The sequence below is a fragment of the Magallana gigas genome, chromosome 9, assembly GCF_963853765.1.
Source record: "Magallana gigas chromosome 9, xbMagGiga1.1, whole genome shotgun sequence".
Lineage (NCBI taxonomy): Eukaryota > Metazoa > Mollusca > Bivalvia > Ostreida > Ostreidae > Magallana > Magallana gigas.
Window position 1 is genome coordinate 18,417,164 of NC_088861.1, and position 124,462 is coordinate 18,541,625.

Consider the following 124,462-nt stretch of genomic DNA (forward strand, 5'->3'; position numbering starts at 1 on the left):
TTATGCTTTGTAACCTGGAAACTATCGTCTGTATTTCGTGATTTTTACGTATCAAATCAATCAGAGACTTCGGTAAATCAAACAGTTACGTTAACTGTTTACGTGCGCAAATAAAGCAAAATCTGATGTAGGGGTACTGAAATACAATTCATTCTATCGGTAATTCGGCATTATCTTTTGCGTAATGGTAGATTAATGCAATAGGTTTTGTTGAGATGCTCGGCATTTTCTCTAGTTTATTCAGTTTAAATAGAGTTTGATATCGCTTACGGAAATATGTAGGTATATCCATGTATATATATATGATTCATTTCGAAAAAATAAATTGTGTTCTTTATTTGTTATACATGTAGTGCATGTTGTTTACAATTTCTATTTACTAACCATATTTGAGTGTTAAGCTTCGAATTATAAGCAAGATACAGAGATTTGCTCACAATTCTATGTTTGTACACAGATCTTAAAAGCTAAAGATTAAAAAAGTATAAAAAATTGTCAATATTTTTTACGAAAATTTTCAAAATCTGTTCTTCCAGAAACCCACATATTGAATTGTAAACTTAACCTTTTTAGCTCACCTGAGGATGGGGCCACAATGGGGGATCGAAGTTTAACATAGGAATATATGCAGTAAATCTTTAAAAATCTTCTTCTCAGAAATTAATCGGCCAGGAAAGCTGACACTTGTGTGGATGCATCCTTAGGTAGTGAAGACTCAAATTTGTGAAAATCATGACCCCCGAGGGTAGGGTGGGGCCACAATAGGGGATCGACGTTTTACATAGGAACATATACAGTAAATCTTTAAAAATCTTCTTCTCAGAAACTAATCAGACAGGAAAGCTGACACTTGTGTGGATGCATCCTCAGGTAGTGTAAATTTTAAAGTTGTGAAAATCATGACCCCCGGGGGTAGGGTGGGGCCACAATGGGGGATCGAAGTTTAACATAGGAATATATACAGTAAATCTTTAAAAATCTTCTTCTCAGAAACTAATTCGCCGGCAAAGCTGGAACGTGTGGAAGCATCCTCAGGTAGTGTAGATTCAAACTTGTGAAAATCATGACCCCTGGGGGTAGGGTTGGGCCACTATGGCAGGCCGATGTTTTACATAGGAATAAACAGAGTTATTCTTTAAAAATCTTCTTCTCAGAAACTAATCAGCCAGGAAAGCTGAAACTTGTGTGAAAGCATCCTCAGCTAGTGTAGATTCAAAGTTGTGAAAATAATGATCCCCAGGGGTAGGGTGGGGCCACAATGGGGGGGGGGTCAAAGTTTAACAAAGGAATATATAGGGTAAATCTTTAAAAATCTTCTCAGAAACTAATCAGCCATATGATTCTTTATAATTGTTAAGACTTTGGCCCCAGGACAATTCTTTGGCCTCACGAGAAGGTTCAGAGTTTGATGTACGTTTATATCCAATATATAAACTATTGTTAGGGATCTTTTTTAGATCTGCAATACTCAACATATGATATGACTATAAAATCATCCTGTTAGAAAAGGGACTAATGATTATAAACATAAGAATATCCAGTGGAAAATGGATTTTATTTATACAGGATTTACATGAATTATTGTACATTGTCCAGATAGTTTGTATTATGACTCCATTGAGCTGATTTTATCATACCGCTTGTTCCTCAGGTGAGCGATGTGGCCCATGGGCCTCTTGTTAATATAGTTTTCGTTCGTGTATTATTTCTAAGAGACGTAAATTTATGTCAAATATAATAATTATGCAATGTTACAAATAGAATAATGAACTTAGCAAACAAAATTGATATATTTAAATTATTTTACAATTATTAACAATATGTATGTAAATTGCCAGATGATATATATACGAGGGTTGTTTGAAAAGCTCGCGGACAAAGGGTTTTACGCAAAAATTACTGTGAAATATGTAGGATGACGTATGTCTTATTAAAAGACTGTCAATTGAAAAAAACGTCATATGAAAAAATGACAATAACAAACCGTGAACCATCTCAAAAATCCATAAAACGAAATACAAATTCAAAGCAGAGCGACACGGACCTCCAAATTGATAGAGGTAGGATCAGGTGCCTAGGAGGAGTGAGCATCCTCTGCTGACCGGTCACATCCGCCGTGTGCTCTTTTTCGTAATCGGGGGAAAAAATCTGAAAAAATCCGTTGACAATTAGGTGATTATTATGGTCTAACAATTAGTATGAAAAACGACAGTCAGAATGCGACCCAGTGGAAGACTGTATATGCTGACAAGGACATTGTATCGACCATCGAGTTTACGAAAAGATGACTAAATGCGAGACTATTGATAGTCCTGTTTTATCATATGATTTTAGTAATACGTTCAAAATATACAGCATTTTTACTATTTATGAATTTGATTTACGGAGCACCTATTCATATTTCCACGACGTCATGTGACGTCAAGCAACTGAAGGGCAAACCTGTCTCGCTTTTTCAAAGGAAACACTTTTCAGTTCCACACACTTTTTATGCCGTTAACCCATTCTTAAAATGTAACTTTATTCCATTATTTGTTAAGGTTTTGTATTATGTCTTTTAGTGGTATTTCTTAGATCATTTAGGTCCGAAAATCTCTGTCAAAGTCTTCATAAAGCCAAATTCATAGGTGCAAGATCCTGGTTGAATTTAGGGGCTTTTGTGGGTTGCAGTCGGATCTCAAAATATCAGTAAAAAATGTACATCTGATTCCATTTGTAAACCATTGTCCTAGACATATATGGGACATCTCTAACAACATCTAAGAGTTCAGCTGTATTGAAAACAGCAGGAATTTTCAAAAAATTCTACATTTATTATTTGTTTTATATGGTTTGCTTTGACATTTGGTTTCCATTTCCATTTTAAAATGTTTTAATGTGTTATTATGTATCAGACTATATTATCCAGCATGTTTTCCATGTATGTATGTTCATGATAGTTACAGACTTTTAAGAAAAGAAATCTGTTAAATATCAAAAAAAAAAATTAATAGAAAGGAACAAAAATTATAAGATATCTTTATTTATTGGAAACATTTTTCACAACACCCTTTTTAGCTTTTTTAAATTTTGAATTTTTTGAGGATATCTACCTGTCTAAAGTACGTGTATGTTTTGGTATAACTTGATTTGTATCAATTATTTTCAAGGAATAGGATTTTTAATTATTTTATGACTTCATATGTGTATGAGATTGTTACGTAATACTGTGGTATAATCAATATTTTTTAACGCAAATGTTTGTGGATTTTGATATTTGAGTTGGTTCATGACAAAATGAATCACAACATATCATTTATATCGACATGGCCAAAACATTTGGGGTTTTATATAATTTTTCAATTCACGAACATTGACGTAAATGAATAAAATGAAACACATTACTGTTGTTTGATCATGTGATGTACATTTAATACCTATACATCTAATTAAAATATATAAGAAATATGAGAAATTTCGTACTTTGTTCTCTTATTTGTAGAGTTAAAAGGGCTTACAAATATGATTTTTGTTTGTATCCAAAGTCATTGAATTTAATGGATGTACATGAATGGGAAAAAGTTATTCATATCAGCATACCCCAGACCGATAATATCGCCCTAAATCTCTTTCCAATGGCATTTCTCTTTAACACGTTGTACCTTCAAAATTTTAAGTTCTTTAATTAGTTTGCAAAAAGAAAACAGTTTTTGTTGCATTCTATATACTCATCATCGCTAGCCAAGGGTTTCTGATCCGCACCGCTTGATCAGAAACCCTTGGCTGGCGAAGATGCTATATACTTCGCCAAAAATAGTCATCACTTTGAAGAAATCATCCACATTAATAGATTATGAAAATCAAACAAATACATAAAATATTGATTACACAGCGATTTCTTTAAAAGTTTTATATCTTTATGAGAAGTAGCGGGTTTGAAGTAGTAAAATTACAGAAAACATATAAGAGTTATTCGTGTAGTGCAATTACAATATCTTCTTAGTCCTTTTAAAAAAACAAAAAAGCATTTTGCTCCATAAATCTGCATCATTGAATCAACTGTCAATGAATTTGAGAAATTTTGAATGATCAGTATCATTAAGAAGCACATAATTCAGAGGGATTACTAGTTACAGTTTTCGATGTACATTTAGGTATGAGGGGGTCTGCAAAATCTACTGATGTCTCTCTGTGACAAAATACATGTCTAGAGAAAGGTGATCTTCCATTAAAACTCACGTGACTGCAAATTTATTTGCAAACAACATTTTAGCAATATATATGAAATAAATGCATAATCGTTATGTCATACATATATTTTGATAAGTCGATTAAATAGATAGAAGATTAACTGATTAAATCTATTTAATATGTATAGAAGATACAATCAAATTAGAGATCATAATTATATAAATATGCCAACAATACAATTAAAAAAAAGAAAATACGTAAAAATAAGTAGAAATTGGTTTAATTTGGTAATTACTTTAGATATACACGATAAGAGAGATGGTATGTGGTTAACGTTGCAGTGTAACGCCACAATTAGATTATGGTGGTTTTAATTCTACATGTCCGAATTTAAAGCTGACTGTATGTTATTTATTGTCATTAAAGGGGCATGGTCACGATTTTGGTCAAACATTATTTATCCGATTTTGATGGAGCTTACAATTCTTTGCTATATAAACAAAGCTTTTGTTTACATTTTGAATGTTGAAGTGAAAATTCCAGTTTTAGACCTGAAATGATTGTGTTAAACGTTAGAAACTGTTTATTTATGCTTAAAATGAAAAAGAAGATAGACAAATCAGCTTGAAAAAGATTTTTTACTGGTATATTGAACCTACGTAAACGAAAACAGGACACGAGTCTTGTTTACATGACAAAGAATTGTGAGCCTTGGATCTGGCTCAAAACTCTACGCCTGACTCTCAAATTTAAAATGATCATTAGAAATACATTTCTAAAGCATTGTAAATAATAAAAACAGTAAAATTGAATTTGACAAAAATCGTGACCATGCCCCTTTAACTTGTGATTTGAAAGTACTCTGTAAATCAAAAGTATGTAATATACATATGTTTTAGACATGTTTTATTGTTATTACCGGGTATATACTAAAAGGAATAACCAGTTCATAAAACTTCTTTTTTTTCAACATTATAAGAGTTGATCATTGATAGATAAAACGAGAAAATATTTATTTACAAAAACTAAATCAATTGAAGCTTATATTTCAGAGAGAAACGGCTGACTTTTATTATTTTGATATTTTTTCCTGTTCACTGTCAAGGTCTTTTATGTTTAACAATCATCAATTTATTTCTCTATTTGTATAGTGTTTTGTGTTTAAAATATACTATTGAACAAATCCCTTGTCATTAAAAAAATAATGTAATTCATTATCATAAACTTTATAAGAACTTTAATTTGTGTTCTGTAATTTCAAAGTCTGTGATTAACATCTAATTATCCTAAAAACTATGTTCGTAGAAACTTGATATATAAACACACATCGTAAATAGGATTTCTTTTATCATTTCGTCAATATGCTCTTATTTCATAATTTTTATTTTAAAATGGTGAAATTCACTACATATATATTCTACAAAACCGTATATTAGGTGCTAACATTTGTTTTGTACATTGTGATACTTTTTATTGTCTAGCAAACAATTACAATTAAACTTTTATATCTTTTTTGTACAAATAGTTTGTAGTGTACTGATGTGCATTTATATGATTGAAATCAATATCTAGTAATTGATCAGTTTTGTTGCTACTTGCTATTTCTAATTAACAAAAAAGGAGTATAAAAGATAATCGAAGAATGAGTTTTATACAAATCAAGATAGAAATTTGGACATACTAGAACTATAGAAAATCATACATTATAGCTATAACGACATGATTTTTTTCTTATTTATAAGAAGTATTCAAATTAACTAAGCGGACTCTGGAATTATAATTGAAGTTCATCTCACTCTAACTTTAGCTCTCGCCAGTACATTTAGACTGAAACTAAGAAGTTATTTAGAAACAATAGAAATTGTTCGGCTCAATTTTCATTAATTTTGTGGAATTCTTCATACACGTATTTAAATATCCAACGAATTATAAAAATAGAATTAATTTAGTTATCATACAAGTTTTTTCACATAAATTTGTTCGAATAAATTACCTTATTTGTAATGGATTCCAAAGCTTCACAAAAGTCCTTACGAACAGAGATATATAGCAGGTTCCAATAAATGTTCTACCAAACCTCTCTCTTCACTCCTTACTAAACTTCTTGTAGTAGTGAAGGAGAAACTTCAAGAGTATTGTACCACAATTTACTCCAGAAGTGGTTTGAATCAAATACTAACGCTATGTATTTTTGAGATGGTGGACAGTTTGTTTTTGTCATTTTTTTTTTCATCTATTTAAAAAATGCAAACTTTGCGAAAATTGGCATCCCAAATTTCAATCCATAAAAAAGAAATTCAAACATTCGAATGGCCATAATGTAGTGTATGCATTTGAAATTAGTGGCGGTATAGTCTTGAGAGGTCCTACCTCATTTTACATTTTAAATGAGGGATGGGTTGTTATCCAAAAAGATTTTAACCTCTTTGTGTACGTCGAGTATACACCCGCATGAAATCATAATAATGCAAAAATGCAACGCTGATGAAGTATCTCCAACTAGTTCTTAAAATTCATGATAATCATGAAAAATTCTCTGTTATTCTTTTTTAAGTGTTACTAAAATGTATCATATGTACATGTACCTTACTATTATTTAAATACATGCATTGTTTTTTAATTACAAAAAAACAGCCTATGCCATAAGATGTATGTCTTGTGCCAAAAAGAATGATAGTCAAAAGAACAATTCTAAATTTGAAAAGATATTATTCAATATGGGCTTTTACTCATTTATGCCATCTGATTTTCCCATCCTCTTTGTATACAGACTTTCATCCTTTTTTTAAAATAATTTTAGAGAATCTCCACCTGTCATTGGATAATATATGCTGGTTTCTTAATCATTATTAAACATCACACAAGGGTTCTTTTTAGTTTAATAAAATTTCTCTTATATATTTGATTTAAAGATAAAAGTAAATGGTCGCAATATTACTTGCCAGATTACTTGCGTTCGCTCGTCAATTGGTCCTGGTATATATGCTGGTCGTGAAAGTTACGGTCGGTTGAGTTCCGATCGATGCATTTAAATTGCACAAACTTCTAAATATATAAACTACACTTTGAGGTAATATGAAAAAAGGAAATAAAGAAACTACGATCAATATAAATAAAAAAGTGCACATTTTCTTCAAAAGAACCGCCAAAGAATCCGCATTATTATGCAGATAATGATATTTTTTCTTCGCGTCCACATCGAACAAGTGTTTTCAACTGCTGGCTTCTTGTTCATTATTTAACATCACAAAAGGGTTCTTTTAAGATTAACAAAATCTCTCTCTTAAATGTCTGACTTACAGACGAACTTATTTGGTCGCCATATTATTTTCGATTCTTCATAAAAAATGTATAACGTCTGCATCATATTGTAAAGATAACCCTGGTTGTATTCCCTTTTTATTGATACGCACACAGGTGCCAAGCCTGTTTTGGTATTGATTTTAATGTAACCATATTCATTTATGGTTACATTAAAATTAATGTCAAAACAGGCTTAGCTCATGTGATTACACATGCATGTCTTGTGTAGTTTTTATAGTTTGCAGTGTGCAGTTGAAGCGTTGTCAGTGCATAAGAAGAAAAAGGGAGAGAACAGAGCCCCACATTTTCAGTTAAGTTACAAAAGGTAAAAAAAAATGTACCATTTTTGGTGTTTTTATCTATCGGAATAAATCTAAAGTTTTGAAAATCATCTTGCCTGCGCTCCCAATTAGAAAATGGTTAACCAAACATCTCCAAACATCTTTGCCTTTCACGTTATAGTTCGTTATATAGTTATATATCGGCCTTTCCTAACCTTCACTATTGGTAGATGCTTACCAACATGTGATTACTGACTGCAAGCACACGTTACGCATTTTGTTTTTCCTTTATTGAAATATACACTGAAGTTTTTCTGATTTGATTAAATTTCATAATTTCAGTAATAATATTCTTTTTCTTGTCACTAAATGTCATGATAATCGGATGGCAACATCGTTCCCAGATGTATATGGATTTTTTCTATAATACTTTTCGATACGTTCCAATCTTTTCTTTGATATAGCATATTTAGTATTTATACCTATTTTTGAAAATTTCAAAGATATATCTTTATCCTGAGTTTCTAAGTAATAATGAAACTTTTTTCCGTTAAGAAGGTCAAAATCAATGCGTGCACATAATTCCACAGCAGCCTCTATGAATCTGGTAAAGCCGTACTTTTCCCCTGCCAATATGTAGTCAAGCAGTGTACTGACGGTTAGCCTTTTGTCTGGTTTACACATTGCAATCATGAGGTCTTCACAGTTTGTCACCAGAGTTGACTCGTACTCGTGTGCTATTGGTAGTACCTGCAGTACATTTTCCGCTTAAAAAAAGAAATGTTTAAGCTGACATTTCTATCATGTGAACCTTTGCACGTGTATTTGTAATTTTTTTGTTTTTTTAAGTTCCTTAATATCATAATTATTCTTTTGATTAAGTTAGTTCTCTTGGCGTTTCACTTTAAATGCTGTAAATATGTTTTCTCAAAAAGCTCTTTGAATGATTTCTTATTCAAAACATTTGTTAAAATCAATTTTGTCGTAAACTTTCTCATAAAGAGATAGTACGACACATTGTTTTGTTTTGCAGACGTGTCATCTGATTTCTCTCTTAAAATAAGTATATTAAGGTACAAACGAAATCTTAGATACCTTTTACGGGGTGTTTCATTTTAGGATAGAAACAACTTAAAAATTCAACAACATCTTCTGCTTTCTTGTCCTCCATTGGAATCTCTTTTGCAGTACTTTCCCTGAACTGACTTTTAAACATGGTTTCAAATACAGGTGAATGCTCAGAAAGGACTGATTTATTGACATGGATCTTCTGACCCTCTACCACCAGAGTAACGTCAGTTTCTGGGAAAGCTAGATTTTCTGTCAGCTTGGTCTTTTCACTCTCCATCCTTTGACGTGCCTTTGAGTATAACAATATATTTACATTCAGTGTATATTACCAATTAATCTGCGACGTTCAATTTTCTATGAAAATACTTTTCTAATTCGAGCAGCATTTTTCTAATTCGAGCAGAAATATAAACGTCTTCGCGTGTTTTGAGTGTATTTATTTTTGTAAGATTAGATGAAACGCTCAATCTTACATTACCAATTTGATATGTACTTTGAAATATAATCATTAAATTACATGTATATCTACCCCTTAGTAAAAAAAAATTCTCTCTAAAGTTTCTGGCACTATATCTTTAGTCGCGGAAGCGAACTTGATAACATGTTAATATGGATGTTCAATGTATGTTTCATACCCCTGACTGGGAGCGTATATAATGGCTTTACAACGACAATACACATATATTTCATACAAATGGACATCAGTTTGAATATACATATAAAAATTTAATGCTTAAATGAAGGAAACAAAATATGTGAACCGAAACGTCATTTATACACACATTTTTATACAAGAATCAGAAAATATTCAACTTTAGATACGCTATGTAAATGTTCGAATAGAAATAACAAGTTTTTGTTTCATTCTATGAAAAATATTTTACAAAATATTCTATCCTTATTAGTATTGATATTAATTATATACCATACCAATCACGTTTTATTAAAGTTCATTTTTCTTACCTTTTTGGATTAACCTAAAGTAAACAGTATGTTTTTGAATGAAAGGAGCTTTAATACATTTACCACCGTGTTTCTTTTAAATGTGAAATCTCTTAAAAATGGATGATGAGTTCCTAACAAAACACAAATAGTATAATCGATAAAAATAAACAACATGTCAGTTCAGGCTAATTTTAAGAAAAAAAATTAAAAGGCGACAAAGGACAACCAAAAATCTTAAATTGAAATCAAAGTACATCAATCAATTCAATTTTTAAATATAGCCATTCTCTTCAAAATGAGGGTAAAATCTGAAAATGTTTTATTTTTCCTACGTGTGGTAGGTAAATTATCGAACCAGTACCAAATTCGAGCTTACCCACATTTTCTTTTAAAGTTTGTCCCAAGTTGTTGTTTCCATCACTGTTTTGTGATTTTTTATAGCGAGCGAAGCGAGCTCTAAGAACCAGCGTGCCCGGGGAAAATAACCAGCTAAACCTACAGTTCATCAAACAAATTTTTTTGTCTACGTCCCATAATGCTCTCTAATGTTTTCACCCGTGGTGCAATGCCAAAAATGGCCGACTTTTAACTCATAGTAGCGAGCGCAGCTCGCCGGCGCGCAGCGCCAGAGCGAAGCGAGCTCTACCGGCAAGGCGTGTGTGAATAGAAAATTCGGACTAGTCGCACATTCATTCAACGGATTTTTTTGGCGTCAGTAAATCGGACCAGTAATGCATTGTTTTAATCGTCCCAGTAGTTCTCTGTAATCATGGCAATTTTTATCACTTCACACTCTCACGATAATCAACAAGACAATAAAAACAATAACGATGTATACGACATACAGTCAGTGCTACCTCTAAGGTTCACCTCAGTACACTCTCAATCAAAAACAATCGAGTGACGTCACAAAGGTTTACACATTGATCCGATAGATTTTTTTCGGCGTCAGTAAATTTTGACCCACAATTCATAGTACCAATGGTTTCCAACCTCACGTTCTCACGAGAATCAAAGTAATGAAAACTTTTAAGAAGCATATAAGATGTGTAATTTTAAGAACATCGTGCTTTTTAAGTAAATAAAACAGTATACTTCGCATACTTTTATTTCTCAGGGGAGTTTTGAAGAGTCAGGCGACACTTAACCAACGTCAGCTTTGACGTCACAATAAGCACTGATAAGGGGAAATTACTCTAATTGAAGTTATTGTAATCCTCTCAAAATCTTGCAAAGGCTAAGCTAAAGAACATCTGAAGATTAGAGACATTTCTTCAGATACAGGAAACAGTTGTAAATTGCACTCATTTGGATGAATGCTCACATTTATTTTATTCACTAATATGTTTTACGGTGCGACCGTTGGGGCGAGCGCAGCAAGTGATCAAATAATGAATTATGATAAATCAATAAAAATAAAAGTATCAACATAACGTAAATGGATTTGAATGCAAAATAAAATATAAACATGCCTATTTTTTCTAGTAAATTTTCATTATTCATAATTTATAAGATTGTTTATTTATTTAAATAGAATTTATCTCAGATACAATGTTGTTGAATAATAAAGATTTTAACATAATGTTTATTGCAGTTTATTTCCTCTTTTCTTGGCAGCAGACATTTTTCTTAAACTTACATATTAAAAATTGACTTATCATATAGTCCCCCCCCCCCCCCCCCGTTTAAAAAAAATTAATTTACGTATTAAAAAAATTTGCTGATCATATAAGAAAAACGGTTTTGGACCCCCCCCCCCTCCCGGGAGGATGTAATAAATGTGAAAATAAAGATACCATTGAGCAGTTAAAGAGCTAAATGCATACTACGCACTCACCATTCCTCACCCAGATTAGAATTTCCCTGATTTTGAGAATTTCTTTTTCATTTTGCTTGTAAATATTTTTTGAATGATGCTGCCGCGCCCCTTTTAAAAAACGTTCCTGGAAATTAATTACTGTAAATATATAGTGAATAAAATAAATGTGAGCATTCATCCAAATGAGAGCAAGTTACAACTGTTTCCTATTTAAAATAAAAAAAAAAGATGTCCCCATTCGTTAGCTTTGCAAGATTTTGAGAAGATTTTGGTATTTATATTTCAGCAGATTTACAATAACTACTTAGAGTAATTTCCCCTTATTGTGACGTCAAAGTTCACGTCGGTCAAATGCCGTCTGTCTCTTTGAAAAAACCCTGGAAAAAAAACTAAATGAAATATACTGTTTTGTTTACTTAAAAAGCATGATATTCTTGAAATTACACAATTTATCTGTTTCTCAAAAGTTTTACTTTGATTCATTTCTCGCGAGAAGGAATCAAGTCTAGTGAGATCGTCCGACATTGATAAATTGCATTGTGGGTCGAAATTTACTGACTCCGAAAAATTCTGTGGGATCAATGTGCAAGAAATCCATTGTGACGTCACTCGAAGGAACGACAACTCTGTTAGTCTTATGTAATGGAATTATTTTATTTACAATGCATGATGTACATAGTCTTTTATCTTGTTCTCGTGAGAGTGTGAAATGGGAAACCATATTTACAGGGAATTACTGGGACGATTAAAACAAGGCATTACTGGTCCGATTTACTGACACCAAAAAAATCCGTTGAATGAATGTGCAACTAGTCCGAATTTTCTATTCACACACGCCTTGCCGGTAGAGCTCGCTTCGCGCCGGCGCTGCGCGCTGGCGAGCTGCGCTCGCTACTATGAGTTAAAAGTCGCTCGCTATAATTACGGTAATTTCCTGAAACGTACACGTACAATATAGCATCGCCCTTTTTTAAAAGGGAGTGGGTGGGTGGGTGGATGGCAGCCTCATCCAAAAAATCTTTGCAAGCAAAAAGAGAAAAAATCATGAAAATTCTAATCCTTCCGACAGCTCTTTAGCAGTTCAATGGTTTCTTTATTTTCACTTCGGGGAATCCATTTATTACATGCGGGGGGGGGGGGGGGGGCACCATGTTCTTTTAATATGATAAGCAAATATTTTTAAGCGTAAATTATAAAAAAAAAAATAAACATTAATTTTTTTTTTTAAAGTGGAGGGGGCAAATACATAATAAGTCGATTTTCTATGTGTAAATTGAAAAAAAAAATATTTTTTTCACGTGGGGGGGGGGGGGGGGGGGCTCTATGATGAGTCCAGTTTTATATGTAGGTTTAGGAAAAAAATGTCTACTGCAAAAAAAGGGGGGGATGAACTGACGTTACAATCACTTTATAAGAGGAGATACAGTGCAATGAATATTTATATATTAAAATCTATTATTTAACAACATTGTATCTGAGATTAAACTACTGTGCATGTTCTACTTCTAAATAAATAGATTATAACAAATCTTATAAACTATGAATAATGAAAATTTACTGAAAAATAGGTACCGGTATGTTTTGTTTTTTTTGCATTCAAATTTTACGAAGTTAATTTTATTTTTATTGATTTATTATAATTGATTGTTTGATCACATGCTGTGCTCGCCCCAACGGTCGCACCGTAAAACATATTCTTTTACGGTGTCTTAAAGTTTGAAGACACGTTTTGAGTACTTCATATGCTTTGGAGAGACTCAAAAGATTTGTTTCAAGCTTCCATACCTTCGTATTGAGTCGAGAATAATTTAATTCTGGTTGTAACGCGCTTTCTGATTGGCTAAAAAAAATATTTTATATCGTATAAAGAATGTTGCCTACGTCATAGTAAGACTAACGACAAAAACGTATTAAACCCTTGACGTTACGTTTGAATTTTGTACAAATGTACGTCATTTTAAAGGTCAAATGACCGTTTTATCTACAATGAAGAGTAAAAAAAAATTAAATTATAAGCAATGAATTGAAACAGTTTACGCTTTTTTATAAACCGCTTCGCGGTTTATAAAGCGTAAACTGCCCCAAACCATTTTATATCGTATAAAACAAATAAATATTGAATTCATTCCTTAATAATTTAATTCTGGTTGTAACGCGCTTTCTGATTGGCTAAAAAAATTATTTTATATCGTATAAAGAATGTTGCCTACGTCATAGTAAGACTAACGTCAAAAACGTATCCATACGCCTGACGTTACGTTTGAATTTTGTACAATTTTACGACGTTTTAAAGGTCAAATGACCGTTTTTATCTACAATGAAGAGTAAAAAAATTAAATTAAAAGTCATGGATGACGTCACAGTGCCTTCACGCTATATTTCCCGCGATAAATTTAGAGGTGGATCAAACATCTGTAATGAGTGTACGAGCTATTTCAGTTTAGACTGTGATACCTGCTTCATTGACATATGATTTGTTTTTTAAAAAATTTTATATAGAGATTATATAAATATATACTTGCAAGAGCCATACTTTAGTGTCATATCGATCCAGTTTTACGCTAATTGTGCATGCATGTACAGTAGGCAGGTAAGTATATGAGTAGGAAGGAAATAAACAATAGGACATTTTGAACTAAATAAAAAGGAATAAAATGAAAAAATAAACAGTTAAAAAATTTATGCAGATATTGCATATAGTCAAACCTTGAAATTTAAAAGTGGGAAATTACACACCTACAAACAGGGACCGGTCTCTCTCTCTCTCTCTCTCTCTCTCTCTCTCTCTCTCTCTCTCTCTCTCTCTCTCTCTTGGGGTAGGGGGTTGCTCTGTATGTATCATAACCAATAGATAAGAACCTTTGACATACTTATTGTAGAGCAATACTCTCTAAAAAATTCCTTGACGTTCGTTGATACCATAACAACACTAAAGGTTGACAATGATGTAAGGTATATGTAGGCTAATTCTTGCTGCGCTCGCCAGAACGGTAGCACCGTAAAACATATTTTAAAAAAAACACATACCCGTGAAAAAAGTACAGTTGAAATCGACGAAATGGAAAATATCCAAAATATCTTCATTGACAAATTATCCCTTTTCACCCATTAAAGTTTATTGAAACGAAAACAAATTTCTTACGGAGATTTATAATGGCTTTTCTCCATTCGGAAGTACTCGGGACACCTCGCGCAGGTCGAAGATATCTAGGTCTATTGAACGGACCGCTAGGTCTCAGATTTGAAGTTGGAAATATTAAACTAAAGACTTATTACATTGACATAATTTGTTAATTTCAAGCGGAAATATCAATGTTAAGATTCATTATAACTTAAAGGTTGAGTATAATATCACTATATAAATAGATTTCGTGTTTGTTACAAAGTGCATGGTAACTAAGGTGGCCATCTTGAATTCGATGCTTAGCATAAAATATTTAGGCTACGAATATCTACCTAGCGGCTAGGCTAGCTTACCGTTCAACAACGTAGCCCTACCTAGCCGCTACGATCTTAAGGTGTCATAACAGTATTTCACTGAAGGTTCACGTCAAAACATGGCTGAGCCAAAATAATTCCCGAATTTTCCTTTGAATTCGGGGCGGTTCCGCTCGAGACAGGAGCTGATTTTTGGTATGAGATGAAAAACAATGTGTAAGAGGTCTAACTATCCCAGTTTTGTAATAATGCGAGGTCATTTGAATTTTTGATGCGCGTTGTTTCTGGAGGGGGGTGAAAAGTCCCGGGCTTGATTTTCAAGCACATGTGTAACTTCGATGTAAACAAAGTCGCACGCCTTGCTGGATGCACGTGTGTATTTTGCTAGAAACTTGTAAATGAAGCGTTGTTTAAAAAGATGTCAAGAGGATTTTTTCCAGAAGTTCGTTTTGAATTTTTAATCTGTATGTAAAGTTGTGCAATTTTGGTAAGAATATATAGTAGAATTTAATACTGTAGTGCAACCTGCATTAAACGCAGCCCTGGGCTGCGTTCAAGATCGTAGCTGCTACGTTTATTTCCACTTGCAATTAACAAATTTTGTCGATGTAATAAGTCTTTAGTTGAATATTTCCAACTTCAAATCTGAGACCTAGCGGCTAACCTAGCGATCCGTTCAATAGACCTAAATATCTACGACCTAGCGGCTTGGCTAGCTGCTACGATCTTGAACGCAGCTCTGGGCTTAATTATGGCTGATGCAATGCAAAATCCCCATAGACTTTCTATTTCGGGATGTGTATTGAAAAATGAAGCGGTAGAGGGGGCGTTTCAAAACAGATAATCTGGACATTTTTCATATTAGTGGATGAACGTAGTTTAAGAACAAAGGTATTTATTATTATCGAAATATCAAGCGAAAATTGGCGGAAGCAAAAACTCGGGACAGAGTTTAATTTAAGGTAGTCCTATACTCGGCACTAAATGGGCTCAATCATTAAAAGCTTAGCTTTAAATGATAGATATACATTCTAGCAATACATATACAAAAGAAAATATGTATGTTTACATGCTAGTTTGTTTGTTATCACCTCTCAGACGGGTGTACTCCCTTGCGAAAATTATTGACAATTATGAAATTTGCCAGACGTCCGTTTTTCCTAAAAATAATTACCAATTTTGGGAAAATTAGAACTGAACATACAAAATAGAGTATAAATATTTATTTAAGCCATATCTCATCAATAATTTTGCGCAAATTTTTGTAAGTAAGTACGCTTTATGGACCTGATGTATCAAAATAGAATACAAAAAATGCAATGCTAGTATCGCGTTTGGTAATTTTTTTACTATTTTATGGACTCAAACTTAAATTCATGGTGTTTATTCTATAGATTGACATCTTAGAAAAAAGATTTGGTAAAATAAATTATATGTTGACGGATTACTTTTCACGCTATAAGCTCTAAACCAAGTAGACCCTGACGAAAAAATCCGTAAAAATCACATTTTGCTACAGTTTTCTGCCTAGATCTGTCAACAATGTTAGATATCATTTAAAAATTAATTAATTGACGATTGATTAAATTCAAAATAGCTTCTGTCTCTAAATTTAAACCGGTTTCAGTAAAAGAAAAAGAAAAATTCGGGGGGGGGGGTCAAAACAAAGAAGATATAAGCATACTTGAGATCCTGGTTAATCAGAAACTTCGTTTTTCATTTTACTTTAACCGAATCGAGTTTCTCAACATTAATCATTTCTATCTCTCATAGAATACATATATTACCGTTCTAATTGCTTATTATTGCCATTGTTTACAACAGCGATGTAGAGCAAAATCAATACCGGGTATCAATAACGCTCTGTAAAAGTCGAACCAATATTGTAAAATCCGTATTATGACGTAGTGCGATACTCGGACTACTTTAATTAAAAAAAACATTGAGAATATGTTTTATGCAATTTCAACTTTACTTTAAACTTATGAACGTTACAAATCTAGTAAGCATATGTTTTAAACATCAACGTTACTTACAAATTTGACACAAATCAATCATGCATTCGATGTTTTACACAGTTTTGATGATGATAGTCAAAAGTCAGAGTCTAAAGGCAGCTCCCTGCACACCATGTGACCATCACTGTGACGTCACTCACAAAGTGAAAGTAAAAGGATGTAAACATTGCATTGCTAAAGTAGCCTGGTTAAGATCTAAGCAGGGAGCTGCCGAAAGTTGAATCTTAAAGTCAACAGCTTCTATTTTCAGTTTTGCGCGAAAGGAAATTATAATTGCGAAACCGAAAGAACCGAGATATGAATTTCCGGCTTATACAATTAAAAATAAAGATGATTTAGCAATCAACAGAAAATAAGAAAATTAATCATTGTAATATGATTGTTATTAAAAATCAGTAAACTACGGATATCAGAAAAGTTTAAACGAGTTCACTCTAAGTCTTGGTAAATAGCATCAGTTTATTTTTACATTCAGTGTATATTTCCCCTTATGTTTACAACGAAAATCTGCGACGTTAATTTCCAATCAATACTTTTTGCAAATCCATTCGCCATGAGCACAAATATAAACGATGTCACGTGTTTTGAGTTTATTTATTTTAGCAAGGTTAAAATAAACGTTCAATTTTATATAATCAATTTGATATGTACTTTTGAAATATAATCATTAAATTATATCTATTCCTTAATAAACAAAAAATTCTCTACAAAGTTTCTTGCGCTATTTTTTATAGTCGTGGACGAGAACTAAATATTATGTTAATATATATGGCTGCATGTTCCATGTTTCCCATGAGATTTCCTCTGATTGTGAATATGATTAAGTTGGGGAATAGCTTGGTAGGATGCCACTCGGCTTTCTACTGGTTGCTAATGGAAAACAAACTTAATATAAAAATTACTATTGAGTATAGTATTTCAAGGCTTATTTCAGTGAAACTATAATTATATCATATGGTTTTATTTATCTCTGAAATGACGTTCTGAATTGTAATGCGCAAGGTCATAATAAACGCATGACACAACGTTGCATCACCGTTTTGTCTTTTAAAAAAACCCCAATAAATTCGGATCATTAAAGGGGCTGTCTCAAAAGCTCCAATATATAAATCAAATCGTATAAGATGAATAGAACAAACTACTGACAAACAAGTTGAAATAACAGGACTATCAACAGTCTCGTTTGAAGTCATCTTTTCGTAAGTTCTATTGTCATTAGTTTACAACGACCTTGTCAGCTAATACAATCTTCCACTGGGTCGCATGCTGACTGACGTTTTTCATACTAATTGTTCGACTATAATTAATCACCTAATGGTCTACGGACTTTTCGTTTTTCCCTATTACACCAAGGAGCACACGGCGGGTGTGACCGGTCAGTAGAGGATGCTTACTCCTCCTAGGCACCTGATCCTACATGTCCAGATGTCCGTGATTGCTCTGCTCTGGACTATTGATTGAATACCTAATGGTCTACGAATTTTTCTTCGTTTTTCTCGATCATGATATATTCCCCACATTACGACATTTCCCCCGATAATGACATTTTTACCGATAAGACAAAGAGCACACGGCGGGTGTGACCGTTCAGCAGAGGGTGCTTACTCCTCCTAGGCTCCTGATCCTACAACTTTAACAATCTTATTGGTATATAGTGTGTTTAGAACTTTAACAATTTTATTTTATTTTGACAACTCAAATAAACAACATCCTTATTTAAGGTTTTTATATACAGAACGTGTCAGATATAGCAAATATCATATGTTATATGTTAGTTGTTATCATTTCGTTAATTTTTTTAACAGTTTTAAACGAAGAAGTAGCTTACACAGCATCGATTGTTTAGATTACTGACATTGATGACATGGACCCAAAATTTGACTCTGATTAATTTATTTTTAATATTACCGAGGTAAGAACAAAGTGAAACTAGTTTTAATTAATAACATGAAAACAATGTATGCTTCTTTATCTGGATTATCCTTCGTATAACCAAACTTGGTTCCAAGAAGAACAATGGTATTGACAATATTCCCTTGTGACCCGTCCACCAATACACGCCACAGACAGAGATACAGGGGATGGTAGACAGGAAGTATACTATAGATTTTAAGGTCTGTAAAGAGATATACTTTGGATATCACATGTTGGCAATATTTGAGATTTTTTAAACCTCTTATTTGATTGCAGTTTTCTTGCATGTCAACATAGTTATGTTGCATGTTGACAAAACTATCTTGCATGTCAACATCTTTATCTTGTATGTCGACATAATTAATAGAAAAATAACTTGCACACAAGGGGCAAATATATGCCACCATGGTGGCGTATCTCGGCCCCTTGTGTGCAAGTTATTTTTCTATCAAATATGTCGAAATGCAAGATGAATATGTTGACATGCAAGATAATTATGTCAACATGCAACATAACTATGTTGACATGCAAGAAAATTGCAATCAACAATGACATCCAAGATGCGAGATGCTACCTTTTTATGTCGATATGCAACTTATTTATGTTAACATGCAAGATAAATATGCTGACAGGTAACCGATTTGTGTCAAAATGCAACTTATTCATGTCGACATGCAACTTATTGATGTCAAAATGCAACTTACTTATGTTGACATGCGAGATAAATATGTTGACATGCAACTTCGTTATGTTTACATGCGAGATAAATATGTTGACATGCAACTTATAAGTTGTATGTCAACATAACTAAGTTGCATGTCGACATAAATATGTTGCATGTCAACAAATTTATCCTGAATGTCGACAGAAATAAGTTGCATGTCGACATAAATAAGTTGCATGTCGACATAAAGAATTAAGTTGCAGTTTAACATCAATAAGTTGCATGTTGACATCAATAGGAAGCGTATCTAGCATCTTGGATGTCACATGTTGGCGATATTTGAGATTTTTTAAACCTCTTTTTTGATTGCAGTTTTTTTTTGCATGTCAACATAGTTACGTTGCATGTTGACAAAACTATCTTGCATGTCAACATCTTTATCTTGCATGTCGACATAATTAATAGAAAAAAAAACTTGCACACAAGGGGCAGATATATGCCACCATAGTAGAATTGTATGCAATAAACTCTAAAACATGGGACATTCAGGAGTAGATGTAAATATTACAAGAACGAAAAAGTGAAAGATATAAATTGTATGTACATGTATAAAGAAATTTATTCAATAGTATTGTTTTTTTCAGTGTTCAGCTATGCGCCTTCGCTGATGGTACCTACATCTCGGAATACTAGTGTTATTTGATTATATATACGGATTTAATATAGTTTTTTCTTAGTTTTTATCGATAGTTTTATCGGTTTTTCCCTTAATTTATGACAGATGTGATGTTATATTTATCAATTTAAAACCAGTAGTGTAATGGTTCAATAATTCCAATATGCCAGGTCTAATTTTAGAAAAAATGTAACTCTTGTTCAAACATAAAGGTAAGCAACATAATGGATAAATGTGTTGACAAAAACCATGGAACTTAATGTATATAAATGTGTGTAAAAAATTTTAAAGAGTTTCTAAGGGCATTTGTGTGTTTGTAATTAATTATTTTTAGTATTTTTATTTTCAGATGACAAAAATACTAGTGGTTGCTTTGCAATCAACGATATATTAGGAAACATTTCAGTGACTTGTTCACTTGATAGAGAGCACAATAACTATTATAAGCTTATTTTAAAGGTATATTAAAAAGAGGATGATAAAAAGGAAATTACTCAGTATAGCAGATTGAATTATAACATGTGTTGATGCAATTAAATAATTATAAAATTCATTCAAACTGTTCTCAGTATATAAGCACTTAACTAGTGTTCTTGAGAATAACCAACACATTACAATTATGCTGTAATAGTCAAGAAATATATCTGCATAGGAATAATCATAAAAAACCACAAACTTACCGTGATCAGAGTGAACAGAGTGAATTAACCACCTGATTACTTTTTTAACTCAAAAAATATATGTAGTGTTTTGTAAATTTTATTGCAATGTGTTTGTTATCAATCTTTAATCGCTTATATTACTACTACGAATAAATGGAAATGATAAGCGATATAACTTTGATTGCAAGAGATACATCTATATTTATAGAGTAAAGAATGTCAACGAAATCTTTGTTTGGATATTGACATCAATGAAGACTTTAGAATACTAGTATAGCAAACGCTTTTGTATTTATGTTCGTCCGAGATGTTTTAAAACAATCTGTGAATATTTTGTCGAATGTCACAGATTTATTTTTTAATCTTTTTTTTCTCAAAATAAGGCATCCCTATTTTTTAAATACGATAAAGTTAAATGTTTCTGCTCGAAAACTATTCTATGAAATGTGATTAAAAGCTTTCAGTTTTATCAGTTTCATTTATCATACTTGTTGTTTTAAAAAGAGATACTAGTAGTTATTTTGTAGACTGTTAGGTAAACTACTCTTCAAAACTGAAGTCGATTGATAACCTAGACACGCGATGCAACAGGGCGATGAGCATTATAGTGACAATCAAAACAATATTTGATATTAGCGAAATAATATTCTTTTAGGAGATCAGCGTCGAACAATTGTGTTTTATTGTCAGTGATGCACGTGAAAGTCGTAATAAAAAGTAAGTTATGCAATTCTACAAAAACAAAAACAGTAAAAGATGTAAATACTTTTAACACTTGGTGCGAGAAAAAACGAAATACCATGCAATAACATGTTTACATGAACATTAAAACGCAATTTTCATTATTGCTCACGATTTTTTAACATGTCTTTAAATATCATGAATATCCCTCAGTTGTACATGCCATTTACAAGATAATCAATGCGAGAATAATGTCTCCGTTGCCAAGATTCAAACAATTTCTTGCCAAAAATGGCTACAATCGCAAGTACAAAAAAGAATCCAAAACACACCAAGGCTATCAGTCCACCGACCACGGCGGAGGATGGAGCCGTCTGTTCCTCTACGTTGTCAAGGCGACTGTTCGTAACGTTTTTCGTAACACCTGAAAAATTACATTTCAAATAAAATCTTTTTTTGTGCGTCTTTCTCGTACATATCTTAATTTCTCTTTTAATATCTCTGAAGACTTCAAGAAATAAACGGTTTATTTTGTTTTGTTTTGGGTTTTTTAAAATTTATCTTATCATTTCGAAATGAATTTAATAAAAAAATTCACAGAATATAAACTTATAGATGAAAAGCTGAACACACCTTTGTGTTTCATCGTCTTTTACAACTATTATGAAAAAAAGAATTTGCTTTCCGTACAGCAATCGATATAAAATCAAAGCGATCAAAAGTTACCTTCCGTAATATTATGTTGCTTTGTATTGTTTGATTTCATGTTGGTCACATCTGTGGATGTATTCATTAAATGCAGTCCAGACGAATTCGTCGAAATGGTCGATATTGTTGTTGCTAGCTTTATTGTTGATGTCGTTGTCATGGATGATGATGATGTTAATGGTGGTGGTTGTGGTGGTGGTGATGATGACGATGTTGTTGTTAGTGATGGTGGTGGAGTTTTTGATGATGATGATGATGATGATGGTGGTGGTTGTGGTGATGATGATGATGATGATGATGTTGTTGTTGTTGTTGTTGTTAGTGATGGTGGTGGAGTTTTTGATGATGATGATGATGATGGTGGTGATGATGATGATGATGATGATGATGATGATGATGATGATGATGATGGAGTTGAGGAAGAAAGTAATCTAACAAACGGTTGTGTTGTTGTTGGAGGGGGTTTGATTTGGAGATTATTGACTTCAATGGAAGGCTCTGTGATATTTAAGAGTCGACTTATATCCTCCTCCGACAGCAATTTTGACATTGTTAAATTGGTTTCTTGAGCAGCCTCCTCGGTATTGGAATCATTGCTTGGATTGTTGGGATCATCAACATTGATTGAAGTAGTTTGGTTTTGTACGTTGATATTAGAAGCATTTTGTTCCTGTACATAACCAACATCTGTTGGAGGTGTCAACGACTTTTGAGCTGTTGAGTTTAATAAACTACTTTTGGTTGTTGTCAAAAATAAAGTTGACGAAAGAGAAGGTGTTGTTGTTGTTGATGTTTTGTGACCATTTGATGAAGGCGAAGCAACTGTTGATGACGCATTTGTCAACGATGACGCCAAAGTCCCTGCTTTTGTTAGCCTTGCATTCTGTGCTACAGTTGTCGTTGTTGTCGTTGTTGTTGCTGTTTGTGATGCAACAGCAGAAGGTGCTGGCAAAGCAGCGCTTCCTTGTTTGTCTGTAGCACTGGGTAACGGTGTAGCGGTAGTTTTAGCAGCTGTTGTCACATTCTGTGCAGTGTCATCGTGGTTTTTATCGATGATATAAGCCACCTTGTCGTCTTTATCCTCAAATACACATTTCTGATCCGGCGAACATGTCAAAAGGACGCAGTTCGTGCTCGATTCATTTATCTTTGCATCATATATCACCACGGTACATGCGTCTGAAGGTAAAATAATTTAAGAAGGCATGATCTTATCTCAAAATAATTTCATTTTATGAAGTAACATATGTGGGTTTTTTATGCTAATATTTTTCTTATCATTCACTTACGCATCAATATAGGATTTACACATGAACTGATTAAGAATAATACCTCAACATTATAATGATTTACTTTTACCATTTTCCCATTACTATGATATTACAATTAAAATATTCAAGAGTACGTGTAATTCTTTTTTACAATTGACATAAAATCAAATGCCTTTTAATTACATATATCATAATATGAAGTAATAGAATATAATGTGTAAAATCTATGATTGATTGCACAATAATGCAATTTCAAAAACCAGTAGGAACAATCACAATTTTCTAAATATTTTAGGAATTTGCTAACACAGTCCATCGATCCATGCATTGCTATTTTTTCTATGAACGTGCGCCCCCTTAGTGTCTTCGAATAACGAAAATCATACGCCAAAAGTTTTCCTTAAAACGAGAGTTCTTACCATTTAGACAACACGCTTTCTGGCAGTCTTCCTGGCTACTAACTTGAGTCTCTGACAGGTACCTTGGGTCGTGGTCATTTTTCATTTGGTCCACGTTGACCCATTGGTTATTCAGAGTGTCTGTGACGTCACAATGATTGGCCATTGCAAGGCTGATGAAGGCGGTAACGGCCAATATGACACCGTATAGTGACGTCATAATGTTAAATGCGGTGTTGGCATTTGATTAATTTCTAACTTGAAACTTTATCTTACTCCTGTTAAAATGTAAAAATAATGTAATGTAAAGATAAAATAATAAATTTCATTAACATATAACATTAACTATACTGTGTAGAAACAAAATCAATACTTGGGGCAAACACAAAACAATTCAAGTAAACAAACCTTATCTGAAAAATATGCCTTTCTATAATTTATAGCGAACATATGTGCAGGAAATCACAAAGCATAAAATTGATTGAATAGCCAGAGCTACTTAAAAAACCTTAAAACATAATCTCGCTGTCATTAAATGTAAAGAAAAGGGGAAATCAATGAAAGTCGATAGATGTCAGATTATGAAGATACACGATGGGGCTTTCATGTTGATAAGAGAGAAATGACTCAGATACATTTACATTTGTACGGGATAACATATAATGCACATTTCACATTTCTATTATTTACTGTCGCTATATTCGAAAATATGGGTAGCTAATAGTTGGCCGAAAATAGTTCTCGCTTCGCGCTTATGTTTGCCGGGGGGAGGGGGGGGGGGGGGTAATGGCCTTGATGGTGCCCGTTGTCCGCAACAATTTTTTTTTTTTGGCAATACCGTATTAAATTGTAGCAAAGTTTTATGACATTGTCATATTATATGTTGACATATATATCAATACATGATTGTTTTACTTTGCCGACATTAAAGGGACTAGGTCTTGAGGAAACGTGACTGCAGAACTTCGGGTAATGAAGGTAGCGATCATTGCAGAAAAAAATTACATAACCATCTAACGCGGGTTATGTATTTTTTCTGCAATGTCGCTTCCTTCATATCCCGAATGAATCACCAAAGAAAGCATTTTATTGTTTAAGTATGCCACACGTTAGCAGCAAAATTTGCCGCAAATTAGCAGCAGGGTTTCCATATTTGGAAAATGAAATGTTTGTTGCAAACTTGCAACAAACATCAGTTGCATAGTAAAACTTTAACTCTAAGCTTCCTGCATACTTGCAGCTAACGTGAAGACTTTGTCATGTTGTAAATTTTGAAAGTTGTAAATTTTGAAAGTTGTAAATTTTGTATTTACTGCCACCCGGTAAATTCAAAATTTACAATATGACAACTTTGTGAAGGATGTCTACATTCTCTATCTTCATTATCGAAAGTTTGCAGACAACTTACATCAAATATTTGCAGAAGAGCTAGTTTTAGTAACGGAAGCCTTGCACAAAAATATGTGAGAGATCTGTTTATTTTTAAAAAAGATATAAAAAAAATCAACGTTATTTCCTGACATCAAAAATCGTTTTATGATCTTAAGGGTTCTTAATTTTCTTATTAGAAAATCATTTTTTTAATCAAATGCATGTACACTTGTTCCCCATATCTAAATATCAGAAAATGAATTTGTGATGTCCAAAAAATGCCTTATTTGAGATCAGAAAATAATTTCCCGTCGAAAGTTTATGACATTCAATAAAAATATTTAAAAACATGTAAAGGTTTTGTGTGCTTTTTAATGCAAATGGCTATGCTCAGATAAAATTCCGTGATCACTGTGACGTTTAAGTTATGATATCTAAATATGGAGAAAATATACAACATCTTGCAATTTCTATTACGCATTTTTTTTAGTAATCATTTCATGTGTTGCACACACAACAGAGAGAGAGAGAGAGAGAGAGAGAGAGAGAGAGAGAGAGAGAGAGAGAGAGAGAGAGAGCTTCTATTATAAAATCATATTTAAATGAACAGAAATAAACACATTCATACTCACCATTTGCTGTCTGTCCTTTTAGTATGATAGGCAAGTTATCGACTGAAACATATACTACATATCTAAATATATAAAGCAATCGAGCATACATGTATTGAGCGGTGGGACACGAGAATAATACTGAGGCAATATAGCACAGCTGTTACCGAGCTCAGAGAAAGACCAACTCCAGGTGATGCACAATAGCCAGTTATTGGGGGTCTTCAGATAAAAATCTGATTTAGTTTTTTCTTTCTGTACAAAGCTCTTGGCCTTGTGCATGTAATTAAGACTTAATGTTTGAAATGAGTCATACGTGAGGTAAATATGCTTATATGGATGTCCAATAGTCAATTCTAGATGAAAAAAAATGAATAAATTCTGAAATTGTTGTCCTTTTTTTATTGCGTAGTCAATATGGACTTCGCAATGTAAATTGCGGGTTCTATTGATCATTTTAGGTACGTTGATTTTTATTTTAGATATCATCTTTAATAGTTGCACGATTGGTTGATAGCGATTAATGGTTTTGATGCAACGTCAAATGAAACCTTCAACGCTTGATTAATATTTTTACTGTGCAGATGCATTCTTCATCATATCTTTTTAATTCCTCCAGATTTTCTTAATTTATCGTCCGATAACCCCGGCAGGGCAAATGTCAGTTGATCAAAGCACAGAGATGCCTCTCACAACTCATATTTGTTGAACTATAATTTATACTGGGTAATGCAATATTCAGTGCAATTTTCATAGATAAAGTAATTTTTCATGGATTATGTGCTTAAATCTTGTTGGGGGAAATGTAAAGAATTTTCTTTCTCCTCCGTATGAAACAAAACAGGGCATGTATTGCCCTTAAAATAAGGAAAGTAAATGTATAGGGGTTTTGTGCAAAATAGTTACATAGTTTGTCAACATGTCAAATTGCACAAACACTGACAAATCTAAAACTTCAGTGTCAGATTATATCATTTATTGTTACAAATAATTTTTCAACTGATGCTTTAAATAAAGTTCATAAATGGTACAAAAAATTCCTTTTATATTTTGAAAAACAGCACATCCTCTTAATGATAAGCAGTCTTTCTAATTATCCCACATTTTAAAATCTGAATGCACATAGTAAAACAAAGGTTGAATTTATGCTATGAATTCATTTATTTACTTATATCACTTGTACATAAACCACTTCTATTCAGAATACATCATATAATAAATATTGATAATTGACAAAAAATCAAAATGCAATTTTCAAATGTCCAGTCCTTTATATCGAGTAGATTCACAGAATCCTTAATCTCCTACTGTCCTTTGCCAATACTCTTCTGGGAGAGGTTGATCTTGTCCCCCATGCTCAAAGCCATGCCCTGCAATAAAAACACAAAATATTACATTGCTCATAATACATTTGCTGCTTTGAGTTAGCCATTCTTAAATTATTTGTCTCTTTCAATTGGAACAGGACATACATTACATGCATAAATGTGTTTTAATGATATATAGTAAGATTTAAACCAAGACTTCATGAAGTACCAATAAATGAATAATTTTATAATACTGTAAATTCTTTTTTAAACGTGAGGAATTAATATCTGCGTAAAATCGCGAGAAGCATTCCTCGCTGATTTTGAAATCTCGTTAAATTTACAGTAATATAATAATTCTATCATTCTATATTTCATTTAAACAATTATCATCATTAATTTTGCAATTTCTTTTTTGCCATCAAATTTTTGTATGAAAAGTCAAAAAGTAAGACCACTAGTGACACCAAGAGCAATAGGTACTAACAATTCTTGCGCTAGTATTACAACCAAAATTTAATAACTACCAAGACCAATACACGAGAAACCTATAATCATCATCTGTACAGCCATTATCAATATGTGTTGTCAAAGGTTCTACTCTAGTAGTCCCAATATTACATGTAGAGTTGGGAGGTTGGGCTTACCTGGCTTTTGGCCCGGATACGGATGTGACCCTGCACAGGTGAGTCCTTGGACAGGTGGGCAGGCTTCTCTATACTTAGATTGGCCAGGACATTCTCCCCAAAGATGGACTTGGCGTACATGTTAGCAGCCATAAAACCACAGTCTCCCTTCAATGCCTGAAACAATCATATACATGTACACAATTTTTTAATATTATATTTAATACAAGATCCTAAATTGTTTTCAAATAATAAAAAAGTTAATCTGATAAATACAGTTTTTGAAGATCTTAAGATATTGAAGAGTAAAGATCTGCTAACAGATGTCAATGTTAACAAAACATGAATTTAATTCAAAGCCTTTGCAAATCAATCTTTGCCTTAAAAAAAAAAGATGCATTAAAAATAGTTATCATTAGATAATCTTTGAATTCTTATTTCCTTTAAAGGAAGTGTTCTTTGTTCATAATAAAACAGATAACAAATACAGAGTAAATAAACAACTGAACTCAAAACATACCTTCTCGGGAGTGAGACATCTCATGTTGGTGATCTTAATGACATGCTGCAGGAACTCGGCGAGATCCGAGACGTTGGTGTTGACAGCCACCTTGTTCTCCCACTCAAACTCCGCCCACATCTGTCGGAATTCGGTGTCGTCGCAGGAGGCCGGCACAATGTAGTCCATGATGTCGATATGGATGTCGTTGAGCACCACACAGTTACGGTCGCTGCCTGCTCCACTAATGTCGTACACTGAGGCAAAAGAATACAAAAATTATCGTGACTACATTCACTAAAATGTCTTCTCTATGATGAAAGTGTGCACTTTAACCTCTGTAGTTACAAATTTTTCTGTCAAATTAGCATAAATATACATGTATGCACATAATATGCTTTTAAAGATCACAAAGAAAAGTTTTTATTCAGGTAAAAATATCTATTTTGTTCATCTTTTTCTTTTTTTACAATGAAGCTGAATAAAAAAAGAGCTCAACATGCTGGTTTTACCTATGTTTCCAAATATGATTCCATTTTCTGTGGAGGCCACTTTGACATTGGCTTTGATATTGCAGAAATCATGTGGCGCCATGGTCATTGGTGTGGGTTTTTCCACCAGCTTCAAGTCACCTACAATAATCCACATTTCCCAATGTAAAGACTAGATTTTGATCAACTTAATTCTACAAGTTGTCAAAGCTAGGTAATGACAAGAAGCAGATAAAATATTTAAAATTCATTACATTGTAAAATCTCAATTTGTTCAAATGAATTGCTAGGAGAATAGGAGATAGCTTTAATAGTTTTACAATTGCAATATAAATACAAAAGAAATATTTTTGCAGCATATAATTTCAATTTGTAGAAAATTTCAAACATTGAACCAGACACTAACCTAGAGTAGCCAGCTCCACTGTCAGGTTCTGCAGAGTGTCAGATGTCTGGTTCACAACCAGGATATCCAGCACTATGTCAAACTGGTTCACATTAACGTAAGCCTCCGAATACACAGGATCCGAGAAACCAGTCAGCTGGGTTACCTAGGAAACAAACAATAGACAATCCATAAAATTTTGCTTTCTTTCAGTTGGACATGATAATAAACTGACATGTTTGTCACAGTATATCAATCATTTATTTCTCATAGTTTATATATTTTTTGGATACAGTTAATTATTTTGAAAAAAAAAGAAAAAGAATTTTCTTTCATTGAATATTTAATTGAAATATTTTCTTTAAAAGAAATTTCAACATGAAAATTGCAGCTCATATTGCTTTAATGAAAGTATGTCTACCTTGTTCAGTTTAGAAGCTCCAATAGGATCGCCATCTTTCTTGCCTGACATTCCTAAAGCTTGAGACAATGTCAGCTCAAACATGTTCTGAAAAATAAAACATTATTACAGACAAAGAAGCAAACAAAACAAACATGTTTTCAATAATTTTGCTTGTCAATTTCAGTCCCTGAAATCCCCCCCCCTTTTTTTTTTTTACTTATACTTTATAGTTTGAGTTCTGTACCTCAGTAGCTCCCATTTCTGCTTTGTTGACGAGCTGAGCAAATGATATAGGATCATCAGCTTGAACCTTGACAGTTCTCTTCTCTGAAGCCTGTCAAAGTAAAAAAAATGGCATGTAGACTTTAACAACATGTACATTTCATTCCCTGTTATAACTATCATCTCTAATAGCCATGAAAAGCTTTTGTTTTCAATATACATGTGTATCTAATATCATAAATCTTCAGTAATTATAAGAAATGCTTCATTTAAGAAAGAGCTTCTTTTGCCTCTCTAGTTCCCCCTGATGAAAATGGAAGAGGGAAGCAGAAAGAAGTTCTTAAAGCAACACACATTACTGTACAAAGCATGACAATGAAAATACTCATAAGAACAGATAAATGTATCACTAATAAAATTCTGGCAATTTTTACCCTCTGTAGTTCCTTTTCTTCCTCCATCTTGGCTGCCAGCATCAGGGAGAGGGACTGTCTACAGTCGGTGTTGAAGATCTCGCCCATCAGCGGGGTCTTCTCGGCCAGCACCTTCAGACAGGTCGCAATCCTGTCCACATCATCATCTGTGATTGGCTGATGAACACAAAGGTATAGGCATTAAAGATCACTGATGAACTTAATATATTTTTATCATAATATTAACATCCATTCTACACATTTTAAGTGACAATAAAAATTTACATCAGTGTAATTGAGATAAGCAGTATATGACTAAATAATTCACTAAAATATTCTTTTTCTCTGAATCACTTAATTTTGGTTGATTTATATTGGTAAATGGCTTGTGAGCTAAACATAGGAATTCATAACAAATGTAAGGTCTTACCTTTGTGGGCAATCCAGACTTTCCAAGATGAATAATAGCAGCCATGATCAACATAGATTCAGCCACCAGAGACTGTAAATGGAAAAAGTTAGTTATCGACTTTATTTTTTTAATTCTCTTCAAAAACTGTAAATATCTGTTTTCATAAAATACAATTAATTTCTCTTAAAATGCGGAATCAAGTTTTTAAAAGCAAGGCTTACATTTTGCCTCTTGACATCTGGAGTGTTAGCGATGTATTTGAGGGCCAGTTTTGTCAGGGTGGTGGCCAAAGCTGCTCCCACAAAGAAATCTCCATCCATCATGTACTGCCTCATGGGTGGTCTACAATGATTGACACAAATCTTGAATACTCATGGTCAGTCTACCTGTACATCTTATACACAAGCACAGAGCAAACTTGGATTGATTTCATGGTTAAATACATGTACCAAATTTTGCTTTTAAATCTTTCTCTTTAAATTGCAAAGAAGATACTTGAAACTGTGGTTTCATGCCTCCCTCGGATAAAAGAAGAAACCCTACCTCTCTTCTTTCTTTGCGGAAGATGGGGCAGAACTAAATGCACTCTGTGTGGCGTAGGTTCCGTCAGCTGTCACCAACTTCTGTACCTGTCCACCGGACTGCATCTCTGTAATTTATAATCAAATTTAATCATCAGGTATAAAATATCGTTTTCATCTCCTCTTCATTTTGTATTTTGTTTCAAAAAATTATCATATAAAAAATTCTTTTTAGCTCTGTAATCTTCAATAATGCATCTCAAAACTTTTGTCATCTTGAATTCATATACACTTGTATGCAATCATATAAAATGCATACATTGTTTGTAGTTTAATTCTCAGCCAATTTACAATGTTCATTGCCAGAATGTTTGCTGCACTGATGAAACAAAGTCCACTTACCATCATCAGCCACTTCTCCAGCAGCTTTCTTTATTTCATCATCCACAATTGGAATCTACGAAACAACAATAATTCCAGTGTCCAAAATCAAAGGCAAAGGAAATATTCCCTTATAAATGTACATTGACATTGTATTTCCCAAAAATTTCATTATCTCAACAAACTAATTATAAAACTAGTTACTTTCATATGCTTCTTTATGTAACAAATATCATGCAGCCTATTCATAAAAGTTTTGTAATTCAATTCAAATCATTTCACTCAAATCGTCAAAGTGACGGTACATGAGGTACACATACATAAATATTTACAAATGTAGATATAGAGTCAGAGGTACATGTACAATACAAATAAGAGAAAACATGTGAAAAAAGTACAAATGTTCAAGGAGGACAGACTGATTAAAAAATTTCATGTGTAAATAAACAAGTTATTTAAGTTTTAAAGTAAACAATAATTCAAAAAATTTAAAAGTGTTCGGTCTTTCACAAAATCGAGTTCCAAGTATTTTTGTGTAATACATGAAAGAGCATTACATTCTAATATAAAGTGCAATTCATTACATGAGAGCCTTTTTCTTACCTCTCCCAAAGCCTGTCGGATCATAGTCATGACATTCTGGATGTCATCATTGGTTTCACAGTATTCTCCTAGAATCCACAATGCAGCTCTGTGGATCCTGCAGAAATAAAAATTACACATTTAATTTGTATATAAACATCCCACAATAAATAAACAGCATGTTATTATATGTATCAAACTAAAATGTCTAAGAAAGAATTGCATCGTTTTTCAATAAATTATGAAACACTCAATTTTTAGATTAAGCATGCATTTTTGAAATACAGGGTACCAAAATGGTCAAAGTTATGGAACTTGTACCCAATCCTAATTGTATTTTTATACAATAAAAATAAAATATGTTCAAATCAAAAAGTACAAATTGTGAATAAGTCACTCCAGAATGATTTTTAGGCAATAAAAAATGGAGAGATTAAAATCATTTATATTTTGGCTCTATACCACTGGTGGCAGTATCAACCAGTGCGATACAATCTGGACTTACTTCATGGCTTTGATGGAAGGGAAGATTTCCTGCAGTTTGCTGATGATGAGTCCTCTCAGAGACTCGAACCTCTGGATGGCCTCCCTCACAAACACCAACACGTCCAGTGCTGCCAGCTCATTCTGATCTCCCAGGAACTCGATTAGCTGCAAAACAAACACAATATTATTTATTAAATGTGTTAGGATAGAACATTTCGGCAGTCCAATTGCAAACTTTAGTAGCTTTATGGGCTAGAGCCTCCTAATTCAGGCTAGAAACACTTTTTTATTAAAACTATCCATATTCAATTGCATCAAAAATGTGCACGTCAATCGAATTTGCACAGTAGAAAATATATCCTATGCAAATTTTTTTAACCATATTATAGGAAAGGCATTTCTTATCAGGACACTTAGGATTTTCTTTCAATGTCGTTACACATACCACAGGGATGATGGTGGCAGCAATGTCCTGGAACTTGATACAGCACTGATGCAGTGTGCGGACCAGCAGCTGGCGGTATTTCCCAGTGTCCTCATGCTCTACGTTGTTAGTCTTAACTACTTCTTTTTTCAACACCAATACCATCTGCATTCAAAAAAGCAAATTATTGAATACAAACTTACCAGTTTTTTTTCTTCTTTTTATTCCATTCAGAGGAGAATCATATATACAGGAAGTTTTCTTAATCTGATTTTTTGCCATCAAGATCTCATAATAATTCTACCGATGTTACCCGATTTTATTATATTCTCACTATATCAGATCTGTCAAATTAAATCTAGATTTGACGTCATCTTACCTCTTCAATGTTTCTGGAGGAGACAAGGTCAAGAGCCAAGGTCAAGGTCTTTTTCCTCACTTCTAAATCTGGAGCACTCAATACTCTCAAAATGTCCATCACCAAATCCTGGAAAAGAACAATATAATCACATTTCATTTTCAGGACATCTTTACATATCAAGTGTGTAAATTTGAAGTCATTTCACTCATATTGTAACCCAGAGTAAATGCAAACTAGGCAACTCTCTGTCAATATAATTTTAAGTTCCGAAGGAAATCTTACCTGTAAAACCTTCTCATGAGCTGGCACCTCCTTAAGAGCTATAAGTCGGTCCAGTACGATCAGTTTGACATTGTTGTCACTTTCTTTGATGATCAGCTCTATGTAACAGCTAGCGGCAGCCTAAAAAGTAGGAAAAATAGGAACTCAATCATTAAGACAACTTTGGTCTTAGAGCACAAGATCAAATTTTGCAGAGAAGCAGTAAATCTGTAAGAATTTTTTAATTTGGCAAGCCATTCTTTCAGTTTTAACTCTTTTATTATACACAATAGCTGACATCATTATGAATGATATATTTTCAGCAATCTAAAAATGATTGTAAAAATGGTGAGATATTGATAATTGCAGTAGGGAGACGGTTATGTGGTTTGTACCTTGACTGCGGTAGGGGCACTAGACAGAGTGACTAGGGTACCAGCTGCCTCGTAGCGGACCGCGGGACTCTGGGAGTTCAGGAGGTTGTAAATACAACGGATAAATCGAGCCCTCTCTGATGGGTTGTTGTGGCATACCTGAGGAATAAAATAAAAATAATAAAGATTAATATTCTAATGTATTCTACAGGTAAAAATTTCTATATGCTTGAGACTAATCAGAGCTAAAATTTTAGCACATTTATTTATACTCCAGTCATGTAGGTTGGACATGAATAATTTTTAGGAACACTACTCTAATTAAAATCTAATTAAAATTAGATGCTCTAAATCTGCGACTGCTTCTTCAAAGTACAGTGTGTAAATGTATATCCACAGAACATCTAATTTTAATTTGGTTGCTCTAATTATAGCTGAAGTTAAAAATTTCCTAACATATTAGAGAGACAGTTTTTTTGTATTTAATTTGAGTTTTATCAACTGTAAGTAGGTATGTCAGGCAGAAGTGTACTTGTATCATTATAAAGCTACATTTTGTTTTTACATCATCAATAACTCACCTTGTAGATCAGCTCTACAATAACCAGCTGTAGGATGTCTCCGAAGGAGTTGACCTGGTCTATGCAGCTACTCAGGTAGTTCAGGGCTCTCTCCTGGAAAAACAAGCATATCAACAATCAAGTTCCATTATTTCCTCTGCTAATCCATTAGGTAAATAAATAGTCAATCTTTTTGTTACTTAACTCTCTTAACCCAACAGAATTTCTACCACAAAACATGCATCATGCTGGCTGTGACTTGAATTTTTACCTGATCTGCATGAATGAGCATCATGAAGGCATTCCTCTTGCAGGACATGTCCTGTTCTCCCTCCAGGAACTTGGCAATCAGCTCAGGAGCATCAGGGATCAGGGAGTCGTGGTTTCTGTTTATTATAAACAAATGTCATAACTTACTAACATGAAATTATGCAATAATTCTCACACAGACCCAATACACATTAATTCTAATTAAAAAGCAAACTAGTCATGACTGAGATGGTGACCATCTTAAGGGAGATGGTGACTATCTCAAGGGGCCCTGATTAAATGAAGGACACTGAGACATAAAGCATTCAGAGGATCTTGCCCTGACCTTAACCTGTGACTTGGAATTACAGTTCAAGATCAATGCACATCCTTTTACCAAAGGGACTCTGTAGGGAAGTATGGGCCAGATTGGACCGAGAGGAGAAAATATGGTTTACACAAGTGACGTTGGACAGACATACAGTTCACTACTGAACACCTGCATAGTGGGCCATTATATAATTATTAAATATTTGTGATCTCTAAAAGGATATAAACCTTTGAACACAAGTTTGTCAACCCAACCTATAAAATCCTAGTTTCTGTACCTGTAAATAGTTTAGATTGTGAATGTTGATGTACACATTTATACACTGTACCTGTAAATGGTGTAGATGGCCAGGACAGCGTTGCGTCTGACATAGGAGTGTCTGTGTTCCAGACACTGTCTGATGGCGGGCATCAGTGGCTCCAACAGCTCAGCCTCCTTCAGCTTACACAGGAACCGCAGGGTGGAGCCCCGGATAAACTCATTTGGGTGCTGCAGATCCTGTTAAGTATAAATATTTTAATTAATACCCAGAATAAATATCATCTAAAAGTATTTTAGCCCCTTTAAATGTAATTTCAATTCAAGTTTTACTCCATTACAAAAATCTTAACTCGTAGAAAAATAACCATTTTTTCTTTTTGCTTTGTTAAGAGTTTAGTAAAGGCTATACCTTTCTGTAAGCGTCACACACAAGAATCATCTCGTGCAACATCTTGCCGTCGGGGGTGTACTTGGGCACCACCTCCCAGAAGATGAGCAGCAGCTTCTTGATCATGTGATCTTGGATGGGCATGACGAATCGGATGATGGTCATCAGGAGAGTGGGCAGCTTCTCTCCATTCAGAATCTGCTGGATGGTCTTCTTCAGGGCCTCAGTCTTTGTTTTAATGTCTCCCTTTTCTAAAAATATGATGCAAGATGAAGTTGAAAGAAGTTGTCCTACTGGCAGAGCGAAACCAGATAGTGCATAAAATCCATTAATGTATTTTGAATCATTATGCTCTGTATGACATTGAGCTTGATATACTTTTCTTAAACCTCACTTTTAGCCTTGCCAATAATGACCCTGAAAGTTGAATTTATCTTTATAATTTTTATACTTATTTTTTACTAATATTTTATTGGAAACTTGGAACAAACTTAGGGGAAAGGAAGCTGAATTTCTTTTATAGGAAATGTGGTCTGGAAGTCAGACCCAACATAAAATTTGAAAATCATCAACTTCAAAAATCACTGTCATATACAGATAAAATAACTCCCAAACACTGACCTAGATCCTGTCGGAGCTGGAGCTCTGTGGGAGGTTCTGCATCAGAGGGGATGTTGATCAGGGTGTAACACGGCTGTTCTGCCAAAGTAGCCATCTTGTCCTCTTTTGTCTATAATTACACATACATTAAAGATCATATCATGACATGATCATCTCAATCAAAATCGTTTGACATCTATGATTAAAAAAAATCTGTGAGGAGATTGAAATGTAATTTATGATTTCTGACTGTCATGTTATATTATCATATATATGAATATCGTATAATTATGATGAACATGATGAATGTACTAAAGTGTATCAATGAATAAAAGCATAATATCATCAGAGTAAATGTACCGGTACTTAAAAAGATTCATTTTCACTTCCACCAGGTAAATATGTTCTACTTATCATGCTAACAGTTAAACAATGTTCGCAGAAAATGATGAATGCAGAATTCTGCTTTTATTAAACAAAAGTACTCCACAATGAGGAAACAACTGCTAAACAAAATCAAAATATAAACTAGCATTGAACCAATAGTCACTAATGACAAGGTTATTTTCTAAGGGAAAGCCTTTGAAACAAAACTAAATAGTGGAAAAAATGGTGTATACATCAATGTCCTAAATTCAAATATTGGTAAACACATATTCATTTAAAATTCATAAATGTCAATAAATTGTCAAAACGATGTCATTGACAAATGATAGCAAAATTAAGTATTTTGAAAGTCTAGTTTAATTTATAACCAGTGATAGTGTTTCTTTTCTTCATAAATTCAGGTTTTCAACTTTTTATCATATTATACAACACCATTTTAAAATGAGCTGCTCTACGTGATGAATAAAAACTACAATGTACATGTAATAAGTTTTCAAACTGAAAGATGCTATTTTTCCCAATCACTCACCATCAATTCCATTCTTTGCTTGCCATGAACAATTTGTGAATGATGATGAAAATAACGATGGTTTAACTATTGCCAGATATTTAGCATTTCTGGGGGGAGAGAGAGAGAGAGAGAGAGAGAGAGAGAGAGAGACATCTGTCAGATGAATATCCAAAAACTAGAGAAAGAGGGGTTCATAAACCATCAACTCAAATCAATCAGAGTATTTTATTTCTAAGTATTACGTTATTACGTTATTCTTGACAAAAATTGACAAAATTAAACATATTTGATTATGCTATGACCAGTTACTAAGTGTTACTCTACAGCAGTACAGGGCAAAATTCCTAACGCCATCATTGCAGTTTACTTAGAATACTTATCCTATCCTACGCACCACAACCGTATGATATATTACAATATGATATTTTATACCAAATTACATCGATCTTAAATGTTAAAAAGGACATAGGCTTTATCAAAACGCTTACTTGTTCAGTTGTTGTCGGCAATTTTTTCTTCAATATTGACGTGGCCGACCCACTTGCTATGACGTCACAAAATTTTGTTAAGAATTTACGAAATGTCAAACCCGATAACAAATTGAACAAAATTAACAGATATATTGATATATTTTTTCAAGCTCATAATTCTGCGTTCAATTATTATTTGCTTTTTAGATTTTGTCTTTAAAAACTGTCTGTTTTTTTGTTTTTGTTGTAAGTAAACTGGAGCTTTTCCATGTTTTCTGAGTGATGCCCCCTTTTTTGGACAATCTTCAATGTTGAGAAGGCTAAAATCTCGAAAGTCATGGCTGCTTTCAGAAGGACAACTAGATTATTGAGACATGTGTTATGCAATTCACGGTCCACAACAATAATACAGACACGAAAAATAGGAGAAATATGGGTCGATGGGAGCTGCATCAACCGTACGTTTTGAACGTTTATAAATGTTAAACGTTTTAAACAGGTCCAGTACAATCTCTTGATTTTAGCTACATAGCTTTAAAAAGCTATATAGCTTTATAAAGATATTTAAAATAGCTTGATAAAACTATTTATATGCAGTTTTTGAAGAAAACATTTATTGTAAGATATAGACAAAATCACAATTGACTTGCTACTCATATTTGCACCATTGACCATTAAATAAAGATAGTTTTAACACTGCATCTTTTAAACACTTTTAAGCAAAAACTATATTTCCATTGTTAGAGTATCTGTTTACCACTTGCACTGTGAAATGAGGCGTGGATAAGTATGATTCTTTCTCATTAATTGTGATAAATTAATATTACCAATCAATTATCGTGTTTACCATAAATGACCTCCTTAATATTTTATCCAAGAAGTAATTGTGAGGCCATGAATCAATTGCCCCAAAACTTTTAGTGCAAAGTCTCGTAAGGAGATGCAAATTGACGAGTAATATTTACATGTATTGTTTACAGAACAGTTCAAAGTTGAAAACTATAACTGCACTAAAGTGCGATTTTTTATGCATACTAAAAAAATTACACATTTAAGAAAAATGTATGACAAAATAACCAAATGAAGCTATTCTGATCGATTAACATTAATAAAGCTATTTAGCTTATTCAAGCTATATAGCTAGCCTAAAGCGGTGTCTTCCCACTAAGCCAACATTTTGAAAAAATACAGGTAAAATACAGGTAGATTTGTGTTGGCTAAGTGGGAATGGGGTGCAGGGGGAGAACAAAAGAATTTAATTACAGGTAAACTATAGTCAAAATGTTGGTTGAGTGGGAAGACACCGTTCCCATGCAGGGATTGACAGGTTAACTTCTTCCAACAGGTTGGAACCACTTGCCCAAATGGGACATATTATTTTGTACACTGAACATCTACATCCCAGATTTCATGAATATGCGATGACTCATTTAATTACTGGTAATACTATATCAATTATTTTCTTTTAGCTGCACTGGGATTAACAGAAGAACAAAAACAGATCCAAAAAGTTGCTACTGATTATGCTAAAAATGAGCTTTTCCCAAACATGGCAAAGTGGGATGAAGAGGTAAATTAATATACTAATTAATTTATATCTGCAAAAGAATAAAAGCTTGCACTTTTAGCAGCTAGCAGAGCCCTAAGCTGCATGATTAGGAGTAAGTGATATATTTATTATGGAATTTTTTTTTCTGTTTTTTCATACATAAGTCATTTTCCAGACTTAAAATGTTCTTCTCTTTTTAGATTTATGAACTTAATTGTTATATGTATACTTTGTGCATGCATGGATTAAGAAATAATCATTTCTACGTTTTTTGGCCAAAACTATGGAGTGGCAAATATATGTAATAGAGTTATAGTTAAAGACTTTTGGGTGTCAATTATTCTTCTACTAGCTGTAATGTGGAAGTGAGAGCTTTGATCTGACTGACAATGTTAAATTTTAGTTGGCAGAAATCTTTCATATCATTTTTTCTTAAATTCTTTTTTTTAACACTTTTAAATACCATGTATGTTCATTAAAAATTTTCTCATTTCAGGAAATATTTCCGGTTGATACCTTGAAGAAAGCTGGAGAACTGGGATTTGGAGCAATATACTGCAGGGAAGAAAGTGGAGGGACGGGTTTGAACCGCCAGGATGCCTCAGTAATCTTTGAAGCATTATCTCAGGGATGTGTCAGCACCACAGCATACATAAGCATTCACAAGTAGGTATCATAGTACATTTTACGGAAGTTACTGTAAACATACTAATTTGGCTGTATATTCTTTAAGCATTTGTGGTGGAATGCGGCTTCGCTATACCAAGTTCATTGCTAAATGCCATGCATATACGTACAAGAATAGTCAGATTCAGGAATACGCTAATTCAAATCCATGCTAACTTGCTCAAAAACAAATTTCTTCCATACATCGTACACGCCAAATATAATACATTTACAGTACTACATATGCCACAAACTGAAGAAACACATGTACTATCTAAATCTTTTGATTCTTGTCTTAATCATTTTGAGTAACTAAAATTATAAATGTATCACGAAACAATTTTTCTTGTGATCTTACATCAGCTAGTATATACATGTAAATGTCCCACTCATTTTACTAATAGCTGTTATGGTTACATGCATGATTTGATTTACATTTCGTTTCGTTTGTTAAAAAAAAATTACTTTAGATATTTGTAATATTTTTAAATTCCCTTGTTATCTTCATTTGTTTAAACTTTTTAACATCTATAAACATTGAGGTACCTTTCATACAGTAAAAACGCTAGTTTAATTTAGCATACCAGTAAAGAGTAGATCAATGCCTCCTTCACTGTCCAATAAAAACTCAATGATGTTATTTATAAAGTATATAAATAGATTGATATTCTGTGATAGCATGTGTGCCTGGATGATCGATGAGTTTGGGAACAAGGAGCTGTCTCAGAAATGGATTCCTCAGCTCAGCACCATGGAGAAACTTGCCTCCTACTGCCTGACTGAGCCAAACCACGGGAGTGATGCCGCAAACCTCAGCACCACCGCCAAACAAGTGGGAGACAAGTTTATACTGAACGGATCAAAGGTTAGATAAAAATACTGGTATATGATTATATTTAAAGGCAAAAAAAAAAAAAAATGTTTTTTTCTCAGGTACTGCTAAATAAGGTCCAATTCTGTCTTACTAATTATGTTTTTATTTGCTTTATTGAAAAGGAATAACTGAATTTTTTATTTTAGATTTGAAATTGAAAAAAAAAAAATGAAAAAATTAGTTTAAAATGAATTATTCCCCTTTTCAAATCTTGCAAGGAAATCGACAAAACAAATAAATAACGATTGCCCAGAGTATTATATTTTAAAATGTTTGCTCTAAGAAAGGAAAGATTTATTTTGTAATTATTTATGAGTATCCATGTTTGCGCATATGAGCATGTCATGTATTACTTGGGTACATCCATATTCGCTAGCCTAGGGTCTAAGATCTGCTTCTGTCATACAATCATGGACTCTTTGCTATAGTGAGGATGGTGTACATCTTATCAATGCATAATTTGAATGGTCATTTTTCAAACAAAAAAATGTTCTGAACTGTAATATGTTAAACGTTGTTGGCAGGCCTTTATCAGTGGAGGGGGAGACACAGATGTATACATTGTGATGTGTAGGACGGGGGAACAGGGCCCTAAAGGAATCTCCTGTATGCTGGTGGAAAAGGGGTCTCCTGGATTAGCTTTTGGCAAGAAGGAGAAAAAGGTTTGGTGTCTGGATGTTAGAAATAATTCCTCTTTGTGAAATCTGAACAGATTGCTTAAGGGAGACAACTCTTTATGATGATGTGTTTTGAGTGGGTGTTTCTCGAAATTCATTTTATACTTGGTGAAGTAAAAAATTCTTAAGCCTAAATGATTTAAAATGACAAAATTCATTAAAAAAAAATTTTCTTGTAGAATTTTTTCAAAGTATTCAATTTTTTTTTTAATTGTCTGAAGGTTGGATGGAACTCCCAGCCCACTCGAGCTGTTATATTTGAAGACTGTGAAGTTCCAGCCTCTAATCTGATAGGGGAGCTGGGGGATGGTTTCAAAATTGCCATGAGAGGACTGAATGGAGGAAGAATTAATATAGGTGGGTTCAGGAAAAGAATGCATTTGTGTATCTACATGTGTGTATCTACAGTAACAATTTTTTCGTGGAAAGCTGTTTTATTTTTTCATTAATTTGAAATATATGTACATTTAATTGAACTTCGATATATTGAACCCTGATATCTCGCATACAATGGATATGTCAAATTTATTTGTAAGTCCCAACCACTTATTCCTTAAATATTTTACCCTCGATATCTCGAATACTGGAATACCTCGAAGTTTTTGAACAGTCCCATCTAGTTTAAGATAACGAAGTTTGACTGTATTCATTTATATATTCAGTACTTCAGCGTGAAAGAAAAAATAAATTATATACATGTAGGATTCCAAAAGATTGACTTAAAGTCAGTCTTTTAGAATATAAAAGTCCATATAATGCTCAGCTCTTTCATTCAAAATAATCCATAGTGAATTTTAAATATGTTACATGTACCTCTTTGTTTAGAAAAAAAAGGAAGTTGAACAAGTTTATTTTCTGTTGACAGCTTCCTGTTCATTAGGAGCAGCACAATCCAGTATTGAACTCGCAAGGGATCATCTCAAAGTTCGAAAACAGTTTGGAAAGACATTGGATAGTTTTCAGGTTATTAAACTACATGTTATCATGGATGTAAATTTTATTTTTTTTTGGGGGGGGGGGGGGGGGGAGAGAAAACATGTTGGCAATGCAGACTTAGTAAACCTATCAGATATAATAATTAAAAATTGGTGTTTAATTAGTATGTATAACAATATTTCTATTTGTTAAAGCTATAACCAAAGAGGTTTTTTTTTCTCTCTGTAGCATCTTCAATTTACCCTAGCAGACATGGCTACCAAACTAGTGACCTCTCGTAACATTGTCAGAATGGCAGCCCGAGCCCTGGATGAGGACTGGTCAGAGAAAGTGGCCCTGTGCTCCATGGCCAAGTACTTTGCAACTGAAGAATGCTCTAAGGTAGGTCCAGATTTTGGGAACATTTTTGCCCCTTTTTCCTATTTACTGTAGTTTCCTTATTTTTTGTGAGTACTTAGTTCCGCAATTCAACCGTCTTGCATCAAATTGCTAGAATATAAAATTGCAAATGCCAAATTTTTATCCAAGTTTTCTTTAGCTTGCATCTGTCTGAAATATAAAAGTGAGATTTTAGAGATATGCTACTCGCGATTTCACACAGATGTTAATCGTATTTAATTAGGAATCTACAGTACATATCATTGATATCTCTTTCATACATATTTGAACTTTATTTTGTAGATCTGTAATGACGCCCTTCAACTCCACGGCGGGTATGGCTACCTCAAAGACTATGCTGTACAGCAGTACGTCCGGGACATCAGAGTCCATCAAATCTTAGAAGGTGACTAATTGTACATTGTATATGAAAAATATTCCAAGTTGTTCACATATGTATACAGATTGAATGTAGTATTTATTGAATTATGATAACTTTGTTTAGTCAATCAATGCAGATATTTTTATTCTAAATTGATCTGGATTAATTGACATATCTGAGTCAAGAGTCATGAGAGAGAGAGAGAGAGAGAGAGAGAGAGAGAGAGAGAGAGAGATTATTACAAACTCTGAATATGTAACGCCAATTAATTGTTCTTGTTTTCATTTCAGGAACAAATGAAATCATGAGACTGTTGATATCCAGAGATTTATTAACAGATGGGGAAAGGAAATACTCTTGATGATGTCTTAATATTCTGTTGTTTTAATGCCAACATGGTTTTCTACTGAAATGACAATTATCATCTAAAAAATTTTCAAACTGGAACATTGAAGGAAACTAGAGTGTGAAGCCCCACCCCCTTATGTTTTATTTGTATGTAACTTATGAATATGGTAATTAATGCTTGAGTAAGCTCACATGCACGGTATTTGACACTTTTTTGGCAAAACAGTAGCATCTACCTTGTACATGTATTAGAACTTTTATATTTTTTAATATAAAAGTCCATTCACAGTATTATTGCAAGTTTACATGTACTTGAAAGTGGGTATTTTTTCTTCACCCAGTCACAACTGTTGTACATGTTGTTTTTTATTCAAAGAAAGTTCATGTTTTGTCACTGGAAAATTTTATAGATTTTTGTTTACTCCCACTAGTCTCATTGCTGCTATAAAGTTTTAAAAAAAGTTTTTATTGAAATTTTTGAATTCTGTGTAATAAATTAATCATGCACTTTTTAATGTCCCTGTGTGGCTTAATTTACAAGAATTAAACCCTTCAGTTCATTATTGTTATTTTTTGTTAATAAACATTTATATTTTTACTACTGACTGATTAAGTATGAAAATGCAAACTAAATGAAAACGAATTTATAGATAAAATATTTTATTTTGCAAAACATCTTACATATGTGACTGTGATATTAAATAAATGTAAAACAAGTTGATTTCTGTGTTTTTCTTTAATTATGGAATATTGCAACGTCTAGAATGTCTTTTACATCGTAAGAATATAGATACATGTATATTTAACCTTCTGATTTTCTAAAAATCATTATTCAAAAAGAATTATTAAGCCTTCATTAAAATGGGTTCTCATCTTTATACAGATTATATATTCCTAAACGAAATAGGATATTTTGTTTTATTTGTGTTATCTATCTTAAGAAAAAACATTTAATTCGAATAAACAGCACCAACCAACAAGGCAATATCTACGATTTGCTCCGTGTGCGTCGAGAATAACACGCGGAAATAAAATGTTCATCTGGTTTCAACTTTAGACTTTAGCTTTAGGTCAAACAGACGTTTGAACGTCGAAATCTGTATTATGAAAAACACTCAAGTGATTACCGTGACGTCACAAGATCCGTTGAGGGACAACTGGGCCGTGTAGTCTCGTCAAAACGCTGAGTTGCAGTGACGAGAGGTGATCTTGTGATCTTGCGAACAAAATAGATCAAAGGTAAATGAGCAGATCAACAAAATTGTTTTAGCGTTTTAGAAATTCATTTCATTAGTGGTTCACATTGATGCTCTTCACCGACAACCACTTGACATAGAAAGCACTCGTCTGCTTCATGGAAATGTTATACATGAAGAAGACGATCTTTGAATCTTTCACTGGATTGATCTGTAGTGATCTGTTACTCTCTAAGTTTGATCGATTAGTGAAACACATACTTTTCTCGCTAAGTAAGATATATATGGCAATGCATATCATTTAGTCATTGAGCTTGCTGTGGGCCAGTCGGCTTGTTTACACTGCAAAGTCAAAGTTGTAGGAAAGCATGTTTAGTGATGGAAAGGAGATTTTTAGAAGGTATTTAACATTGGGAAGACATCTTAAGAGGCAGATAACGAAGTCAATTGTAAAGGGGGAGAGACTGAATGAAGCGGGGGTTGGGGGGGGGGGGGGGGGGTTACAACCACTCCCCCCTTTCAATTTTTAGAGGAGACTACTTATTTATCTTGATATTTTTAAAAACAGTATCAAATTTATTTTCAAGCATTTGAAGGGGTCTGACATTTGGTGTTTTCATTTTTTTTTTTAGGTTTTAAGGTTCTCCGACCCTCGATCAGCCTCTTTTTATAAAAAAATGTTATTCGTTATTCAAACTTTACAAATGAAATGAAATTCATTTTGGTGGTATCCATGCATTTTACAAAGTTATCGCAAATTTGCCCATGATAAATATAGTGGAATTAATACAAAATTTTTAACAGGTACTATATTAGTGCATCAGTGGCTCAAAATTTCTTTACCATAACCTATATGTGGTTACTGTTGATCTCTTGGACCAACTAATCCAAGCATTTCATTGAATAACTGATCGTAATATTAACACAAGAAGGCTAATTAAAATTTTCTATGTTTAACAGTTAAAGGCAGATTTATCATGTTTATGGTACAAATAAAAAAAATCCAGATACATGTACTAGAATAGAGTTATCCAACATGCATGGCAGAGGATCGTAGATTGTTAAAAGTATTGAAGATACTAGATAGTACCGGTAAGATAGCAAGATATCTATCACCTGGACTTAGAGAAAGAAAGTGAGAGAGAGAGAGAGAGAGAGAGAGAGAGAGAGAGAGAATGAATTATATCCATTTAGGGTGTCATGCAACAGATACATCCTTCAACAAGTTGATTACAGAAATTGTTACAGATTTATTTGTAATCTGTCAGGTGTGCTTTCGGAGTTGTCACATTAGATATATATGAAATCAATAATTTCATGCGTCGTACAGTTTCATGTATTTGTAACAATGTAATTCCCTTGTATGAACGTATTTAATGTTATTTCATTTTGATGTTTTCTTGATCCTTCTAGTACTGCATGTACATAACATAATCTTGTATATTATGGGCAAGAAATAAAAAAGTTCATGTAATTTGTACCTATTACAGGTAGATGAATATGCATACCTGTATTATTTGTTTAAACTTAGTGTATATTTGTTGACTGTCTGTCATTGTGACTGACATGTCTACCAGTACACTATCTGGTGAACGATATGTAATGGACAGATATAAAGTGTTTTCTGAACAGTTAGGGTGAATAACACACCTGGAAAAAGTAATTCAAATGAACAGTTAATTATTTGATTATTAAAGTTATGATGATAAATAAATTGTACATATATCAAGTAAGTGAAAAATTTGCAGTTTGGAAATACAAAATGAAATCAATATCTAAAAATTACAATTCAGTAAGTAACAACAAAAGCCACAGGGGGATTTGAAATTGGGTTCATATGGACCACAAGCCTGACTCTTTATCCACTCGACTATGGAGTAAGTTATATGTTTGCCATCGATAAAATCCTTTTAATATAACAAAATGTCGTTTCGATCAGAGGTCTACCATTTTGAGATGATGTGTTATGTGGCACCTTAGATTATACATATAAATATTAAGCAGTATGTATTCACAAGGCTGATGCACAATTCTATAGATCTGTAGACCTGTTGATCCTTTTGGTGCTTGCTGGTGGCTTGCTAACTTAGACCATCACTTTAAATTAAGTTGATTCTTATTTTTGTTGAAATTTTTGACCATTTATTAATAAGGTAAAAAGGAGGGTTTTTTGTTTGTTGTGTGATGTAAAAGGATGTCATACACAAAATGTAGTTTCTGTTAACTTACGTCAATTTTTAAAAAAAAAATCAAACTTTAAACCTTTCTAATGGAACAATAACTTTTTTTTTCTCTTTGGCTCAATATTATATATTACAAGTTCATTGATATTGATCCGTATGATTAAGAAAGAGGCACTAAAAAAGTTAATGAGAGTAAATTTATTCTGCTCTAATTTGAAAACTGCTTTGCTGGTTTAGTTTTTAAATAGTATACATACCGGTACTTGTAATAAATGAATGCCTCTTAAAAGGTAATTTATGTACATGTATATTGTCAACTTTGTTCGAGACTTGAAAAGTCACCATAGGTTGACTGTAAATATTTGAAATTACGAAATACTTCATAAGATAAGCTAAATTTAAATACATATACTAGAATTGGTAAGTTTAATGCATGTAGTGGGATTTAAATCCCTGAAGGTTGATCGTTATATTTGAATAATTCCCCCATGGGGCACCTCTCTCAGGTGTAATGTGTTGGACTTTGGACCCTTACCTTTTAGTGCTGTGCTAAGTTAGTAAGTTTTGATCAGTTGGCATGCAGCTACAGCCAGTGTATACATGATCTCGTGCAGAGGACAACAATAACAAACTCACGTTCTTTTGATGCAGTGAAATTAATTAACTGTATGTATGAAGTATTGATTATAAAGTTATTTTTAATTTTATTTTCAATTAATTCCTAAGGTTTTCTTGGTTTTTGATGGGTTTTTTTTAATGCAATATGAAAATCAATATGATAAAATTTCTTACAATGTTGAACTGATATTCAAATTTGCTAAAATTGACAAGTGCCAAAATTTGAGAAAAATTATAAGATTCAATATGAATAAATACTTCTTGGAACCTAGGTTATCTGATGTTATACCACATTTATTTTCTTACTTTGCTACATGAAATTTATTCTGCTATGTGACTTAAGTTGATATTTTGTAAATTAACTACAAATTTAGTAACGATTATTATAATTAGACAAGATATAGGTCAAATGATCATGTACTTGACTTGTTACTGTGTCATAAATGTTTACCATACAAAGCAGTCATGCTTAACAAAGCATGTCATGTTGATCAGCTGTTTATGTTTGACCTACTTATTGCCCGTCCCGTGGGGCCCCAGCTCTCCCAGCTGACTCTATCCAGGTGTAAACAAAGGGACTAAAAGTGTTTGCCTTGCTTTATTGGAGGTGTGTAGTATTTTTGAAGTAAGAACAATTAAGAGAGTGGACAATGTATGACACTGGGTCTTGTGTTGTTTCATTTGTGGTTATTAATTGACTTAAAATCATTTCATTTAATGGGACACATGCAGGCAATTTTAACACTTTTTTTGTTTTTGTTTTTTCTCTCCGGGTCCTCCGGCTTCTTCCCTCACCAATGACCCCCTCGCGCTAACATCCGTGCCAACGAGAGATATTAATATAAATTGTAGAACTTGCTTATCAATCGTTGTAAAATAAATGAAGTTCAGTTTTTAACACTTTTTTAAAGAATTTGAAAAATTCAAATGAAATACTGTTAGTGTAGCTAGAGGTAGGAGAGAGAATCTGTTCATCTAAAATATTACAACAGTTTTCTGACCAAATAATGGCAGTCCTAAACAATTCATTTTAATTACATGCTTATTAATGATTTTAATTAGTACTTATTCATAAAGCTGTATGGGTTGCAGTATTTAGAAATTGTGGACTTTCTCTCTTGATTAATAGCTATTGCAGCCTGACTTAAACTTTTGATATACTTAGTTATAGATCTTGTAGTTACACAGAAGGACCAAACTATGCTCAAAGTGGTAATAAATAATATGTGGAAGAGTAAACCATTTAGATAAAAACTTCTTGACTGATTGTTGTTGGAAACTGTGTTGAAAAGCAGGAATGATATCTCTGAGAGAGAGAGAGAGAGAGAGAGAGAGAGAGAGAGAGAGAGAGAGAGAGAGAGAGAGAGAGAGAGAGAGTTTAAACATTTTTGGTGTTTGAGAAAGGGGGCTGTTAGATTGATCAGGTTATTTAGGAAATAATGCACTGGAGGATGCGTTAGTTTTATTAAATTATGCTCACAGTTTGAATGCTTGAGATTGCCCTAGTATGGTTGAATGCATATGAATACCAGGTAAGTGCTCTGTAAATGACGTACATCCCGGATTTTCTAATTTTTAGACATTTGTTGTAGGAGTTCATTTACCGCTACTCTATTTGGTTTACATGTTGCTTTATACATTGATGTCGTAAGGAATGCATGGTTAGCCCCTTTAGTCTAAAACTTCTTCTCTTCTGATTAAGTCATTGTAAGTAAAGTAATGAGATGGATTGAGGTTTTCTCATGTTTACCATTACTGGATGTCAAAAGATCAAATATTGGAAACTGTCTACATGATGACTGCATGCATAGTCAAAATATACCAGTAATTAGAATTTTCATTCATTAACTTGTGTGATTAATATTGTAAGCTTTTCTGAGTATTTCACGTTGAGTGCTTCATTGCGTGCATAAATGTAAAAGTAGTAGTTTATCAAAATATTTTAAATTTTCTTTCTCGGGAGGATGTACCGGTATGTAGACTATCCTGTAGCTACAGGTCAGTCTAGCCCTCTGACTACCGGTAGTTCCCATTGTAATATGTAATATACAAGGTTTACCTTTATAGTGGTATTGACTGATACATTTATCGCACATGTTGAATTAATGTGCTCTTTTGTCTCATGTTGGAAAACAAAGAGATGTTTAAACTTTGTAAACAGTGAGTTCTTGTCCTATACAATCTTATCTAAAATGTTTAAATTAACTAAATTATTGCAAAATCAGGTGATCTTGAAGATTTTGTAATGGCCTTGCTTAATTGTTTATTATACTGAGCAGTACACTGTTAATTGATTATATGGAAAAAATATATTAACTTGTAATTAGCAAAAATATTCAATTTAAAAAAAAAAGGAGTAGGATAATTATTTAAAAGAAAAAGTGCTCAGTGATTATATACCGGTACTTATGAAAGTTGAAATTAAGTGAACGTTGTGAGTCCTAGGAGTGTTGACAACAAACTATATACAACTATATTTACAAGTGCTTTGAGGAGAAATACCTACATTTATCCATGTGTAGTGATATGAATTTAAATATATACCTGCATGGATGAATACTGATGAACATTAAATGCTGATAGACATTATATATTCATTTACAACCCTCTGATGTGTCACTTGCATTACCGACCTGTACCATACTTTAATATTATGTCATCATGTGTATACTTTACAGGTGTACATAACCAAAATTACCTATACATGTTAATATTATGTACTTAATTACAGGTGATAGTACCAGAGATCCCTTGCTGTCACTACTATGGCTGAAGCCCACTCGGCCGTGGCCTTCACCTTCTCGGTCACTCATGAGGGGGTCAATGTGGACGTCAACCATGAGGCCCTCAAGGCCGTCTTCAAGAGTGGTCTACGGTCCATCAAGAAGTCCATGGGGAGGATCAAGGTACTTTATTAACTTAAAAACCTGTGCAGGTAACATGCAGTGGTTGTCATGACCTTAATATTGATTAATTTAAATCAGTAGACACTGCCATCACCAGCATTGTAAATTACTCATTTAGATCTTTTATATTTATGTTGTTTTATTTACTAATTAATGAAAGCAACCCTCCAGTAATTTCTTGAAAATTGTTATGTGTCATGCTAAAAAAAAATTGATAAAATATTTTTGAGTAGTCTGTGTTTAGCTTATTTTTTTTCCCTGCATGGCCAAACATTTGAAATCCTAAACTGCTTAGCAGCATATGGCAGTTTGTTTAACCAGGAAGTTATTTTTTTGCACATTTAACCAGTTTTAAACACTCAGAGACACAATAGAGATGCAAAAACAAGTAGAGCAGCTGCAGATGTATAAATGTAGCTTATAATGAAAAATATTAGGGAAAATGAATCAAGTTAAAATCATGAAAAAAGGAACCTTTAAAAAATTTCAATTTTTAAAAACCCCAAATTCACATTTCCCCCCATCCCCACGCCAATCACCATATAAATCCATTGGTATGGGAACTTGAGAGCCGTGATCCTAATATGAGCTTTTGTTTGATGTGTATTAAACAGAACCAGATGAAGAATGGTGTGTACCCTGCATCCCCCATGAGCTGGCTGTTTGTGCTGACATTCGTGCTGGCCTTCATCCTGGCTGGAGTGGACCCTTCCTTTGGGATGATTGGCTGGATCAAGACCCACTTCCCCTGGTATGTACTCACTGGTACCAAAGTCAACGCAGGACTTGGGGGTTTTAAATCCATGGTTACTGGTATATTCATTAGCTTGACCTTCTATAAACTTTAACAACCAGACATATTTCTGTAGAGAGTCCGTATCAAACCTCATAAGCCTTTTGTTCTGTCAATACACGTGTAACAAGAACATTCCCTTTGTAAATTTTTTGAAGAAAAAATTTTATCCAATGAAAAAAAGATGTTAGGGCTGCCATGTTGCTGTCTGTAAGTTGCTGCATGCTCACCATCTACAGACATAGAAGCAGGAATCATATTTTAGCCAATGACAGCACATCATTTTAATTAAGTCTCAGGCAAATCAAATAGACCAAGTCAGAATTCATTATGAGTGAAATGACAGCAATGCAACATTCTTTTTCATTGGAGTTTCTATTGCATATTTTGTAAAGATAAATGGTTGCCTGTCAGCAAATTTTCTTGCATTGATTTTTTTTGTCAGCTCAGATAATGTATAGTTACAAAGAAATTACTCTGGAAAACAAAAGTATGTCTTAAGTAAATCAGTATCATTTATCTACCTGAATATACTGAATTGATGATCAATCAAAATTAATCTGAAAAGAGGAGGGGGGTAATTCATCTTCATTTGAATGTGCATATGTACTCTTGTATAAATTGAACATATAAGAAAAAGATGAGGTCCAAAGAAGGGTACATTCCATGAAGAGTTTTTATCTGTGGTATTCAGGTTGAGTAGTGCCTCTCCATTGGTGTCCTATTATGGGAGCTGCATCGTGTTTGCTACACTGGTCTGGCTGGCCAAGGCCTTTATCTGGAAGTACACCCTACGCCTGCTCCTCAACTATCACAGCTGGATGTACGAGAGTCGCGGACCAATGTCACTCAAAACCAAACTCTGGCTGGTGGGTTTCCCATCTGAATTGTACATGTATATGAATTTCTGGTCTGTCAGGAAATATTAGATAGACTCATCTAAAACTTTGCAACAGAAAAACAAATTGTATGATCATTGTGAATTAATGTGTAGTGCATGAACAGTTTTACTGTTGAAAGAATTAAAAATGTACCTACATGCTTATTGTTTTGAACTCAACTCTAGCTTGTAAGATTTATTTCACTGATTGAAATTAGATTTTAATTAATGATTAATATATCTTTTTATATGTGCTCAAAATTGTAAAACAAAATAAAGCTGTGGAAACTATGCAAATAGAATGTACAGAGGTTTGTTCAACAGAGCAACTATTTGCCAAATATTTCTGTAAATATAATGTACATGTATACATCAATTAATGTTTAACCATATTTTTCTGTCAATGTTTTTCTTTTTTTCATCTATTTATAGGTAACTGTTAAACTGATGGGTGGTAGAAAACCCATGCTGATGAGTTACCAGTTCTCTCTGCCAAAGCTGTCTGTGCCAAGTATTCATGACACCATGAACAGGGTATGCATGCAGCATCTTCTTAATCATATTTCTCAAACTTGCTCTTTGATAAGCAATGTATTTTTGATGAAGTACATTTGTAGAATTTCATATTGAATTTCCTGCATGAAAACATGTACATGTAAATCTTTTTTCTTTTGATTGTAATATTGACTTTATGAAATGGAAATGAATTTTCTGTTATCTGCTAAGATTACCATGCTTCAGAATGAATGAAGTAAATGCAGACTTGACCTCATTTCAGTACCTTACCTCAGTCCAACCGTTATTGGACGAGGAGAAATATTCCAGAATGGAGAAGTTGGCTAGAGAGTTTGAGGATGGCATCGGCAAAAAACTGCAGCGCTACCTGGTGTTGAAGTCGTACTGGGCCACAAACTACGTGTCTGATTGGTGGGAGGACTACGTCTACCTCAGTGGCCGGTCTCCCCTCATGATCAACAGCAACTTCTATGCAGTGGTACGCTGTCCATATTAAAAATACAATTATAGACTAAGATAGAGTTCATAGGCATTTAAAAATTATCCATTAGCCCCTATTATATATATACTTCCAAACTTTAATTTTTGGGGTGAAATTTTTACATAATATGGTTATAGTAATTTTTGTAGGAAACTTTAGTTTTTAAGGAAGTGCTAAAACAGCAACAACTTTTTAAAAAAAATTCAAAGAGGATCATGCAGAAAGAGTTTGGTTATTTTGCTCTGAATTCAAGGACAACTTTTTGTTGTAGCTTAGAGAAATTGAAGTCAAAATAACAACTTTTTTTTCTATAAAATAATTATCATGATCTTGAACAATTCAACATTTTTTTTGGTCAAATTGTTAGATTTGCTTAATTGTAATATTTTTATGATTCTACGTGACAATTGGAAAAGCTTTTGTAAACAGTCAAAGAGTCAAAGTAATATACTAAGTCTGCTGTTATGAGTTTGTGAAGTAAATTGCATGGGGTTAAAATGTTACTTTGTGTACTATCGAGAGTTTGTCATCTGTTTTGCAGGATGCTGTCTTCATCAACCCCACCTCCAGACAGGCCTCACGGGCAGCCAACATCATTTATGCCATGTTGTTGTACAGGCGGGAGCTGGAGAGGGAGGAACTCAACCCAGTGAGTGCTTAAATAAAACTGCAAACAGTAATAGAGCAGTCAGCCTCATTATCATGCAGTATATATTAAGAAAGTTTCTCATCTTGATTTTATCTGAAGCATTATTTTGTAAAACAATGATATATGAGCAGGGTTGTCTCTAAAAATTGAAGTAGAAGGAAGAAATTAAAAAAGTACCGGTACAAGGGGGTCTGGGGGTCTTGCTTATAGCTACATTGTGTTTGAAATGCAATAATAGCCAGGTAATTAAGGCATTATAGGTGAGAGAATTCCCGGGGTCTTGGAGACAACCCTGTATGAGTGATGGGAAAAAGATGTATAACTTCCTTACTATATAGCTGATAATAGTCTCTGAGATTGCCTCATTTATAATTTGCAATGTATAAGTGAGCTTCGTGGTGGACTGCCTTAAAATTGAGATTGCCTTATTTGTTAACTCACATTGTACAGTGATTGTTTGAATTGTAGATTTTATTGAACAAAACTGTACCACTGTGCTCAGCTCAATATGAACGTCAATTCCAAACCACACGTGTTCCTGGACTCGAGAAAGGTAATGGTTTTCTTTATTTCTATATACTGTATACAGGGAAATATTCATCCCTGTTTAATTTAAGTCCCTTTCGCCCTTGCTGTCAGCAGGCAAATTTAAGACTGGGCGAATTCAAATGTTTCTATGAATTGTCTCTCTTTACACACAACTTTTCTGGGCAAATTTAAGATGGGGCGAAACTGTTTGCAATTGTAAAAGGGCGAAAATTACAAGGGGCAAAAATAATCCTGTATACAGATATTAATATACACCTTTTATTTAGTATATTTTGAAACATAGTCTTTAAGTCCTATAAATGAAATATTTTAAATTGAATGAAGAACATGTAGTTGTAATCATTTAATTTCATGGAGGCCATTTTTTGTGGATTGTTCATGGGGATGTAATTTTGTGGATGCCTCTGTTTTCAGTTTCATTAAGAAAGATAACTCTTTCTAAATTTGTTTTTGTTTAAGGTGAAAATTTGTGGGGGAGGGCTACTCACGAATACCACAAAAATTAAGCCACCAAAAATTCTAATGATTCTACAGTAATACCCACTAGTGACTTCTGCTTGGGAATCTTGATATAGTTTATTGTATGTGTACATGTAGCCTATAACGTGTTTTTACACCAATACTTGTGTTGTGTTGTAGACAAGCTTGTACACTATAAGGACAGCAATCACATTGCGGTGTACCACAAAGGCAGATATTTCAAGGTGTACATCTACTTCAGAGGACAACTGTTGAAACCTGTGGAAATCGAAAAGTAAATTTACTTCATCGTCATTTATACACTGTAATAACTTTGTTTTAAGAGTCATTTATAGATTAGAGCAACTAATCAGCCAACCCAATATTCAGAAATGAAATTACATGTAGTAGCTACCAATTCTATTGATTTAGTAATGACTGGGGTTTGGGGTTAATTGTGCTGTTGTGTATTTCAAATGCATTCATTAAATTCACAAATAGGATGATCAGATATGTCTGATCTATACGAAAAATGCTTGAGATTTGACCAAAAAAATTAAGTATGGTATGAGGTAGATTAGATTGTTAAGTCCAATCAATTTACATGTACATGTAACAAGCAGAATTCATTTGTTATTCAATGACTGCTCCTCTGTGTAGGACAATCCAGCAGATCTTAGACGATGACTCAGAGCCTGCCCCCGGGGAGGAGCATCTGGCTGCCCTGACCGCCGGGGACAGAGTTCCCTGGTACCACGCCAGAGAGGAGTACTTCAGGAAGGGCAAGAACAAGGCTTCCCTGGATGCTGTAGAAAAGGTCAGAACAGTCGGCCATCTTAATTTGGGGGTTTCATTATTTAGATAAAATAGAATTATTATAAGAAAGGGTAAAAATAAATATTGAAATACACCTTGATATACCATGTGCATTGATTCATGTCAGTAATGTGTTCATTATTTGCCACAAATCAATAACCAACATGGACAATATTGGAAAAGTAGCACACACTTTGTCATACAAGCTTAATACATGTACATAGGGTTTTTTCTGAAATAGATTTGTACTACTGGAATCATTAATTTTCATGGGGGCCAATTTTCGTGGATGGTCTAAATTTTACAGATTTGTGGGGATGTTATTTCGTGTATTCTCATATATTTACAAAGGAAATATGACTTCAATACCCTAATTTATCATTTTGTGGAGGATGTTATTTCGTGGATGAGAGGTACCCATGAATTCCACGAAAATTCAGCCAACGCGAAATTTAATGATTCCACAGTATATTATTTCCAATTTGCTACTTTGAAATTGATTTTATTCTTTATTTCAGGCAGCCTTCTTTGTGGCCCTTGATGATGAACCCCAGAACTATGACAAAGTTAGTACACTAGCACATCAACTGTACATAAACTGTTGCTGCTAAACTTTGTATAAAAAAAGGATAAAACTTAATTTTTAATGTACTACATGTACATTTCTTGTAATTTTATCTCATAATTAAAATATATGTATTGAATGCAATTACATTTATTATTGGTAAGAAAAAAAGAGCAAAAATTGAATGAAATTATACAGAAATGTACATTGCTGTCTTTTTAGAATGACCCTTCTAAACTCAGCCAGTTTGGAAATGCCATGCTTCATGGGAAAGGATATGACCGATGGTTTGATAAATCCTTCACACTTGTTGTCACATCCAATGGCAGAGTGAGTGAGGCTCCACCGGGATTGATTCGGTGTTCAGTTCTATAAATTTCAGAGTCTTTTGATAATGGGGTCGGTTTAAAATGTTCAGAAATGAGCATGCGGACTTCGTGTATGAGATGTGATTTTTTAAATTTGTTGAATTATTTTTGGCAGGTTGGCTTCAACGCGGAACACTCATGGTAAGTTTGAAACTAAATTTCTGCAATTTAACAATTTTACATGTGTATGTTAAGAGGGGATGGAAACAAGATTAATGTTTACTTTATACATACATGTATGTTAAATATTCAAGCATTTTCAATAATTTAAAAAAAATGTCATTTTTAAATAACGAACATGCATGTATGTATTGCCTCTGGTTTCATCTTTTATGAACATAAACATGTTACCTGAAAGTATCAATGCCAGGGATCAAATGAAAGGAATATGGAGAAATCTTTATTTAATCTCTGTACTAAATATTACATGTATTAAATACTGGTATAAGATTTTTATACGTTTTGATTTTTTAAAAATAAATCCAAAAATGGGCTCCGTTAATGTACAAAAAACCGATTCTTTTGTGTATTGTGCAGCAAAGTGAAATGTTGGAAATTAAGTTAAATGAAATTATTCCTGGGTAGAATGAATCTTACAGTGTCTTCTTTAAATAACATTCAGAATGAAAATGCACTTTCAATAAAAAGCACGATGGTAGTATATTTTTTATACAGTCATACAAAAATAGATACATTTCTTATTTATTTTGATCCCTGAAATTGATTAATGGCAATCAAAAATTTAATATTATATATGATACAGACTTTCTCATCTTTAAGAATGTGTAATTATTTGATTAATGAATGGAACTAATAGATATTCATGTATGTGAGGTGAACTTTTTGTTCAGTAAACAATTTATGCTACATAGTGCTTTGTTCAATTTTTTTTCCAAAAAGGCAGATATTGCATAATTTAAAAAAAAAAAGAACTTTTGGTTTATAATGATTGTAAATGACGTACATAAAATGTAGTTGACAGGAATTTCATCTCATCATTGTTTTGAAATAATATTTTTGATTTGATGCCCCCACCTTAAGATAAGACCTAGAGTGATTTAAAAAAAATCTGAATAGTACACTTTTAAGTACAGCTATTTGTAAGAACCAGGCAGGGGGTGATTCATGACCAACTCAGATTTCTATGAAATTTTAATATGAAGTTTTATGGACCACCAGAACATCATTGGAGATGATGACTTTTTTGTTCAACCTTTGTTGCCATGGTAACATGGCACCATGTAAATGTACCTGAACAGCAAACACCAAACACATACTATTTTGAATTAATCTCTTACTTTCGGCAATTAAAAAAAAAAATTAAACAAAACTATACAAATTTTATTTTTGTTTCTGTAAATATGGCCCAATATATTCACTGTTAATCATAATAACAATATTATTCTACCTTTCCAACAAATGGTAAAAATAAGTTAAAAACATGTTGTTTTTTAAGAAATCGTCATTAAGGTTTTTCCTCAGAATCAAACATTTTCAAGGGCATAATACGTAAAAATGCCACATGTGCCAAAATTTTGAGCACAGAGGATAAAAAGTACACATCCCTTACAAAACACTTTTAAGATAAAATTCATGGGTTTTTAAATACATAATGTGTTACCATGGCGATGAAACTACATGAAAATTCAAATTTTACATATACACTACCTATCATCATATTTTGGAAAGATGTTGTGGAAAAATAACACTTGTCAAAGAAATCTTAATACCTAAAATAGAAAGTACACACCTTGAACATTTAAAACTTTAGATAAAACCGATGGGTTTTTAAAAAGCATTTGGTAACCATGTCAATAAAATTTCCCAAAATATCGTTTTCATCAAAAAACCAAAAATTGTTACATTTTGTGGACATACTGCTAATAATAAATACAAGTTTAAAAAGAAATAGAGCATATAAGATAGAAAGTACACATCCTAAAAATGACAAAATACAGATAAAACTGGTGACTTATTAACTATCAAACTGTTACTATGGCAACGAAATATCCAAAAAATTGCCTTAAAAAATACAACTTCAATTTTTACATTTTGGGAGCATATTTCAGTTAGCCGCACAAGTTTAAAAAATTTTGAGCATATACATGTAGCAAGGAAAATACATATCTTAAACTTGAATTACAGCATTTGGAATCTTAGTATTACTCTTTTACCTTAGCAACAAAAAATATCATCACAATCCTTATTTGAGTAAAATAAAATTTTGTCAAATATTTAAAAGATCAAACTGAGATATTAAACGAAACATTCATTAATTTCAAATATACAGAATTGAGAATGCCAATCCTCAGAATTCAAAATTTAGATAAATTGTAAATTTCTGTTACCATGGCAGCATAATGACTACAGAAAGAGTTGAAGCAGAAATGACTTTTCACGTGTATATCTATATATAAATCAAAGTAAAGTCCTGTGCTAATATGTTTCAACAAGGAATATTTCAAAATCACAAAGAGTCTATTAGCTAGTAATTATGACTGTGAGCAAATTAAAGTTTAGCTTTTTTTCATTTTAATTCTTTAAAATTGATAAAAATTAATACAAAAAAATAACCCACATGTATATTTCCTTTCTTTTGAAATCTACTTTTTAGATATCTATGCATTATCACAACTGTTATTGCCATGACAACCACAGAAGCTGAAAGAATACATATAAAAATACACCTAGGTTTTGCCACATATCATTTATGATTCTATGCATGTTAGATGTACATACAGACATTATCTAAACAAACCAACAATCATTGAAAGACAGCACCAATATTTCTACATGTACAAGTTTAAACAATCATATTGGACTGTCAAGTTCTAAGGTCATGGCATCTCTAATGCTGTCTCTTTCTTCTTCCTCATATATTGACTGCAGTATTTCTCGCAGATGGTCATCTTCTTCTGGTTCATCCTTGATATCCTTGGCTTTTGCATTCAGAGAAAGTCTTGAAAAAAAGGAGTTAATCTGAGAAGGCTGCAGCCATTCATCGGGATTGAAAAACTTCTCTCCAGTGCTGTTTCGTAAAGATTTCATACGTTGAGATACTTCAACAGGAATTGCTTTCCTACCTGATTCTTCGCCCTCTTGAAAAACTCTATGGAGAAAATCTTTCACTTTGGAAGAGAAGCGTGCAAATTTCCTTGTTTTTTTCAGTGCCCATCCTTGTTGAAGCTTCTCTACTGATGAATTCTTTACAAGGGTATGGTGATCTTTGCCTATTTGCACCAGCTGTTTAGAAATGAACAAATTGGAATTACACAACTCGGACCAATGATGTCGTAGAGCATCATAAGTTGATGTTTTCTCTTGAACATGTCTATCCAGAAGAATATGCTCTTGAAGTATTTGGTATGAGGAAAACTGCTGATTACAGCCTAATTCAGAACAGTGGAAAATACTGGTTGGTGTAACTGAACAGTTTTTTATGTGAGAGATCACACCATAGTTTTTTGATGGTTCTTCAAAGTCAGACAGTATGATGAGTCCTGTGTCAAGCTGCTCACTTTTCAAGACATCTTCTCTTTTTATCTTGATACCAATACCAATGCTAAAACTGTGCCAGGCAATGATATCATCTCCTTCAAAGGCAAGATTATTAATGTTGGTGATTCCCTTGATGCAATGACTAGTCATTGTCTGGTTTTTCCTGTCAACTTCCACAACTGCACATTGACATCCTGCTACACCACTTCCATCCATTATTGCCTTCTTCATGTCAAATGGTGTTGTTACATTTTCTCCAGATGAAACAAACATCCTTAATTTGGATCGCATATGGGCAATTTTGGCATCGCAATAACTTTTTCCTGCCTGAGGTTCACTGAAGTCATAGCGTACAATGCTGATACCTGAAAAAAAAAGTTATTAAAACCTTATAAACACTACTTTCATCATTTGCACAAATTCTGCCAAAAAAATCTATGATGCAATCATAAACCAATGTTTGTTTAAAATAAAACAACAAAAAATATCATGGTTTCCTTTTATACCCAAGTATAACAATAAAGAAAAATCATTTCAGGCAATTGAAATCTCACCTGTTCTTTCACTAATTCCATGCATGCTCAGCCACAGGCACCCACAGTGATAGCAACCTGCATTGTCACTTCGTAAAAAAACTTCTTCAATTCCAGGCATTTGTACTCTTATACTCTTTAGGATGTGCTCGATGGCTGATGCAACAGCAAACCAATCTTGCCTCACTGCTCCAAAAATGTGATTGAATGTCTTGTGCTATAAATGCAAAGTTGGATTTATCATTTTTATACCTATACATGCATAATCAATATGCTGTATACTACTACAGATTGTTTTCTCTCTATCAAATTAAAAGACAATCTAATTCCATCTTATTCAAATGCGTCCAATTAGTCAATGTCTTATGTATATCATGTGTATATAGAGTTCTCAATCTTTATATCATTGATATATTAAAAATGTGTGACATTGTCTGAATAATATCTTGAAAGGTACCTTCAAAGATCCATCTTCTGCTCTAAATATAGCAACAGAAACATGCCAGCTCATGCCTTTTTGTCCAAAAAAATCTGACTGCTTTTCTCTATAAAGTGCAGGAAGGAACTTCATTGCCCAGTCCATAATAATCAGAAGTTGGTGTGGCTGCAGCTCTTCTAATGCACTATATCTACCCTCTTCTTGGTTCTGAGTCCTTAGTATGTGGGCTTTCCAATCTGATATTTTCTCAAGAGCTTTCTCTGCTGTTAATGCTAACTCTTCTGCTACGTCAGATGCTGTGAACAAAAAATGGGAAGGTTAAAATACATGTTAAATGAAGTGCTTTGTTGCGAATATAAAATAGCTAAGCTCTAATTCTAAAAAATTGTTAAAAAAATTGAGCAAAAAAAGATTACTTACTTCTGATATTTTGGATTTCATTAAACAAGGCAGTGTTTATTTCATTGAGGATGTTGCATTTTCCACAAATTTCTTCATGGGAATGATCACATTCTTCCTGCAACAGCACATTGGTTGGGTGACTCAAAGCAAACTTCAAACAATGATCTTGGCATCCACTAGATAGTCCCACGCTAAATTTATATTCTGACTTGAGGTACATCTTTAGGGATTTTAAGGCAGTGGTGAGATTGGCAACTGTATTTGTTTCAGATCCTAATCCTTTTAATTGGTCACACATATTTATTAGGTCATCTACAGCTGCAGCACCATCAGTGGCAATGTTGTCTAGACCTGTTAGGTTGGTTCTCTTACTTGCAGAGCATGTAGACAGAATTTTGTAGAGAGTAGAATCTGACAAAGGAACAAAACCTGTTTCAGAGCAGTATGACTTGTACATTTGTAGGAGAGAGGAGTGGCATGTTGTTCTCACTACTTGGGGTATGGTGACAGTCTGTCCATTGTCACAATGCAAATCTTTTGTTCCATATGAACAAATTTGATGAAATTTTGGATCCAAGAAAAAAGATAAAGCAAGCTCCAGCTTTTCTTTGTTCATGCGATGCCGGTATCCTGGTTCCATAGGTCCTGGTAAAGAACCTGCTCCATGAGATGCAGCATGTGCTCGACTTTGATCAATTTCCCACTTTGTAAGTCCTGGAATGAGTTTCTGAAGTTTCGATTTACTATGTGCATTCGGCAAGGACAGCAGGGACAGAAGTTGACGTTTGAGAGCATTGTTTTCAGCTTCACAATAGAGTTGAAGAATTGTATCAGTGATTTCAAGTTCTGTTTTATCACTTTGCTCTGTATCCTCATGACAGTTGTCTTCATAAAGTAACTGGAACATATCACTGGATTGTCCTGGAGCCAAATGATTGAGAACTGTATGCACTACCTCCTTGGCCTTCCTTTTTAAATATCTTCTTGTGCTAGACTGGACCTCCCTCAATGGAGTTTTCAGCTGAAACTTTATTGGGCTTACTTGGCCACCACTTAGAGACATCAAGGTGTTGTTCAGATTTTCTATTCCATCTGTGAGGTGTATTTGTCCTTCTAAGGAAGTGCTCCAGCTAGATTCTTGTGACAAAGTATATGTTGTCGATTCACCTGTCTGTGAAAAAAAAATTGAAATGATTAGTAAAAACAATTTTCCATCAAGTGAATTTTAAGATTTTGAGGGAGGTTGGGGTTTAGAAGCTGTACAACTAAATACAAGTGAAAAGCTGTCAATGTGACAGCAAACCAGGTTTTCTTTTATGTGAACTGTATCCATAATCCAAGTCAACCTGTATCCAGTGAAATGGAGTACCCTATATGCAATATTTTGCCAAAAACTGACTAAGTTCAAAAGCTGGTATTTTTTTCATAAATTATCGGAAATCAAAATCCTAGCAATATGCACACCTCTAATATATGTTCAATTGATCTGCAAAAGAACAATTACCTATCTTGAGAACTATAGGAGGAGTTATCTGTACAATGAGGGTACCCTATATGCAATATTTTGCCCAAAAATGACTAAGTTCAAAAGCTGGTATTTTTTTTCATAAATTATCGGAAATCTAAATCCTAGCAATATGCACACCTCCGATATATGTACAATTGATCTGCAAAAGAACAACTTCCTATCTTGAAAACTGTAGGAAGAGTTATCTGTACAATGAGGTATCCTTTTGGCAGCCGCCCGCCGGCCATTTTTCACCATTTTAATAACCAGATTTTTCCGTTGGAAAACCCCGTTAAAAAAATAAATATGCAAGGGATGTTTGAAAATTATTGAAACATTATGCTAAGGTTTCATTCCCACTCACTACTACATTATTTTTAACAAAATTTACAGTCATATCATATACTAGTATTGAGCATTGCAGTTCTCGAAAAGATGATCAGACTTAAACAACTGTTTATTTATGGATTATGTGAGGCCCAAGAATTGTTCAGGAGCCAGAGTCAAAACAATTTTAAAACATAGGTAATCACAGATTACAAAGCTCACCGAGACGATGTATCACCATTATGAGACCACCTTTATCATATTATATGAAAATCATGATTTTGACAAATTTTAATCTACACTATCTGAACTGACTAAAGTAAGAGCTTTTCTAGAAAAATTGTGTTAAAATAAAAGATGATTTTTAAAGATTTTTCTCTATATATTCCTAAGTAAAAATTTGACATCCCCCCCTATTGTGGCCCCACCCTACCCACAGGGATTACGATTTGAACCAACTTGAATCTACCCTATCTGAGGATGCTTTCAAACGATTAATAGCTTTTCTGGCTGATCAGTTTCTGAGAAGAAGAATTTTCCTTCTACATTCCTACGTAAAAATTCAACATCCCCATTGTGGCCCCACCCTACCCCTGGAAATCATGATTTGAACAAATTTGAATCTACACTACCTGAGGATGCTTCCACACAAGTTTCACCTTTTTGGCCAAATGGTTTTTGAGAAGATTTTTAAAAAATACCAACAAATTTTCAATGATTTTTAATTATCTCCCCTTGAATGAAGTGGCCCTCCATTTTAACAAATTTTAATAGTGGTTCTGGAGAAGAAGTCAAAAATGTAAAAAGTTAACGTACATACAAACAGACAGATGGACGCTGGACTAAAAGTGATCATAAAAGCTAGCTAAAAAGTGGCCACGCTCACATACCCCACTCTCCCACATTAATTGACATTTATTGTACACAAAATGAATGTCTGGTAAGTGGTAATGTATAAATACTGCACATAATTTAATTTCATAAAGAAGCACAAGTTCCGAAATATCATCACATCACATGCACATCTTTAACAACAAAATTCTATATGCAAGTTGTTGCGAGAGGTGTATTTAAGCCATATGAAAAAAATAAAGCTTCTATAATTATGATGATTGTGTGATTTAGCATAAATTGATATAGTTTATTTGCTTGACAAGTCTAGTGAGTATTAACACCATTTCAACTCACTGGATAAATCATATTAAAAAATCACAAAATTTACAAATCCTCTTTATATATATATATATACATATATATATGTCCAGTCTTCAATTTTTACAGGACAGTATCTAAGACAACTTTACATATGAAACACCACTAGACATCATTGAGATGCCCTGTTTTTACAAAAGTGTTACAGGGGATTCTGCTTTGACCTTAACCTCTACTAAATTTGGGTCAAGATAATTGCACATCCCTTAATTAAACAAGTACTCTATGGGCAATGAATAAACTTGATTCATGCTCACCTCACAGCCAATTCCTACTGGCAGTCTTCTGGTCTAGTCTGAGATTCATTGGGTCAGAGAGAGAGAGAGAGAGAGAGAGAAAGAGAGAGAGAGAGAGAGAGAGAGCAAAGTCAAGACAAGGATTTTGACAAATAAAGGTCTGCTAGTCCCTTAAGGTTGATATAAAAACTTGATTCAAGGTCACTACACAAGTCAACCTTTACCAGAAGGCACTTTGTCTGTGAAGTATTTGCCAGATTGGGCCAAGGGAAGAGAAAATATGCCCCAGATAAGTGATACCAGAAAGACAGATGGATGGACGGACACACAGACTGATCCCTATTGGGTGCCGGCTAGGAGGATACAATTTTTAGGGAATCAAGTATCAAAGCAAATACCTGTGACAAAGTCTCTGAATGGCACTGTTCAGTGGAATTCTCTGTCTCTGAATGGCACTGTTCAGCATAATTCTCTGTCCTTGTTTGGAGGTTCCTGGACTGCTGAAAATGTATATATGTTTATAAGTAAAAGATCAAACTCATACAGGTTTTATTTTAAAATGCAATTTTTTTTAAAACTGTTTGGTCCAATTCTTTGCTCATTACAGTATTTCTGTAAATAATTTTTCATCCCAATCAATTCTCCAAAAATTTATAATATTTTTCAAATTACCCAAGCAATATTCATCTCTTTTCAAAGAGATAAATTCAGAAATATTCAAATTTAAAAAAAAAGAAGGTTTATAACAGGTTAAAGAAGAAACATATGTACAATGTGCATGTGACATGGAAATGTATAAACAAAACAAAATCATTTGAAAACAAAATCATTTGACTTTGTCCAAATTTGAGAGTTGATCGATTTACTGTACTTTTATGCATCATTAAAACAAACTTTAGAAAGTTTCTGACAAGTTGTACACACAACTATCAGGATTTTATTACAATTAGCCTCATATTTTATAAGCACATGAAATTAGTGCATAAAATAAAACTGTTTGAAGACTAGTGAGAGACAAATTGATAACATTACCTGTAAGGTTGCTTCAGGGGTGTCATCCGAGGTATTTTTGCAAATTTGAGCAGAAGATGCATCTTTACAGCACTGAAATTATGTCATATATTAAAATTTAGCTTGACAAAATAGTTTGTTACTCCAAAATAATCACTAAAACGAGACACAAATGCATTTGAACTCTAACTTGGCCATGCAGCGATATAAATTCTTTATTTTATAAATGCCGATCCCGATTGTTTTTAGTTTAATTTGTGTATGACGTGCGATTCCGATAAAGTCAATATCATAATCATATTGATTATAGACATGATCAAACAGATAAATACATTGCCTTTATTCTAAGCAAATTTAAATACATTTTGTTAAAAATGCAGCCAAATTATTTTTAGAGTTTTATATACTAGGTATTATGTACTTTAAAATAGCATACAGAAATAAGTTTTTTATGTGTGTGTGTGTGTGTGTGTGTGTGTGTGTGTGCTCATCTATTCCCATAATCAATCATGTATATCATACATGTATAAGTTATTTAATAGCATTCAATTCATTGTTTTATTTGTTTTAAAATAAAACATAAAAATTATTTCTTACCTCGCACCATTTCATTTCCTGGGTTACATTTTTTCTACATCTACTGCACAAGCCTAAAAATGTATTTTAAATTATGCATAAAAGACATAGAAGCTAAAATATGTTCCTTTATTGTGAGTTAATTTAATAGAATTTTTTAAAACGCATTCAATAAAGATACAAGAGTGATATCTCAGAGACATAAATAACATAATAAATGTTATTTATGTCTCTGGATATATTAATTGTGGCATTTCGCACATAATTATAGGTGCTCCCTATTTAAATCAATATAACATTTTTTTTTTATCTCCATATAACCTACTACATGTATAAAATGTTATAGAATAAAAATTTTATACATTGATTAAGATGGGTTTTAGTGCCTTTGACAGAGACATAAATAACAGAGATTGTTATTTATGTCGATCCCTGCCTAGTGCCTATGTTAATTCTGAAATCTATCCTGTTCTCAATATTATATAAATTGATATGTGTCTGCATTTTTAACATGTATGCAAAATCTATTCATTGACATGATATATGCAACTTCCACTACACAAATACAATACGTATATATACCTGAGCCAATAGGGACAATATATCCATATACTGTATGAAGGTGCCGAGACATAGACAAAGTAATGCTCCTCCCAACCTCTGCCTTTGCCGTTGTACTGTGATTCGGGTGTGAGCAGGATGACTTCTTCTTCCATCGTATCCCAAGGGAGTATCGATGAAATGGACAGATGGTATAGTCCCCAAATAGCGAAAAAACACCAGCACGGTAACATATCAAATGTCCCTCAGAAGCTATATCTCCTATGTTACATGATTTGAGGTGGTTTTTAATGTTTCTCCTACAGTTTTTCACGTACACTAAACTGTTTTCATTTGGGAAATAAGGTGATGTGGTACACTTGCTTTTATCAGGTAAAAATGAAGAAAAACTGCATACAAGACTACTTTCCATGGATTCTAATATTCCCTAATATGAAATATATTAACTACATTGTTCAATATATTACTTAATTTCAAATAAAACTACATTTTCTTTCCTGCATAATCCTCACCTTCCATGACCTTCTACACACGGAAGAGCATCACTGTACCCTTTTCAACTCCAACACTGAAGAGCGACAAAGGGAGATAACTAGATTTTGATGAAATTGCATAATTTCTAATCGTAATATTTATTCATAGTTTGGATAACCCATGGAATTTTCAGTTGATATAAATTCTGCATAATCAATTAAACACAGTTTTGTTTTCCATATACCTGGAAAATGTAGGATTTTTAGAAACAAACCTTAAATGTGTAACCACTATACAATAGAGACTGTAGACTGAATCAGCAAGTATGGTGTTTGTTGAGTTCATTTTTTTTTAAACCAGTGCACAGAATCAAATTATATTTAAGAAAAAATATTCATATAGATGTTTTTTAATGTGTTTGTACCAATTTTTACAAACAAATTAACTATCATGAATCAGTCATCTATGTTTCTGCCTGGTTCTTACAAATAGCTGTACTTAAAAACTTGCAAATCAAAGGCAAATAACGAAGTGGTTTTTGATGCTTTAAAGAGATGCTTTTGGAAATCTTTCTTCTCTTTTTTGTTCAATGTCATAGTTCCAACATGTATCAAAGCTATACAGTATTGACAGGCAATATTTGCTCTATCAATTTAGAGAAGTATATGATTTAAGGTGGGGGTATTATAATCCCATTAGTTTATTGGTCTTTTATCTTTGCAACTTGAGTAAAAAGTTAAATTAACCTATTTTGAATGATATAAAAAATGTTTTCATACTATTTATTTTTTGTTACATTAATTCATGTTGTGAACCTTTGTGTGTTTGACAAGACTATATTGATTTCTGCTTTCTGACACTGTTAATTTCTGATATTTATCTAATAATCTGTGTGATGCATAAAAAGTTATATGCCCATGAAAAAACTTGGCCTAAAAAATATATCTTTGAGTTTCACAGTGAACTTGTAAGCTAATTAAGTATATATTGTGTATACATTTTATTAAATTGAACTTAGATTAATTTCCATTAAATGTATCAAGTGAATAAATTCAATTTAGAAAACTGACCATTTAAAATATAATTAGTTTCCAGTTTTTGTTTATCAAATTAAAATATAAATATTCAAAATACAGTAATATGCAAATCAATGCAGCAGAAAATTACAGAAAATAGAGTTTATAAACAAAGTATACAAAAAAAAAATGTTCAAATGTTTTATTATACATTTTGACTGCATGAGGATGACAGTTTTTAAAACATTTTATATTTTGATGAAATTTAATAATTTCTAAATGCATTTGAATTCTTTTTTAATTTGCATGTGCAGTTGAGTTGTTCAGATCTTAAGAAAAAAAATGAGATTTTGATTAAAATAATTACCGTAGATGTAACTTCAAGGTATGAATTGGTTTTATTGATAATGGTGTATATACTAAGGTTTTTTTTTTATGTTTCCTTGAATTAAATTTTAGTTCAAAAATTAAATCAACAAAAAATAGTTTGTTTAAAAAAAAATGATACATTAAATTAAACTTAAGAAAAGGCATGTTACAACAAACTGATTTTCAAAAAAAAAATTTAAAAAAATCAAAAATAAAAGTAATACATATATTGATTTTATTCTACATACCTAGATTAATGTTTTTGAACTAATTACAAAAATTAACAACTTTCCTACATTTCATACTAATATCTTTCATTTTAGAAAAGTTAGAAAAAGAGAAGAAGAAGTACATGTATATATATAAAAAATAATTCTCAGATCAATCTGCTAAGAGTAATTTGAATATTGAATAAATGATGGATGATTTTGATCCAATGGTTAATGTGTTTGTATACACAGGGCTGATGCCCCTATCATGGCCCATCTTTGGGAGTACAGCATGTTCGAGGACTTTTTCGTACAAGGGTATGGCCAGGAATCGTGTATCGTACGGCCTTGTCAGCTGCTACTGCTGGGCTCATATGCGGTCTCCTTGTTATGTTCTAATAACAATTAACAATTTTTTCAGTTTTTGACAAAGTATATTTCTGTAATATAATCTTATATAATATAATTAATTTGTCCTGAAATCAAATTTCTTTAAAAAAAACATTAATAAAAACTTTTAGATTTTTTTGGCAATGTTATATAAATGAATATAATGATAATTTATGATTTTTTTTTTTTAAATTATTTATGAAAAGCACTAGCTGATACTTTTTACACAGACACATAAAAAAAGTGCAAATATTATTTTCTATCAGGTTACAGAAATATTCTTATCTCCCTTTTACTTATAGTAATATTATTTTTTGTATTGTGGGTATCGTATTAGTTTGCTTCTTGTATTTAGTAAATATTTTGTTTGCCTACTTTAACATAGGATGGCATTTTGACATATGAGTGTATTTACTATAAAATAAAGCCTTAACGAGAGCTAGTTATCTGTAATGAAGCTCTTTTTGTTGAAATTTTGATGCATCAGAATGCCATCTGCCATGGTTTTATTATTAGCATGTGATTCAGTATTCCCTCTGTTGTATGGCTAACACTAACATCTCCTTGTTTCATCTCTCCAACACAAAATCACGACCCTCGGCTGTCAGTATGCAATGGAACGGGCCATATTTCTAAACAATACTTACATGTATGCATTGAAACCTAAACATCCAAAATTGGAGAAAAAAAAAGGAACGATTTCTCAGTCAATAAATTTTCAAATGCATGTAGTTATGATAAAAGGTATATGTCCTATTCTTTTGTATTGTGTCAGTTTCATTACACTAGCAATGGTGGGCTTGCTTAATGAATGAAAGCCCATCATCTGCAATGCATGCAGTACTTGGAGTTTTTTTTCTGTACACTTGTTATAATCATCATCGTCATATGTGAACAGGGCGGACGCACCCATAATGGGACATTTGTGGGAGGTGGCCACGGCAGATGATCGTACCATTGGGTAATGTCTTTTGACCCCACCCCTCTCTCTTCTGTTAAAGCCTCACTATCATAGCATAGGTGTCAGCTAGGTCTGCAAGAAGGTGGGTATGGATCAAGAATTTTTTTTTTATGGTAATTCAAGTCCTGAGCTTTTTCATGTACATATGGTGGGTTAATTTTATTATATTTTTTTTTTTGCCTATTGAACCAGAAATGGAAAATGAGCTTAAAGGTGCATAAACCAGTATTAACCAAACTTTCCTGACTCAATATGATTATATGAATTGTGTTTTGTAATGAGTCCTTCTAATACAGTGACAGTCATGTTTTTTGACAACATCAGCAAGAGCATTCATTAAATTACGTTTTTCACTCAGAATTCCTAAAATATGCAAGGCATATAATAATTTAAATTTTTTTTCAAAGTTATTTTAAATGATGGTGCAATCATGAAAATAAATACATGTAGTATGATTTCTGTCAAAAGATATATTCAAGTCTAACAGTACATAGAATTAGGTTCTGCATGCATGATCTTAGGGAACTGTGGGTTGTAAGACTGTAGTTATAAATTATCTAGAGAATTATTATGACTTGTACAGATTATGTATAAAGTAGCTACCATTTACTTCGCACCTTGAAGCTCTAATGAAGTTTTCCATTAATCAGCTTCACAATTATCTGGCGCTCAAAACATCGGGTTTTCATATATCACACCTGTTCAATAATGTTTTCCTAAATCTTGTTATCGTTTTCATATATGTTATAGTTTCCTTGTATAGAGCGAAAGTAGTTTGCATTCAAGTTGTTATGAAAATGAAAAAAACCCTGAAAAGATGCATTTAGTTTATCTTTAAACTTAAGGTTAAAGTGAAATTTTTTTCATTTAAAGATTTAATATATTCAGTTTTTATTAATTTTTGAAACTTTATTCACATTCTAAACACAATGAAAGGAATTTACTGTTACTTTCTGTATAAATGCTGCCTTTTTTTATGCAACACCAATTGCATATTTAGAATGCTGAATGTTTTACATTGTAGATACACAAAGGAGGGATTCTGCAAAGGGGAGATAACTACTCCTCCACCCAACCCCATCAGGCTGGAGTGGGATCTACCTAAACCTGTAAGTGTTTGGATCGCTACACATGTTGCTGAGGGTGAAAGAATTTGTAGTTAAATCATGTTGACATAACATGACACTGGAGATTTCAATATTGAAATGTAGGGAAGGAAGATAGAAAAGATTAATCATACTTAATTATCAGCTACTTCAAGGGAAATGAAACAATACTGTTGATTCCTAATTGAATAAAATGGCGAGAAGCAGCCCTAGCGAATCTAAAATCTTGCTTTTATTTTTCACGCAGTTTTGAACTACAAAAAATTATTTTCTCGTGATTTGATACAAAAGAGCGGAATCACGGTATTAATTACTCACGTAAAATAAGAAATTTACAGTATGTCGCATATTTGAAGAACAATGATGATAAGGATTCAATTTCTTTTTTACTTTAGTTGAGCTGTGAAATTAATGGTATATTGGCTTTCTTTCAGTGTCTACAGGTGATAGAGAACAGCCTGGAGGCGGCCAAGCAGCTGATAGCAGACGTAGACCTGCAGCTCCTGGTCCACAATCAGTACGGCAAGGGCTTCATGAAGGTCTGCCGCGTCAGTCCCGACGCCTACATACAGCTGGCCCTACAGCTAGCCTACTACAGGGTACGTGTTTATTGCTAGAAAAATTACAAACTTTAAAACACAAGTATAATGGCCTACTTAAGGGTAGGTGTTCATATGTTATCTACAATATATATAGAGCAGTTACACAGACTTTGTTACTGTAATAAAAGAGAATGCTTTGTTCAGTGGGGATTTTTTCTTTCTGGGGGGGGGGGGGTGCATGGCTTTCTTACAAAGGTAAAAATAAACCAGAGGAAGAATCTTTAAGATACCTTAAATAACATAAACAAGGGTGATGTTAAGATTTTGAGCATTAATTGGCATTGGGTTAAGTACACGTACCTTATATTTGATTTAACCTCTGCAGATGCACAAGAAGTTCTGCCTGACATACGAATCCTCCATGACGCGTCTGTTTAGAGAAGGTAGAACAGAGACAGTCCGGTCCTGTACCCCTGACTCATGTGACTTTGTCAAGGCCATGGATGATCCACAGAAAAAGGTATGCCGAATCAAAGTATTGACTCCATTCTAGCATCTTTTTAAAAGTTACATGACTGTGTATTACAGCCAATTCAATGCATTTATATCAATTAGTATCTTATTAAGTATATTTAGAAATATTAATTATATATTTTGTTTTCAAATAAACAAAAATAAATTCTTAAGAATTTATAGAACTTGCAAGTACATGATGCTTTTTCAAATAAACAAAAAAATTTCTTTAGAATTTATAGAACTTGCAAGTACATGGTGCATTTTTTTTTTTTTCAATCCAAAAAAAAACCCCCCACATTTTAGATACATGTACTAGACAATTTAGAAATAAAACTATGAATGCCTTAATAATCAACAGAGAGAAGAGTGCATTGCTCTGATGAAGAAAGCTGCTGAAGTCCATCAAGTAAACTGCCGCAACGCTATGACCGGGAAAGGCATCGACCGCCATCTCTTCTGTCTATACGTGGTGTCCAAGTATCTCGAAGTCGACTCGCCATTCTTATCCGAAGTCCTCAGTGAGCCATGGAGACTCTCAACCAGTCAGGTATTGGAAAGTGCACAGATAGAAAAAAATGTGTAGTCTTGTGTCAGAACATTTTACGTGTATTGGAATTTTTGCATGTCTGTTCTTTAATTGACACATTTGTAGAACTTTTACTGAAAGCATAGAAAATATATTAGTATTTTTAAGGGTCTAACGGCAAACCTATTTGCAAAGAAGCCAATTTTTTCAAAGAAGATGAACATTATACATGTATTAGAAACAAATGATTAAGTTTGAAATGTTTCATAATTTTCTTTATTTTACAGACTCCTCACCAACAGACCAACAAGTTAGATTTGGCCAAGCACCCTGAGCACATATCAGCAGGGGGTGGGTTTGGACCAGTAGCGGACGACGGTTACGGAGTGTCCTACATCATCGCCGGAGAGGACTGCGTGTTCTTCCATGTCTCCTGTAAAAACTCCTGCCCAACCACTGTAAGTTACCTTGACCTTAAGCTTGCATATATTGAAGGGGGGGGGGATGAATGTACTCAATATAGAGTATCACTTGTTCTATGTGACCAAACTGGATGTAAACTACATTATATATGGTAATACGGTATACTAAAGCCAAATTCAGTAAAAATAGATATTTTCGGGGATTTTCAAAGGCAGAAATACAGCCAATGTGTTAGATGGTTTCCCCTTCCAAAAAGTAGCAATTTTTTCTGAATTAGAACATAGTTTTCTCCAATTGAAATCAAGAAATTTTTTATTTCTTTTCAAGAATCCTGAATTGTTTGTCGTATCATCCTCCTCTCAGTCCAGACAAATCTTAGTTAAATCTCAGCTCAAAGTATATAGTGTTGCTTATTTTTTGATAGCAAAACTGGATATAAAGAGTTTTTTCCCAGTTTATCACTGATTTACGAAAAGCAAAGAAATTCGCTTACTGTGGAATCATTAATTTTTGTGGGGGCGAATTTTTGTGGATTGCCTAAATTTTACAGATTCGTGGGAACGTATTTTCGTGTATTCGCTTAAACCTATAAAAGAAATATGACATTATTACCCTTATTTATTAATTCGTGGAGGGTGTTAATTCGTGGATGAGAGGTACCCACGAATTCCACGAAAATTGAGCCACCACAAAATCTAATGATTCCACAGTATTGAAAGGAAATGCTACAGATGTTGCATTTGATACAGTATTGTTTACTGGTACAGGTAATGCAGATTTGAACTTTGTCAAATCAAATTTTTGACACCTGATGAATGAAATAGAAATAATCTCTGAAATTATCCTAGTATAAAATGGACTGAATTTGTGTATTTCAGAGTTCATCAAAGATGGTAGATTCCATAGTCAAGGCATTGGCAGACATAAAGACCATGTTTGAACAACATTGATGCCAGTGACGATTAGTGATACAGAACTGTGTGGAATCTTTATTTATTTTGATTTATTTGAGGATCCTCTTTCTTCATCTAGACTGTGTTCATCAATATACTATGTCCGACCATTATTTTCCCGAAAAACAAAAAAGCCTACTAGCTACGATCAGTAACTTGATATCATGTATTTGTTATCTGTATTTACCAGGAGAAGTATTTTGTACTCAGGATTTGTACAAATTTATATGATACAGGGAATTCATAAAATGACATTTTACTTCTTTTTTTTTCAAAATGGCACTGGCATTTTTTATTCTTAATTGGTACTACTGAAGTCCATGTTTTTAAATGAGACATGTGTTTTGATTATTTTAATAAATCAGAAAAAAGTAAGAATGTGTAAAAAGGTAAAAAAGGGATATAAAGATAAATTCATTTGTATGTAATACTATATTAAGTTTTGCATTTTGAAAATGGCATTCATATGTTAATGATTTCATCTGTATAACGATAAAAATATCACTGTCATAATTCAGGTATAACTGTATGTTTACATTTGTGTCCATGCGTAACTGTTGCCAATGATATACATTGTACATTGTTTTATGTTAATTTGACGTGTTATAGACCACAGTGTATGGAGGCATTGCCAGGTATTCTAATGAGCTATTGGAGCAGAAAATGATATTCTTTAAAACCAAACATGTTTAATTTAAAACCAAACATGTTAGAATGCTGGGGTTTTTTTTCCTCCAATTTTTGTGTTGTTGTTTTTTTCAGTTCATTCAAGTTCATTAATTTTTGTTTTCTTCAGTTCTCTTGATTGAACTGATTTTTCATAAAATATTTAGTAGTTTTACTGAAGTCAGCACAATCAATGCAACTCTAATAGTTTTAATGGTCCATTTCTCTTTATTCACAAGCAAAATGAACAATGATTGGTGTGGTCTTTGTTGAGTTTCATGTAGATAATGTTGGAATCAAGACTCTTATTAGTTTTAAAATATGTTATTCCAAATGAATTTTTTTTTATAAAAAATTTTTAGTGCATGCTTTTCCTCCAAATTTTTAAAATTATATTTTGTATATATACTGTGATGATTTTAAACCACGTTTGTTTAACTTTCTGTTTTCCCTCAATTCACACAACACTAAAATGTTGTGTACAATTTGTCTTTTGATGGCAAAAGTTTGCAATTATCAATGCAGATTTTTTTTTTTTTCATTATTATTAGATTATTTTTTGTTTTTTCTTTTTTTTTTGGTTATGAATGATGAACATGTGTACTTGGCTTCTCACAAGAACAGTGATAGGTCATGTTTACACATGCATACACTTTGAAACTCTTTCCAAAGTTAATATCAAATGTCTGTCTCTATTATAAAGTGCAATGCCCCAAAGAAAATTTGGAAAAAAATAAAGCCAGTGAGAATATTGTAAATGTAGTATATTTAGAATGTTTGATATTTGGTGGAAATTGATTTTTCAACAGGTTGGCATGGATTTGAATAAGTGTATTTCAGGATGCACCAATTTTTTATATCCTTTTCATTTAGCCATGTACTTGGTTTGGTAACCCGCTTTCTGTCAAAAAACGCCAAATAGAATACACAGCTAAATGTAATATGCTTTACAGTATACGGAAGTGTGATATAGATTTATAGTTAATGTGTAATTAGTATCTCAGTTTATATCAATTTAGAAGTGACCAACACAATTTTTATCAAACATAGATATTTGTGATATTATTTGTGTTAATGTGTAATAACCATTGTTTTCTCCACAATTTTTTCACCTTAATATTAAATATTTATCTGATATTTTTTGCTTATGTTAGGGACCTAATCTTTTTAGTCTCAGAATTTTTTTTTAACGGCGTTGTTGAAATGCGTGCCATTTTTCATGTGCACTCTCACTTCGAAAGATTGTAACGTTTTAAATATTTTTTTTTTCCCTTTCTGTACTATAGTATATTTTTTTAAGAACTTGAGATCTTAAACATTTGACAAATATTGTTAATCTAGAACTCATTAATTTGCTGTGTATATTGACTAAAAGTTAATTGTCGCTAATGAGATGTAAATAACATTTTTTGATACAATTCCTAGAATAAATTGTAAATGAGGTCATTTTTTAAAGGTGTTTTAATTCAACTATAATTCTGTCAAACTTGTGAACAATAATTTTTTGGGGTTTTTGTTGTTGAAATATTAGTACTTTATGAGCTGTCATATTTTTCTGGAAGGGGTGAGGGTCAAAAGAAATCTCATTTTCCTCTACACCTGTTGAATTCTATGTACAGTTGATTAGCGTTTGCTCTATGTGTGTATCATTACATTAACAGAATCTTTGGTGATTTCACAAGATGTTGATTAGACAGACATTTTAAAATGTAATTCATTTAACCTTGCATTTCATTTTCCTTTTGTGTTGCATTGTGTACTATGTTGAAACTGCTTTCTGTACATTACGTTGATGTTTGAAAACAATAGATAAATTTGCTATATAAAAGTTTCAGCATGCTTAATTTTATTTCTAAAAATTATGTTACAAATGAAAGAGCAAATGAGAATGCTTTTCAAAGAGTCAGATTTGTGTTTCTTAAGAAAAAAAAATCAGGCCTTTGGTTCATGTGATTCCTCGTGGGGTGCCAAAAGTTTGACCCCCGATGGACCCACTCCCCAGATTTCTGTTGCGTATTCCGTTATGGTACGGTCGCTGGAGAATTTGCCGGAAGCTGCAATATTGCGCAGACACATACGCGCCCATTCCATGGGATTCTGGTACAGCTCACTCACCCGGCGCTGACATTCTATGTACGAACTGTAATCTTTCAACAAACAGTATCTGAAATTGAGTACAGGTGTTGAAAATTGAATGCACACCTATTGTCATTTACAAAAAATTAGATTATTGATAATCAAAATTTGTACCTGAAAAAATTTTGATTATCAATAATCAAAATTTTTGTAAAGGACACTAAGACCATGATTTCACTCGAATTGCTCGCCTTCAAATAATTCTCGTACCAACTTCCAGTTGCCATATTGCCATGCTAAGTGGTTGCGATTACATTCAGTTTTATAAGAACATTTTAAACGCTTACAAATTTTTAGCTGAAGTTAGAAATCATCACACATACATCTGTTTCTGCTACTGCCAAAATTAATAGCAAACATTTTTTTTAGAGAGGGAGATGTGCAATGTATTTTAACGAACTAAGTATTCAAGAATTTACTAACCTGTCATTGTGCATCAAGGTGTTAAAAATATCACGGAATAGCGTAGGATCCTCCGGTGAAAAGAAGCCGCTATTAATTTGGTCGATGGCTTCCCTCAGGTTGGCATTTTCCTCATAAAACTTCCTGGGGTAGTAGCCGTCTTGCCAGAGTTTCTCCACCTCCTCAACGGTCATTCCAAACAGGAAGAAATTGTCCTCACCAACCTCTTCCAGCATTTCTACGTTAGCACCATCTAGTGTCCCAATAGTAAGAGCTCCGTTCAACATGAACTTCATATTTCCGGTTCCGGACGCCTCAGTTCCGGCCAGTGAGATTTGCTCGCTCAGATCAGCTGCTGGAACGATCTTCTCGGCCAGGCTTACTCTGTAGTTCTCCAGGAAGACAACCTTCAATTTATTCCCAACGTCAGGATCGTTGTTGACGACATTTGCAATGCTGTTGACCAGCTTGATGATGAGCTTAGCCATGTAATAACCAGGGGCGGCCTTTCCTCCTATCATCGCGGTACGAGGAACGAAGTTGTTCGGGTTGTTCTTCTTGATCTCATTGTACATAGTAATGATATGGAGACAGTTCAACAGTTGTCGTTTGTATTCGTGAATTCGCTTGACTTGCACGTCAAACATGGAAGCGGGGTTGACGGAAACCTTGAATTCCTTTTCGATACAGCAGGCCAATTTTTGTTTGTTCTCCTGTTTGACTCGGATCAAGCTTCTTAGAAAGGCTTCGTCCGACGTTAAAGGTTCAAGGTTTCTTAGAAAATCAAGGTGTGTGACCCAATGTCCCTGAATCGTCTCTGTTATAAGAGCTGCTAAACTTGGATTACACATCAACAGCCATCGACGCGGGGTAATTCCATTAGTCTTGTTTTGGAATCTTTCGGGATACATCTCGTAGAAATCTTTGAAGATGCTGGTCTTTAGTATTTCCGAATGTATTTTTGCTACACCGTTCACAGCGTGAGATCCTACAATGCACAGATGGGCCATGTTGATGGATTTTTCATTACCCTCTTCAACCATGGACATCCTTCTTTTTCGATCCATGTCTCCAGGCCATTTCTTTTCCACGTCGTTCAAGAAGATATGATTGATCATAAAAATGATTTGAAGATGCCTAGGAAGAAGCTTCTCCAACAATGAAACCGGCCACCTCTCAAGAGCCTCTGGAAGAACAGTGTGATTGGTATAGGCACAAGTATCAATCACTATCTTCCATGCCTCTTCCCAAACAAGCCCTTCATCATCCACTAGGATCCTCATCATCTCTGGTATTGCTAGTGCAGGGTGAGTGTCATTCAACTGAATCGCAGCCTTATCAGAAAAGGCGGCAAAAGACACTCTCTGATAATCAAAGTTCTTCCCGCCTTTGTATCTTCTGATGATGTCCTGGAGAGATGCTGATACCAAGAAATACTCTTGTTTTAGCCTCAACTCACGGCCCTCAAACATAGAATCGTTGGGATACAAAACTCGTGTGATGTTTTCCGCCAGGTATCTGTCGTGTACAGCCTGGAGATAGGAACCGTTGTTAAAGAATTTCAGGTTGAAGCTATTTGGGGCTTTTGCCGACCACAGCCTCATGATGTTGATGGTGTTGTTACCATATCCCGGTATCGGAGTATCATAAGGCAAAGCACAGACGGTCTGATAGTCCACCCACTTAACGCCGTTATCATTTTGTTCAATTCTCCCGTAAAATTGGACATGTAAAACGTACTCGGGACGAGGCTGTTCCCAGGGGTTTCCATAGCGCAGCCATTCGTCCGGTTCTTCCACCTGCCAACCTCCGCGGACTCTCTGTTCAAAAATCCCGTAGTCGTACCTTATACCATAACCATACGCCGGCATACCCAGAGTGGCCATGGAATCCAGAAAGCACGCTGCTAGTCGCCCCAGCCCTCCGTTGCCCAACCCCGCGTCCTCCTCCATGCTTTCTAACTCTTCCATATCCAGCCCAAGCTGGTACATGGCCTCTTCACAGTCACTGTTTATCCCTATGTTCACCATTGTATTGGTCAAGGCCCTACCCATGTAGAACTCCATTGACAGGTAGTAGATTTTCTTGGAGTCCGTTTTATGGTAGTGTTGGTGGGTGCGGATCCATCGCCCGCACACTTGGTCCTTGACAGTGTGAGCAAGGGCAAAGAAGTAATCCCGCATCGTCGCATTCTGGCGATCTTTGACCAGCGTGAAGTGAAGATGTTTGTTGAAGTTGTTCTTGATGTTATTCACGCACTCTAATGGAGCGATACCTCGGATGCTGATCTGTCTCTGTTTTATCTGAATTTCCTCGTCGTTAGTTGTCATCTTTTTAAACCTGTAGCTTATCAAAATTATATCAGACTAAGTACTACAAACTCAAGAGACGCATTGGGAATGCATGTGTACATGTATCCAATAGACGGAGTAGCGATGACGTCACAATAGACTTTGAAAGTATTGTGACGTCACATCCACGATGTTCTCTCTCTCTCTCTCTCTCTCTCTCTCTCTCTCTCTCTCTCTCTCTCTCTCTCTCTCTCACAATTAAAACGAGTAAGAAGTTTGTTACCATTTCGACACTGTATAGAACAGTAGAGTTATCTTCATATAGATGTCTAAGAATTTCGTCTTGTGTTGGTATTAGTACATTAGTAGACAGGGCTCATGTTTGATGTAAGAGTTTACATGAACATGTAATTCGAATGTGAGTATGACGGTCCACCTCGTATATTTAAAAATTAATTTTTATATACCTTTTATTTGATTATTAGTACCTGTCCTCGACACTTTAGAATAAACTTGCTCTAAGTCGGACGATTTTATTAGGACATAATAACAGTGTACAAACGCTGATATCTGATACTCCGTCGGTTTTGTGAATTTTGAAGGGAAAATCAGAAACAAAAACATATCCCTTTTCATACTATCTAATGCATATAAACATATGTAATAAACACTTTTTTTAAATTTAAAGATGTTCCACACGCCAGTTATGTTGGCTTTTTCTAGGAAGTTTGATATATTTTCATTTATTGTTTTTGTTGACAGCTCTATGCATAAATAAATAAGTCACAAATCTTATCTGCCCCATACACAGCCGTTAAAGATGAATGGTGGCGCAGAGGGGGTTTTTCGGTTGATGAAACTGTAATGGATTCTCTCGCATTCTGATTCGTTTGCTTTCGTGATCCAAAATTAATAATTCACGTCCCTGTTTTTCTCTACTGTCGTCAGAGTCCATGGCAGACGACAAAAACGCCATTCAGCGAGTTTCCTCTCGGTTGTAATGGGACGGTTTTGCATCATTGATGATGATTAAAGGTTTTCCGTTGACTCCAGTTAGATGGTAGCACAACGGCCATTTGTTTAGTGGAGTTTCATTGGCGAGTGTCAAAATTGGATTTTAGAGGAGAAAATTTGTTGGTGGTTCTAATTGAAAAGGTAATTATTATACTTACAAAAAATAGTTGAAAATATATGTAAGTGTCTTTATGTATTTGAGTTTGAATTTATTTAAGAAGAGGGAAAAATGTATTTATCGAGCGCTTAAAATTAGAAACATCTTTAAACGTAAGCTTCCTAAAATTTAATAACTTTGAAATTTAAAAACCTATAAATCTTATCTAACTAAAATCCAAAGATTGCTGAAGAAGATAGAGTAACAATAAAGTTTGGAATATATTACATGTATTCATCTTGGCGAGAAATTTACCAAAAAATCTATTATACATACACGTAACAATTTGATTTATTATGCGCGTAAACGAAAGCTTATTAAAAACTTTAAAGTGTTAAAAGGTAAATTTCTCATTACATGTACATACCGGGATATCTACATGACCGTAAATTATAATGAACATTATTATACTATACACCGCGGCGTGCTAGCCCTTGTAATCTAAGCCTAGTGTTTACATTTGGTTCTGTCCGATAAAAACAATTGAAGTGTCCTCCACATACACCGGCCCAACCTGTTTATATATCATTGTCTAAACGGACTTTTATGAAACTTAGCATGTCAAGTGGCGAGACTACCCTGTGCGCATAAACATTCAATTTTGGACGACTCGGACGCGTACATGTGTATGTTGTTTAATTAGTGCGGGGTTCATTTGTGTAATTGACGAATTTAAATGAGCTACATGTAGCAAATGTATAGCATGTGAAAAAGGTAAGAAAAAAGTGCCAATCTATATTATTTTGCGATCTTCGTTTCATTTACAGTATACAGTGCTACATAAGTCTTTGATATCTGTATATGCATTTAATAATTTGTGAATCAATCTCGATATGTTGTGAGTAACTGCAATTAAGACAGTTCATGTGAAAAAATTATATTTTTTTCAATTTTTATTTTTCCATCGATTCTCTGCCTCGTGCAATATTTTAATACAATACTTTCGTTATCTCGCACAATGGAAATTTGTAACATTTTCATGTATAATTCATCTTTAGAAAATCATGCAACGAAAGATTGTTTATGAACATCGTAAATAGATAATCGATTTAGAACTATATAGCACATTCATTAATTCTCACAGCAATAGTCTGTTAACTTATATTTTGACTTTACATATATACATGTTGTACAATCGCTGGAACCCTTAATCCATGGGATTAATTATCAAACAGAACGTTATACTTTTAGTAAATACCGTGATTTGCTAAATTAATCAGTAAAATATAATATCAATTAATCAGTACATTTTTATCATTGATCAAAGCACGATCAATTAATTTATATAGAATTGCACTGATACAAAAACAAAAATCCCAAACAACTTGATAATGAATTACAAATTGAAGGAGGATGAAAAGCTGCAACAGTATCTATTGCTCTCTTCCGATATATAAGGTGTTTTAAGCGATAACAAAATGTTCACGGAAAATTTTTAAATTTACAACACCAATTATAGAACGACCCCGCCTGTTTTTCCAAGTCGTCCTCAAGAGCTATAATTGTCAACACTGTAAATGTTCTGTGGTGATTGCGATTAAATTTAACTCTTTTTGACGTCACAGCGCACAAATCTGAAATTAATTTCTGTCCTCCGGCTCTCTTTGCTTTCATCATTTGAAGAGACTGATTTCATAATCGGAAAGTGCATTAATTCATTGCACAGCGATTGAGTGGGGAAAGTACAATATCAAAGGAAACTTGTTTACAGGGCTATTTTATTCGAAAACAGCTAGGGTCTAAAAATTGTTTTTGCCGTTTTGTCCTGTTATTTTTAGATTTACGCATTTACGTGTAATTTCTGCCGTTTATTTTATCAGATAGAAATAAATGAAGTTTTGAATACCGGTATAATAACCATCACCTGCATAAAAGTTAATATTCATATTCTTCACACCTCCATGATTTATCTACTAGGTTTAATGTACAATTGCACAAGAAGTAATTTTGTTTCAACAGAGAGAGAGAGAGAGAGAGAGAGAGAGTTATTTAAAAAATAATAAAGAACAACGCCCTTATTTCTATACACTATATGTATCATGTACTCATTTCACCTTTTAGCTGCACTGAAGTGCAGTGCGACATTTTTTTAAAAGTTCGAGCAAATATAAACCGACCATTGTATTACTCTGATATCGTCAAGAAAATATATAGATTTAACTTTCAGTGTGAAAAAAACAAACACTTGCTCTGTCTTTCAAGTTGAAGTACGTTGACGAACAAATACACATAAACTAATAAATCAATGCGACATATTGGGCTAGGAAGACTTGGGAGTTTACATAAACTGTGGGTGACTCGTAAATGAAAGTACAAGAACTTTTATGGATTTGTTTTTGTTATTAAATGTCATAATGAACCTTTGCAAAACTTTAAAAAAAAATCTCTTTCATAGAAAGTTAGACATGCAAGCAAGAAATGATATGTTATTTAAGGTGCAGGCATGGTTTTGTTTGATTGGTGAAAAATGTGATACAATAACGCACAAACATATCACAATCTATCAAAAAATATATCAAAACTATACATATGTACATGTACATGTATATGTATTAATTTTGAATTCACTCGTTAATCAATAGAATTTAACAGAGGTAGAATTACAATATATTTTACAACATATTTGGATTATATTTTACAGAATGCCAACTTCCAGTCAAGCTTTGATCATTCTTGCTGTTGACGGTCGTCTGCCGAAGAAGACCCCACGTCACACATATCCGGTGACGTCAGTTCCGTATCCGCTTAGAGACTATAACATGACGGAAGCCTGCATGACTCTGGAAAATTGCAACGAAGACGATGCAGATGACGTAATAAAATTATTAAAACAGGATAGACGACTTAAAGATTCTGATATGTCAGAATCTCTTTCAGAGGTTTTAAGAATATCAAGCTTTAAGGGAGCCTTGACCTTTGACCCCGTGTCAAGACTTCTGCGATGGCAAATCAATACTGAAATTCCGCAAAGTGTCCGGAATGAATATACGAGCCATTTTGAAAACCGACTACAATTTCCAAACATATACGAAAAAGAAAATATGTTCCCACAAAAGAACCAGGGGTATGCAAAATCGTCTTACATTGAAAAAGGACAGTGGTCCAACATTTATGCCCAACCAGATACTTTACACAGTCAACAAAACCTACAAACCTATAGCGAACAAAGGGCTATTACTTTAAGAAAGTCAGTAGGAGAATATCCTAATCATCAAATGCAGGGAGATAACATGGAAACAGGCAAAGAAATGGCTGAAGATGCAGACATGTTTTTAGAAAAGGAGAGATTGTATGGTAAAATGGATGCAAACACAAATAGAGGCGAAAACAACATGAAAAGAACCGTTTCGCTTCCGAGTTTATTCAAGGCAAGGATAAACAAAGATTTGTATCAGAAACTTTGTTCGTTGGGATTCCGAAAACCAAAGGAGATGAAAGAAGAAGAGAAAAGAAATGTGCTTCATCGACACAAACCACCAAGTGACCCAACGCACACGAAAGCATGGGACAATGAAGCCGTTACGGAAGATGTAGAGAATTTAGAAGACAAAGACTTCCGACTAGAAGATCTTTCATTAAAGACAGACAATCTTCATGCAGTGAACGAAGGTGGCCAAAGTATGGCAGCAAAGTTGGTGCATTTGTTCCCAAACAACCAAGAATATCAGAAATATCTTAAAGAAAGGGACGCATTTTACGAAAAATTCGACAATTACGAATCATATGCTTCAACTGGAACGGCAAACATTACTCCAAGGAGAAAAGATGACGAGTTTTTAACAGGTTATCAACGCCTTCCTGATATTCAACAAGACAAATCAAGGTTGGTGGATATTTAGCTCAGTTCTGAATATAACAAAAGTTTAGCACTGATGTACGATATTTTATGTATAGAAAATAATCTCGAGTTTATTGTTTTTTAGATGTGACGTAGCAGAAGATAATACCGATTACAGTAAAGCCAAAGGAGGGAAAGAGACCAAAAAGTCGTTATTGGAAGAAGTGAAGGAAAAATCAAACTACAGCAAATGGAAGAAAAGGAGACTGACAACAGTGCGCATGCGGAAAGAGATCCCTCCCTCCGATCCGCTCTGTGTTTGCTTTAATTTGCCAGACAACGCCATGAGTCATGGGGAAGTCAAAGCGTTAGTAGAGGAAAGTTGTGGGGGGAGTGTTAGCGAAGTTCAATTTGATCCAGTGAACGTTGTTGCTATTGACAATGATGCGCCATCCCGATGGATTGTACGCATGCGCGATATGAAAAGTCGGGATAAGTTTCTACAAACTGGGCTAATTGTGGATGGAGAGAGACGGGAAGTCAAGCTTCTAGATCTTCTTCACCAAGAGGAAGTGGATGCATATAGATTTTATGAACTAGTCCAGAAAGGAAAAGCGAAACTGCCAGGAGGTGACGCAAGTACAAAGCGGAAGAAATCAAAGGCCAACTACTGATTTGAATCCAACATACAATTCATGTGCAATATATAAAGCCTAAACACAGCTAAATAATCTGTTCAATCTTGTTAGTTTCCTTACACGATCAAATATATGTACACGATGTATGCAATTTGCGCAAATCGACTTTAATACTATTATCATCATCTTAACCCATTGTAAACGCTTATATGCTGCACCTTTGTTGTTTAACTTCTGTGCAAGATCGTTCTAACACGTTTCCGAGATGTTGCCGATGCCGGTTTTGTATACCGGTAATTCATCGTTGTGTTAATGGAAAACCAATTTGTCTGCGTAAAAAGCCTGTCACGACGCAGGGAAACGGAGTGTAAACGATCCATATGACCAACAATTTTCACTTGCCTAGCAAGAGGCAACCGGTTTATGTTTTCGCACAGGACTGAGTCACTCGATCCTGTTCACGTCATACTATCTATAAACAGTATTCTGACTAAATTGTGACGTACTACAGTACTTTTGTGCCATACTTGAAACTGGAATTCATAAAAAAAATGTACACTCCTGTCAATATATCACATCTTTATTCAATACATTTACAAATTCATACCTGTTCTGGATTTTTATTACAAATAAGTTACACTTTGCTGCAACAAATCGCTAAGTACCGTATTTGTCCAAATTTCATACGAAAGACGCCTCCTACCCCGGACATAAATTTTACATTCATTGAAAAAAAGTCCAAAATGTTATTAAATTAGTCTTTTGACAATACATTTCTTAGCAGAAATGAGGTCAACTGGGTTCTAAAATGCAGAGTAGTGGTAAATAGGACATCTACGGTATTTTTTTTTTTTACTTCTGTTTATTATTCAGTCGGTCTGTTTCATCTTTGGTGCATGTAGCAAACTCTTTAATAAATTATAATGTGGACAAAATGTCAATGTGAATCTGAAAATTAAATATTGATGGTAATTCCCTGAAAAGAAAGCTGGCATTAAAAAGATGTGGCCAACTTTGAAGTCTGCAATTGATTTTTCAAGAAGTCCCCTTTTGTGTGTTGTGAAAATGGAACTTCCAAAAAAAATACCGTAATTATCAGACTAATGAGTTTATTTGGCAGTTACATATTGGGGTTTATTTTTCATGTCAAAATACAAATCATTGATGACTTTAATGATGAGTTTCTCATTTGCAAATGAAAAGTATACAAGATTTTTTTTTTAACTTCATGAACATGAACAAAAAATGGTGTTTTGAACTTCAAATATACAACGTTCAAATTACACAAACATTTCAGTAATGTATCACAATTTCCATTTATGAACATCTCATCAAATTTCATTAACAATGATAAAGCAATTACATGACTAAAGAAAAAAACCCATCCCTGCTTTCGTTGGTTTCTACTTTGAAAAAAGGACATCTCATTTCAGAAGATAATTCAGGAATGAAAGAGACGGGAAAACCAGAACCATTGAAAACAAATGTAGCCATGAAAAATCACCAACACTTCAAGAATACTTCCACAGTACTTTAAATGAAATTGAGGCTAGCGAGACTGATCTTTAAATGCTATAAAAACAGTTGAGTATAAAAGGATGTCTGCCATTAAAGGAACATAGAACTTCCAGGCCTGAATATTGATTTCTCATTAGTTGCAATCAGCAGGTCATTTGTATTCTGCAAGATTGCTACATGATGAGCATTTAACTAAATAAGAAAAAAAAACCCTTAAAAATAAAGCTTAAAAAAAGATGCTATCAAATTCATATCACTTCTTGGTGAGATCCATATATATATATATAAAATATTTTTCTGAGAGATCTGAATTACTGGTGATGTATTAAAAAGAAGGCTGATTTGAAGTGCTGGAAATGGTATTTTTGGTGAAAAAAATTTGTATTCAGTCTGTTCTTTTTAATTGAGAAGAAACAAATTTATGACCTGTTATATTTATCTCTAAAGTCTTTAAATTTTCTAAGTACAGGAAGGGGTGGGCTCAGGTATTAAATTATTTCTTTCTTTTTTTTTTTTTTGGGGGGGGGGGGGTGATGGGTTCTGGTCGGGGATGGGGGATATAATAATAAGATCATGAAAATACAATTGGAGATACAAACTCTAACAAAAAGCAAAATAAACAAAACATGAAGCATGAACAAATGTATACATTAATTTTTTTTTAACCAAAACTTGAAGTACGGTACATATATGTAACATGGGTCAAGACTCATATTTTCAAGATCTGACTTGTTTGGGGTAAAAAACTAGCAATGTCAACAACTTATCAGTTAAAAATTGAAAAGAGACAGTATTTTATTATGTAAAATGGATACAAAACCTTTTATGAAAGAGTAACATTTTTAAAGGCAAATAATTCATTACAAAGATGAAATGTTAGAAACCAACTCTTGATATGTTTGTTAGAAATTCTTTAAAATCACAGAATTCTGATCATTTATTTATCAGAATGTCTTTTAAAAAATAATATTGTCCATGACAGATTGAAATATTATCATCTTTACCTTAGAACATTGATAAACAAAAAAGAAATTATTACATACCGGTATAAGAAAATTGTTTTGTGTGGAAAATTACATGCACAGTACCATATAAAGGTACTAGCATATAGTTGAAAATTAAACAACCACCCACACAATACTAATGCAATGGAGATGACAAAACAATCTAATAAACATCTTCATCATCATCATCATCATCATCATCAACTACAACTAACAGCTCAACATCAAAACAATGGCGGATGAAAGAAACGTTTTGTGAACAGCATCCCTCTATGCTGTAAGGTTCATGAACATAAGATGAGTATGGAATCATATCAGACACACCTCTCTCGATCATCCGTCAGCACTATGAGATAAACTATGGACAGCTACATAGAAACACACATCGCGCATGCACAACTGTACTATCGTTTTTCCGCCTTCGGTTTAGGAGGTCGGAATGTTCCTTTGGCTTTCTTGCCGCCACTTTTCCAACTTCTCCAACTGTCCACCCTGTCTGATCTGCTCTCCTGTGAATATATAAAGATAAAGATTTTCATTCCACATATATTTATATGTTCAGTGTACTGAAAGCTGAACAACCAAACCACAGATGGTCAAAGGTAAAAGCATTATTTTGATGTCACAAACGTTGATTCTACCTCATATTGGCGAAAATCAAAATTCATTGTCAGTGGCTCTTCCATTAATTTTAACTTACCCCTATGGGTAATTAATTGCATTTGCAGAACAAATTTAGAAGGTAAAAAAAAATTGTAAAAATAAGCTTTGATGTTATTATCTATTGAAAGATGTAGTTATACACGAATAACTACAACAGTGCATAAGTACCAACAAAATTTTTCATACCAGGCTTAAGTCTGTCCCAAGATATTTATACTGCACATTTGGACAATTTTTAATAATAATACACATACCTGTGAAAGAAGCGCAATTAATATCAATGAAAGAAAAAATTTCCAAGATAACTTCATATTTACATTATCATTTTCCTTCGTAAAAATTCACAGGAACAAAAACAGAATTCTGTGGAGACTTATAATGGGGAATGTTGACATCTTTTCTCCATTTGGAAGTCATTCAGAATACTTCGCACAATTTTTCAACTAATCATTTGAGTTTAATTATGACTGATGCAATGCGAAATCCTCGTAGACTTTCTATTTTTTAGCTGTGTATTGAAACCTGACAAGCTAGAGGGGGCGTTTCAAAAGGAAAATCTTGGGATTTTTTCGTACTATTGAATGAACATCGTCTGAATCAAGAGGTATTTATAAATATTGAATAATTTAAGAAAGTATGCAGAAAAAATATCTTGGGACAGACTATAACAAGTTACTCAATTTGTTTAATGCACTGTCAATGATAGTTTATAGCTTAACAAATCAAATCTAATAATTCAAGGAATATCTGATGTGTAATCTGCTGACCACCCCCAGCCTCCTTAACAAAAAAAATATAAAACATTGAAGCTGGCAAAACGATTCTAACCTCAAAGTTCTTCTTCCACTCCACTTCCTTCTTCTTTGCTTCCTCTTCATTGGCCTCTGCTTCTGCCTTGCGTTTCCTGAATGTATGCAGAACCAAAGTTTCTACTGTTTAAGTATGTGTACTGTATACAGGGAAATATTCATTGTGCCTTTTTGCCCTTGTTGTCATCAATATTCTCCCCAATTTTATTTTTGTCCCTTTCACCCTCATTGTCAGCGAGTGTATTTAAGACTGGGTGCATTTAAAGCAAACTCTCTGTGTAACAATGTTAATAAGAAAGTGTACTCTATTTATATTTCTAACTGATTGGTCATGTTCAATAAGGGGCAAAACTTTTTGAAAGTGTAGAGAGGCAAAAATTTTTTTTTTAAAAATTGGGAGAATAACCCTGAATACAGTATGTGCATGTATTTCATTATATGTGAACTTATGCTCTTGGATATGAATAACAAATAAAAATCCAAGTCCACTTTATCACATAGACAAAAAGTAAAAAAATTACGAAAATATAAATAAAATAATCTAATTAAATCCCGTAAAGAGAAGTACTTCGATATTATAATAAGTGGTTACTATTCATTACACTTGATGCTATAAGGCTAAAATAACACGAAGAACTGTCTACCTCGACCAGGTCCTAATCATTTCTGACTGTACAAACTATTCATGCCACGTTAGTGTAAATTTCATCATATTTTTGGATTGTTTTTTATTATTTATAACACTCACCGCTCATGCATATCTTTCATTTCCCTCTCTTGTCTCAATCTTTCCAAGTCTGCGAACAGTTTACAAGTCTGCACATACACTGCATGCTTTTTCTATGAAGTAAAATACAATAATACACTGTAGTCCTGAAAATATCAGTTCTTTTAAAATATTTAAGGGATTAAAAGCCCCTGGGCCCCCTAATATTTCACTGTTGAAAATATAATAGAAATTGTAAAACAACAATAGATATATAACTGTACATATACCTGTTAAACCGGCTTTTATTCTTGAATTTATTTTGCGATTAACTTCCGATTGACTGATTCATAATCACTAATGTTTGCAACCAAGCCTTATCCAGAGCAGTGTTGCTATAACAACCATATGACATGGACTGGTTTGTGGCAAGAAATATTGGCGACCACAAAGCTCTTGCTAAGCTCAAGAAAATTTCTCGCACGTGAATAAAAGTTGATTTACAGTACTGTAAATTCCTTATATTACGTAAGTACTAGTACTTATTTCTGCGATCCCGCTAGCACTGTTTTCTATCAAATCGCGAACGCGGAACATTTATTCACATTTCTTATAGGTCCCAACTCTCAGAAATTAATGGCAAGATTTTAAAATCTTCGAGGGGTGCTTCTTGCGATTTTATGCAGATATAAATTCCTGAATTAAGAATTTACAGTATGCCTAAAAGACTGATTCGTTGATTGGTTTACAGACCTTGTCTGGGTCGTCTTCTGGGACATCTGTACTCTTTCCCTCTTTTTTTAACTGCTTCTTTTTTGTTTTCATCTAAAGAATGGGTGAAGTAAACAAATAATGAAAATCATACATAGATTATGAAAATAGTACCTTTTTAATGATAGTTACTGTACAGTAAGTGAGTACTTTAAATTTGACTATTATACTGTATGTTCTCTTTCAACTGACTTCCCACAAATCTTACCAACAAATCTCACCACTTACTTCACTTTGTAATCCTTTTTATGCAGCTCAATTTATTTTTTACCACATTAGTCCTAATTTTTATACTATAGTATTAAGGGTCAATACCTTCAACATTGTAAAAAATTTCCTGTAACAAACTGTTTGCCAAGAAATATTACTTGGACAAAAAAAAATATTACATGCATATTTTGATTTTCTTACCAATAGTAAGTGTCTGACACACAAACGATTGTTGATTGTTTCTGCAATAAAAATTTACCTAAAGCATTGTTACTGTATACAAAGTTAATTTTGCAGCATATCATTTTTTGCCTTTCTTCACTTGCAAGCAATTTTGTCCCATTGTAAATTTGCACCGACAAAGTTGTGTTTAAAGAGAGATAATTTCAGTCATTGGAATTCACCAAATTATAAATTTGCTTGCTGACAACAACAGCAAAAGGGACGAAAATAAAATGGGGCGTATATTTCCCGGTATACAGTATCATATACTATAAGGTGAAATTTTATCACAGAAACAAGCTCCTGTGCTCTAACATATTCTTTAATATGTCATAATTTTAAAGAATTTTTCATCAATCATATTTCTTAGTTTTTATAATGTTACAGTAATCTTACCATTTCATCCACTCGAGCTTTGGCCTCCTCTATAATTTCCTGACACCTCTTCATTCCTTCATCATTGACTAATACTTTGTAGGCTTTGTTCACAGCTACAAGTCACAAAATGGAGAAAATCTTAGAGGTATAATGTAAAATATCAGATGCCCAAAATACTCCACTTTGTAAGTATATGGAAAGTTTGCTTCCATTTTAATTTTACCAAATTTGATCCCTCTTATTTCTTTAAAAGAGAATTTTTTTATTTGGGGATACATTTATTTCTCAATTCTGTAATATGGTAAAAGAACTCACCATCAAATGCTTTTTGTGCTCGTATCAAATCATCCTGATTTTTATCTGGATGGACCAATATTGACATCTAATAAAAAAAAAATGTACATCCAAAAGCATAAATATTGTTTATCAAAAAATGTCTTATTCTACTCTGGTGAAATCAATGGCCAATATGATCCACATAATCATTGTGTTTATCTTGATTCAGATTTGATTTATTATAATCTGTAGACTGTTGAATTCATTACATTAATTTGAATTGCATTAATTTTTTTTTTTACTTCATTAAATTATCTGCACAGTACCACAAAAAACCTTCTCACAAGAGACCAGAATTAATTTGTGATGGTACATGCATTGTATGTAACATTAAAATCACCTGTCTGTATTTCTTCTTGATCTCTGCTATAGGAACGTCAGGATCAATGTTTAGTACCTAAAAACATACACAAATAAACATGTACAGTTGTACACACTATAACCTGTGAGTGCACAATATTCAGCATCTGAATATCAAGGAATGGAGAGAAGTAGCCTAATACATACTAGGTTAAACTATCGTAATGTTGCAGTCTTTAAAAAAGAATAACATTGCCATTACAGCTGCATTGTAAACTGATAGCTAAATTAAGGTCCTAAAATCAACAGGGTCCAAATTTCGATGGTGGTCATTTTTTGTCTACATATCGTTCGTTGTTGCAGAAACATGAGCAGTTTTGCAAGCAATGATTAAAATTAACGATAAACATCTTTAATTTCAAAATTATTGTTCATTCGTAAAGTACGACACCCTAGATTAAAACTGTTGAAATAAAACAAGGAAAGGTCTGATATTCTTCATCATCTGCATGGCAATTGAAACCTCATAACACAATTTTGACTTGACAGAAAGTACTTACATCAAATGGGTTTAAGTTGAAGTAAGTGGAACCTGGTCTGTTAAGTTTGTCTATCTGCTGTTTTGAAGTTAAAACTGAATCTCTGTGTTCAATAGCTTTGACCTAAACAAAACATTTTTAAAAACTATGGCATGATAATATTACGCAAGATACTGTCAATGATAAATGTTTGAACCCCTCTAGAGGAAAAAAGCACCAATGATGTTTTCCTTTGAGAAAGAATCATATTATTTTATTTTTTCTATTTAGAGGAAATTCGAGTTTGCATTTACTTGCAAAAAACATATTTTTTTTAGTTCAATAGGATGATTTACCTCCTGGTAAAAAGAATCGAATGCGTCCCCCGATCCACCCGCCTCCTCTTTAGTTTTTTCCGTTGTCTGAGTTTCAGTTGAAGTGTCAGTTGCCATTTTCTCAGATTTTTTCGGAAAAATAGACAAACGAAGGGACAATTTTATCTCCCAACACAGGAGAGCACTGAACTGCTGAAAGCTTGCCGAAAACCGACCAAAACCCAAAAAGCCCACAATGTCGGTTATCTTGGAAACTTCTCTTGGCGAAATTACAATTGATTTATTTACTGACGAACGACCACGCTGTAAGTAATATGGATACTTAGATAAAACGATCTGTACATTTTAAAGCGAATTTTAATCATGTTTTCGAATTTCCTCTGCAAATGGTACAAAAGCTAAAAACGCTAATTTAATATCATGTTCCCATGAATAATTCGAAGACAGTAATGATGAAAGACTAATCAACATTGTTGTTGAAACGAAATTAATTTTGATATTTATTTTTTTCAGCATGTTTGAATTTCTTGAAGCTGTGTAAAATCAAGTACTACAATTTCTCTTTGTTTTACTCTGTACAGGTAAGATAATCATTTAATTGAACCGTTAATTGTTGTCCCTCATGTGCACTTCCATACCGTTGTGTTTTTGCTTTTCTTATTTTTGTACCATGTTTTGATTTAAATAGAGATAGCCAATGAGATTTATTCATTATATAACAGAAAACTTCAACAACATTGTACATGTATTTTATCGTAGAGATTTTCAATCAAGATTTTTGAAAATTTACCGATGTGCATGTGTTGATAATGCATTAAAAGCGCTTAGATATTACAGTATGGCCATGCATCTGACATTGCATTGTGTATTCAGATGATCAATAAAAAATGGGGGCTGACTATACCAGTATTAAACAACAGAATCCGAAAAATCACACAAAAATGAATTTGACAATATTGCTCACTTTTATAGAGAAACCTTGTTGCCCAGACTGGTGATCCTACAGGAACTGGCAAGGGAGGAGAGTCCATTTATGGGTGAAGACATTAATGAAATCAATGAAATAAAATAGGTTCCTGTTTCAAAAAAGAAGCTGTAGTAACTGTTCTTTGTGAGCACTATGTCTTATTAGACATCGAAAAAATATAATTGAATTTTTTACACTACATGTAAATAAAAACTTTTTAAAATAATTTCCATGATTTCATTATAAATGTTTTATCATTCATTGATGTCCTTTGAATTAATAAGATAATTATTCAGATAATTTTAATTTTGGAGGATCAATTATGCACATTGCAAAACATTTTTCACAGATCTGATTTTGACTTCAGTCACTTGAAATTTGATTACAAGAGTTTAACAAAAATGTCATACTTGTATGTTACATACACTGGATATAACAAAGGTTTTTTTTCAAAGTGAATGTTAGGTGCAGTTCTTTAAACTTATCAATTTTATTTATCATTCTTTTGAATCTTGTTTAGAAAGCTATATGGAGAGCAAGCAAAGTTCTTTGAGATGGAGCAAGCACCAAGAATGAAGCATTCCCGCGCTGGTCTAGTTTCCATGGTAAATAATGGACAGAATATGCATGGATCCCAGGTAAAAAATAAAATTGGGCAACATTAACAAAATTTAAAAAAAATGTAAATGGCCTAGCTACTGTAGAATAATCTAATTAAAATTTACATAAAAAAGAAATAAAAAGTAAACATAAGATCTTGTTAAAAAAAATCAATCTGTTACTAGTTGTAAAATTTTTTGCATTTGAAGATAAAATTCTAATGTCATGATTTAAATGCTGCAATCAGCTGCCTTTTTCTCTTGGCAAATTACCAGTATATCACTTAATCTTCAAGTTTGAAATAAAAACTATTTTAAAGAGCTGTATTAGACTGTGTATTGAGAAATTAGAAAAAAAACTTTTTGTGGCAAGTTGAAAAAAAAAATTCTGTTTGTTTCAGTTCTTCATAACATTGGCAGACAATCTGGATTACTTGGATGGTAAGCACACAGTGTTTGGAGAGGTGGCTGAAGGGATGGATGTGTTGATGGAAATTAATGAAGCCTACTGTGACGAGGACAACAGACCGTACAAAGATATCAGGTGGGTGTGTGTATTACACGCTCAGTGAATGAGATGGCAGTACTGTAAATTCCTAATTAAACGCGAGGAATTAATATTTGCGTAAAATCGCGAGAAGCCCGTCTTGCGAATTCTAAAATCTCGCTTTTAATTTTGGGAGACATGTAAACTACATGAAACAATGATGAAATTTCGCCATTCGCGATTTTATGTTCTCGCGATTTGATGGTAAATCGTTGAATCGCGGAATTAAGTACTCGCGTAAAATAAGGAATCTACAGTATACTGTGGTTTCATTAATATTCAAGGGTATCAATATTCGTGGATAAAGTGAAAATCACAGTTTCATGGATACGTAAATTCGTGGCCTGCAATGACCCTATCAATACAAGATGTTAATAGAAATTGCACTTCAATGAACATTTAATTTCGTGGATCAACTTAATAATGAAATCTACGAAAATTGGTATTCAACGAATATTGATGAAACCACAGTAGAACAGAGGGTTGTCTCTAAGACTTGTAGGCGGGGATTTCCCCCGCCTATAATGCCTTAATTAATTACCCAGCTATTATTGCACTTCAAACACAATGTAGCTATAAGCAAGATCCCCAGACCCCCTTCTACTTTTTTATTTCTTCCTTCTACCTCATATTTTTAGAGACAACCCTGAGAACATATAAAGGTGGTAAGAATAGGAAATAAAAAACTGTTTTGATTATTGCATTGGTGTACAGGCATAAAATTTAAGTTTAAGTATTAAATTAATTTTGTTTAAGATAAAGAACTGTTGAATAACTAATTTTGGGAAGCTGAACAGTAACTGCATGTCAAACAACTTGTAAAAATCACTTACATCCTGATCATTCATTCATTGACTTTTAATTAGAAATTTTTCTGCATGCTTTCATTTTGGTAGAATATACCACACTATAGTACTTGATGATCCATATGATGATCCGGATGGACTAGAAGTTCCGGACAAGTCCCCAGAACCCACCAAAGAACAATTAGACGTAAGTCCATCAGACTGACATGAACTTAGATACATTTACAGTCCATCTCCTACAGAAATAATAACCGACACATGGTGACATGTATGATGTCAGAATATGGGAAAACTCTAACATGATGATTGTATGTATATTTTCAGACTGTCAGAATTGGTGCTGATGAGGAGGTGGATGATTTCAAAGGGATGACGGAGGAAGAAGTCAGGGAGATACTGGAGGAGAAGGAAGCCAAAGCAAACGCCCAGATTCTGGAAATGGTGAGAACGTTTGAAGAGATTTTATTTCCAGATCTTATCTGTAACTGCATATGGTTTTGGAGAGACCTAAATTCTAAAACATAACATATACCAGAATAAACTTTATTTGTAGTGAGTGAATGTTTTTAATATAATTCTTTTGAATTAATTTTGCTGAACAGTTTAAGTGCAGTAACTCTTGATTTGACATGTCAGAACTACATGTAGAACCATTTTGACAAGAGCTTGGACTTTGGGTAGTTGTGTCAAACAGCAATGTGACGTAGGCCTGTCTATTTCACTGCTGGCCACTCAGCCATTGCTCTTTGAAATCAACAGGATTTGTCTGGCTTTTGAGCTAAAACTACGCAATCGGTGTATATTTCGCTTGAAACCGCGTCATTTTTAACTTGTTTTGACGCAAGAAATAGAGAGCTTAAACCTCCAGAAAGTCCAAAGCCTTGTTAAAATGGTTATAAATACAAAGTTAGCAATCATTGTTTTACATTAAAAATTAGCTGGAGGCATATGAGACATGGTGTCTGTTTTGTGTTAAAGTGTTTTAAACTTCTACCTAATTTGAACTTGCACCTCATTCAGACTGTGAATGTGAAATATGTTCAATGGGTCCTAGAGAATTTTTGTAATTTGCACCCCATACATCTGAATTTATTGGACTGTAAAGTACAAAACAGATATGAAGTGTTATCACATTCAAAGACATTGAAAAATGTAAATATTTAAGAAGTGAATTCATGCCAATATATTATTATGAGAATATTGTTTAAATGTTCATGTAAGTTATAAATGTCCCTGTTTACAGTATCAAGAGGTGTTTGTTTTTACAGTATTTACAGTATTCACAGTTGTCTGTGTTTGTCTGACAGGTTGGGGACCTCCCTGATGCCGAGGTGAAGCCCGAGGACAATGTCCTGTTTGTCTGTAAGCTGAATCCTGTCACAACCGATGAAGACCTGGAGGTCATTTTTTCCAGATTTGGAACCATTAAAAGGTTTTTCATAACTTGAGAGCTTTCTTTTGTTAAGAATTGCCATTGCTTTACCTATGTAGGGCTAAAAGCATCACAGTATCCTATACTCTATCTCAAAAACTCAAACAAACAAACAATTTGTAAGGGAGATACGCATTTTGTAAGAGAGAAATAGAGACAAACAGAGAGAGAGAGAGAGACAGACAGACAGACAGACAGAGAGAGAGAGAGAGAGAGACAGAAACAGAAAGATAGACAGAGAGAGAGAGAGAAACAGAGAGAGACAGAGAGAGAACTAAATTAATATTGTAAATAGGCACTGATGCAAATAATTCTCTTTGGGCATTTTTTAAATTACATATTATGTATGAAATTTTTGTATACTAGACTGAAAAAGAAAACATCATGGTTGAAGTGAAATTAATAAGACTTTTAGTGTTTAATTTGAAAAACTTTGTATTCATCAGCATAGTGTGTTTTATTCAATTTTTCCTCTTTTAAGCTGTGAAGTGATCAGGGACCACAAAACCAAAGAATCCTTGCAATATGCTTTCATTGAGTTCGAAAAGGTGAGTTTACACTTTATCCACCATTATGTATAATGAGAAAATCAATAATAACACTTAGTCTAATAGAATCATTTTAGAAATCTGTATATTCATGTAAATGTACTTGGAAAAGTAAGTATGTAGTTCTGAGGTTGATATATTTTTTTAAAAAGCGGTGAAGTCTTATACAATTGTACATGTTATTTATGATAAACATGCTTATTTGTAAGAGCACACTCACTTGTTGTTTCTATACACACATATACACTTTACATATTGTATTTTGTAAAAATAAATACACTGCTGTTTTGAATGCATTGGTGTTTTTTTTACTTGTACACAGAATGAGGACTGTGAGAGTGCCTATTTCAAGATGGACAACGTACTGATAGACGACCGCAGGATACATGTCGACTTCAGCCAGTCCGTCGCCAAGCTCCACGGCAAAGGTTAGTCACAGAAACATAAGGTAGTACAGTGTAATGGATTACAAACGGAATGCATCTGTAGCTAAGCTTCATGGGAAAGGTTAATCATCAATAAGGTTACATTCAACATCTAATGGTTACAAATGGAGTGCAGGGGTAAAAGTCAGGATAAATTCTTGTAAATATCTATCCTTTAACATCAATCAGTGATTTGAGGATGTCTATGTTTAAATAGTTATGATAAAGGATTATCCATGGTTTGTGATTAAGTACCTAACAATTTGTGACTTTTGTACAAAATTTTTGTATTTTCTTTTTCATTACAAATATGTTGAACAAATGTCAGAACACTGAAATTTCCATTAAAATTATTGAAGATTTTATATATGAATCTACTAAATAGCATCTATTAAGCCAATAAAATCCCTAGATAAACTGATTTAATTATATTATGCTTAATATTCTTGTTTTTGTATGATACAATAAAATTTAATTAACACTTAATCATTTTTTATCACAAATTATTGAAATATTATCTCCTTAAACAGTTTTGCTTATCCTGTTTGTTCTTATCATGGGATTTGGTTTCTATTTATTATTAATTTTTTGTCAGGCAAAGATGAAAAAAAGTCAGAAGAAGTGAAGGAGAAATATGTGATCCGGGATCGGCTCACGCGACAAGACAAGTATCCTTTATCTAAACACAGGATCACCGAGTTCTGTGAAGTTTGTATCATTGGTAACAAATATTGACTGATAAGATTTGTCAATACCATTGCATGTTACAATGTATATAAGTGAAATGAAAAAACGAACATCCAAAATTTCATCAAAAATTAGAAAAACTATAGATACACTGTATACAGGGTAATTTTTTTAGCCCATGTTATTTTCGCCCCTCTACACTTGCTATCAGTTTTGCCTTGTCTTGAATTCACCCAGACACATTTGTGCTAAGAGAAAGATATTATAAAAAATATGAATTTGCTCAGTCTTTAATTCACCTGCTGACAACGAAGGCAAAAGGGACAAAATTAAAATGGGGGCAAATATTTCCCTGTATACAGTATGATTACAAGGAGCTCTTGATGTACTTATTTACAGCACAATATCTATACAGTAAAAACATGTTTTCGAAAGGAAATATATAATGAAAGGAAAAACATGCAATATGTGTCACTCAGGGGGACAAGATACAGATTTTTATTTTAAACATGTAAGAGTATTCAAAACATATGATGGAAACAAAAAAAAAATCTTAATTTAGATATAATTATGAAACAATTTAACCTATTTACATTGTAGAGACATAGTATGTAATACCCAGTAATTACTATAATTACTATATTATAGCTTTACACTTAAAAGCTGAACACTGCTCGTAAATAAGCACTGTCTGCCATATTTCTCTTTCATCACTGCTGTCCCTACAACCCTTATATAAGAGACAGGTCTCTGAACAGTTTAAAGTACGGTACTTCGCTGTAGAGGTCTCACCTGTGTGGACGTTCATCTTGCCTCGCCGTGTTACTCGGTCGCGATAAAATTATCATTATTTTACGCACTTTTTTTCAAGCCAGGAGAATACTAATGAGGTAAATTGGTCAATGCATTATTTTCAAACATTAATTATAAGGACACAGAATGAGAAATAGATGCATAAAGTCAAAAGACCATGAAAGTAATACTACAAAATCGAGTGGTTTATATACCAGGTCTCTGTGTGATGGTGCATACCGTATTAACAAGCAGCGATCAGCTTTAAGCATAAAGTAACAGAGGGTCAAATGATCATGCACATTCCTAAGGGGTCTGGACCCATCCCTGGAAACTAAAAAAACTTTTTTATTTCACTTATTAAGTTTGTGAAAACTACCGGTAGATCAATTTTTAAATTAGCATGATTTCATTGTACATATATTTTTTATTAAGTTTGTGAAAACTACCGGTAAATCAATTTTTAAATTAGCATGATTTCATTGTGCATATATTTTTTCTTAATAAATTGTTTAAACTTAAAGCTATTCTTAAGTATGCATTAAGAAAAATTTCTTATTTAAGCATAATTGAAGTGTTACATTTTCTTAACCTTGTAAAAGTCGATATGATTTAGTGTTTGATGATGATGACGACGATGACAAGAAAAAGAAATCAAAGAAGAAAAAGAAACACAAAGAAAGAAAGCAAAGTGAAAGTGAAAGTGATGATGAGTCATATAAGAAGAAAAAGGTATGTGGCATCTGTTATTTTGTTTACAGCAACTGTGTGTGAAAGAGATGGTAAAGCATATAAAAAGAAAACGTTTTAAACTTCGAATTCAAGATATTTTGAAATTGAAAAAAGTGACATTTGTTATTTTGTTATTAGCATAAAATAGCTAAACCATTGAAATCTATTTATATTTCTGTAAAGAATTTTTATGTAAATAGCAAGTTTCCATTCATCAATTTTGATATTGTTGATCCCTTATTTTATGCTATTCAAGTACTTAATTCTACGATTTAAACAATTTGTATTGGAGCACAAATATTAAGAGTTGCAAAATTGTTCTCTCTATGATTTCATTTTAACATTAGTTAACAACAGTTAGAGAAATTATAGCAAGATTTTATTAAAATATTGATCCCCCTTATCTAATCAGGCCCCGGGGCCATAAAACTTAGGCCAGCTCACTTTTGATCTCAGTCTCACTTTTCCACTATATGTTCCTTTTGTAAAAGTGAGATTTAGATCATAAGTAAGCTCGTCTAAGTTTTATGGCCCCGGGGCCTGGACTAATCAATATTAATATTTTGAGTAATTAAATTTATTTTATAAGCATACTCATAAGCACTCATTATTCTCACATTTGTTTTCCAGAGGGGCAATAGTAGATCAAGTAGCCCTAGAAGAAAAGACAGACGCTCGAGTCGATCACGGAGTCCAGTACACAGAGCTCAATTTCCACAGAGAACACGCAGGGAAGAGGAGGATCATGGGAATTCCTGGCAGAAAAAGTCAAAACATCACGACAACAGAAATAGGCGGGACAGATACAGTTCATCACCAGAGAGGGCAAAGTTGAAAAGGTCATCGGAAAGGTCATACGAGGATAGAGAAAGGAGGAGTGATAGAGACAGTAGAGATAGAAGGAGTGATAGAGACAGTTATAGGGAATCTGAGGAGAGGAATAGAGACCGAAGGAGGAGTAGAGAAAGAGAGAAGGACAGGAATAGAGATAGAGATGGGGATAGAGACAGATATAGGGATAAAAGACGATGAGGCCATACTTCTATTTAAATGTTTTGTGAAGAAAAAAATTTGGTTAGCAAAAAAAATAAAAATAAAATCTTAAACTTCTTTATATTTATTGTTTTGTTTTTTTTACAGAACAGTTAACACTCATAAACAACTTTGCTTAAAAATTATCACATTGAATCTTTGTGGATCATGATGGAAGTAATCAGGGGTCTAAGTTTGTTATATGTTCAGATTTATTAATATCGACTGTGATAAAATTTTATCTGCTTACTTCAACCTTGGGATGCTGTTACTTGCAGTACCAAGTTTCACTGCAGTTACATGTTTGTATATGTATAGCTGATGTTACAGAGAACTTTTTAGTCTTGAATTGACAGTCCCTTGTTTATTGTGCACACTATACCAAGTCCTGAATTTAGTTTGTATTAATAATTATAACGATCATAATACGAGTCTTCTTTCATTTTGTACATTGTTTTGGTTTTAGATAGATATCAGCTAAAGACCAATCGCTCTCGATCTACAGTAAACACAGTTCTAAGGTACATATTTTCACACGAAAAAAAAATAGCTTAGATCATCATGATATACTGATTTACAATAGTTCCAAAAGTGCAAAGCAAGCTTATGGTGTGGCATGTGCGCCCATCTTGTCGCATAGCCAATAGGCCATAAAACTAAGACATATTTTCTTTTAACCGGAGTATCACGTATACATTAATCTTGTACTATTGAACCAATGAACAACGGAAGCAAAACTGCCCAAAACAGCACAACTAATAATACACCCGAAAGGGATCATTTTGCATTGCATCAGCCATTAATAAGCCCGGATGATAACGTTGAAAAATCGCGCGAGGTGCCCCGAGTACTTCCGAATGGAGATAAGATGTAAACATTTCTCATTATAAATCTCAGTACGAAATTTGTTTTCGTTCCTGTGAAATTTTATGAGTTAAAAGAGATATTTTGTCAATGAAGATATCTTGGATATTTTCCATTTCATTGATTTCATTTACTGTACTTCTTTCACGGGTATGTGTATTTTGATTAAAAATCGTCAAAAAGTGATGGAAGCAATAAGTTGGGACAGACTAGAGATGAAAAAGGGTTAGTCTCAACTTATTCAATCTCATTAAGCTGTATTTCCTTTTTGTCCATGGATAAGGAGTAGTCTATTAACTATCAAATGTAGGTCCCCACTAATTGGAATACTGAAAACTAATTTGAATTCGTGATGACTTTATTCATACATTAAACATTTATAGACTGATTTCCATGACCATTTTGTTAATTTTCCTAACTGAGGCTTTTTCCGTGAAATTGGCGGATGTCGGAAAAATCGAACGAACGTTTCATGAATTTAATTGACACTTTCTGGAGTATAATAATAGTAGAAGGGAAATGAGTAATACTGTATTGTAATACTTTTAATATCAAATTAAATTGTACTTCCCTATCTGTTGTTATATCATAGATATAATTTGAAGAACACTTTCATTTTGCATAACTCATAAAAAGAATATTCCATCTCAACAACTTTTTGTTGTCAATTCTATATACATGTAAGTTGACCAAAAAAAGGGGAAAACTACAATCCTGTAAACACGAAACAACTATGGATAAATAATTTAAATTCCAGGATTGTTTTAAGCCAGTGAATATGTGGAATCCATTTACAATTTCATGGAAAATGCAGATACTTGTTATGATTATAAATTTACATCCGATTTTAACGAAGGCAACATTTTGTGGAATGTAAGATAATGTGATTTGATTTGATTAAAAAAGGAAATCGTCATTCAAACTATTTCATTTTCACATTTTATTGTTAGAAACTAACATTTTGTCAATAAACTGTTTCAGATCACCGATGTGCTGTGCAGGTTACAAGTGGAAAAGCGAGAATAAAAGCTGCGTTGGTAATTATTCATCAACATTAATTTAAGCGCAGTCAATGTCTAGTACAATCAAGTGTATTTATTTAAAGAATAAAATGCTTTCTTTGGTGATTCATTCGTGATATGAAGGTAGCGACATTGTAGAAAAAATACATAACCAGCGGGTTATGTATTTTTTCTGCAATGTCGCTACCTTCATAACCCGAATGAATCATCAAAGAAAGCATTTTATGGTTTATATTAAAACATCTTTCTTTTAGCTAATTGATAAATTGATTATGTAAAGTAAGTAAAATTCACTAAATTACAGTCAATGTACGTAAGTACGATAGCTTAAAGAAACAGCCAAATCGTCTCCTGTGAGACTTTGAGTCTGACATCGCAATGATTATTTCGTGCAGTCCGTGATTTTTTCTAGGTCGCTGTAGGTTTGGACCAATCGATAAACAGGGCGTGTCTATATCTGTCCTGTCAGTTTCTTGTCAGTTTCAGCAGCTGTAGATTTCGACCAATCGATAAACGGGGCGTGTAGATTTCAGTCTCACTAGCTGTTTCTATAGAGCTTTAAATTAACTATAAGTTTCCTGAAGAAATAGAGGGAATAATACTTTGTAGATGTAAATATAATGGTATAAAAAATACACAGACCTTTGGTTAACATGCGTTACCTAGTTTTAATACATGTACTTATGATGTAACAGCAATTCTAATATTACCAATTGTATTGCAATACATTGCAAATTTGTGTAACCATGTTGTATATGTATAACAAAAGCATTATTGGCGTTAAAATGCTCTTATTCGGTTTTTTTGTTTGTTTGAATAGCTTGTGAACCTGGATATTATGGGATCAACTGTAATAACAAATGTATATTTCCAAGCTACGGAATTCGATGCCAATTTGAATGTCGATGTAAAAAGTCAATCTGTCACCACAGCATTGGATGTGAAGTTCTTGGTAATTTGTTTAGAAATGTAAATTAATTAGTTTATACATGAACTGTGTATCTAAAAATTAAAAAGGTACACCACCATACAAAAAAAAAAAACCCTGTAAAAATACTAAAAATATTGCAATTTTTTCACCTTGTATCGTTGTTAAAAAATAATATATTGTTTCAGGAGTTTCAACAGCATCAATAACTAAAATACTAGAATCATCAACAAATTTAGTAACAAAAGAACTGGAAGAAGAGCAGAAGACGAGTAAAAACGGTTATAAGATTTTATAATACTAGTATTCGATGTTAAGAGCCTAGCAATATGTTATTTTAGGTAGAATATCAACGCGTCCAAATACATTTTGAGTAAATGTACCATTGCAATGTCTTATTTGCTGAATCCATATAAAAGTTTTAAAAAGATATATCGATTGTGTTAATTAAAAAATTCAAACAAACAAAAAACAAAAAAAGATTTCAATAAAGAAACCTTCGGCATAATAGTAAAAATATTTTGATTGCGGGCACCAACTTAAAATACATAATATTCCGTGTAAAAGATATAGGATAAATTTTCGTTTGAAAAAAAAAATTAAAGAATACATTCATATTAATTATGTCTAAACTGTTCTTGACATCATGATCAATTTTGGCTTTAATCAAACTGTGGTTATGAAAACCATGGCATATCCTGTTGTTTCTCATGGCGCTACCAAACCTAAGGAATTAAAAACCAGTTGGAATGTTTGTGCACAGTCGATCAGTGCCATTACAGCACAGAACGCAGATGTATGTGGTATTTGGTGTTAAGCCATGATATGTGAAAAGAAAAGATACCATCAACATTTGTAATCATCAAATCATTTTGATAAATGGACAATGAGATTATCTCTTTGCCGTGGCGTCCTTCGAAAATCTCTGAGACGCGAGATTCTATTAGTTTACCAATATCTGTATAACTAGCTGGAAAGTACTAGTTATCAGAATTGAATGTAAAACGGAAAAGGCAAAAAGCAAAAAACAAAAACAAAAACAAAAAACCACACACACACACAAAATCCTGAGTATGTAATATATTTTCTTAATTTTATTGAATTTTTTTCTATTTGCAAATTGTGCATTTTCTATTTTTATATGTTTGATAAGCTTTTGCTTCAATTCATTTTCTCTCCAATAGAATAGTTTCACACAGGAACAATATTTTTTCATGGTTAGCCGATACATAGTTCTTATTTTTTATGTGTCTGAAATAGTTAGATGTCAGTTATAAGTTTTTATCTGTAATACATGTATAGTCATTGAAAATTAAAAAAAAACAAATTTGGCATATGCATTAGGAAGTCTAACAATAAAATTAGTTCTGCATATCCTTTAGGAAGTCTCACTTTAGATTCACAAATCAACGAAACATGGCGGAAAAAGCATCCTAATTTATCTAAATTTTACCATAGTCTCATCACCATCTAGAGAAGATGTATCTCACTCATTGACTACAGAAGAAATGCATCAAGACCAGCCACTTGTATCAAACCAAACCACAACAAGCTCAGCAAAGATAAGACTGGAAACAGAACAGACGACAAATACAGAAGGTACATTATAATGGCAAATAATCACGATGGTTTTAATTTCACTATGTTCGCGATTTAATATTTTCCCGCGAAATTAAACCCATCGTGAATACTATCATTAGTTTTCAAAAACGTTTCAATGCTTATATATTCTGATCAATTGATTTTTAAACAGCGGGAAATTAAAGCCATCGCGATTGGTACTTTAATAGAAATCGTGAAATTTTAACACCGTAGAATTAAAACGACTTACAGTATACAAGTTGTAACAGTTAATTTATATATACTCAGTTTAGTTTTTAGGTTTTTTTTAAAATTATCGATGGCATTAACATTCATAGCAAATATATATTTTCCGTGTTTTCAAATTTTAGAAATGCACCTTCCAAGTCAAGAGGACGCACCATTGGAAAAGAACAGGGTGCTAGTTTTTTGTATCATAGGACTCTCCTGTATTACTGTTGTTATGGCTTGTCTCCATATTGGATGGTGTGTTGTGGATGTTTTATTCATGTAATGACATATTGTAAATTTCAAGGGTAACTACGAAACATTGTTTACGTGTAAATCATTTTTCACATGTAATTGGATTTTAGTTCAGAGAAAAAAGGAATGAATAATTTCCCCCTTTAAGCACTGAAAAAAGCAACAATCGTAGCACATTTTGTTCATCCTGATTCGAGTGTTGAAATAATATAAAATTAATTTCCTGATGTTGTTTTCTGCAAGTTTATAAAAAAGAAGGTCAATTCCGTCATCTATGTTTTTATATTGTTTATGACGAAGGCAACCATACATTAATTATATAGCATAAATAGATGGAGCATGGCTGTGCGGCTTTGATGCCGCCAACTAAACGTTACATAATAATAATAAATAATTGCATTTTTATTATCTAATTAACATAATTATAATATTTTTAAAACTAAAATGTTGTTCAGAACATAAACTCAATGTCATATTATTTTCGTTGATCTTATTCCATAATATTTTTACGTATCGATTTTGCACTATATAACCCATAAATTCAAATGACGCCAAATTGAGGCGCCAGCGGGGTTTGCTTATTTATATTTGAATATTAAATCATACGATGTCTTAAAATTGTAAAAATGTAAGTAATAAGGAATCATTTTTTGAATATGATGAGATAATTTCGGTCGGGGCGTGATCAAATCTTCGGGCTTTATTGGATTTGATCACGCCCCGACAGAAATTATCACCTCATAATACTTAAAGAATGATTCCTTATTCCTTAAGGAAGGAGTCTTTTCTGGTTTTCGACTTGTCAAACATAAATTTGATTAATTGTTCATTAAATCAAGATGAAAGGTATTCAGAATAGTATATTTTTCTTTCTTTTTTACTATCATACAACTTGGCATAGAAAAAGGTAATCAATGTTTAGAATCTAACAAGGACTATATTCTTGGCGTAATATTGGCGTAGGAAATTATCACATGTTTCGCAATTCAGAATTGCTGCAGATTAATGAGTCTGTTTTAGCATTTTAAAAACAATAACAATAATGTTGGATTTTTTTTTTACTAATGTGAACTAATGATATGATACTTGGGTTTCAGAATATGTTTTTAAAATATGATTTCCCTATCAAATTACATTTTAATAAGCTTTTTAGAGCGCCTATACATTGATTTTTGTGAAAAATCACTCAAATCAGTTTTTCTCTCTTATGAAATGGTCAATATATTAGCTTTTCTGTCAATATATATCTTTATATAAAGTCTTCATAATGCATGAAAATCAGAAATATTTTATTATTGGAAGCATAAAAAAATAATCAAAATAACTTCAAAATTTAAGAAAATTAGAGGAAATGCGGGCTAAGCAATATCAATTTTAGTATAAATATTTATTCTAATTTAGTAGTATATGCTGATAGACACTCTGATAGTCTATGATTTCATCGAAAATTAGAATCTTCAAATCTTAAACAACTGTCTACAGAACTACAAAGAGCTACACTTATTTTTATCATCCTTTACGTTGAGGAAAAAGGTAGTGACCTTGACCTGACCTTTATGCGAAAACAAAAAGGTCAAATTTGATTAAACTGATAGAATCATTTGGTAATATGATTCGTTTGATTGTGTCAAAATTTCATGAATTTCTTATTGTCCCCCGCCGCAACGCGGTGCGGGGACATAGAAATGCCGGGCGTCCGTCCGTGTGTCCGTGGGTCCGTGTGTCCGTGGGTCCGTGTGTCCGTGGGTCTGTGGGTCCGTGCGTCCGTGTGTCCGTGCGTCCGTGCGTCCGTCCGTCACACTTTTTTGTAAGCGCTCTCATGCCTACAAATTTTGACGGATTTTCATTAAATTTATACCAAATGTTTATACCACTATTATCTTGGTCAAGTTCGAAAATCAGCATTGGTCGATACTTTTTGTTGGAGTTATCGAACTTTGACCACAATAATGACTCCGTTTTATGAAAAAATTGACCTTGTAAGCGCTCTCATGCCTACAAACTTTGACGGATTTTCATTAAATTTATACCAAATGTTTATACCACTAATACCTTCGTCAAGTTCGAAAATCAGCATTGGTCGATACTTTTTGTTGGAGTTATGGGACTATGACCACAATAATGACTCCGTTTTATCCAAAAATTGACCTTGTAAGCGCTCTCATGCCTACAAACTTTGACGGATTTTCATTAAATTTATACCAAATGTTTATACCACTAATACCTTCGTCAAGTTCGAAAATCAGCATTGGTCGATACTTTTTGTTGGAGTTATGGGACTATGACCACAATAATGACTCCGTTTTATCCAAAAATTGACCTTGTAAGCGCTCTCATGCCTACAAATTTTGACGGATTTTCATTAAATTTATACCAAATGTTTATACCACTAATACGTTGGTCAAGTTCGAAAATCAGCATTGGTCGATAGACTCGATACTAGTATACTGCTTGACCGGCGGGGGACCCAGGAATTCTATTCTTGTTATAAGAAGTATGTTTGATGATGAGGAGACTCCTTCCTTAAATCTGACTTTAGATAGTGTTTTAAAGTAAGTATATTCTTGTTGCATTTTGTGGAGAAACTTGCTTACATTTCTGTAAGTCACCAAATTTACTATTTATTTACAATATCAATCATTACCTTAACACATTAATAAAACTATATAATGTTCAAAAGAAAAAGCGTCAATAATATAGGTTATATAATCAGATAACCAGCGAATTGCGATAAGCTGTGATTTGATTCAATAAACAGTTTATTTGTCTTAAAAAAATTGTCATTATTTTTTCTTAACATAAAGTTGAAACACAAAAAATGAATGGACAATGAATGATCAAATGTATTTTGCGAATAGCTCTCAAATAAAAGTCAAGAATAATGTCTGTAATGTCAGGAATGACATATGACATATTTATTTACCATTACAAGTCAACATACGAGTGAATTTCTTTCTTGCTCCTTTGAGATCCAGGAAAAAATATTCATGACTGGCTTCTTAAACAATCAGTGTTGTATATTAGATAGATTACATTTATAAACTGTTTTATGTATTTTTTTTTTCGGAAAAGTATCAAATATAAACATTTTGCAAATGATTGTATTTTAAATAAATGATTACAAAAATCATACATGAATCTTGTGATATTGGATTGAGGATACTGATTGGCCCTAAAGAAGTAGGATAGTCTCTGCCCTCGCCAATCTTATATAATCCTGATGGTCTATATACACTCTGTTTTTGTTTTATATTTTGAATTCTAAAACTAAAAGGAAACGAAATTTCTCTGTAATTTTAGTGCTATATATCCGATCGATCTCGATTGTTTCATTCGACTAACAAAGTAAATGACTGAATTGTAAAACTTTGTTCTTTCTTACCTCAAGTCTAAAAGTATTAAGATCAGATGGCCCCATGATAATGAAGCTGTATTGTACTTTTAAAAGTCAGAATTTGTACACAGTATAAAAGTAAAATCATAATACATGTATATAAAACTAATGTTATTTAGGATTATTGTCCTGTCATGTCGATACCAACACATTTTAACTCCCAAACTATGATTAATAAGTTTTTGGTAAATGACTGAAGTTCTAAATTCAGTCTAAAATCTTTGAAGATCATGATTCTTAACTTAATAAATAATTACCATCTATAAAAGTATCACCGCGGTTAAGAAAATATACAACATTTTACGATAAATAAAAAAATAAATATGCATTGTTATATGTGATGTGTATTTAAAACAATTACCTATATTATACGTACTGTTGTTTTAATTCAAATGTTATAATAAAAATGCAAAAACTGTATATATAGATTTAAACCGCTAAATTACAATATTTCTAATGAACAAGGCAGAAACTTCCTTGTAGGATTGTGTTATCGCTAAAAAGTTTTTTTTCGGTACAGTAAAAAGAAATTAAATTTTAATATCCTGTATTTCTTGATCAACATTTTCCTTATACACAGAAAAATACGGGAAATTAATGTTTGACATAAATACCAATAAAACCGTATTTCAATACACAAATGTAGAAGAAATAACAATGCTTGTGTGCTTTGCTTGGTGATGTTGGAAAATGAGTTTTGCTATGAAGAACTTGTTGAGAGTGCATATTTTATTTACATCTATTTACTTGAAAACAAAGACGAATTGTGAAGAGCGTAAGTGATTGTTTTGTTTTGTTTTGATGTTGTTGAATAGCATTTACACTCAGTTTCTAAAAATTAGTATAATTTCCTATTAATAAGCAGAAAAAGCATGATCGGTTAAAAAAGACGTGTTCACAAACTGCTACAGATACCCATTGTGTTGTCCATGGATTCAGTTGGATAGCAGAAAGAGCAGGCATTGTGCATTGAATGAATTTAAAATCATGAATTTTCATATAACAAGGTGATCACTAGTGCCCCGTACGTACTTCATAGCAAACTTGTTTGTCTGTAGTCAAAAATTATTCTGGAAATTATTAGATGCATATCCCATTAACAATCATTACTACTGTGGTTTCATCAATATTCGTGGAATACCAATTTTCGTGGATTTCGTTATTAAGTTGATCATTGAAATAAAATGTTCATTGAAGTGCAATTTCTATTAACATTTTGTTTTGATAGGGTCATTGGCCACGAATTTACGTATCCTTGAAACTGTAATTTTCACTGTATCAACGAAAATTTATACCCTTGAATATTAATGAAACCACAGTGTTTACATATAATGACACACAAAGCGATAAAGTAGTGAGAGATATCGTTTGCAGTTTTGAGTGTGATTGAGGTAGTAGTGAAAAGTTTCTTTTATCAGTCTGTCCTTCTGGATATTATGGTCCAAAGTGTACCTTAACATGTCGGCCTCCAAGTTATGGAATTAAATGCCAGTTAGAATGCGAATGCCGAGAACAAGATTGTGATCATGTTTTGGGATGCATACAGTTTAGTATGTACTTTATTATTTTTTTACGACGTTCTAAAATATAAGACTGCTATGAAATTACAAGGTTTAATTCCGTTTAAATGCAAGTTATAACATATATAAAAGTAAAAAGTATTTTAAATTTCATGTGATCAAATCATCACCAACAAATATCAACGACAAAAAAATATCGTAATGTATTCATGAAATGTTCAATAAATTGGTCGGCGTTGTAATCGATATATGATAAAGTAGACAACATTCTGAAAAATAGCTATTGAAAAATCATTCATTGTGTATACTAGTATATGAAATTGATTTGTGGTTGTTATTAAAAAATGAGTTTTGATAGATATAAATAGATTAAAAATAAATCTTATGAAGCTTTCAACTTTCTAAAATGTTAAAAGAATTAAAACATGCTTGAAAAAATGTTTCCCGTTGCTGATTACAATGTATATCGATAGCTTCTATTTCCATTACATTTTTTTAAAGATTGTTCTACTGGTTTTCATGGTCCAAATTGTGGCCAGACATGTCGTTATCCAAGCTATGGCATTAAATGCCAGTCGAAGTGTTCCTGTGAAGAACAACAATGCAGTCATATCACGGGATGCAGAACATTAAGTAACAATTTCCTTGAGCTAAAACTTTTACAATTACATTTGTTAATATATAGCATGTTAGCAAGAGTTCATGTGTAATCTAATGTAAAATATAAATATTATGCCATTTTGGTAAACAATTTGGTAACACATGTATCCATTACTTGTCCGCTCCCTTTTGATTCAGATGTGACTAATGATACACCTCTAACTGATCTACCCTGTCAAGGTCAGAATCAAACAACATGTTTAGTATTTGTGAATGACACGTCAAACGTAGGTAAGGAGTTTTTCTAAACTTTCGGTTGTCAGATTTAAGCGTTAATTAGAATGTATACTTGTGCATCTAAAATGTTCTACACATAATTATCATTTTATACCACAGATACATGTAACATTTTTTTTCAAAAAGAGAAATAAATATGAACTTGCTACAGCACATTGAATGAAATATATGTGACGCATGCCCTGTAATGAAATAGCGCTTTTAAATATTGCAATACAAATTTTGCAAAAAGGTAATCACTTACTTTTTTAATCTATGAAAGTCAATTTTGCGATTTCAATCATTTGCTAACATAATATCCTAAATGATGCCTGCATGGTTTTTGCGATAAAAAATATAAAAAAAAAGGAAAAGATCCTTGCGCAATGAGGAAACAACAATGAAAACGCCGTTGCCATCGAAACCATAACATAATTTTTAGTTTTTAATGTATATTTTCCATTCCCTTGCATATCTTGTTGCTAGGGAAATGTAACATAGCAGTGTACATTTTGGTGTTGTTGTAAACTCTTCCGCATCTGAAATTGACATATTGTAACTCACGATTTCGTACCGACACTCAGATAAAAGAATATTTATGTCGATTTCGTACAATAATTCGAGTCAACGAATAACTTTGTTTATCTTTCTTCTCTCAAATGCAAACCGCATGTATTTACCCTTTCAACGTCCATTTTCTGTAATTTGCACTGACAAGCGGTCAACGGTAACGGTCTAATTAAGACGTCGGACCAATATATTTTGTGGGAACACACCTGGTTTGCCAATATCAGGATCAACATTAGGAGAGTTCCATAGACATGGAGAATCCCAATTACATCTAGACAGTAATTTGTAGGATTTCACAAATTATTACTACATGTACTTAGAAAAACAGACTACAGGGCATCATGGGTCATTCAACAACGTTAAAATCACAGCGAAACACTAGGACAGTCTATCACATTAAATAAAAGGTTGGAAGAAAAAGATTTATTGTTGTAAACATTTTTAAACCTTGTCACTTCAGACTTTGCTATGATGGCAAAAGCTTAAGCAGTTTAGCAATTTAAAAAAAATAGTTTCAGAGAATCAATGAATTGCATCCATGTATTTTCGTCAGCAAAAAGATAGCATTAGATCATTACTATTTTGTTTTAGTTAATTATTTATCATGAATTTATCATATAGATAGATGTCCTGGTTCCTTGAGATACACATTTTACTTCCACGAACGTTAGATTTTAAAACCTATACAACGCATTAACAGAAATGGTCATACTAATAAGTATTCAAGGAAATAAATGTGGTGTATGTTTATTAATAACTATATTAAAGTGGCCATCGTACTTACATTTTCAATTAAAGATAGAATTCTTGTCCCATTTATAATTCCGAGCAAAAATCCAACTGCCGTGGAGTTTTCATATTGAAAGAAAAAAAAACTACATCAGTTCAACACTGTTTTTACTGAATTGTAATATTTCTCCTCATTACATGGAAGCTGTCTAAAAATGAAACAAACAGCCTTTTCATTCTTTTTTTTATATAGATTTTTAGACTAGCTTTAAAGTATTAATTTGAGAGGATTCATTAAAGACAGTTCTGAAGAATTTATCATTTGAAAATTCAAGTTTAACAAGTATATTACTATTATTTTAACAAAGATTATTATCGGCTATCAACATGCACTTTTGTAGCATTGCCAACTGGGTGTACATCCACCAAACTGGTGAAAATCTACATCAATTAGTTTTGTCATATTCATAATTTTCCGTAAAATTGATTAAGGGAAGTTAACAACAAAGGAGGAAATAATTACATTTTCACAAATACGCATAACATTTCACCGATATTTTTTTAGTTTAAATCAGATAGAGGGTTCTAAAAATAAGACCTGCAATGAATCTTTGGATACTTCTACTATTTATATCGCTTATGGATCTAGATGTGGTATCAACAAAGGGTGCGTATTTTAGAACAGAAAGAATTGCATTCTTTTTTATCATTTAAATTTAATTACAGTTATTAAAAGTAAAAATGTTCTATTTATATGATATAAAAAAATCACAACATTTGTTTTGTACACTTCATCCAATTTGCGTGTTTTTTTGCATTACAATAATGATATCGTACTTAAATATTGCATTGGTAAGATCAGTTATAAACATACCATCAATTATCAGTAAACAAAAAAAATGTATTATTAATGCATATAGCATCACAAAGCTAAAAAGGATGTAATAAAAAAATTGTAAAACTTAAATACATTCAACAACTAGCTTTGAATATGTTCTAATAATATATTTCTTACCTAAATACCACGAACCCTTCTGTGTAACAAAGCTCCCCCCATAGTTTTCAAGGAGTAATTCTTTACCTTTAATCGAAAAATCCTATGCAAGTGTCTTTAAAGTCAGAACATGTTTTCAGTTTCATAGTTTTATAAGCTTGGATGTTATATTTAACATAAACCCGTGATGTAACTCACTAGACAAAGTATATTTTAAAGAAAAAATTGTCATATGATTATGTTATCTTGAAATTTATCAGAATGCTTACCGGGATATTATGGAGATCAATGTAACAAAACCTGCCGCCATCCAAACTATGGTCATAATTGCCAGTTAAATTGTATGTGTGAGGAAGACCAATGTGATCCCATCACTGGATGTGATGGTAAAAGTAAGATTTGATTATATTTCAACTTTTAACTAACAATTGAGTACTACATGTATCTATCTATCTATCTATCTATCTATCTATGATTGCATTTATTACTTTTGTTTTGATTCAGATACAACGACTGTTATGCCTGTTGAAAACACGCTTCATTTTAAACATAATTCAACATCTGTCAACAACTCTTCAAAGGAGGGTAACTATTTAACAGGCATAAATACGGGTATGATAAATGTTAAAAAACGTAGTTGATATGACATCAACTTTTGTGCTATTCATATTACATGTTGGCAACATACAATGATGAACTTTAATTAGTGTTCATTCTCTTTTTATCAAATGGTAATAATATTGGTGGTGCATTGTTAATTTATTCTAGCATATAATCACCGTTTCACCGTTTAATAATTTGTTGTTTCAGATATGCCGCTGAACTGTTCATTTCAAAAAAGCAAAGCAATGCTGATCAGTCTGTGTATTTTGGCAGCTACTTTCTTTGTCATCATGAGCATTTATCTAAAGATAAACAAAACGAACTATCAACAAATAAAATATATCCGACATTATAGAGAACAAATTATCAATGCAAGAAATGAAAATTCGGTTCTTTGAAATGATTAAACATGTTTAAAATATCGTTTCGTGAATAAATTTGTCGTTGCTAACATATCGTTTGAATTCTTATATCGATAAGAGATAAGATAATTTTATTTCCAAATTATGGGCCCTTTTGGGCATACAAAGGTACATGTAAAAAAAACAAAAAACAAAAACAAAAAAACAACCAATAAATAATAATAATAATAACCCACACACTAGCAGAGAGAGAGAGAGAGAGAGAGAGAGAGAGAGAGAGAGAGAGAGAGAGAGAGAAGTTTTCTAAATGATAGTTTACATAGAAGATGAGACTATTACAGTCTCATCTGAACATGAGGTTTTTCTCAGCTGAAAACAACTATAAATGTAGCTTGCAAAAATTTCAATAACATTATCACATTCATTAGACATTAACCAGATAAACTTATCTTTATTACATAGATTTTTAAATTTTTTACATAAGCTATCCACAGATTCTATAAAAGGTCTCCTTGATGTATTGTTTGATGAACAATTAAATATAAAATGAATTTCATCTTCTACCTCAGATTTACAAAAAGTACATTTTCTTTCGTTAACAGGAGTATTATTATAGCGACCAGTTTCGATGGCTAATGAATGAGAACTAATTCTTAAGTTGGTAAAACATTTTAAGATATGAGGATTATGAATGACAGAAAAATATTTTTCTCTACAAAATCTTGTTTTAAAAAGGACACATGTTCTGAGATTACCAATTTGTTTATCTGCGTTGTTTGCAGGTGCATTTCTCCAAGTGTTTTTATATATTTCACAAAATTTGCTTGAGGCTATTGACACAATATTTCTATCATGTATAAGGTGTTGTAAATGTAGTTTATCTAGGATAAAATGAATACTGCTACTCCAGCTGCTTTTGTTATTCTGATATAAGAAATTGTTTTCATACGTTGCATTTTTTAATAAAGAATGTTCAGGGAGAGCTTCAATTCTTTGTAAATATTTTAGATTACACTTTATGATATCAACAAACATAGGAAAACGACCAAGTTCACCAACAGCTGCTTGGTTTCAATGTACACCACTTACATATTTCAAAAATTTAACGTGCAATTTTTCACAATACATCTTATTGAATAAGTTGTCTAAACAATAATTGTAGCGTTTAGTAGAATTTACATCTGTATTTATTGTTCCCCAAATTTCACAAGCGTATGATAAAATTGGTTTAATAGTATGGTCAAATAAATGTATTAGAGTGTGGACACTTGGTTTAATATTTCCAAAAGACTTTAAAAGTTTGAAATATGCTTTTAAAGCTCTTTTGTAGAGATCAATCTGGCAATTTGTAAATGTACCCGAGGAGCTAAACACAATTCCTAGATATTTATATGTTGTCTCTCTTTCGATTACATGATTTTTATACAAGAATGTTTGAACCGACTTCGAGCTATTTTTACAAAATACTATAATTTTTGTTTTTTTTTAAGATTGACAGTTAGACAATACTTACCACAATAGTCACTCAACTTATTTATACACTTTTGCAGGCCACTTCCAGTTTCTGATAAAAGTACCAAATCATCAGCATACAATAAGCAACTTAGAGAGAGATCTCCTAACTTTACGGGGTCGTCATTAGTATTAAATATTGTTGGTAAATCATTTAGTATTTTGAATAAATTAGGACTAAGATTATCACCTTGTCTTACTCCAACTCTTGGTACAAATGACTTTGTGAGTTTATTTTTGAGGTTTACAGACACTGAATTTTCCATATACATGTTTTTAATCACACTATAGAAACATCCTTGTATTCCCAGTTGTTGCAATCTATATAGTAGAGCCGAGTGCAACACAGTATCAAAAGCCTTAGAGAAGTCTACAAAACAGACATAAAGATTGGATTTATTGTTAGTATATTTTTGAATTAAGGTTCTTAATATAAACATATGGTCACTGGTCCTAGATTTTGGCTGGAAACCAATTTGGACTTTATTTATTATATTATTAGAGTCCAGATATTTTTGTAATCTTGTGTTCAGTATACTATTAAACACTTTAGATAAACAAGAAGTAATTGTTATTCCTCTGTAATTTGAGGGTTCATATGGACTATCATTTTAATGAATTGGTTTAATAAAACCAGTTTTCCATTCTCTTCGATATTTTCCAGAGGAAAGTATGATATTAAACAATTTTAACATGTATCGAAGAAGAGGTTGTATGCCTGTTTTCAACATTTCATTTCTAATACCATCTAGTCCAGCTTATTTTTTTAGATTATTTATTGCATTTATGGCCTCCTTATCAGTAATTCTAAAATCTAAAGCAGAAAATGTTTTTGATTTTTCTGACATAGTAAGCAATTTTTCAAAGTATTTATTTTTGGGGCCAAATTTTTCATCAATGCTGAATAATTTAGAAAAATGTTTTACCCACTGTTCGCTACTTATTTTTTCAGATTGATCAGATTGCTTGTCATCTTGCAGTTCTTTCAGAAGTTTCCAATATGCATTTGAATCTGTGTCATGAAGAGAATTTAATTTGTTTATAACGCTTGTGCTAAAACTTTTATATTTTCGTTTACAACAAGACCCTGTTATTATTGGGTCATTTGGAAAATTCGAGTATAACTTGCTCTTCCTTACAAGTTTAGAGTGCATCGAGGCGAGATCTTTATCAAACCATTTTCTGTGCCTACATGATTTATTACGTTTAATAGGTTTGGCTTGTTTAATTTTAAGTGATTATGTCATTAAATTTTTGAAGTGCTTTGTCGGTATCTACTGGCCTTTGCATTGATTTAATATAGTTGTCAAAATGTGACATTGTATGTTTTGCCTCTGTGTTGTTAAAGGCTTGTAAAAAGAGATATTGTGAATTTTTGTTCCAAACATATTGATGAGGCATATTGGTACAATGATCTAAGTTTGGTACGACCAGCTCTTCAAACAAACAATCAATATGAATCGTAATCATTGCATGATCTGAAAGAATGGGTAAATGTTCATTCACATAAAAACACTCCTAGCAAAATAGTTTGAGATTAAACAATAGTGAACCACACTATTTCCATTGTATTGGAAGGATGTAAACTTTCCTGAGTAATCACCAAATGTTCTACCATTTAAAATTTGCAAATCACTAGATATACATAAATCTATAAGATCCTTCCCTCTCTCAATACAAACAGCATCATGACTACATCTGGCAGGTAAATTAAAGCTAATATCATTACTAGACAAGGGTACAAATTTGTCATTCTTGACATTTTCAGTTTCTCGAGCTGTTCTCGCATTAAAATCACCACAAATAACTAGAAAACCTAATTTGCCATAATTCATAACATCAAAACACAAGGTGCCCATAATATATAGGTTATGTCTTATAGCGTAGGAAGAATTGGACGGTGGCATATAAACAAAACATACATAAATATCTTTGTTCAAATCAAAAAACGTTTTACAGAGTTTAAGCCACTGTATTTCACTGTTTGAATTTTTCAATATTGAAACACCTTGTTTAATGTTCTTGTTAATCATTAAAATCATACCACCAGAAGTACGAAAATCATTTTCCACATTACGACTAACTTTGACGGAGTGATATTTTCATCAATGCAAAAATCAACAACATTAACGTTTTCATGTTTAGTTTCTTGTAAACAGAATATATTTTAGTGGGAAATTTGCCATAGAAAGGTTTTATCAGTCGATTTGTCATAGAGACGGCTTTTTAGGGAGTGAATGTTCCAATTTCCAATTTTCAGATATTTCCTAATGGTCATATCATGCGGTATAGTTCATCCCTCAAATTGTTGGCTAGTACCAGAGTTCCTCTTCTTGAAAGATGAGATACCTCTCTGAGGATAGCCTCTATAAAAGAGGTTGCTGTTGTCACATATTTCAACAGAAGGATCACTGCAGAATAAGTTTTGGTGTGTGATGTTCGTTGTGTTCACTATGAGATTAAACTCCGGGTCTCTTCTTGGGAGGCCAAGTGATATCATGAATTTCGAGTTGGGGAATTTGGATTTGGTGTTTGCCACTAGCTCTTCCATATTTTTGGTGAGCACTGCTGTTTCATATTTTTCAATGTCATTGCATAGAATGTGGTAGGCTACATGTGGGTTTGTTTTCAAAAGTCACATCCTTAATATATTTGAGTGCCTCCTCAATTGTGAATTTCTGTACTTTATGCACATATGCTTTGGATCAAGCAATAAACCTTGAGTTGATATATTTAATGTTTGATATGCCGATCAAGAGGACTTGGGCCTTATTGTACAAAACATTTGTTCGTGTATTTTTTTCTGAGCCTCGTTCCTGTTTCCAGATATTATTGGGGTTCTTCTTATGGGTTGACTGTTCTTTTTGTGAAGTCTGTTTTTGTTTGGTGTTGTGTGTTTGCCAGTCGTTAGGGTTCTCCTGTTGACTCAACTGAACATTATTATTTTCATCTTGTAGCTTACAAATTTCTGATTTGGGGCTGGTACTTCGCTTTTCTTGGTGTGCGAGTTGCGAGTGTTTGGATTCCACTATCTCCTCTAGTGTGTCCACATCTTTATTCAGTTGTACAATTCGTTTCTCTGCATAGTCTACCTTGTTTTGTAAAACTGAAATCTGGCTTTCAAGTTTGGATTTCAGCATTTCCTTTTCAAGAACTGTGTTGTGAAGGAGGGACTGGAGTTCTTCACACCTTTTCTCTGTTGTGCTAAGCTTATTTCTAAGGGCATTTGCCTCACCCAATGATTTGTTTGGGGTATTCTGAGAGTTACACTTTGATAACAGTTGAGCTTTTTCTTACAATAGCCTCTCTTTGTCTTCCGAGAGAGACTTGACTTTGTTTTCAAGTTTTTCATTGACATTGTCATCGTGTTGGGAACATATTTTTTCCACCATCTTTACAAAAGTACCTTCTAGGCCCTCCAGTCTGTTGAGAATTACTTTTAGTATACTTACATCTGGTGAATTGGTAGTCGTCAATTGTATTTGGGTATCACAGTTTCCTTGAATACTACTTGTCACTGTAATATTGGCTGCTTCTGTGTTATTTTCTTTAATTGGCGATACCGCAATTTTAAGAGAAGTTTCCTCCTCATCAGATGTATCATACAAGTTAGACTGTTCACTGTCATCCGTTTTGATGGTTGTCTGCATAGACTTGGATTCCACAATTTTGGTCAAATCTTTAAAGTACTTATCTTTGAACTTTGCACAGTGAATTCCCCGAATGACAACCGATCCTGTCTGATAAAAGTTTATTTCAACAGAAGCTTCAACTCCATCTGCATTGAATTCTATTTTAATTACGTTACCACTTTTAAGAATTTATGTGTTGTGTTCGCCGAAATAGTTTACAACAGTAGAATTCCATAGATCAATGTTTTCTTTGGCAATGTGGTTTATTTATCTTACCGTTACACTGTAAATGTTCTGCTGGTTCAATGTTTAGTAAAGCAGAATCAATTTCATCTCCAGTCAGGCATTCATCATATTTCGCCGGTGGTTTACTTTTTCCACGTGTTCCTTTTATGGAGGACGCCATTTTGTCAGGACGGTTCAATCTCTGCGGTCAATATCTGCTGTTAAATAGTTAATCATGGACCGGTTCACCGATGTACGTGGGTACCGTATCCTCTAGGCTGCGGCACTGCTCTTAATTTGTAGAATGGATTTCTTGACTAGCTGTCGCAAGGGATTTAAGCGGAGAAGTTTAGTTGCGACTCCACTTTGTTAATGATATAGGGATATAACTATAGGTAAGTCACGTGATCAAATCCCATAAGGCAATGCATACTTTCTGTGTGATGACATAAAAACCGCTTTGATTATAACATGACGTAATAACAACAATGTTGCAACCATATAATTACAGAATAAATCAATCTAAAACTATATTTGACAAGACAATACATCTGATTTATTTTTAAATAAAAACAAAAAAAATGTGTCCTTTGGTGTTCTTTTCGGGATATGAAGGTAGCGACATTGCAGAAAAAATACAAGCGTAAGCAAGTTATGCAATTTCTTTCTGCAATGATCGCTACTTTCATAACCCGCATGAATCATTTAAGAAAGCGTGTTATTGTTTATATTAACATCTTTCTTTAACTAATTCATAAATTGATCGTAAATAGTAAGTGAAAATCATTAAATTTTATGTACATAAATACCTGTACGTTAGCTAAAAGAATCAACCAAATCGTCTCATGTAAGACTTTGAGTCTGACATCATCATGATTATTTCGTGCATTCCGTGGTTTTTCTAAGGTAGTTGTAGGTTTGGGTGTGATTTTCCATTCCATGGTCTCTTCAAAAGTTCCTAACTTTATTTCAATGATTATGCATACAAATCCATAATTATATTAATACAGTGCTTTAGCATTATTTTTACATTAAAAAATTCTCATTTTATAACTAAGGAACTTTTTGAAGTTAAGTTGTCCTTGTAATTATCAAAATTTGTTGTAGAAAAGTGACGCCCTAATTGAAGTTAATTTCCTCTATGTTATAATAGTTTTGAGTGAACTGGGAAAATCGGAAAATGGCACGTATTTGACAAAATAATACCTAATAATGAATTTTGATATATAAACCTTTTGATTCTTACGTAGGTAATGACTAAAATGGTAATAACTAGAAAAATATTAAGACATTTAGAGGTTTCCATGCATATACAATTCATATTAAAGGTGTAAAGTACGGGCGGCGGAGAGGGTAAAAAGACTTTTTTGCAAAACAAACAACTAAAATATGAAACAGACCAGTTTAAAACAAAAAGCAACACGCCCTTTTGCAAAATCAACAAAAACCAATGAAAAACAAACGATCACCGATGCAAAACCAACAGTCATGCACTGAATAAACGCTAGATGGCGTGCAAAGAGGTAACAGTAAAGTGCACTTAAGATAACACATAAAAGATTTGTCCTTTCGGATTGAATAGTGTATCGTAGTTGCTATTGCAACAATCTGAAATCTGAGGGTAATTTGAAAAAAAATTTAAATACATCAGTGCAAAATCCCAATTCGGTGTTACGTTTTTTTTAGGTCATTTTTTTTAACAAGAAAGCGCAGAGTAAATCAAGCGTGCAAATAGTATGCATGATATAAGTAGTTGTTTGAGGTGTTTTTTTGTTTCTTTTAGTGATAACAAAAGAAGCAGTATTAAAATCTCCCTTTGGAGGGATTAAGACCGATAATATAAAAACAAATGTTTATATATAAGTATTTATTTTTTGGTTTTGTTTAAAGATTGGTGACCTACGATATATCTTTTAAATCATTTAGTGGAAATCAAATTTACGCTTTAAATACCTTATTTTGGTACATTTCTGTATTTGTAAAATTTATTTTTTAAGCATTTATTAAGTTTAAAAAATCAGAGCGTTCCGATAAATATGCGGTTGAATAGAACAACGTCCTTTGTACAAGGAATAAATATGTTAACATAAATTATAACAAATGTCAGGATCATCGCTACTCAAAACATCAGTCTCGGTGTCTTTTGCACCGAAGTCCTAAGTACCAAAGTACTGATATAACATGCACACAGCAAGCGTGCTTCAGATTTGTACTGACAGTACCAATATTCGATAGGGTCTTCCTTGTTCGATGCATCAAATTGTATCCACAAATATTAGTAATTTGATTAGACATGGCGTAATTTGATTTTTTATCACAATGTCGCGTAGATAAATGTAAATATATTTGAGTCACGTGTTCAAGTCTTTGTTATTCATGAGGTAAAGACTTATTGAAATTCGTAAACAAGCGTTCTTCACTACAAAGGCAAGCACAGAAGATTTTGCACTTTAAAAAAAAAGCATATGAGCGCATGACTGTTCCAATTTCTTTCATGAATGGTAATTAATATAGCTTTTTTCATCGACCATATAAATGAAACTTGTAACATTAATGCGCTCATATAGAAAGCACGCTCTAAAAATGAGGGCGTGACCTAAAATCTATGAGAAATCGATGTAAACAACACATCCCTGCAATATTAATCTTTATTTGAATCTTTTGTTAATTACAGGGGGGGGGGGGGGGTTTGGACGTTAAAAGGATTCAGATTTGGGTTTTGCAAATGATCCCTTGCTTATGCTAGATGATGTGCATAAGTAATAAAAGTCAATTGTGCATCTTTAATTAAGAATCGATTCGGGTATTCAGTATTTTTGTCACGAGCCAGACATCATTTCTTTTTTAGCCGGGCCCATTACGTAAGCAATGACCAGGCTTTAGATGTGTGCACGTTTTTTTGTTTTTTTGTTTTTTTTATGTTGACCGCTGAACCGCTGAAATCGTTTTGTACAAATATGTAGTTTCAATTTAAAAGAACTAAAACTTAAAATGGTTAGCATGTCAGTTGATCAGTGTTAACTTTGTGTAAGAGTATAATTTTAGTTTATTAAATAATTGATATTACATTTGTATATAACACGAAATTATTATTCTGTAATTAAACATTTGCGTATATTTTTTGCATACATCTATTGCATGCATCGTGTTATCGGAAAATATTTTTTTTTTATTATCCGTAACAAATAAAAAAAAGATACATTAATTTTACTTACACATGTCCTGATGATAGTTAACGTCCGTGATTTTTGTTGGCTGAGAGGCAT

At 33.0% G+C, this 124,462-nt stretch overlaps 9 protein-coding genes, 2 long non-coding RNA genes and 1 other non-coding gene across 20 annotated transcripts; 6 read left to right on the plus strand and 6 right to left on the minus strand.

Annotated features, from left to right (window-relative positions):
* Positions 1-8,195: 8,195 nt before the first annotated feature.
* LOC105328222 (uncharacterized) lies at positions 8,196-17,283 on the minus strand. Its single transcript, XR_010709281.1, has 3 exons — positions 17,064-17,283; positions 8,850-9,114; positions 8,196-8,521 (listed from the first exon to the last, which is right to left on the minus strand). It is a non-coding gene; the product is annotated as an uncharacterized lncRNA (long non-coding RNA).
* Positions 17,284-21,715: 4,432 nt separating this feature from the next.
* Positions 21,716-26,176, minus strand: LOC105328223 (uncharacterized protein DDB_G0271670). Its single transcript, XM_034477774.2, has 4 exons — positions 26,023-26,176; positions 24,041-24,297; positions 22,369-23,529; positions 21,716-22,066 (listed from the first exon to the last, which is right to left on the minus strand). The coding sequence occupies exons 2-4, from the start codon at positions 24,237-24,239 to the stop codon at positions 21,852-21,854; spliced, it is 1,575 nt and encodes a 524-aa protein (XP_034333665.2). The 5' UTR covers positions 24,240-24,297; positions 26,023-26,176; the 3' UTR covers positions 21,716-21,851.
* A 786-nt stretch (positions 26,177-26,962) lies between these two features.
* Positions 26,963-37,997, minus strand: LOC105328224 (coatomer subunit beta). Its single transcript, XM_011428996.4, has 24 exons — positions 37,925-37,997; positions 36,560-36,668; positions 35,960-36,189; positions 35,618-35,787; positions 34,981-35,095; positions 34,731-34,823; positions 34,171-34,308; positions 33,797-33,916; positions 33,533-33,640; positions 33,175-33,318; positions 32,749-32,894; positions 32,265-32,361; positions 31,683-31,737; positions 31,303-31,408; positions 30,981-31,101; positions 30,778-30,849; positions 30,369-30,524; positions 29,957-30,046; positions 29,731-29,817; positions 29,331-29,475; positions 28,946-29,065; positions 28,455-28,690; positions 27,956-28,111; positions 26,963-27,371 (listed from the first exon to the last, which is right to left on the minus strand). The coding sequence occupies exons 2-24, from the start codon at positions 36,651-36,653 to the stop codon at positions 27,306-27,308; spliced, it is 2,865 nt and encodes a 954-aa protein (XP_011427298.1). The 5' UTR covers positions 36,654-36,668; positions 37,925-37,997; the 3' UTR covers positions 26,963-27,305.
* A 193-nt stretch (positions 37,998-38,190) lies between these two features.
* On the plus strand, positions 38,191-43,877 carry LOC105328225 (isobutyryl-CoA dehydrogenase, mitochondrial). The gene is made up of 10 exons (XM_066071736.1): positions 38,191-38,364; positions 39,376-39,476; positions 39,952-40,121; positions 40,800-40,986; positions 41,520-41,657; positions 41,894-42,029; positions 42,538-42,635; positions 42,837-42,989; positions 43,290-43,392; positions 43,659-43,877. The coding sequence occupies exons 1-10, from the start codon at positions 38,244-38,246 to the stop codon at positions 43,727-43,729; spliced, it is 1,278 nt and encodes a 425-aa protein (XP_065927808.1). The 5' UTR covers positions 38,191-38,243; the 3' UTR covers positions 43,730-43,877.
* Positions 43,878-44,801: 924 nt separating this feature from the next.
* Positions 44,802-76,982, plus strand: LOC105328226 (carnitine O-palmitoyltransferase 1, liver isoform). 4 transcript variants are annotated; one of them, XM_034477347.2, is made up of 21 exons: positions 44,802-44,955; positions 50,445-50,619; positions 51,234-51,370; positions 52,107-52,281; positions 52,725-52,826; positions 53,071-53,286; positions 53,831-53,938; positions 54,407-54,491; positions 55,127-55,241; positions 55,607-55,763; positions 56,281-56,328; positions 56,550-56,657; positions 56,811-56,836; positions 69,318-69,383; positions 70,354-70,416; positions 71,441-71,525; positions 71,957-72,121; positions 72,450-72,584; positions 72,939-73,127; positions 73,394-73,564; positions 74,408-76,982. In XM_034477347.2, the coding sequence occupies exons 2-21, from the start codon at positions 50,479-50,481 to the stop codon at positions 74,477-74,479; spliced, it is 2,364 nt and encodes a 787-aa protein (XP_034333238.2). In that variant the 5' UTR covers positions 44,802-44,955; positions 50,445-50,478; the 3' UTR covers positions 74,480-76,982. The 4 variants fall into 4 exon arrangements, with proteins under 4 accessions (XP_034333238.2, XP_034333239.2, XP_065926543.1 ...); XM_034477348.2 differs by lacking the exon at positions 44,802-44,955 and adding an exon at positions 47,608-47,761; XM_066070471.1 differs by lacking the exons at positions 44,802-44,955; positions 70,354-70,416 and adding an exon at positions 47,608-47,761.
* LOC117690275 (uncharacterized) lies at positions 58,908-67,971 on the minus strand. Of its 2 annotated transcripts, none has more exons than XM_066070470.1 (8): positions 67,019-67,971; positions 66,458-66,510; positions 65,882-65,953; positions 65,248-65,346; positions 61,586-62,738; positions 61,184-61,461; positions 60,748-60,943; positions 58,908-60,558 (listed from the first exon to the last, which is right to left on the minus strand). In XM_066070470.1, exons 1-8 carry the CDS (start codon positions 67,407-67,409, stop codon positions 59,507-59,509), a joined length of 3,294 nt encoding a protein of 1,097 aa, XP_065926542.1. In that variant the 5' UTR covers positions 67,410-67,971; the 3' UTR covers positions 58,908-59,506. The 2 variants fall into 2 exon arrangements, with proteins under 2 accessions (XP_065926542.1, XP_034329773.2); XM_034473882.2 differs by having other exon boundaries at positions 65,248-65,349.
* Positions 76,972-80,125, minus strand: LOC105328227 (glycogen phosphorylase, muscle form). The gene is made up of 2 exons (XM_011429001.4): positions 77,708-80,125; positions 76,972-77,312 (listed from the first exon to the last, which is right to left on the minus strand). Exons 1-2 carry the CDS (start codon positions 80,014-80,016, stop codon positions 77,081-77,083), a joined length of 2,541 nt encoding a protein of 846 aa, XP_011427303.3. The 5' UTR covers positions 80,017-80,125; the 3' UTR covers positions 76,972-77,080.
* A 599-nt stretch (positions 80,126-80,724) lies between these two features.
* LOC105328228 (uncharacterized) lies at positions 80,725-86,612 on the plus strand. 2 transcript variants are annotated; one of them, XM_034477349.2, is made up of 3 exons: positions 80,725-81,132; positions 83,790-84,971; positions 85,072-86,612. In XM_034477349.2, exons 2-3 carry the CDS (start codon positions 83,791-83,793, stop codon positions 85,598-85,600), a joined length of 1,710 nt encoding a protein of 569 aa, XP_034333240.2. In that variant the 5' UTR covers positions 80,725-81,132; position 83,790; the 3' UTR covers positions 85,601-86,612. The 2 variants fall into 2 exon arrangements, with proteins under 2 accessions (XP_034333240.2, XP_019922794.3); XM_020067235.3 differs by lacking the exon at positions 80,725-81,132 and adding an exon at positions 81,630-81,862.
* Positions 86,386-93,563, minus strand: LOC105328231 (dnaJ homolog subfamily C member 8). Its single transcript, XM_011429004.4, has 9 exons — positions 93,356-93,563; positions 93,042-93,143; positions 92,522-92,578; positions 92,161-92,227; positions 91,864-91,958; positions 91,018-91,089; positions 90,307-90,398; positions 89,578-89,653; positions 86,386-88,595 (listed from the first exon to the last, which is right to left on the minus strand). The coding sequence occupies exons 1-9, from the start codon at positions 93,449-93,451 to the stop codon at positions 88,491-88,493; spliced, it is 762 nt and encodes a 253-aa protein (XP_011427306.3). The 5' UTR covers positions 93,452-93,563; the 3' UTR covers positions 86,386-88,490.
* Positions 93,503-102,346, plus strand: LOC105328230 (peptidyl-prolyl cis-trans isomerase-like 4). The gene is made up of 13 exons (XM_066070625.1): positions 93,503-93,639; positions 93,848-93,915; positions 94,307-94,371; positions 94,822-94,939; positions 95,302-95,444; positions 96,344-96,440; positions 96,578-96,694; positions 97,561-97,685; positions 98,167-98,233; positions 98,556-98,661; positions 99,254-99,326; positions 100,740-100,869; positions 101,500-102,346. Exons 1-13 carry the CDS (start codon positions 93,570-93,572, stop codon positions 101,899-101,901), a joined length of 1,581 nt encoding a protein of 526 aa, XP_065926697.1. The 5' UTR covers positions 93,503-93,569; the 3' UTR covers positions 101,902-102,346.
* Positions 102,347-103,398: 1,052 nt separating this feature from the next.
* Positions 103,399-105,115, plus strand: LOC105328254 (uncharacterized). The gene is made up of 4 exons (XR_010709048.1): positions 103,399-103,638; positions 103,747-103,802; positions 104,608-104,739; positions 104,904-105,115. It is a non-coding gene; the product is annotated as an uncharacterized lncRNA (long non-coding RNA).
* Positions 105,116-112,183: 7,068 nt separating this feature from the next.
* On the plus strand, positions 112,184-117,779 carry LOC105328232 (uncharacterized). Of its 4 annotated transcripts, XR_010709051.1 has the most exons (6): positions 112,184-112,326; positions 112,492-112,584; positions 113,288-113,546; positions 115,123-115,254; positions 115,367-115,447; positions 115,673-117,779. It is a non-coding gene; the product is annotated as an uncharacterized protein (transcript). The 4 variants fall into 4 exon arrangements; XR_010709050.1 differs by having other exon boundaries at positions 112,492-113,546; positions 115,367-115,474; XR_010709049.1 differs by having other exon boundaries at positions 112,492-113,546.
* The last annotated feature ends 6,683 nt before the right edge of the window (positions 117,780-124,462 follow it).

Coding starts and splice junctions, on each gene's coding strand:
- LOC105328223 (XM_034477774.2), bottom strand. CDS start 24,239: ATGACGTCACTATACGGTGTCATATTGGCCGTTACCGCCTTCATCAGC. Junction 23,530..24,040: donor GAAAGCGTGTTGTCTAAATG/GTAAGAACTCTC, acceptor TTTTACCTTCAG/ACGCATGTACCGTGGTGATA. Junction 22,067..22,368: donor GCAACATAATATTACGGAAG/GTAACTTTTGAT, acceptor GTAATTTTTCAG/GTGTTACGAAAAACGTTACG.
- LOC105328224 (XM_011428996.4), bottom strand. CDS start 36,653: ATGGCTACTTTGGCAGAACAGCCGTGTTACACCCTGATCAACATCCCC. Junction 36,190..36,559: donor CCAGCTCCGACAGGATCTAG/GTCAGTGTTTGG, acceptor TCATATTTTTAG/AAAAGGGAGACATTAAAACA. Junction 33,917..34,170: donor GTGCCCCTACCGCAGTCAAG/GTACAAACCACA, acceptor CCTACTTTTTAG/GCTGCCGCTAGCTGTTACAT.
- LOC105328225 (XM_066071736.1), top strand. CDS start 38,244: ATGGCTGCTTTCAGAAGGACAACTAGATTATTGAGACATGTGTTATGC. Junction 38,365..39,375: donor CGATGGGAGCTGCATCAACC/GTACGTTTTGAA, acceptor ATTTTCTTTTAG/CTGCACTGGGATTAACAGAA. Junction 41,658..41,893: donor TTGGCAAGAAGGAGAAAAAG/GTTTGGTGTCTG, acceptor AATTGTCTGAAG/GTTGGATGGAACTCCCAGCC.
- LOC105328226 (XM_034477347.2), top strand. CDS start 50,479: ATGGCTGAAGCCCACTCGGCCGTGGCCTTCACCTTCTCGGTCACTCAT. Junction 51,371..52,106: donor ATCAAGACCCACTTCCCCTG/GTATGTACTCAC, acceptor TGTGGTATTCAG/GTTGAGTAGTGCCTCTCCAT. Junction 73,565..74,407: donor AAAACTCCTGCCCAACCACT/GTAAGTTACCTT, acceptor TGTGTATTTCAG/AGTTCATCAAAGATGGTAGA.
- LOC117690275 (XM_034473882.2), bottom strand. CDS start 67,409: ATGGAAAGTAGTCTTGTATGCAGTTTTTCTTCATTTTTACCTGATAAA. Junction 61,462..61,585: donor TGAAATCCAAAATATCAGAA/GTAAGTAATCTT, acceptor TTTTGTTCACAG/CATCTGACGTAGCAGAAGAG. Junction 60,559..60,747: donor TGGAATTAGTGAAAGAACAG/GTGAGATTTCAA, acceptor TTTTTTTTTCAG/GTATCAGCATTGTACGCTAT.
- LOC105328227 (XM_011429001.4), bottom strand. CDS start 80,016: ATGACAACTAACGACGAGGAAATTCAGATAAAACAGAGACAGATCAGC. Junction 77,313..77,707: donor ACCTTGATGCACAATGACAG/GTTAGTAAATTC, acceptor ACTCAATTTCAG/ATACTGTTTGTTGAAAGATT.
- LOC105328228 (XM_034477349.2), top strand. CDS start 83,791: ATGCCAACTTCCAGTCAAGCTTTGATCATTCTTGCTGTTGACGGTCGT. Junction 84,972..85,071: donor ATTCAACAAGACAAATCAAG/GTTGGTGGATAT, acceptor ATTGTTTTTTAG/ATGTGACGTAGCAGAAGATA.
- LOC105328231 (XM_011429004.4), bottom strand. CDS start 93,451: ATGGCAACTGACACTTCAACTGAAACTCAGACAACGGAAAAAACTAAA. Junction 92,228..92,521: donor TCAAGAAGAAATACAGACAG/GTGATTTTAATG, acceptor TTTTTTTATTAG/ATGTCAATATTGGTCCATCC. Junction 91,959..92,160: donor AGCACAAAAAGCATTTGATG/GTGAGTTCTTTT, acceptor TGTGACTTGTAG/CTGTGAACAAAGCCTACAAA.
- LOC105328230 (XM_066070625.1), top strand. CDS start 93,570: ATGTCGGTTATCTTGGAAACTTCTCTTGGCGAAATTACAATTGATTTA. Junction 94,372..94,821: donor GGAGGAGAGTCCATTTATGG/GTGAAGACATTA, acceptor AATCTTGTTTAG/AAAGCTATATGGAGAGCAAG. Junction 95,445..96,343: donor AGACCGTACAAAGATATCAG/GTGGGTGTGTGT, acceptor TCATTTTGGTAG/AATATACCACACTATAGTAC.